Raw genomic sequence first — 144,179 nt, 5'->3', positions numbered from 1 at the left:
CTTACTTATCGCACCAATTTCAAAAACTTTCTTGGTCTAGCTCCGTATTTCGTCTTCTGAGATTAGGCCAGGTTAAACGTTTTCGTTTTTAGAGTGTACTTATGCTGAGAGATTTAAACTAACAAGCCTCCCTAATCACGATAGCATTCCGCGCTTACGTCAGAAGATGAAATATGGTGCGTCACCAAGACGGTGTTCGAAATTGGTGCGATGAACCATACCCTTTCGGCAAATTGGCCCCGCGGCTATAGTGCCTTGAACCTCGGGTTTTAGGATCTGGTAGGTAAGGGAAGGAAAGGAAAGGAAGAGGAGGGGCAGTGAGGATTGAATGGTCGTGGTCACTGGCAGATGTGCCGGAAACATGTTTTCTTCAGCTGAACCATAGTCTCGAGAAAGTTCTTCCAACTTGCTTTGAGATCACCAGTCACTTTATGCTGTGAAGTCGCTTGTTTTAGGTTTGAAGGTCACAGGTGTAACTTGGCGAGGACAAGGGGTTTGGGAGATCAATTGCCCCCAAAAATTTTCCGGCTTTTAAAAATTAAAAATTTACAAGTTAAGAATATTTTTGATAATCTCGTGCGACGTAAGGAACAACGAAAAAAACAGTTGTTCTTATAATTTATCAAACGTAACAGTTATTTAGTTAAATAGTTCTGGATGTTTTTTCCAATGCGTTGGACAATCTTTTGACTCTCTTTCCCCTCCAACTTAAGTCCCAAGTTCGATTATGCCCTCTCCTCCCCTCCCCTACCAAAATATAGGCCCCATATAGTCTCGTGTAATACACTCACTTCGTGATATCAGTTCACGTTTATTCGCATTTTTGTATCTAACGTGCCAGTAGTTTGAGATATCGATAAGTGTCCAGAATGAATGGATGCACGTAAACAGTGTGGTATATAGAACATTTCTAGGGGAGGGCGATAAGCAACTACCCGTAAAGCATTGACATTTAATAATCGTGCAGGAGTAAAAATTTAGGCAACAAAAGGGGGAGGTGCAGAAACCAGAATTCCCCACTTCGCCTTACAAACATAATCTTGAGCGAAACCATTCAGCTTTTAAACATCTTGTAATGAAAGGCTCCCGGGGTTCAATTGCCACAGAGGATATTGTGGAGTGGTTCAAATTCCGCTCTAAATAGTCTTTGTAAAAAATGGACTCATGAAAAATATTGAAAAAATAATTTTCAGTTATCCAAAAACGTAATTAAAAAGAGTAGAGCAGGGACTTTTATATAAAAAAAGAAGTAAAGTGTTCCCCTGTGCTTAGAACCACGCCATGAAGGCGTATAGGGGGTGTGGTGGTAAAGCGCATTAGAAAATTGACTGATATTACTACGCTTTAGTAACATGATACATTCTAATTTCTTTTCTTTGTCATTCTGTGACCTTTCCGCGTGTGAAGACATCCAAATGTCAACCTGTCTTCCACGTAGTACAATTGCATGTAATTGACTAACAGGACTCTGTCGTCTTGACTCATAGCCAGTGTAACCCTCTGTGTGAATTGTGTGCTGTCCGTATGTGTTTGTGATTGTCATCTCATATTTTCATCATTGATCACCATCTTTGTAATTATCCAAACGTGACAGACACACGAAATAAATAAATTCATTCATTCGTAACTGAAGCTTACATTATGTCGGGACTTTCCGTAGTGAGAATGTGAGTTAGTCTGCTACTCAGCTCGCACTGAGGTGATTTACGATCATCATTAACAGTAAATAGGCTTAACATATTGCGATATTTAAAAAATCATAACGGAGAAATAATTAAACCAAATACCCTCCCCCGATTTTGGGAGGGTCTGTACAGCAAACACAGAAGAGAACAATGAAGAAAATAAAATGGAAAGATACATAGAAGTTACACTAAAAACACGAAAGAATGACAAATTACAAATAAAATGTAGAAGGCAAGAATACGTGAAGTATTTTAAAGTATGCAGAGGTTCTGTTAAACTGATAAACGACACTCGTGTTGAGAATCAGTGTGGTAGAAATACGGATAGAACCAATAAATTATCATGCGGAAAATCTCTAAAATTGATAAAACAACTATTCAGATAATGGACTTATTTCGGATAATTGGATAATTTGGATATTCGGAAACCAAATTTTATCCGGATTTAACCATTCTTAATTATAACATGATTATTATAAGCAGCGTATATATATGTTTATGTTGTGGTATATAAGAAATGGTTATGGAAAGCCTAATTTGTTGTGCTTTCGTGCTAGTTGTGAGCCGTGCTGGTCTTGTGCTGGTCTTGTCGGTAGGGCGCCTGTCACACGGGAGACCCAGGTTCGATTAACGGGGTGGGTGATCTAAGGTCGGAAATTTTCCGTACTTGTCCCCGCATAAAACTGCTCCGGGGCTCACCCAGACCCAAATAAAATGTTAACTATAGGGCAAAAGCAGCCGGAGGCTGGTGCTCATCACATCACCTCCAAAATGACTGAGATCGAGAAAGTGTGGGGCATACCCTCACCATCCCTAAATGTGGCACGGTGTTATTTGCACGAAAACTTTACCTTTTTGCCTTTACGCCCGTGTGATGTCATGTATCGCCATAACGGAACAGTGAACACACTCAGCTGTCAGGCGGTGTCCTTCCTTCCCTCCTCCCCCCAAAAGTTTGGGTCTTGCAATCGTATCAATCCATAAGATTATATTTTATTTTAAGCCTCTCTGATGCTTCATGTTGACCAGGGCATTCACTTGTTTATCTCAGCTGTCTCAACCTCTGTGGTATGTAAATAATGCACAGTGTTGTGCTTTGCAAATTTCCTGATGTATTCAGGATATAGGAAGTTCCATCAGCCTATGGAGTCAGCTGTTTGCAATAGAGGTAATAAACATCACGATTCGACATGGAGGAAGGTCTCCATGGCCTGGGTGGTATAGAGGTGAGACAGACTGAGAAGGAACTGACTCTTGATTTGAATTGAGGTGAGAGAGGAGCTTAGAGAAAGGAGTTGATTGAAAGTGAGGCGAGTCCTGGTTAACCTGCAACGAAGCCTAGAGAGGACTTAGTTTTATTTTATTCTTCGAATTTATCTTCATTCTTCAGATAGTCAGGTAATTATCCTAACCCAGCCAAGATTCAGGTTCAAAGGTTCATAAAACCCAATAAGTAACCATTGTCTTTTCTAATTGTTAAGCTGTTTACTTTTAGTTGTGCCTTTCGTACTGCCAAGCGTTTAAATTTTCATGTTAATGACAAGTGCTCTCATCATCGAGGATGAAGGATGAATAAGTTACAACACCCATTGATTAATTGTGGAAGTGACTGGTTCTTATCCCCATCATTCTGTAGAATGATACGTGGATGGAGATGCTTAGGGCTTTCATTCATTTTTACGGAATTGAGATGGAAAACTATTACCCACTTTTAAATTAACCCCACCCAAATTTTTTTGCTAACTTGTTTAGTTTTTTTAATATGTCCTTGCCACCTTAGATTTTGAAAATACATAGGGTTTAAAGGTTTTTTTCTTCTTCCTTTTAACATTAATGGGGGAGAAAAACTTTTATATATTGCATGATAGTTTTCACCTTGCTGATGAATTCGATGATACATTGGATCAGTTGTTAGACATAGCGCGAGTGGCTGCGAGTATTAATTTAGATGTTAGCGGTCCAACTGCAAGTTCAACCCCCAAGTTTCAACGTAGCCCAATTTTAGCTAGACGCCTTCAGCGACAATTTTTAGAGAAACATGAACATGAAAAACAATTAGAGGAAAGACAATTAGAGCAACAATTTCAGGATTTTAGAGATTTAGGCCCAACACAGATTACAACTATGGCTCAGTCTCAGTTTGTTCCCCCAACGATTTTAGAGGGTATCCCATATCAAGGGATCGCCGGGGAAGATGTGTCAAAATTTTTAAATAAGGTAGACAACCTTGCCATTTTAATTGGGTGGAAGAATATCAAAAAGCAGGAAATGTTCCCAGCCATTTTAGCAGGTCCAGCGTTGCGATGGTTTCAGGCTTGGAGATATGTACAAGAGAATCAAGATAGTTCTTATGAGAACTTAAAGCAAAAAATTAAGGATGAATTTACAGGGTCTTTAGATCAACTCCAGATCGAGAAACAAATACGGTATAGCTAACATGAAGAAACTGAGCCGGATACAAACTATGTGAGCGACAAGCAATTCCTATTACTTAAAGCAGATCCTAAAATGGGAGTCCAACAACAGATTAAACAAATCATTTTGGTATTACGAGTGGATTATATGAAAGATACTCATCATAAGGAATATGAGTCAGTGCATGGGTTGCTCAAGGACTTAAAATCATTTGAAAAGCTTCAGTCTTTGATGAGGCAGTGCAAGTTAAAAGAGCTAAGTTGCGAAGATCAAAGGGACAGTTTATTCCTTCCTTTGAACAGCGTACCAACCCTCTCGCAACAGAAGCTGATTTTATTACATAACAGCAATCTGGCTACTGCTGAGTCTACACAGCTGCGACCAACTTCAGATATTGATGCAAGATACAATGCCTTGCAGAAGGAGGTCGAACAATTGAAATTGGTTAACAACTCTCAAAGTAACCAGGTTCAGACCCGGGCTCAGGAAACCGGTCTGGAAGCTATATTAGCTAGTCTTACTTTTAGACTAGATAGCATTGATAATCAAAAGCAGCACCTTAGCACCGACTCATCCGGACAGAGGCAATTTAGAGAACCGTATTATAGAGGCAATTACCAGTCAAGAAATAAGTATAGAGGTTCCTACCGGGGGAATATTAGACGACCGCAGTACAATAGGGAGTATAGAAATGCACGCCCTAATAATAATTCAGATCGCAATAGGCTATATGGCAATGCCCAACAATGGCGAGGACGTGGAAACTTCCGCGGGCAGAACTCGCGGGGTTCCTCATCCTCAGCATGGCGAGGCCAGGAAAGTAGGGAAGAGCAACGGGAAAGACCACGCTGCTCTATTTGTAATTATCCCAATCACTCAGCAGCCATTTGTTTTCAGAACAAGAAGGCTTTAAACGAGCGGTAACTGCCCATAGAAGAGACGTATGAGCAGATTTTGTAGGGAAACAAATTTCAGTCTCTACATTCCCCTATGAGGAACTTGTATATATTAATACAGCTATTAGGGGAAAAACGTCAGAGGTTTCTTGTGGATTCCGGGAGCCAAGTATCAGTTACTAGTGATCGAGGTATTCCTTCAATTGCCGAAAGCTTTAATATTCATACGGCAATAAGGAGAGTAGCAAAGGAACAAATTGAAATTAAAGATATTGTCCTGTTAATATTTGCAATAAACGGCTGCAATTTTACCCATCCTTTTTGGATGATTCCAAATTTTGAACATGGGACAATCTTGGGTAATCATTTTTTTAAGAGCTCATCAAGCAAATTTGGATTTTAAACAGAATCTACTCACGTTGAGGAGATTTGGAACTCCTCCGCGGAACCAGTTAAGGACGGAACACAGGAAAACCTTTGACGTATCCATAAAAGTTGCTAGTCTGATCAGGGATTTATTTGTTCCAGAATTTGTAACTTCCAGACAAATTAGAATTAAACCTAGGTCTCATTTTTTGTATTCCTGTCAAATTAACAGAATTTAACTTATTTAGAACCAGATTTACAGTTTCAAATGGACACGGGCTTAATGGTACCCCGAGCTATTATAAATCCTGAGTCATTGTTAATTTGGATTACCAACCCAAATAATTACAAAATTAAAGTTAGGAAAGGGGCACGCTTAGGTACTGCAGAGGCATGGCAAAATCCATGCCCAGCCTCGCGTCATACTAGAGATGGCAAAGGACCTAACGTTATGGTGACCAAGGAAACTGGCACCATGACAAAAACAGTGCACGACTTTACAAAATTTGATATTAACCCGGCACTAGAACCAGATCAGAAGTTGTAACTTACACGATTATTAGAGAGGTATGTAGATGTGTTTTCATGGTCTGAGCAGGACATTGATTATGCCACAAATTATACGCATCGCATTAAGTTAAAAGACGATTCTGAATTTCACATTCCAGCCTACCCTATCCCGGTACACCTGCGTTCGGAAATTAATCAGCAAATTGACAACTTGCTAGAAGCAGGGATCATCAGTCCTCCAACCTCTCCCTACAATTCCCCGGTATTTCTTGATAAGAAGAAATCAGGAGTATACCGCATGGTGCAGGATTTTCGGTTACTCAATGCCAGGTCTGTTTTCGATGCAGTTTCGATAGGAAACATTTCAGAAATCTTACACAATATGGCCGGTAAGAAGTACTACTGAAGTGCAGATCTTAAACAAGCCTTTTTCCATATCGCCTTAGCAGAAGAATCAAAAAATACACTCTACTAGCTAAGGGACAATTTGCTATGGATTTTACACCCATGAGACATGTAACATCTCCTGCGACGATGACCCTGTGTGTCCAGCTCGCTACAGCGGGTATGAATGCTAATAATTTTGCCTTCTATATTGACGACATCTTTGTATTTCCTAATAGATTTAAGGATATGCTAGTGAATTTAAAAAAAATGTTCCAATGTCTACGGTCTGCCGGATTAAAATTGGCTGTGCCTAAATGTCCTATTGCTTTAGGACACAATATGGGTAGGTATGGTTATCGCATCAGCGACAGGATATTATCATACATTAAGAATTATAAAATTCCTACCACCACAAAAAAGGTTAGAATGTTATTAGGTCATTGCAGCTATGTGAGGAAGTACGTCAAAAAATTTCTGAAATAGCATCGCCATTACAAGGTTTAATCCGTAAAGGTAAGAAATTATGGAGTCCTGAACAACAGTCAGCATTTGAGAAATTAAAAGAAGCATTAATTACTGCACCTGTTGTGTTACCTTACGATCCAGCGAAGAACACCAAGCTTTTTACCGATGCTCCATCTCACGCTGTCAGTGGCGATTTGATGCAGCCCAATGCAGAAGGATAGTATTTGCTGTGTGTATATTGTAGTAGAACATTGACGGACACTGAAAAGAGATTGAGTGTAATCGAACAAGAATTAACAGCAATTTTATATGCTTTAAAATCATTTAGGTTCTTTCTTGTGGGACATCATTTCGATTTGCACACGGACAACAAAGCAATTACGTACATCAGGACATCCCGTACTTTAAGCTCAAAGCTTCTTCGTAGGAGTAACCTTTTAGAGGATTTTTCATTCACTCCTATACATGTCAAAACAACAGAGAACATCGCCAATCCCCTTAGCAGAGAATGTGGAGAAAATATAGAAGATGGCAACATTGTTGACGACATTCTCGAACACAGGAAACTTACACTTTTTGATGCAACCACAGATGTCGCGGAACATCAGAGACAGGATTCCTTTTTTGGCAAAATTATTAAAATTTTGGAGGACCCAGATGAGGACGATGGAACGCAACCGTTATCAATTCAGAGGCAGGCTTATCACCATGTATTGGAGGATAGTTTAGTATATAGGCAGGAGAAATTAGTAGCTACTACCAGGAAATTGTTATGCATACCAATGACGTTACGTGATTCTGTGATCGAGACACTCCACGCATCACCCATAGGAGACTCTCATCTTGGATTTACCAAATGTTCCAACATCGCATTACCAAGAACTTATTTTCCAAATATGTAATTATTTATACAAAGGAAAATTAGGGAATGCATTACGTGTCACCAGAATAAACGCCCTCCTGGTCCACCAGTAAGAGAACTTTTTACTTTTCCCGCGAGACACCATTCCAGCGGATATGCCTAGACTTTTCAGGTCCATATCCTTCTTCGTGGAACCTTCATCACAGATATATAATTGCCGCAACAGATTTTTGGACGCGGTATTTAATAGCCAAACCAGTTTCGGATTGTACTGCCAGTATAGCAGCTGAATTTGTGTACGAAGAGATAGTGTTATGCTATGGAACGCCACAAGATATTTATATCGATCGGGGTTCAGCCTTCAAATCTAAGCTTTTTCCGGAACTTGGGAACAAATTGGGAATAACCATCAAGTATTCGCCAGTATGTTTACATAATTCCATAGGTCTCCAGGAGAGAAATCACTGGGTGCTACAGAGCATAATGAAATGCTATGTTAATTCCAAACACACTGTTGGGTGCAGTATTTACAACCAAGTGTGTTCAGCTATAATACTACAAAGAATCAGAATTTGCGGTATAGCCCATTTTATTTGGTACATGGATTTCAACCTACTTTGCCCTAGGAACTCGCATTACACACACCAAGCTGTGAAAATGTGGAGAATGATGTACGGTTCCGATTACTGGAAAAAGCAAGAGCCAATGCTACGGATAATTTGGCAAAGAGACATGTTGAAAAGAAGAAATATTATGATCGGAAGAGGAAACAGATCAAATTTGAACCAAGTGATCAAGTATTAATTTTCGACAGTACCCAGAAAATTGGTACGGTGCGGTGCTTTTCGCGTATTTTCAAGGGCCCGGTCACCGTCATTCGAGCAGAGAATCCCAACACATACCTGGTGGAATTCCAAAACAAGAGGCAGGACAATAGTGGACTCTATTGCCGTCCAAAGACTCAAAAAATACCATGCGCCAGATGATGGTGAAGGTGAGTAGAACTTGACAGGTCAAGATGAAGACGAAGATCATCAGGAGGACAACGCGGATTCAAGTACGGATAATGGTCACTAAAAATGAAAATCGATATAAGTAACAGGTTTAATATTTTAAATTTCACTTGCGTAACATAATATTTATTTATAATAATAATGGCACTAAAGAGCAGACTTATTATTTATCAATGTGCCTTATACACAATTTTCTTTCAGTATTAAAAATACTAGCTCAGCAAGTACATCACTAAAAAATTATAGTTACACTTCAAAAGAAGGTAAACACTTATATTAGCAAAGTTTTATTTTTAAGCGCCATATATTGAGAATATTTATTTTATATGAATATGTAGACGTCGACGTCAAGATTTTATTGCGCCCCAATAACAAGTATTTTCCTTCGGATATTGGATAGCTACCAAAATCCTGTAAATCCATTCTGCCATCGCAGAATGATTATGGTTAGACCACAACGGTTTTAGTTTTAAACTTTGCCTGAATAATATGCTAAGCATATTTAAAATGGGTTGAGAGAATTATAGATTCTTCAAGTTTTAGTGATGTTATTATTTAAATGCATTTTAATATCGCATAAATAGTAATTATTATTTTATTTCTGGTAGTCAGGAATAAATCAGTTTTATTTTTCCCATTCATTGTACCTTGGTACGGTTTGATTGGATTTTAAGTATTTAAAAATAAGGACAACGCCTGAGAATAAATAAGATAAGTTTGCAGTAATTTTAAAATAAGATAAGTCAATTAAACAGTGCCTAAAAATTTTAAAAATAAATAAATTACATTACGTAAATAAATTGAGCAGATAAACTGAGCGTAGATTCAGAAATAAATGAGTTGAGTTTAAAATACAACCTTGGTGACAATGAAGTTCGACCAGAAAGGAATACGTGATTAAATGTACAGAGGCATATGTGGTGTAATGGGTGACCCGCAGAAGTGACGCATGTGTGTAAGAGGAGGCGTGTGAGCAGGCAACAATCGTGATCCCAGCACGTTGCACCCAAGGTCACGTTAAGAACGAAAACGGGGAAATATACGAGTGACATTGAACTTCGACCAGGCACCAGACCCATACCGAAAATTCCAGATAGTGGCGCATTCGACGGAAGCATGACGTCACGGACACGATAATGGAGTCCGCCGTATATAAGCGCGTGCTGTACACCGAGAAACCGCAGTGCATCATCACCATGGCCAGGGGCAAACCTATTGACAACACCGTGAGGAGAAGAGTGGTGGAGTTGCAACGGGATGGACTCAGTGAACGGGAAATAGGGCGCCAACTGAACTTACCCAAGTCAACCGTCCACTGCATCATCAAACACCACCAAAATACGGGTACTACAGAGCCAGGTAAGGCCCCCGGTCGAAAACGCCTGCTGAGCGTGTGTGATCTACGGATATTTAGGCGCTATATCCAGACCAACCATCATGTTTCTGTGGCCGAATTACGACTGTGGACTCGAGAACGCTTTCACATTGAAGTATCAACCAGAACCACAGCGATGCGGTTACCGAGTGTACAAGGCGAAACGTAAACCCTTCCTTTCCATGTTTAACAAAGGCAATCGACTACGGTGGGCACGAATGTACCGGGATGGACATTTCGGCAGTGGAACAGGGTTTTGTGGACGGACGAATCCATTTTCAATGTTGTGTACGGGAAAATACGGAAAACAGTCATTTGTCGGAAGGAGGAACAGAATGAAGCAAAATGTTATGCACGTCGGGTACAGAAACCTGCGTCAGTGATGGTACGGGGATGCATGACGGCATCTGAGGTTGGCCCACTACACGTCTGTGAGGGCATTGTGAATGTACACGCCTATGCACGCATACTGGAGCGGCGTCTTCCCACAGTGCGAAGGCACCTGTTCCACAGGCGGCGTCTCATCTTTCAACACGACAACGTCAGGTCTCATACAGCGCGGCTGACAAGAGAATGGTTGACTCGCCATCACGTGCAAACTCTGCCATGGCCACCATCGAGTCCCGACCTCTCGCCCATTGAGAATGTGTGGCGTGTTCTTAAGCGACGTGTGCAACAGAGGGGACCCACGACAGTGGCTGCTCTTATCGCCTGCCTGCAGGAGGAATGCCACCGCATCGATGTGGAATATCTTGAACGACTCGTCCGCAGCATGCCCCGACGCATTGACACAGTTATTGGCCGACGGGGCGGCGTCACACCATGGTAAACAGGATCCCCTCTAACAGTGGTCGAACTTCAATGTCACGTGTAGATGGACGAAAATGTTTTATTTTGTGTGGACACCATACATTGCTGCGTTGCAGCGGAAATTTTAGTTTTCCTTTGTTCCAGGTAGCCTGCCTGCTGAATAAAATATGTTCAGCATATGCATGTGTTCTCCTTCTTTCGCAACGCACTCCTATATTTGTGACTTGTCGAACTTCATTGTCACTAAGGTTGTACCTAATAATATAAAGTAGGCAGGCTTAAAATACCTTTAGTTTTGAAGAACTGTTTGTTTTGTTGCTTAGGAACATGAAAATCATTGCGATTTTAGTTATAATAAACGGATTTATTCTATAGGTAGAAGCCTCAAATGTTATCCATCTGGTGCAGAAGTCTTTTGAATATCCTCATATTATTATTACGAGTTTATTATAAGCAAACGTTTATTATCAGTATTTTTGCAATTTTCGTAATTTGTTACTGTAAATGTCAACGCAAGAAATTTGTTACTTACGACCAAGGGCGTACCAACGAATTAGCCTTAAGTGAGCTTAAAAATGATCCACCTCCTGTAGAGTTTTATGATGATTCAGCCGCCAATACCTCCACCCCTTCCTCAGTCCCGTATTGTTCAGCAAAGTGAAAAAGAAGAAGTTCAAGATCCGTCCCAAAATAGTTTAGTTATCAAGGACGATGTTTTAGATTTGCCTAAAAATATTGTATCTGTCAAATATAAATTCAGAAGTTTGCCGTAAGCAATGGTATAAGTTTTAATCTAAATAGCCGCAAAGTTGAAAGTGAATTTATTAGTTTCCCTGTGTACAGCCAATGGCAAAAGTTAAAGATTTATTTGAAAGTCAGCTAACAGTAAAAGTTGAAAATGCTTCAAGTTTTACTCAAAAAATCGAAAGTAAGCCAAATTCTCAGGTTCCCGAACCTGTTATATCTTTTACACGTTTGCCTAAAATTTTATTATATGCATTACGTATTATTTTTTGTAAGTTATAATCCATTATTGAAGGCCGATTGTATTTTATGTAAAGTTCATTAGTCCTTTATTTTTGCTTGCACCTTTCCAAGTCGTCGTTATTATGCGATCACGGAAGTGTTTGAGTTTTGCAGTCGTGCTCTGACAGCTCGACAATTATCCTTTTCCCCGCCCCTTGGTACGACCGTATTCCAAAGTCGTTGGCATTTTTATATCTACTCTCGCAGGTCTTACTAAACTTTGTTCGTAGTAATTTAAAGTTTTATCAACATTAACGCGTCACGCAGCGACTCAGCGATTCCTAGCGCTTCATTTTCTTTTCCCCTTCATCCTCCAGTTGTATTTTCTCGCTGCTGGCTTCGACGCGATGTGTAAAATTCTCCGCTTGTTGCTCGAACAAACGATTCCCCTCCCCCTGGTATTTCGAAGGAACCCCGAAGTCGCCCGATTCTTGCCGCCAGCTAGCAAGTTTCCTCGCTGTCGCTGTAGGTAATTTAGCTCAGTTGATTCAAGCGACCACGAAAATGCAATTTTGTCACCACATTCCTTTCTCCGCGCTGAAGCCTTCTTGAGTACTTTTCAGCACGGTTAGAACTTAGCATAGAGACTACAACGAAAACTTTAGACTATGCATAATTTTTCGATCCAGTGGCGTTCGCTCATTAAATTTTCAAGGAGCCCGTTTAGTTAAGGATATAGCCATCAGAAATTGTATTTCACTATAGAATTTTATATCAACAAGGTTAGGGCTACTTCTGTTTCACATAAATCAAATTTTGCCATAACCGTCGCATTTATACACTTAAGATTAATTACGACCAATAATTTTAACAAAGCAACAACAACAGGACAAAGAGTTTTCTTTGAGTTGTTTCGCAAATTTTCCAGTTTACAATAAATATATTTATATTCAGTAATTTTTTTTGGGAAACCGACTCGCATTTGAATAGAATTAGGATAAAGCCAAACGAAATTTAGGTAGAAATCAGGGAAATTTTTATAAAAGGGCAATTTTAGCATTTTATGCACGTAGATTAATCAGAATTTACAGCAACATGCCCCAGGCTAGCCTCGGCGATTAGCACAGGCATGTGCGGCAAAAATCGCCACGGCACCGTTAGCCTTTCCAAATTTTAACAGTGTGGTTTACCACAAATGTTATAATTTGAGAATTTCTTATTTATTTTTGTTATTAGGAAATTTTGTTCACTTACCTTACTGGAACTCTTCGTCAAAAAAAAAAAAACTATCTTTGCAGCTGAGGAATGACTCCCCCAGCCACACGAAATCTCTAGCTCCTGGCTCAACTGGGCTTATCTCCTACGGATGGGAGAGCAGTATGATGTCAGATTTTTTTTTCCTTTTTACCTACTCCTTCCCAATACTCTTTCACCAACGCCGCCAATTCCCCCAGGGTGCCTATATCTCTCCACACCTTTTGTTTTATCACGAGATTTACTAGAAACTTGATTCGCCCTTGCCACGCAGGACTTTTTCGGGCCATGTGGGTGTAGCGCGTGATGTTATTGTCTAGCTCGGGTACCTCCTCCAAAATTGGTAATCCAAATGTCATAGTGGTCTATTATTATCCCTCCCATGACTGATCGCTAACTTTATTGGCTTCAGAGTTACAGTATCTTTCCCATCTTTTGAATTATTTTGTCGGTGTCATTTCCCACCCCTCCCTAACACCGATGAAGTTACTTATCTGATCCCATACTCAGTTTATTTTAGCTTTACTAAGGAATATATTCTAACTTCAAGCTGTACTGATGCACGCTTTTTTTTTGTATTTACAGAAGCATGGCTACTAGCAGAATAAACTTCCTTTCTTGGGCTTCAATCCAATCCTATCCTTGATTAGCTTTTATGGATCCCTACCTTACAATGAACAGTAGCAAGATATATTTTTTAAATCAATAGGTTTATATTACGAAAGACAAGGGTTAACCAAAACCAAGCAGCAAAAATATTTTTACAACAGTGAATATTTTTATCGATGCGCATATTCAGGTTGAAAATGATTCCGCGTGCGCGCAATGGAAGGTCATTCATAACGATACTAGCACCAAGATTAATGATTATCTTCTTGAAATTTCTCAGTATATTCCATGTAGATTTACAGTAGGAGATATAAGACCTAATTGTTGAAATTTATATCAGAATGTTACTAATACTCACAATAGAGAGAAGAGGCATATTTTTCTCAATTTAATAAATTTGTTCAGTGCAGGACTTTCTGTTTCCAATACCATGTCAGTTAATCACTTATCGCAATCCGTTAAAACTTTAGCAGCCAATCAACATCATATAGTTAAGGAAGTACAAAATATGAAACATAGTCAATTACAAATGGTCAAGATTGTCAATAGAATTTTGGTAGTTTTAAAGCAATCAGTTTTGCATTTAAAGGAAGAATTACTTGCTTAATTTTGTTATAATGATAATGAAGAGAGACATATAGTAGCATTATTGCACGCCTCTCAGATGATAGAGCGTTTAAATTTTATAATTATGGAAATAGTTTCAGGAAAATTATCTTATCATATTTTAACTCCTAATTGGGTCCGTACATTTATTCAGCATCACCCCGACTTTAAAGATTCGCTTTACAAGACAGAGATATGACTATTTTACTTTTTGATCAAAGTATATTTGAAAAATTATGAACCCAGTAGTAGATCATTTCATTTACTTCTTGAAACACCTTTAGTACAGATGAATGACATTGCTCCTATTTTTAGAGCAGTAAATTTAGGTATTTTACGTAATAATTCTTGGTCCCGCATTAGAATTCCAGAGCTAACTTACAGTATGCGTAATAAGGGAAGTCTACGATTAGTGTAAATTGTTGAGAGCGCATGCGAGCTTAAAAACTTTTTTTACCTCTTCTCGCATAGTGAAGTTACCATCGATAAAGATGTACAGTGTTTAGAAGACTTACTTTTACATAATAGATCAGCATCTTGTATTTTCGAAGCGAAGTCTATTACTGACAACACATTTTTTCAATGTATTCGAACACGTAATGGTATTTTAATATCAGGCACGGGTCAATTTATTGTCATTCAGAATTTAAACAATAATTTGAACACCCATAGATCAATTCAGATTAACGAGGGGCAATATATATTTTTTAATTATCAGGATTTTACTCAGATTATTGTGAATCAACAAATTTTACATACTAGAATTTTAGCTTTTGAAAAAGTAAAGATGAAGGAAGTTGAATTATCACTTGTTATTCCTAAGAATTTATCTGATTTCACTATTCCTCAGTGGTCTCCGCTTGAACTCGCATTGAAGCAATTAATTCAATCCATTACTAAGGGCATTTCATTTCATGAATTAGTTTTAACTCCATTGCCCATGTCAATTTGTTTTTATTATTTGGAATTTATTGTTAACTACAACACTTGTATATTATTTTTATAAGCACCGTCAACTTGCAAGACAGTTAGATTCAGAGCAACATACCAAGAATTTATAATTTTTATATTATTTATTCAAGTCTACACGTTAATCATGGACATGATTTTTCTTATTTAATTACGGTTGTGTATTTTATTCAAATTTTCCTTATTTATTTTCAAAGGATTGTGGCGGATATGTAATCAATTTATTTTAATCATATTTTATATATAATAGTATTTTATTTTTGATGAGGCAATTTTATTTTATTTAATTTTAAGAAAAGGCAATGGAATGAATTTGGTTTTGTGTGCATAATTTGAATCAATTAAACCCATTCCAATAGTCTCCTTTCATTATTTTAATCTATCCTTGCGAATTACCCAACCTGTCTATACAAAACAACTTGGACGAGCAGTGCCTACACCAATCATGGTCATTTTTTTACGAAGGACTTCTGCAAGCAGCAGTAAACTACCGTGCGGACAGATTCGTCTAACCAACAACTTGAAGGAGACATGCAAGCATCATATTTGCTTTACTACAAGAGGACTATATTTTTCCCAGCAAGGACAGAATTCGACCATGAATTCCCCAGTTCAGTGGACTACAGACTATAAATTTATTCACAATATCTTTTTGTGAAGGGACCTCGTAGAATTTCCCTCCACATCGTTTGCAGTTGGGATAAAATTTTTCCCATCTCCCAAGTTCAACGGGTATTTATACACATTTTACATTGCCCCAAACAAAATTCAGAAGATAAGAAGCAAGAAGAGCAGAGAGACCAGATATTCCGAAGCAGCAGTTGTGCTTTTAACAATAAATCACAGATTTGTTGTCACAATTGTGCTTCTTTGTTTCCCCACACATGCACATGTAAGCTTATACCATGTGTATTTATGCGGATGTGTCCCATGCACCTGGAAAAGAACGTGTCTCCATAGCCCTTCTTCATGTGTTCAGCTCCGTACGATGCATGCTAACCAGTTTCTTAACATTCACCATAATACAAGGAAGCAGTTGTGCCAATTATCAAGTGGTAGCAACAAATAGAGTTTACTTTTTTTAAGAAGAATTTCCGATAACGGACTACAAAATGAAAATGCATATATAGGCAAAGCATGCCTACAGACGTTTAGTTGTACAGTATTTTCGAACATATTCCAGGAAATGTGCATTGTTATTTCAATGTTTTATGCATATGCTCATTTAGAAGCTGTTACCATGTGAGCATCCAAGCATTTATTTTATTTTCACAAAGAAGAAACACATTAAGTGACAATATTTTATGCACATTTAATTTTAGCTATGTTAGCATGAAAATAACGTTTTTTTACACATGACATCTTTTTATGGGTGAAATCTTATTTCTGATGTTTGCAATCAGAACAGACAGTGTTTTATAAAGTTATAATACACTGTATATAGCAATGCAGTGAAGAAAATTAAGTGTTATTTTGATTTTCTGATTTTCATGCCAGTCTCAGTATTTCAGTGCAAAACAATTTTGTGCATCGAATATTAGAAATTTGGTGTACATAGTATGCATATGCCTTCCAGTGAAAGTACATAATATGCGTACACACTATCCAGTGAAAAGTTTACTTTAGTTCATACTCAATATTTCCATAAGCTTATTTGGCATTTCAACGAAGGGAGGATTTAATTTAAATAGTGCATGACAACATCTTTCCTTTCGTCTTGTAATAAGTGAAGTGGATATACAAATAAGCACGACGAAATATACGTCGGTGTAACCAGCCTTTTTTACATCTACAAATAGTGATACGTGTATTTGTGTTTATTTTTACAGCGAATACTGGTTACGATTACACTCAGTGCAACTTACTATGTATATTTTTCAAATACGATACATATTCTTATTTATATATTACTTACATATTTGGGAATCCACGCTATCGTGAACTTAATTATAAACATTTTTTGTTCACGATATCTACTTCAAAGGTCCAATTCGGGCTCAATACTATAGAAACATTGATGAATTGTTGGTTTCCTTGCCAACACACGTCGACCATTTGCATGAAGTAATTTTGTTTACTTACGGGTTGAACTCATGCCTTGGAATCACTGTGGCGATATTCCACGGACAGACGATGAACGGCTACCGCTACCGGTTCAGCAGAAATGAGCAGTAGTACATGAAATGCATACGTATTGAATTTATTACGTCGAAAGTTATATTCAGCATTTTCATGACATTCCGATATGAACTTTTGTAAATAAGAGTCATGTAATAATGTACAAAATATTTCCTTATTATTTACGCATGGATTGTGTTAATACGGTTTCAGTTAATATAATGTTTTTTGGGGGGGTCAGGGAAACAAAGAGGAAGCTATATGTTGTTATTCAATTTAATTTTATTCTGTTGTTTTTATATTTTTTGTTTGTCCTTTTTAAGAAAATATATCAAACTGGAGAACCTGGGTCATGTCAAGCTTTGAGATTTGAGTTTTAAATTTTCAAAATTGATTTTTTTTTCTGCGCAGGTAGAATGTATCAATCCATAAGATTCTATTTTATTTTAAGCCTCTCTGATGCTTCATGTTGACCAGGACATTCACTTGTTTATCTCAGTTTTCTCAACCTCTGTGGTATGTAAATAATGCACAGTGTTGTGCTTTGCAAACTTTCTGATGTATTCAGGATATAGGAAGTTTCATCAGCCTATGGAGTCAGCTGTTTGCAATAGAGGTAGTAAAAATTAAGATTCGGCATGCAGGAAGGTCTCCATGGCCTGGGTGATATAGAGGTGAGACAGACTGAGAAGGAACTGACTTTTGATTTGGAATGAGGAGAGAGAAGAGCTTAAAGAAAGAAGTTGAGGGAAAGTAAGGCGAGTCCCGGTTAACCTGGAGAGGACTTAGTTTATTTTATTCTTCCAATTTATGTTCATTCTTCAGATAGACAGGTAATGATCCTAACCCAGCCATGATTCAGGTTCTAAGGTTCATAACACCCAATGAGTGACCATTTTCTTTTCTAATTGTTACAGCTTAATTGTTAAGCTGTTTAGTTTTAGTTGTGCCTTTCACACTGCCAAGCGTTTAACTTGTTATGTTAATGACAAGTGCTCTCATCATCGAGGATGAAGGATGATTAATTGTGGAAGTGACTGGTTCTGATCCCCATCATTCTGTAGAATGATACGCAATGTGCAAAAATGTGCTGACTGGAAGGGAAGTGCTCTGAAGTTCGCCAGCTATTTCTTTATTGGGCATGGGAATACTTTTCAACGTTTCCAACGGTTGCTTACTTCATTACGAAAATGAACAACAGGATTTCATCAGCTTTCCGATTGTGAAGTGAAGTTCGAACGTCGGTTAACAGGACCGGAATGGGACTGCCAAGAGGTCGGTGGCATTATTCCTCAACAGCTCCCCAAAGAAAAACTTGTTTGCAATGGTTTTGTATTACCTGCTAAATTGGGATACGCATTTTTTTTTAAAAAATAAAAGTTGATACATGTATAAGGAATTCAAGAGAGTATTATTACCAACATTGTAGCAACGAAAAAGTGTCAAGTTATTTCACTAAAGTTGAAACTACAGCCAATTAAACCCCAAACAATAAAATTTAAATATATTTTCAAATTCTTAAAACTATCAGGAGAAATAAAGTAAAATTTTATAATTTTTTTTTCCTTTTACGTGCATAATTACATAAATAAATATGTTCTGGTATCATTTTGTATTATCCCTTAATTCACTATCGTTGCGTACGTAGAACAAAGGCTCTAAAATTAACTTATCTGAACTGGAACTCGATAAGAATGATATATCTAGTAACGTAATTTACATATCCACTGCGAGGGAAATAATTATCCCTTGTTGGGATGTATCATTCACAACCAGAAGTTGGGATGGTTTAAAACAGGGATAAATCATCCTCATCCTGATCCTCCGTTTCCAATTCCACTGGGCATTAAAATGGATACATGTAGAACAGGCGCACGTATCTAGAAATAGGTTTCGGACGAAGTGACTCAGGAATAGTAATAATAATAATAATAATAATAATTATAATAATAATGTTTAATTTAAAATAATGATTAAATGATATTAATACTAATTATAATACATAAATTAATATTATATTATTAATACAAGATTAGGTAAAAATACTGTAAAAGAATATAACAGCGTATATTCATTACGTAGATTACCTGTAGTTAAGATCGGAATAATTTACATAAAAACAAGTGCCCTGGCAATGAAATTAATGTCAAATAGACAATTAATTGAATATTTATCGAATAACGAAAAAGATATTACAGAGCCACTTAAGTAATGCAGTTCCCTGATTTCATATAGGTCTCTGCCTGAACAACACAAACCCAGATGACAAAAAAAGATAAGCTTACAAACTGGCGGATGAAACCTCTCCCCCACCCTGCGCTGCGAGGGGCACGTCCCGCAGACGCGAGAACCGCACGAGGAGGGTTGCGTGTTGAAAAACGACAGCAGCGCTACAAGCGGAAAATCCTCGAATTTTAGAAGTCGTGGGAACTAAATAATTGTATAAAATTATGTAATTTCTGTTGAAAATATTGTGCAAACGCTTGGAATTATTTATATAAATTCACGACACTAAGATCCACAATACTGAACCTAAACGGTATAAAAGTTTAAAACTCTTCAAACGCCTCATTTAAAGCTACTTTTCAGATTCCATTAATGCTGCTTTACTTTTTTTTGTACGCCTAACTAGAATCCCAAATTGATTTTTTTTACAATCACTTGGTGTATCCTTCTAGAAAAGCCTTTCAGAGTATCACCGAAATTGGAAGCATATGTTAGGAGATTTTTTCAATAGAAGGAGAAGCAGTTTACAGCTGTTGAGAGAAATATCCAGCCGAAGCTTAAGAAGATCTCTTTTACGCTTGGTGATACAAATTACGCACGCTTCATTTTAGAAAAGTACATATGTAATTTATAAGACTTAGTAATTTAAATGTAATAGGTTTTTAAGACACAGTAAATATATTTTTGAACCCTACTTCGCGACCCACCAAAACGCTTCCTCGGGACCCAGCAGTGAGTCGTCCCATAGGTTGGGAAACGATGGTCTAACAGATTAAAAATTATGCACCTAGTAGCAAAAATTGTTCCTCACCGCGCGGTGTAATGCGCCAGCTTTGGGTTCCAACAACCAGACGCACGGAAGTTCGAGTCTCCTGGGGGAAGCGTAACAACATTTCTTATGACATTTCGAACTGTGTATGGAACCGGTGGTCACCCACCATCCTGAGGAATTTGGGAAGCTACTAGTGAGTAGCGTAACCCGGTCACGGTCCGTCCTTCTGACCAAACGTCACCCTCTAACTGGTTGGATAATCAATCTTCCATCTGTGCTGTGGCATGTGGGAGTGAAACAGGCAGTCGGCAGATAGGCCCTGGCCTTCAAGGGCTTTTGTGTCAGTAATTATTATTAGCAACAGCAAAAATGACTTGGAACCAGCTAAATAAATGAATTACTAAGGAAATTCCCTCCTCTCCTGCCTTATGACACAGAATTGCATCGTGGTGCAAAGGTATAAACTTTTTCTCTTACATCTATTGGAGAAAACTATATACATGGATTTTATACTATTATAAGAAAAAATCCCCCTAAAAATATTGATGGCGCGGTCTGCACCATTATCCTACCCCCCCTTTTGTGCACACCCTGGCCGCCGTTTTTAATGCCTCCATAGAACATTCTGAAGTATCAAGCGTTCTTTACTCTCTCCACAAATATGTCTAAATTTTACCTGACTCTATAAGCAATTTCTTTGTTACAATCATGTATACAATGCCCACAACAATACAAATTAAGATTCTATAAGGACTTCTAGAGAGAACTAATTGTTTTAAGAATTTACAATTTTTAATTGTTGCTCTTCCAAATAATATTCTGTAAATAAGTAATGCCCAGGTTGCCTTTATAGTTAGGCAACCAGGAATACACAATAAATAGGCGGTACTGTATAATATTCTAGGATGAGGACACCAAATGCAGAATATGGAAGATGTGCAGAAATAAATGTATTGCAGGAAGAGACTGAATTTGATGAACAAATGGAAATAGCCATTGGAAAAATCACTTAAACTCTTTCCCAAGAATCTGTGGATCAAGCGAACGAAAACAAGTTCCTTAACCCCCCATCACCTTTTTTTTGACTGGACTCTCTTCGAAACAAATGTATTTACGTCACGTGTTTCTTGTCAGAGATCACGCCGCAGAGTACGACAACAGCTCCGATGTCCTATGACCCTTGTACGGACAGCTGTAGCCGCCTGCAAAGATGCTGACGACCCCTGCCTTCACTGTCATCTGAGACGCCGCTGTTCCAGCTTGAAACGTCACACAACAATACGTATTCTTCGGTCTTTGAACTTTCAGTTTTGAGTTGAAGAACGAAAGAAACAAAACTTTCTTATGACGTGCAATAATAAACTTTACATGAAAGATCTACGTTGTTAAGTTAGGTTCATTAGGTTTGGTTCTCTTAGCATAAATACACTGTAAATGTATTATTTATGCTAAGAGAACTAAACTCAAAAAGCCTAACATAACAATTTAGTCTTTCATCTGCACGTAAATTAGGCTCATTATGTTTAATTTAAAATGGTGGATTCTGAAACTTAATACTATATTTTGTTCCCCATTTACAATTGTTTCCTCACCATAAATCATACATTTCTGGAATCCTTGATCCATTCTCTTTCCAACGATGTATTACACATATTTCTATTAGGAAGGGTCGAATCGACGTTCTTACCTTAAATACATTTATACTCTGTCCAAGGAATCTGTAGAACAACGTCGCGCATAAAGGTAGAGAAGGAGAGGAAGGAGCAGTTTTGCGGAACAGTTATGATAGACGGTTTATAGAGAGTTGCGATAGGTTTTGTGATAGTTGAGATGAACAGATTTGTGATTGCGATAGACAGCTTAGTGGATGAACAAGGCAGACATTGAAGTTTAGTAAACACGTGTGCGTGTGTGTGTTTGTATGTGTGTGTGTGTGTGTGTGTGAGAGAGAGAGAGAGAGAGAGTGCCTACAGCTCTAGGCAGGACACCACCGCAGGCCATTACACCAGCCAGGTAAGTGTTTCCAGGGATTACATAATGTAGTCCAATAAATTAGTTAAAAGGGTTTCGCCGTAGTTTTCTTTGGCGGTGCTAATTAAGGTGAGGAACTCTTAACATGTGCAAACCGATGCCCAAATTACAAGCAAGAAAGTGTGCGCGGGTAGAGGAAATTTTTTCCCCAAGGTAAAGCACCTCGATCACTTGCCTCCAAAATATCCCCCTCCCCCATTTACAGGATAAAGCCATACATTTTTGTTTAATTGAATTTTCATCTCTGTCATATAATCTCCAGCCAGATGTGAGCCTAACTACTAATTTATTTATTCGATAGCGATTCAAGGAATATTTCTTGAAATATGCATGTGAGATGTAACTAATATTTCGGAATATATTACCATGTATTTTGTCCCCCCCACAATTTTCGCCCCATCTATAACTCGCCAGATACGTCTTCTCTCTCTTTAATATACTAATGATCATATATGATCTAACTTCACAGATTGCAGTTTCTCGGATATTCCAACTTATTATTTTACATAGATATATATTTAAATTTGACACTGACACACAATACTACTATTTCCCCTGGACCAGACTATCGGATGTCTTCTATCTCTCTAGAATATGATTCAAGATAAAATTTATACATGTGAACATTTCTGCAACCGCCTCACTAATGTATTTGTATTTTTGGTTCTATAGAGTCACTTTTCTTCCACTTCTGGCTATCGCGACGATCAGAATGGATAATAATTAGATGAAATTGACGAAGGGAACTTCACAAAGAACATCCATGTGAATCGAACCCGGGAACTTCGGTGGCAAGATAAGATTCGAAAATCGACTACGTAATACCTTCGGTTATCAAAGGGAAGTCAATTCTTCTCAGTGATTATCAGCGAATCTAAACACCCCTCCTCCTGTTGATTGTGTCGAACGTGATCATTCAAGGTCTTGTTTGAATCGTGTTCAAGCTATAAGCAGGTGGCCAGTGTGAGTGGAAATGAGTCTTGGGACATGTTTTTTACTGGCCGGAACTGCATTGCGTAGCACGGCATTATTATGAGATGCAGGGCTTCTATCTGAGGTGACTGTACACCCTGCTCGAAGACTGGTAGCTGCAGTCATTCCCCCTCCCCTTCACGCAAAACTATTCCCACTCACGCGTTCATTGGTGGAGCCATCTCCCGTCACTACTTTCGTTCGCTTCCTCCAGAGATAAGGGGGACAGCGTATGGTAGTTTCTGATTATCTAGTATGTATGTATCGATTGATTTCGATTGTTCACTGCAACAATGTAATGAAATCAATCGATATAATTTATGTTCTGTTAAACTACAGCTTATGGGCCTCCCCAATGGCGTAATAGTAACGTCGTCGCCTTGTAATCAAGGAGTCCCGGGTTCGATATCTGGTCGAGATACATGGCACAGTGTTTCGGATCGCACTTTAAACTGTAGTACCAGTCCCGATTAAAGTTTCCTGCATAAAGTGGACGTAAAACAACAATTCAATAAATAAATACATTAAATTACAACTCTTGTCTGGTCTTACGGCAAGCGGCCTACATGCTGGCAATGGAAGTGGTTGACCAGACAACAGCGACGCCGTGAGGAGTTATGACGTCGCGGGAGGAGGTGCTGTGCGCACTTCGTTATACAAGCTACTGTCTTTCTCATCGAACTGGATTGGTCGCTTCCTCACTCCCAACTTCCCTTGAAAGCATGTAGGCCGCTCGGCGTAAGACCAAAGAAGAGCTAGTATATTTTACCCCATTTGATATCATCATTTTGATAAAGGCAAAAGGACATTATATCCGTACATGATATGAAATAACTGGGAAAGAAATCTTATATCGATAATTACCATCTGGAACTAAAGAACAGTATATATCCATACTTCTCGTTAGATACACCAGTGACCACTGAAATGCCTGTGAAGTTAACTTATTTTTGTGAAGTAAATTTATGGCTCGAAGGATATGAAAATTATAGTTTTCTGGTACTGTACATTCTCTTACATAAAACATTTTCGAGTAATCGTAAAATGGTATACAAGAACATTCCAACCATCATATATTGAAGCACAGTTTGATTTTTAATTTGGGAAACTGCCTACCTGCTGGGGGCAGATTGTAGTTGGGATCGCTCATTCATATTTCAATTGTAATGTCTGTAAATCTTCATAAAATAGCATAATTTGTCATTTTTGTTTTAAAAAATTCACTACTCAGACCCTCTTTATCAAAGTAAGGGTTTAGTTAAGTTGTAAATCTCTTCCTTACGTCATATTATTCTAAAAAGTGCGCGTCATTTTCATTTATGTCAAATGAAATGCTGTTTTCATAGCATCTTTATCAATGGAAGGGGTTAATTTTCAAGACTAGGATATTTTTTTTTACAAAAGAGCACATCTTCTAGTAGTATTTTTGTACCAAATATGAAACTTGAAAAAATATTCTTACTCTCTTTCGAGATCAGTTAACTTTAGACTTTTTCACTTTTTACCATTTTGAGTCACAATATGCCTGATGTACAAAAGGTTAAAAATCTGATTTTTGGCTACAGTGAAGTACTCTATGGTACTAGCGCTCAGGTAAAAATTTAGCCATTGAAGTATAACTGAGAGTGTAGCTACAACCGATGCATAAAGCAGAGAAATATCTTTAAGATATTGGTTATTTCATACATTAAAAACTAGGCCTAAACTGTAGTTAAATCATATTTTATATCGTATTTGGTATCTTCTACTAAGTTTACAAGCTTCTGTGGGATGTCAAATTCCCTCATGGCTTCAATTAGCTCTCTCCTTTTTATTTTATCAAATGCAGCATTTTAGTTTATGTAGAGATGATATGTGTTTCTTCCCAATTCATTTGTCTTTGCAAATATTTGTATAATTGTATGTATGAGATCTGAGTTGGATTTTACCTCTCTGAAACCACATTGGTAGTTACCTATTATTTTGTTTACACATTGGGAAAGTCATCGGAACGCTTTGCAGACGATCTCCTTTCTTATATATTGTGATGGAATTTCTTTATCCTTCCATATTCTGTCTAGTAGCTCTTGCATGCTTCGCAAGTAATCCCTTCCATAAATTTTCATCATCTCAGCTGTTATTTTGTCCGATCCTGGCGCTCTGTTGTTGTTCAGCTTTTCAATGGCACTCCTAACTTCTTCAAGGCGAGGCCCATCTTCTTCCTGTTCATTCATTTGGAGGTTCAAGGTATTCTCGTTTTCTTTCATATCCTGGTTCTGTTCTTGACCCCTTTTTCATTCGCGAGTTCAATATATACACTGCTGGACAAAATAAACCGGGCACTTGCATTTTTTTGTGATAACGCATAAATTCTGATTCAAAGGTTAAATAAATGTTGCACAAATTATTGGAAATAAGAATATATTCAACAGAAAAACAATTGTTAAGTTAAATTAGAACAAAAACAAAAGTTACAGAAAACTACAAAGAAAAGGAAACCTTAGATGTATATATATATATTTTTATATTGTTAACTGGTACTGGTGAGGTATATAAGCTGTCTAGTAGCGGGTGTTACCTTCCCGGGCATCAATTACATCTTGTAGCCGCCGTGGCATACTTCGAATAAGGTTGGCAATCACTTCTTGATCCAATTGCTCCTATCCTTCTTGAATAGTACGTCTTAGCTCTTCAATTGTTTCTGGAACTATTGCGCGGTTTCTGATATGTCGTTTCAGTTGATCCCAGACGTGGTCTCTTGGATTTAAGTCCGGACTTTGTGGTGACCATTCTAATCGCGTAATCCCAACTTCGTCCAGCCGGACCCTGTCGGCTTGGTTGTTTGTGAATGTCCATTCATAAATTTCAACACTCATCCTCATCTTCGCAAATTAGCCAAGAGGCACAAAACGCGAAGTAAAATAAATTAATCAATCAATCAATCAAATCCACTTCATCCAGATACACCGTGACAATATTCGCAATGTGAGGACACGCATTGTCATGCATAAAAACAAAGTCCGGCCTATGAATGGTGCATATGGTACTACATGATCTGCCAAACATTCTGTAATATACCTGTTAGCTCTCATTGCCCCATTCTCTACAAGAACCAACTCTGTACGTCCTTGCAAAAAGATACCTTCCCAGACCATGACACCACCGCCTCCAAAGGGTGTTATTTCAACGAAACAACATTGTGAATAACGCTCATTAGGTCTTCTATACACATGTTCACGCCCGTCTGATGAACGTAGGTTGAATTTTGACTCATCGGAGAATAAAACCTTTTTTCAGCTCCACATTCTAATATAAGTGTTGTGTAGATAATTCCAGTCTTCGCTTCCGGTGGCATGCTAACAACCTGGGAACTGTAGCCGGCCTTCGATATTATAATCCAATTTAATTCAGTCTTCTATGAATTGTTCGTGAAGAAACCACAGCTCTATGAACATTTCTCAAACGCCGTGCCACAATATTTGAAATCGTACGACAGCCTCTAAACACTATGATATGCATTAAACGATCTTCCCGTGCTGTTGTGCATCGTTTTCGACCAGAAGCCGGTCTTCTACCATAGGAACTAGTTGCATCATACCGTCTTGACAGCTTCATGGATAGTAGTACTTCGTGCTATATCCTAGCAATATAGCGCACAATACGACCATCATAACGAAGAACTACTGCTTTTACTACCTTTTCACGTCTCATTTTCAAGCTAGCAAACTTACAATACACTTGCAGGAGAAACGCCAGCAATATCAATGTCAATAATATCTGTTACTATGGTTACTATGAACCAAAATGCATGGCTCTCTAGACATTAAACGAAATAACATCAACAGAAATTGAAAATCAATAAATTAAAACAAAATTGCATGAAATTGATTTGGAGCTGACTAGGTGTTACATTTACGTAAATACGAGTAAATAAATAAATGTCAAAAGTGTCCTTTTTTTGTCCAGCAATATATAAAGCCCCAATCTCACTGACTCACTCAGATAAATGTTCTCCATGAAGGAAGCCCCGGAGGCAAAAAATGCCCGATTACGACCCCCTACAAAATTATTACAGTGTACAAAAGTCTTACAAAAATGAAACATAATAACACCAGTTTGTATTTAAACCTACGATTCCTTTAATTTTCAATCTACCATAATCTTTTCATCACGAAAACGGGAGTATACACACAATTTTGAAACTGCGCTGTCGAGAGAACTCTCTCAAGTATGCACGCGACAATTAATCCAGTGGTGGACTAAGCCACATAAAATAAGGTACCCCTAAGAGGCAAGAGATACTTGCAAATAAAATACTTCAATTGGCCCGTTTTTCCAGTTACTTCGTTCCTACTAATGATCATTAGCATAACTCTCTTTCGGTGATCTTACATAATTCAACATTAATTAATTTCGTTTAAGATAAGTTAGAACCAGCGAACACTTTTGATGCAAGAGGTTACGGATTGAACTGTGTGTGTACAATATCGTGCCTTCAAACTGACATTTCATTGCATCATGTCGATGAATTTCAATTTGTAATTACGAATTGCAAAGTTTCTTAGAATCGCTGGATGAAAGCGAACTCCAGTTTTATCAACAGGCTCAGTCCCTCTCTCTCTCTGTCTCTCTCTCTTGACAATTTGCCATTTAAAATACATTCACACATGTATTTTCAATGTGTATGTGTAACACTACGATTGAATGTTTCTGAACGGTAGAAAGTTAGTGCTGGTGCCTGTGGCGTAGTTGCTAGTTTTAACACGTTACCACTATTGAGGCAAGTGCTTTAGGTTCGAATATGGCTAACGTATGTATAATTAGTCCTTTCTAGTTTGCTGCAATTTTTCATTCTCTCTCCACTCGCACGTCTAGTTGGTTCCACGGTGCAACACCAACTCCTCTACTTCGTTTATTTGGTGTCAAGTAGTGTATTTGGTCACTGTTTTGCACTACGTTCTGGAGCGGTGTAGCGTGTGATGTATGGTGACGTGGTACGTGCTAACTAATCAAATGAACGTTTAAAGCAGAAGACAGGCATTTGTAGAATCTTCTGAACTTGGAACGCCGCTATTCGGCTACTTCGTTGAACGTCAATTCCTTGCACCAGCCTGACACCGGGATTCACCTGCACTACACCTAGTGTCAAAGAGTGCAGCGAACTAGACGGGGCTATTGTGTTAGGCCCGCAAAGCGTTTCTTATTCTTTCTCGTTGAAAGGAAGTTGCAAAGCGACTTAAGATTACCAAAGTTGAAACAAAATATATGAACTGTACGTGTATCCTTTTAATACTCTGCTGATGTGAGCCAGTTTATATTTTCAGATTTGCATCTTATAATTTTGCGACGTTATGGTGTAACTTTTTGGTTAATCGCGACGAAAGAGAGGAATGATAAAATCATTAAATTCAGCATGGGACACTCACAAATGAGCGGCTCTGGAGTAAAACTCCGTTCAAAATTGACATAACATTGGATGCAGTTGCTGCACAGTCAAAGTTGCTGTACAATAGTGAATGAAGTTTATTCAGTAGGCACTAATAGCCAGAGACACATGAGAACATCTGGGTAACCCTTAAGTCACAACGTAATTGATGAACTTTCACCTGCATTTTTCTCGGTTTCATACTTTTGTGGTTATCAAGTTGTACTTCCGACCAGCTAAAATTATACGCAAAGGTTTGAACCCTGAATCTTCGATGGTGTGAAAATGGTTCTGCCACTCAAAACTCTTAACCAGATGGGCAGCGTATTGATTGGAAACGGGTAAGATATCTTGGTCTATTAAAATATTAGATAAGCCACCCACAGCTTGTTACAATTTATGCTTTTCTGAGAGTTAAATAAATTAATACTCTGTCCCAGGAATCTGTAGAACAACGTCAGGCATAAGGATAGGGGGGGAGAAAAGACCGTGCGGGCCGGAGTAGTGCGCGCTACTGCAAACGGCTGGTAACTGCAATCTCGTTTCCCCTTCCATGTCTCACTTTCCCCTCTCACGCGTTCATTGGTTGAGCTCTCCCGAGTCACTACTTTCTGTCGTTCACTTGATCCACAGATTACTGGTAAAGAGTATAAGTGATTTTTCGAAAGACTATTTCCATTTGTTCTTCAAATTCAGTCTCTTCCAGCAATAATTTATTTCTGCTCATCCTTCATGTTCTGTATTTGGTGTTCTCATCCTTGAATGTTATACAGTACCGCTTATTAATTTTGTATTTCTGGTTGCCTAACTGTAAAGACAACCTGGGCTTTACTTATTTACAGAATAATATTTCGAAGAGTAACAATCAAGTGTTGTAAATTCTTAACAATTAGTTCTTTTTAGTAGTCCTTATAGAAAGAATCTTCATTTGTATTGTTGTGGGCGTTGTATACATGATTGTAACAGAGAAATTGCCTATAGAGCTAGTTAAAATTCAGACATTTCTGGAGAAAGCAAAGCACACTTGATACTTCAGGATGTTCTTTGGAGGAAATAAAAACGGCGGCAAGGGTGTGCATAGATAATGGTGCAGACCAGGCCATCAAAATTTTTCCTCATAATAATAGAAATTCCATGTTGCTATATACTTTTCTGAAATAGATGTAAAATAGTTTACACGTTGGCACCATGCTGCAATATGTGTCATAAGGTAGGGGAAGGGAGGAATTAGAATATATTTCCTTTAGTAATTCAGTTACTTAGCTGGTTGCAAATCACTTTTGCTATAACTAATAATAATAGCCAGTAACGCAAAAGCCCTTGAAGGCCAAGGCCTATCTGCCGACTGCCGGCCTAAATCCCACAAGCCACAGCAAAGGTGGGAGACAATCCAACCAGTTACAGGGTGACGTGTGGTCAGCAGGACGAACCATGACCGGGTTACGCTACTCACTCGTAGTTACCCAAATTTCTCAGAATGGTGTGTGGTCACAGTCTCATATACAGGCCGATCTCTCTCTTACGCTTCCCCCAGGTGACTAGACCTTGCGTACGTCTCGTTTCTTTGATTTGTTTGTTTGATTTGGTGTTTTAAGTCCACCATATGCACAGTAAGGCTAATCGGGACTGGACCTACGGTTTAAAGTGGGATCCGAACCACTTGAGCCTCCACCGGGTATCGAACCCTGGACCCCTTGATTACATGGCGAGGACGCTACCACTGCGCCATCGGGGCGGCCGCGTACGTCTCGTGCAGGAGCCCAAAGGCTGGCGCCTTACACCGCGCGGTGCGGGACCATTTTTACTACCAGGTGCACAATTTTTAATCCGTTAGAGTATCGTTCCTCAAACTATGAGGCGCGACCCACTGTTGGGTCCCGAGGTAGCGTTTGGTGGATCGCAAAGTACGGCTCGATAATATATTTACTGTGTTTTAAAAACCAATTACATTTAATTTACAAAGTCTTTAAATTACATATTTACTTTTCTAGATTGAAACGTGTGTAATTTGTAGCAGCAAGCGTAAAACACAGCTTCTAAAATTACTCGATGTTATAAAGAATATGATTATAAACTGTGTGCACACTAGGGTGGATCGAAAAACCGTTTTTTTTCGAAATCGGTCTGCGGCTTGTGCTTTAAGTTTGTGGTTGGTGGTCCTCATAACCCATAAGAAATTCCGACTTGATCGGATAATATCTTCAGGCTGCACTTTTTAGTCAAAATTTTAAATTTTTATGAAAAAATGTAAAAAAATTGCAATGTTTCCTGATGGTTTCTCGATGATTTTGGACTGATTTCATGGCAAAAAATTAAATATATTGCTTGTATGTTGCTTAATATTAACGATTTAGTGTGTTTGAATCAGGGAAAATGGTTTCTTAGTTCGCCAAAATTCGTCAAAAAACGGATGTTGGTTAGGAATTAACCCGCTATAATTAATTGACCCCACCGACTTAAATTTACCAAAAACGATAAGGTAATAGGAATGGAAGTAAACTGCAGCTCTTAGTTTATCGGCTAATAGACTATCCAACACTTACCTTGAAAAGGTAGATCCAAATACATTAATGACACCAGAATGTGCGTTGCTTATATCCTGCACCTGTAAGACTCTTCTTCCGTCACCCTAGTGCTCCCATCGCCCGTGTGATTTTTTTTCATTTTCAGAAGTGCGGCAAGTGGACGAAGCTGAAAATGTCGAAGACAAGAAAGACTTACCTGGCGATGATGAAGATGGAGAATTAATTCCGCGAAAGAAGTTTAACTCAGGAACAAGTAGTCAGACCAGGGTCAATCTGAGTTCGTTTTCGCGTGCTTGTGAGAGGCATGGTGTGTCAGACAGAGTAGCTGCACATTTGGCGTTAAGTCTTCTGAGTGATATAGATAAAACACTACCTCAAAAGGAGAAATTTAACATTGTTATAGACAGAAATAATGTCAGCCGACAGCGCTCACAAACGGGACAAACACTACAAGAACAACAATGTCCCCAGAACAAGAAAATTTTGTCGTTGTACTTCGATGGATTCTACTTTGGTGAAAGAGACATGTGAAGAGACTGGAAAAAGTACCAACGGACTTGTCAAGAAGAGCACATTTCTCTCATCGAGGAACCTGGTTCATTCTACCTTACCCATGTTACGCCCAAAACAGCCGACGTAGAAGGAGCAACTGCCGCTATTTGGAACTTTCTTTGCGAAGAAGGCTTAGATTTGACGAAATTGTCGTGCATAGTATCCGACGGAGAGAGGAAGAACACGGGGAAGCACACCGGCATCATCTCGCATTTAGAAGAATATATTCAGCGTCCTCTCCAATGGATTGTGTGTCAATTGCATTCTTGAACTGCCCCTAAGACACATTTTTGAGAAAATTGACGGCAAGACATCCGGCCCGAAGGGATTTCATGGCAACGTAGGAAAGAGCTTGTCTACCTGCCAAGACCGGCCCAACGTCCAGTTCGAAAAAATTGAAGCAGTTCTTCCTGATATTGACGTTGATGTTCTCAGCACAGACCAGGCTTACCTCTACAAAATGTGCCAGGCTGCAAACAGTAGAGTGTGTCCAAATGATCTTGCGATGTGTCTTCCTGGGCCCATTCAGCATGCTTGATGGCTGACTCTTGCAGGGCGCATCCTTCGACTGTATGTGCCAACGTCAAATCCATCACCTGCTCTTAAGACATTGACATAATTTGTCGTGAAAGTTTACGCTCCCATGTGGTTTTACATCAAATGCTATGGAACTATCAAGGACGCGTCAAAATACCTGTGGCTAACATTGCAGAAAATGGAGTACTTACCAAACGATTTAAAGACTTTTCTCTATGAACGTCTTCAAAATCATGCTTTTTGGGGGCATCCAGAAAACATACTTGTTGGTATGTTGGCAGACAGTCGTCCAAATGTGCGTCAAAACGCGGCGAAGAAGATCGGAAGCAAGAAAAAGCCAACCAAACAACACCATTAGAAAATTTTCTCCCCCAGTGATTAACTTTAATGCCAAAGATTACACAGATTTAGTGCACTGGGGAAAATAAGAAATAACATCGCCTCCAGTAGCACACTTACTTACGAATGAAGACTAAGAAGAGATCGCAGCAGGAAGCGACGATTCCCTAGGAAAACTGCAGACCTTTTTCTGACCTGCCGTATCATAGCCAGGCAGTGGAACGGTGAGTCAGAGATGTAACTGCTGCATCAATTGCCGTATGTAGCAACGTCAAATCCATCACCTGCTCTTAAGACATAAGCTGTATGTATGCTGTATGGTTATGACTCCCGAGATGGCTATATTAGAGCTCGATTGGAGGACAGGAAAATATTACCAAAGTTTGATACCAAAGCGGACTTTAAAACCTAAAGAGGCCAGTCTACCTGGGTGGGTTTGCGGGCGGCACTCGATTGCAGCCATCTCCTCGTAGTGAGTGCTGGATAGTCGATTAATCGATGAACTAAGAGCTGCAGTTTACTTCCTTTCCTATTACCTTATCGTTTTTGGTAAATTTAAGACGGTGAGGTCGAGTAATTATAGCAGGTTATTGCCTAACCAACACCCGTAACATTTCTGTATATTTGGCGTTTTTTGACGAATTTTGGTGAACAAAGAAACCATTTTCCCTGATTCAAACACACTAAATCGTTAATATTAAGCAACATACAAGCAATATATGTAATTTTTTGCCATGAAATCAGTCCAGAATCATCGAGAAACCATCATGAAAAATTGCAAATTTTTTACATTTTTTCATAAAAATTTAAAATTTTGACTAAAAAGCACAGCCTGAAGATATTATCTGATTAAGTTGGAATTTTTTATGGGTTATAAGGACCACCAAACACAAACTTTAAGCACTAGCCGCAGACCGATTTCGAAACCTGCCTGTATCCATCCTCCGCCGCATACATTCGGGAGTGTGTGCTATTGTCCTGGTGCCTAAAGTTGAGACCACATCGTCCGGTCCAGAACTCCGCAAAATAGTTTTGATCAAGAGCTTCGTTGCATAACATGGTCAAGTATTTTGACAATTTCTGTCTTGCACACTGTAGCTACTCAGAGGGAATATTGTCAGGTCCCGATGACATATTTATCTTCATCCTATCCAGTTCAGTCTCGATTTCCTACTTTGCAAAACAGATTATCGGAGATCTGACGTAACCCCTGTTTAGCTGGAAGCAACCCTAGAGGGTGAAGGCGGTGGAACGTGGTGCTGATCACATTGCTTCCAAAATGACCGACATTGATAATGTGTGGGGCCCTACTCCTATATACGTTACCTTACATCTGACCGTAATAGTCGTCCATGGTGGTTTACAACACCCATAACTATTTTGCGCATCTTACCATCAAAACTTTAAAACCAGTGTGTTAGATCTTAAATCATTTATATCTTTACTTGCCAAAGAGCTTCGAATGTCATTCCGAAAGGCTAGCAAATAAAATAAAAGCAAACTACACATTATGGAAAAGTTCCATGCTGCGTAAAGTTGGCTTTGTGTTTTATGCTTATTTTAAATTATTTAACGGCAAATTAATATTTCAATTGTTACAGCATTTTTTCACTTACTTGGTAATGTCAATCTTCTGTTCAGAATTAGAACAACAAAAACATTTTACGCAGATGCCCTTCTTTCTTAAAAAAAACAACTCAACATTAATTTTGCTTTCGCGTCATGCGTTGCTCCTTGATTTTTAAGACTGCGTAACAGCGTTGGCAATTTTCAGGACTCCGGCCTCCCTTGGAATAAAGATGGCCGTAAATTATAACCACTGAAGACCTCAGGAATCTTCAAACAGATATTAACTCATTTATCAGTTAATGGGTTAAATTTAAATACCTCAATCCAAATATTTAACATTCGTTATAAAATTCACAAGATTTTTTGAAAATATATTATAAATAATTCCGAAATTGAAAAGATTGAATAAATAAAATATTTAGATGCAATATCTGATTCTCGTTTGAATGTCAGTTTGCATGTTCTAGATTTTGATCTTGCATAAATAAACTGATTGTTTATAGACAGAGGCACGCCCCAGAAATTTGTAGAAATTTGGTAATTTTAGTTTTATGACCATTTTTGCAAGGCTACCAAACAATCGATTTAGCCGGGACAGTTCATTGTTTTGAATCCCTGCCCCGACTTTTTTTCGAAGTGCTGTCGTGATGCGAAAATGTTCCGTTTCTTTTGGGCTAACTCACATTTAAACATGTTCATCATTATTAGAATCGTTGCTAATAAGTATTAGTTAATTTATAAATATACTATTTTCTAAATGAAAATTACTGGAAATTTGATAACATTGTTAATTTGTTAAATGTAGTACTATTCGAATAGTTCTGAGAATTGAATGTAAACAATAAGCACCAAGCAATAAGCCGTGCGACAGCTATTGTCAAGTCGGAGTGGGTTATCAAAGAGTCTAATTCTTCCATTACTTTGGGCCAACTCTACACTTGTACCTCTAGCTACTACAGCTTTGGTGATCACATCTAATACTTCAACAGCTTATCGGATATTTCCTCCCCTCCCCTCAAATTTTCGGATCCTACATAAAAGAAATCCTGGTTAATTTCAATTGAAATGGTTTAATGTGTATAGTTGGCGCCAAACTGTAGATTTCCTTCTGCTAGCCGACTTTTCCGGGCATCACGTGGGTGTTTTCAGCTAATGGCAGAAACCTTGGAGTCAACACGTGCTTTTTCCTACACCTACCAGGAGTCGTCGTTTCCTTCGCGTGGGAAATATGAGTCCTCCATTACCACATTGTCATTGACATGAATGTTCCGCTGGTGGAGACATCTGTGCTTGCACTCCAAAATGACTGCTCGCATCGCTGTCTGTTACCACGTTTGCTGACCTGCGCCGAAAGCAGTGGCAACAACGCCTGCAGACGACAGAAAAGGTTTTGGCTGGAGCCGTGCAAGGTTAAACCTTCTGTCCTATAGATATAGGTCTCTCACCAGCCATTGTATTACAAATTTTTTGTGTTCCTTTAAATCATATAAATAAGATATAAGATGAAAAGTATTGGACATGAATGGTTGACAATAACTAGATAGTGTTGATAGGCTTCCTTCTGTACTGTTGAGAAGATTTACTTTATTTAAACATATTACAAGACCTTTGCTTAGCTTCTCTTACCAAAATCTACGGGGATGCCATAACTGCCACACAAACCAAGTACACTACAGAATTACGGAAGCACTTATATTAATAATGATTTTAATCTCCTGATTTGTATGTTAAGTATAAGAAAATAGGTCTGAGAAGCAAGAAGTAAAAAATCTCCACTATGCTCATCAAACTAGCTCCGACGAAGAACCCAGCTACACCACCGATGGACACTGAAATTGGAAGAAAATAATCGTAATAAAATCCTTATTAGGAATACAGCAATACAAATATTAACCCAGGAAATGTATTCTTAGATATATATATATATATATATATATATATATATATATATATATATATATATATATATGTGGGTGAGTCTTTTAAAAGAGGACCCGTGGAAAATGTGCTCCTTGCTTGTAGGCAACCCTGGTATACCGAAGAGAAGAGCGGGGCAGAGAACAGCCCAGGATATGTCATGTCATGTTGTCGAATATGCTTGGCACCAATATCCTGGACTGTTCTCTAACCCGCTGTTCTCTTCGGTGTACGAAGGTTGCCTACATGCCTACATCCATAGGGCCTCCTTTAAAAGACTCACCCAGTAGTAAATGTATGTAGAAGAACGTGTGGCAAGGCAGAGTAATTAATATTTAACAGTGTTGTGAAAGTTACTTTTTAAAAGTAACTGACTGAGTTACAGTTACTGGTACTTGGAAAGTAACTATATAGTGTAGAGATATGGAGATTACGAATACGAGAAAACCTTGTCAAGAGAATATTTACGCTTGTTTATTTCCTGGAATTGTCCGACCAGCGAGCGATCCCAAGAATGCGCAAACTTTGTAACTTCCGTGAAGCAATGACTGAAAGGCAAATACGTGGATCTAAACAAGATCCAGCGTGTTCGAAAGGTTTAACAACAACCTTTCGAAGCCTAAGATTATAAAAGGAAGCTCGCTCCCCGAGCTCGGTCTCATTTGGATCATTAGTCTCATTTGGATTAGTCTCTGATTACATTTGGATTACTCTACGACACATTACAACTGACAGAACTACGACGACGGTACACGATGTTACGGCTGCATAAGCATGCAGCGAGTCGCGCGGGATCGCTCGGATCAGTGAGCCAAGGGTCACGGAATCGAACCTTGGCATCAGTCACAATTCGGTCAGCAAGAAGCATCTGGACAAGAACATCACTCTCTCTACCTAAAATGTATTATTGAAGCATCCCTGTGACCTCAGATTCCAGGTAAGACGGGATTACAACAATAGTTATTTTCTGATTGCAATTTTCATGCAAACAAATTACACGAATGAGTGATCATAATTTGTAATAAAATGAATATACATATGAAGACTTGCATGTGTTTTATTTATGTCTCTGATACATAATGTAAGTCTACATATATTAACAACAACAACAACAACAAATGGAAAAAGTCATCAGTGTATTGTTCCATTTTATATTATAATGTGGAATTGTAATAAGGAATGAACTTTAAAAAATTAATATACAACGAAGCCTAACTTTCTTAATTTAGGCGATTAAAAGAAAATCCTTTCACCTAAGCATGCAGAGAAGACATATTTACAAACATGGTTGACAAATTTAGCTCTTCTCTCCAGTTGCAAATTTAGTTCTTTAAAGTATCTGTGAAGCGACCTATTGATAATGTTATCTCCATTGTACAAAAAGTAATTCTGTTAAAGCTACTTGCTTTTAAAAGTAGCTAGTTAAAGTTAGAAATCCTCAAAAAGTAAATGTTAAGTGTACTTGTAAGTGCATTACTAGTTACTTCCAATTACTGATGTTTAATCACAAAGAATGAGACTAAATAAGAACAAACATATGTATTTTCAATCCTTTAATTCAACCCTTCTTTACACATAAAGTTTATTGAAACTAACAAACATATATGAATAATTGTTTTAGAAGCCACTTTTTTTAAAAAAATGTGTTTCCTCCTCTTGCTCCATACGTGGAAGAATATATTTACTTGCCATAAAAATTCAAGTTTTAATATTGAAATGTTAAAATAGAGAAATGAAATGTTCAATACGAATTACGACAATGATAAATCGCCCATACGTATTTACGTTTAACATAAAACTCAAGCATGAACACCGTTTTCATCCTCAGTGTTTATAACTGTATGAGCACAACCTTGCCCAACGTTTCCCTAATGTAATATTGCACACAAACCGATACCTTTTTTTCAATTCTACAATTTTTATATAGAATTTATCATTCAGGGATATTTCATAGCAATGACTTGGTATCACGTAGAAGAGGGAATTGAGATGTATTGATTATATGAATTAATATACTTGTATGTGTAGTAGGTAAACTTTGTGGTGTTGTATTTTGCAAATAGCTATATCTGTTTAAGACAATGTGCTAATTAAACTTGTTTACTTTGAAGAGCTGGCAGTAATTTGAGGGGAGGGTAAGGATATGAAAAAGCACTTCATACAAGGTCCGCCTATGAAAAAACTGAACTCTTTTGTTTTAGGAAACAAAGCAAGTAATTACCTTCAAATGGCTTTATCACCTTCAAAATAATCACCAGAGGAGTCAATACACCTTGACCAGCGTTTGTACAGGTCTTGAAAATGCTGTTGATAGTCATTGACAGTAAGTGTACGCAAAATACGCGTAACACTTAATTTATTGTCCGCGACGTCGTGAAATCTTCGCCCTTTCATAGCCATCTTAAGCTTGGGAAAAAGGAAAAAAATCAGTAGGCCATAAGCCCGGAGAATATGGAGGGTGACTGTTCACTCTCCCTGATTGCTTAGCAATGTATTGTTGTACACACAATGCGGTATGAGGCCGAGCACTATAATGTAACAGAAACCATTGGCCAGAATTACAGAGGTCCTTCCTAACCCACTTCATCCAGTTTCTAAGTCGACCAAGGACTTCCTTCTAATACCACTGATTGACTGTTTGGTTTTCACGGACAAATTCATGGTAGATCAGTCCTCGGGAATCAAAACAAGTGCACGAACTTTCTCCACATTGTCGTCATCCCTTGATGTAGAAGGGCGTCCTGATCTTGCTTCATATACGACACTTTCACGTCCACCTTTGAAACAATTTTACCTCTCATACACCTGGGTTCTTGATAATGCTGCATCACCATACACTGACCGTATCATCTGTAACGTTTCTGTAAACGATTTGCCCCATTTGTAACAAAACTTTATGTTGTAACGTTGTTCCATCTTGGTGCGCGTATTTTGTACGTCGCCAGCACACGACCTGCCTCTGACGCACGCTTGCCCCGTTTACCGACTGCCTGTAAGAGGTTGAAACATGCACTGACGGGACGTTTCGATATAGCTCTTTGCAGTGTTGCCAGATAACGGTACCTTTTTATTTGCTTTGGCTCCTTTTTTGACAGTTTGGTTTCTTTATGGGCGGTCCTAGCACTGATTTTTAACAAACCTGAATGAAAATGAAACATTAAGATAAAAATTAACTTCTAACTACAAAAAAATTATTTTCTCTACATTTAGTCTCTTTTCTGAGCGTTCAATGTTTGACTGTAGAGAATTTTTATATATTCATATTGCATCTTGCAAAAAGTATTATTCTAGATGTCTTATTCTACAACAATTGAACTAATATTTACATGTTTTGAATTCATGCTCGCTCCTTATACGCGAACTTGCGGAAACTTTACGATGCAAGTTTCTATTTACTAGGAATGGTGAAAGGCAAAATTACCTATTGGATTTAATAACGTCTTTGCATGTTTCTCATTCTTTTTCTAGCAAAGATAAGAAACCCCTAAATGTTTGGAATTTCTTGATCAATTATATAATTTTCCCAATAGTTTGTGAGCTTCGCCGACTCGTAATCAAGGAATTCTGGATTCGTTCGTCATTGGACGCACATAGTAGTTTGAATGCTTATCGTTCCCAAGGTATTGGGTAGAAGTGACAAGTCTTCTGTCATTCTTAGAATAACAGGAAACAGAGAAAGGAATGCTGAATAAGTAATTAGGCAAACGTTAGGTTATTGACTTGAGAGACAGGTATGGAGTGAAAATTGGAATCGAGAGGGAACGAGGACAGAGGACAGTTGGGGAGTGGTCGAGATAGAGTGAGGTACTGGGTTTGAGAGAGAGTAAGGAAGTGAGGGATGATTTTGAATAGTTTGAGATTGAACGGGATTGTGACAGGTTGTCAGATATGTGACGGTGACATGTGACAATTGGGAGGATGATGAATAACCTACATCAACGAGAGGCAGGTAAAGTCCTTTTCCTAAGTACATCCATAGCGGTTCAGTCATGGAGAGAACAAAATACAAATATTGTACATGTAACCTCTAGCATACATCACATTTAGGTCAAGCGATTGATTGATTGATTTATTGATTTTATTTGACTTCGCGTTTTGTGCCTCTTGGCTAATTTGCGAAGATGGGGATGAGTGACAAAATTATGAAATTGATGAATGGACATTCACAAACAACCATGCCCGAGCGGGATTCGAACCCGGGACCCTTGGTGTCGAAGCGCGAAGTGCTAACCAATCAGCCACAGAGTCCGGCTTAGGCCAAGCGAATGACAACCATCTGAAAGATGAATGATGAATAATTACACCACCCAATAAAATCTAAAGGTCTCTAGTTCGATCCCAACCCAGTATTAACATTCCGTTAGGAATGACACTTTGGACTGTATGCCCAGCCCCGATTAGCCTATCTGTGCACAAAGTAGACTTAAGAAAGCAGACAATAATTAGTGGTTTTAATAATGGAGTTTGAAAGTATGAAAATATTTGTGTTACAAACGTTGACTTATGATATGGTTAAAAGTCACCCTTGCCAGGAGCTCACATTTACCATTTGTTTTACCTTACGCCTATGTCCGATTATAAAGTTAAATCTCGTTTCATATATAGAATGACAGCATTATATATTTTCTAAGTTAATGTCAGTAAGTAATTGACATTGAAGAAACATACCTGCAATGTCCACTATGTTGCGGACCACAATCATACGCCTTCTTATTCTGCTAAGGTGTACTTGAAAACCTAATCTGCCGATTCCACCTCTTTCGACTTCATCGCTTCTGCAACGAGAAGAAGAGTTCTGCTGTAAACCAATTATGGCAAATTTCAATGTTTGCATACCTCGGTATTGTGTGTTACCGAAAAGATTAGAAATGGAGCTTTTACACCTTAAAACATTACCTCCTTCGTAATATTCCAAACCAGATACTTATTCTCGCCTAAGTCTAACGCAGTATACACGTTAAAATTCATTACTATACCTTAACTCTTCATTGGTATACATGTGAATGTCGAGCTCACACATGAGTTACAGTGCTTTTGTATTTTTTCACTATTTTTACTTTCATCACGACCAAAATAGTTCATGATAATTTATTGTAATATAAATTTATCACAGTTATTATATAGTAGTAATTAATGTTTTTGTATTGCATTTCACCTCATCGTTCTAAGTGTTGGGCGATATATCGCGATATTGAAAAAATATCGTACAGGCGGTATCAACTAGACGATATAACGTTACGATATATTGACGATATATATAGTGTCGGCGTTATGTCGTCACGATATTTGGCGATACATGTAGTGGTAACGATATATAGGCCATATGACGATACGGAATAATATCGTATCATATCGTCTGTGATTATATTGTCTTGACGATATATAGCGATATCAATTTCCGATATCGTCCATCCCTAATCATTGCCCTTTTCCTCATCTTTCCCATCCAAAATATTAATGATGTTTCCAAAAAAGGAATCCTCTCGTTGGTGCACTGCAACATCAATTGTTTGTGTTAAGGTCCTAATGAATGTAATCGCTTTATTGTCAGTGAATATATCGAAATGTCAGATAGAATCTGAATGACTTAATGCATATATGATTGCCAACAATTCTTGCTCGATGGTTGAAAGTCGAGTTTCATGGTCTTTCACACGCTACTACAACATGAAATAGGCTGAAATTCACCGTTCGCATTTGGTTGTAAAATCACCGCACCAACAGCCTTGCTACTTGCATCGGTGAATACCCTTATTTCTTTGTATAGGTCATATGACATCAATACAGCAGCTGTAAGCAAAGCTTTTTTCAACCTCCCAAACACACTTTGCTGTTTTTCTACCAAGACATTTCTTTTATTTTTCCCAATTAATTTTTGCAAAGAGAGTGCTTTTCCCGTGCAAGATTTTAAAAATTTACTAACATTGGATCTTAATCCGAGAAATGTGCGAACTTGTTTCACAGTTGTTGGTATTTTATATTTCTTGATGGAATCGATTATTTTTTCATTAATCCGGTAACCAAATGTCCAATTTTATGTCCTACCGCTATAATTTCAGAGTAGACAAAGTGACATTTCTCTATTGCAAGTTTTAATCCTGCGGCCTGTAAACATTGCAACATTATTTCCAGAGTTCTGAGCATTTCTTCGAAGGTAATTTCGCAGCAAAAGAGATCATCCACATAATGAGCAAAGTGGTTGGGGTCCATATCAGCGCACTCTATTTGTAAACAAAGGGTCATAGAACTGCCTCTGGGACGACGTTCATTTGGTATTGCGACATTCCTGGTATTTATTGTAAAGGCCGCATATTTCTTAGTTTTCAGTGAGAGGGATGTTAAAGAAACCACTTTTAAAATCTGCAGTAGAGTAAAATGTTTTGCCCCGGCATATTTTATAATATTTCATTGATATTTTCACTCCCAGAGCGTCAAATACAGAAGATGCATTCAATATACGATAATTTTGGCATAATCTATAACCCCTCTTAGATTTTTTAAAAGGATGGGCGGAGAGCTGAAAGGTATTTGGGTGCGAGAAATTACCCCTTGCCTTAATAAAGTCTCAATCTGATCTTTAATTTCTTGACGGAGGTGAATTGGAATCGGGTAAGATTTTAACTGGAATTCTGTATCATCTTCTAGCTGAATTCTATGTTTATATATTAGGCTCTACTTATATACACTTTTAACCACACAAAGCATGCAGATATTTCATTAAAACAGTTAAGGTTGCTCCTCTTCCTGGGGTTCCAAATTCGGATTCACATCAAACCGATTAGGGTCCGGCCGTGTGTCACTGACGTTACCTGGCTCTTCCGTCGCGAGAACATGTGCATGTTCACCAATTTCATCCTTATTCTCATCATTATTGTTACTTGTGATTGACCTATCCCATGTCTCAGCTTTCCCGATAATAGTGCCTTTCTTAATTGTAACATTATAATTTAAAGGATTTGTGATCCAAATAAGATTCGAATCAGGGTTAATTATTGCTCTGTGGATCATTAGCCTTGTTTTCTCTTGAAACTGTAGGTCCGGTTCGAAGAGCGTCCTATCTATTACACAAGTATTAACTAATTTCAGTCGGATGTATAAATGTGTCCAAGATTTCACTTCTATATTTTAGCTGCTACAAATTCAGGCTGTAAAACATGCTGTAATATATTGGTAATTTTAATAGTAAAGGATTTCTTATTCTCAGTTTTCATTACGTTTGTAGGAGGTGTGCCAATGTAAGCCTATTTTTCTCAAAATCTAACTTTGTATTCGGTCCCTTCAATAAATATTTTCCTAGTATGGTACCTGAATTAAAATTCTGAATGATTCTAAATGGATGAACAAATGTATGGCCATTTATTGAAAATGGTAGTAACAAATTCTCGTTAATCGTCAGTTGACTATCAGTGGCCCCTTATTGTAGCGTTAATATTAAATCTCTTCGCATTGATGAGTATCCCGAACTCTGACTTTCACTATCCAGGAGGAACTACTGATTTTCCCCATCCACTTTCAAATTAAGGTAAATCGGATCTTCAGAAGGAAAAGTGGAGACCGTTAACGTTTTCCGGAGAGCCCTGTACATAGGTACCCGTCATATGCAGCTCGTACGTGTTTAAATTGCTTGTATTCTTATGAAAAGTAGAGTGATTTGCATTAACAACATGATTATTGTGATTATTTAGATTTTCGCGCCCCATCCAAAGATGTTCGCGGCGTTGAAGTGCAAACGCTGAAATCGAGGGTTACCGCCATTTCCCCCTATGCGAGCGTGTGTTAAAGTTATTATTGTGGTTTTTATGCCAAGTATTTATATTCTGGCACTGTGCGTAAGCTCAATTATTACTATTATTTTAATAGGTTCTCCTATTGTTTCTATCTCTAGGATCATGTTCTGTAAGTGTATTTGAGAATGATGACTCAGTGAATGAATATATTTTCTGATGTTCTACAAGTTCATTTATTTTAGTAGCAAGGTTCTGAAATTGTGATTCTAAATCTGACTCATGAGACTGGAGTCCCGTGTTCGACTTTTCATTTGTTGAGCCTTTAAATGATCAAGTTCCTGTTGCATTGCATGCAATCTTTCCTCGATCTCCCGATTAGCCTGAGAATGCTTTATATCAACATTACCATTGACCTTGCGCTGAAATGTGATAGCTTGCTTAATCGGCGTGTATGCACAGCTCGGTTTGGAACATGACAAATGTTTCCATGTCTCATATTCAAGTTTTTGAATTGTGCGTTTTTCCCGAAATTGTTCAACTTTTAATAGATCTCGTAACATTTTATGCACTGAATCATATTCCCTGTTATAAACTTCTTTAATAAATTCAGGTTGTAAATCCGCCTTATTTTCTTAATTTGTTCACTGATTTCCATGGCAGGGTCTAGTTTCAATAACAATAACTGTTTCTCTCTCACGTATTTTGAAACAGGTTCATTTTCATAATGGATACGTAATCGGATTTGTGCTTCTAATTTGAAAAGTGTCTCACGGTTCTCTAAATTCCTCTACAATTTTAGTTTTTGAAAAAGCAAAATCTATACTCTGAGCTTCCTGGCTTCGACTCGAAGTATTCTGCCATCCCAATGCTGGACCACGCAAAAATCCAGGTAGCATCTGCCTTTTCTTTGAGTCATTCCACTCATTAAGAATGGCTAAACTGTCAAATTTATCAATGAATTTTAATACATCCTCGTGAATGTTACCTTGAAAGTTAATAGTTTCGAGAATGTCGGGGTGGATAAAGTTAGACTGTGTCATGATTCAATCCGGTGTTCGAATCAGGTGTTCTGAATGATTAGTCTATGTGCAGATGTAATGTTTGAAAGGCTTAAAAGGAGCACTAAGTTTCTTATGTACATTTCTCATTCTCTGCGGCTTCGACAGGTCATTATTAGCAAATGTTTACTCTCCCGGAAATTTGATAACCTAGGTTCCACAATCGCGTAACAGATTGACTAAATACTGAAAGTCATATTTGAAATAGTTAACCAACCTCTATGTCACATCGTAATGTTAATTCCCATTATTCCACCAATCAATCACCAAATAACCCAGTTGAGACCTTGACTTGCGGCTTACCGCGTAGCATAGTACTAGGTTTACCTTATATTTGCTTTATATTTTGAAAACAAAAAATAATTAGCACAAAGTGAACGGCTAACAATTAAAAAATTCACGCGTCATCCGACGTACGTAATTTGTAAAAGCTAGAAGGCTCTATTTTTGTCATTATATTTCGGGATGAAATATACTAATGTCCAAAATTAAAGAAACAAACGGAAATTCTTTCCCGTGTGTCCATTTGACCACATAATACGATCAGGTGATAGTAGATATATTGCTTCGTTTGTAAACATTTATTTTTGTATTTTCATTTTACCCCGATTTCAGCTAATTTTCCAAGGGGAAAATATCAAAAAACACCCAATTTTACTCGTTTTATAGCACGAAAAATAATTATTCTTTATCAAAGCTCAACTCATAGGTGAAAATATATAAAAAATCTAAATTTTACCCTTTTTTATAATATAAGATATAATTATGAGTTTTTTTATCAAATTTAACTACTCATTTTTATAGGGTAAAATGTACTTTTTTTGAGGCTAAATCAGTATATTTACAATTATCCAGATTTTAAGAGAAATAGAATTGTAGATACTGGTTTTAAGTTATTAGCAGTGCAGTGCTGTGTAGTGCATATAATTATTTCTCAAATGTGTATATTCTATTAATTTTACGTCTGAAATGTGTAGATATTGGTTTTAAGTTATCAGTACTGTCTAGTGCATATAATTAATTCTCAAAATGAGTGTGTATTTCTGACTGAAATTTACGTCTGAAATGTGTAGATATTGGTGTTAAGTTATCAGTATTGCAGTACTGTGTAATGCATATAATTATTTCTCAAAAGTATATATTCTGATTAAATTTTACGTCTGAAAATGTACATTTGGGTATTTTTAGAACAAAAAGGCTATATATAATAATATATATGTATATTGGTGTGTAGAATACTAATAACATATAAATTTATAATTATTTTTTATTAAGTAGAAATTGTTCTAAAAAATCAATATATAAAACCTAACATTCTTTTATAAAATAAAAATTAAATATATAAAACCTAAGAAATTTTATTTTTAAAATATTTAATATATAAAACCTAACATTTTTTAAAAAAATTATATAATAACAAAAATGAATAACAAAAGAATTAAATTCAACCAAAAACAAAAAAATGTATACAAACAAAACTACCACATCAGATATAAATGATGAAGGCTCAGATATTCTAAATTTTTAGCTAAACTGAAAGAAAAAAATATATATGCAATTCAAAATAAACATGAAGTGAGTTCTGTCAAAATATATTTTAATTTATCATCTATGTATATAAATTTTTATATAGAAAAACAACGATATATTCATTGTACAAGTGTGCTACATTTACACCATAATGATATTAATCTTTTGCATAATATTTATTATAAAGCATGTAAAGAACTTATCTTATAACATGAACAGTTCCAAGGAAGAGGTTCGGGTTGGTCACTTTGTGATACAAACCATAAACTTGAATTAAAAATTGCAAGATATTACCCTCTTGGGGGATCTTGTTATATTAATTTACCCAAGCATATCGAAAACAAGAATGCTGTAATAAATATTAAAAATTATGAAAAAAAAATATTTTTTATGGTGTCTCATAGCCTATTTTCATCCAGCATCTCACAATAAATATCGTATCTCTAAATACAATTATCCTGAATATATATCAGAGTTCAAAAACCTATGTCAGGCATAAAATATCCAGTAGATATGTCAGATAATAGTCAATTTGAAAAACAATATGAAGAACACTACAATCAACCAATATCTGTGCAAGTTTACGTTATTGATGAAAAAGGTGAACTTTGTATACTGCGTCACTATCCAGAAGCAGATGGTACACGTGTTATACATTTATTATGTGTTACAGAGAGAAACAAGAAACATTATTGTCTCATACAGGATCTAGGACGATTAGTACATAGTCAAATAACATCACATCATGGTAAAATAACAATATGTGATCGATGCTTGTCAAATTTGATTGAAGAGGTGGGAAAACATGTGAAGAGAAATTAAAAGAGCATATTAAATATTGTTCTCTCTACCCTCCTGGGACTTATAATTTTTCATCTAAAAATATAAAATTTATTAATTATAAATCATTAGTAAAACATCCATTTGTAATTTACGCAGATTTTGAAACAATACAAGAACCAATGGCAACATGCATCCCAGATTCGAATGCATCAAGTACAACAAATATAGCTAAACATAAAGATTGTGGTTTTGCACTAAAACTAGTAAAAACATATGAACAATATACTCCAGAACAACTATATTTTTATCGAGGTGAAGATGCAGCCAAAAAATTTATTCGAAAACTTCGAGAGTGGGGTGAAAAATATGGTCCAATCTTACATAATGAAATACCCATGAAGCATCTTAGACCAGAACAACAACAGGAAAATGATTATACCATACGATGTAAATACTGTAAACATAATTTTAATTATAATAGTGAAAAAAGGATGCACCCCAACCATTTTAATGGAGAATATATCCATACAATGTTTAATTCATGTAACTAGCAAACACAAAAACCTAGCTTCATTCCAGTATTCATTCACAATTCACAAAATGTTGATTCACATTTATTTATCAATGAATTAGGGTATGATGCAGAGATTATTAATATTATACTACGCAGTAAAGATAAATATATTGCAATAGAGAAAACTATCAAATTAGAAAATGGAAATAAAGTTGTTCTTAGATTCTTGGATTCATATCAGTTTCTTCCCAGCAGTTTGGATACTCTGCTGAGTCAATTAATCAACGAGGAATTTGTTGGAAGAAAATAATATTTTGGTGAGGATAAGATAGAATTGCTGAAATGAAAAGGGGTCTTCCCATATGATCACATGGATGATTTTGAAAAATTTAAAGAGACACAGTTACCATCGAGAGATAAATTTTATAACAAACTTGAGGATAAAGAATGTAGCGAGGAAGATTATCAATATGCACAGAGAGCCTGGACAATACTAGGTTGCAAAACAATGGGGGATTATCATGACAGGTACTTGATTTTTTGATACTATCCAGTTGGCTGATGTGTTCGAAACTTTTCGAGATCATTGTTTTAAATTATATGAACTAGATCCTGTATTCATGTACACAACACCCGGTTTATCCTGGAAGGCTATGCTTTTAAATACAAAAGTTGAAATTGGTCTCATCAACGATATCGACCAGTTCATGTTTGTAGAATCTGCTAAACGTGGTGGTATAATACAGTGTTCTCTAAGACATGCTATAGCTAACAATAAATATTTACCTAACTATGATCGTAGCAAACCATCTAAATACATATTTTATGTTGATATGAATAATCTATATGGTTGTGCGATGACTCAATCATTGCCAATCGATGATTACGAATTGATGAGTGAAGAAGAACTTAAAAACATGGATTTCCTAAATTGTTCTGAAGATCATCCAAAAGGTTGTCTACTGGAAGTTGATTTAGAATATCCATCTGATCTTCATGACTATCACCACGGATTAGCTATGGCACCAGTTTCTCAGAAGGTCCCAGGTGCAGAGGAAACAAAATTGATATTATCACTCGAAAATAAAGAAAATATCATGTTCACTATAGATTGTTGCAATATTACTTGGAGCAAGGTACGAAACTTACGAAAGTCCATCAAGGGTTAAAATTTGACCAAGAAAAATGGTTAGCTTAATATATTATGAAAAATACAAACAATCGATTACAAACAACTTCTAAAGTTGAAAAAAATATTTTTAAATTAATGATTAACTCTATATTTGGAAAATGTATAGAGAACAAAAGAAATTGGGTAAGGTGTAATTTGGTGTCCGATCCAAAAAAAACTCAAGAAACTTATTGCCGATCACACATACAAAGCTTTTACAAGAATTACAGATGATCTGACTCTTATTGAAAGATCCAATAACAAAGTAATGTGTAATGCACCAATAGCTGTGGGTGTTACCGTCCTAGAATTAGCTACATTAGAAATGTATAAATTTCATTGATATTATGAAACCCAGGTACAAAGATAAAATTGAAATAGCATACATGGATACTGATAGTTTTGTGTATGTGATAGAAACACCTGATTTCTAGAGTGATTTGCTTTCTATGAAAGAATATTTTGACTTTAGCAATGATCCAAAAAATAATCAATTATACAGTCTTGAAAACCAGATGATACCTGGGAAAATGAAAGATGAGGCAGTAGGGTCTATAATAACAGAATTTGCTGGTCTAAGACCAAAAATGTATTACCTAAGTATTGATGGCAAAGAAGAAATTAAAAGAGCCGAAGGTGTAAGTCGAAAATGTTAAAGACAACTTACAATGCAAGATTTTAAAGAATGTTTATTTAAAAACAAAACAATAAATATGTCTTCATATTATCTGACTAGCAAATTGGATGGTGTGCATACTACATTTAAAAATAAAAAAGCTCTTGATGGCAATGATAATAAATTGCAAATATTAGATTGCAATGTCCATTCTAAAGAATATGGATAATATAATACAAGTAAACATTGTTATAAATGAAAGTAGAGCTTGAAAAAGAGAACTTACAATGAAAGATTTTAAAGAATGTTTATTTAACTATCAAATTACCTAATGTATATACTACAAAAAATAAAGTAGCTCTCGATGACAATGATAATAAATTGGAAATATTAGATTGCAATGTCCATACTAAAGAATATGGACATTATAATACAAGTAATATTGTGATAAAAGTAAAAATAATATATTAGTATTAAATATTTAATATTAAAATTAGCATTAAAAATTATTCTATTATCTATTAAAATATATATATATATATATATAAGTATTAAATACTATAAAAAATAAATTCTTGAATTTTGTTATATTATATTAAATAGTAGTAAACAGTAAATAGTATTAAAAATTATTCTATTCTATTCTATTCTATTAAAATTGTTCCATTACTCTTTCATTCTTTACATCATACATATATGATTTCTCTACAATTAAATTTGCATTGCATATGGTATTTTCAGGTAAAGTTTCATGAAACTCTCATATAATATTTGTTCGATCATTAATAACTACCAATTTTATTTTTGATGCATTTATTAAAAACATTGGTCTGTGAATTATAAACTCATCTGGATTATAATACATTCTATATTTCCTTCAGTTACACTGTTAAATGCACTATAGGCTTCATATAAATTCAAATAATCTTGAACTGCAATATTTAAAATGTAATTTTCACGTGGGAATACCTCATTTCGACCATTCTTCAGATATATATATTTAATTTTACAATTATCAAACTGGCTGCTATCTTTTGCCTGACAGTCATCTCTCCCTGTCTGAAACAATACAACTACAAACTCTGGCATATCGTATTGTAGAGATTAAAACTGATTAGTAATATCGAATTCAAAGAATATACCCTCCACTGGCTTCTGTAGGCATTGATATGTATAAAATTGTATCGGAATTTGAGGATTTTTCAAAATGTTGGCTTTGTATTTGAGAGCATAATTCGATTCATATTCAACTATAGGCATGTGTAACTCCAAAGACTGAATCACACATTTTGCAGCTTCGAGTAAACTAGCATCATTGGCTGTTCCATCTGGATTCAAAGTTTTGTATCTCATTATGGAATTATGATCATTGGGTGTTCTGCGAAATATGATACTTAAACCACCTTTCCACATAATTTCTTTATAATCAGAGAAAAAAACAAATAGCAATCTCATGGGGAACAGTACTGTGTGAATTTCTGCTTGAATTTTTGTTCCAGCTTCGAACCGACCAACTTTATAATATACACTCTTTGATTTAGATAATTTTAACGTCCCCACTGTAGTGGATGTAATTACAGGATAATCAATTCTATCAATGACTGTACCATGCTTTCTGATTTCAATTTGAGAGAATAAGAATGGAACAAAATTATCTATAAGTTTTACATTAGCCCCGAAGAGGGGACATTCTTCACCATTACTTTTATTGACGATGTCAAATTTTATATACAAATCTGATCTATGTGGATGAATAAAACCATCCCCTATTGTTATGTCAAATTGAATATCCTTATTCGGTTCATTGAGATTAGTAAATGTCCTCCTGTTTGGAGGGAAAGAATGCAACTCATAACTCTCGATATTTTCCATTGGTATTTATTTATATAATTTAAATATTAATTTTTATTATCGCAGTGGTATTAGCACCAGCAAAATCTATTTTTCTCATTTGTAATTGTTATCTCTATGTAATAAACTTTATCAAGAGAAACAGGGAAATAGACTGATTGGATGGGGGAATAGATGATAGGTTCCATAAATTCTGAATTTGGCTTAAATGTAGCAATGATACCTGTCTCCTTGTGGCTACCAACTGAATTTTCTTCAGCTTTGATAATCATTCCTTTAGCAATGTTGCAGTGAATATTCAATGTTTCTATAGTTAAGAATTTTGGTATAAATGTACCTATGTTCCTAATACCTGCTTCTAATTTACTATTGTTGTGGAGACCTAGAAGTTCGCACATTCTACATAGGTCTACTGTTTCCTTGGTAGATACAATCTCCACACTGTGTGTTAAAGAATTTTGAGATATCAATACAGTGTTAGAAAGTTCAGATTGTAAATTATATAAGTTATATTGTCCAGGTGGAATAATATTTTTTCATTACCCACAAATATAGAATTGTTGTATGAAGTTACATTTGGAATCAGATACATGCTGTAGAAGGCTCTCAGTTGTATGGATTTTGGATAGATAATATCATCGTGGAGATGTAGTTTCAAGACCGAAGTCTCGCTGGAGAGATGAAAGATTCCCATATTTAATATTCCACACTGCTTTCTGAAAATCTTGTAATTTGATGTTATGTATTTTATTTAATATTCTAAGCATCGTAATGCAAACATGACCACATATAATTTGAATGAAATCTTGAATACGTTCGTCGTTCTAATAAATCTTAACATGTTTTAAATAATGAATTAATTCTGTAGGCGGCAGCCCTCCAAAAGAATAAAAAATAAAGCATTATTATTTTGTTTATAATAGCATATCCAGTGGGTACCAATCTTTTCGGACTTATCCAAATTCACTACGCCACATTCTCGTGAGAAACTATCTGTGGAGAGAGAATCAGACATGAAAACCCCCCTGAAATTTAGAATTTTAAATATTTTGACTAAATATTCAACGTCTTGGTTCGTGAGCGCTTCTTTTTTTAAATTTTCTGAGTGCTCTAGAATTCACACCACTGCCTAATTTTCTCTCTATGGCAATATTATGACGCTTCTGCTCTTCTAGTTCTGCCTAATTCTTTTTTAATCAATTACAGTTTTGGCAATAGCTGCACTGCCGCCAGCTAAGCTCCCCACTGCCTCTAAAGTAGCTAGTATTGCTGGAATGCTGAATATGAATCCACCACTATGTAATTTTTTTCTTGAATTTTGCAAACGTTTTAATTGTGGTGTACTAAGTAATAATTTCATTCCATTTCCTTTGGTTATACACTGCCTCTTCTTTTCCTGTTGTTTTTTTTAGTTAAAATTGGATTAATGTTTAAGATCATGATATGGAATTTGGTATACAACTCCTTTAGGTTTCATGTTGTTTTTTATTATTATTATTTTTTCAGGGTATTTATATTTATATTTATATATAATATATATATATATATATTACAGACCCCATCCTAATTTTTGTTTTGTATTCATAGAAATGGTTGTACGCGATGCTGTTATTCGTTCATTCAAAGAAGCATCTCTGCTGGATAATCTTCCAAATGCAGTCTCTTCCAATTTTTGATAAGCCACATGACGAGCATCAAGATCTTTGTGTGTGTTGTATGCAATGTCATGTTCTTTACAAGCTGCATCGAAAGGATTGATCCTCCTGTCCCTTCTTTTTAATCGTTTCTCAAGTTTTGTCCCAGGACCACAGTATTGGTAACCTGGTACATGTAACTCGAATGGAAGCTTAATATCATTTACCAAACGTCGACCCTCTGCTATATTCCAGAATTTAGGGGGAAAAGTATTAATAATTTTAATTAAGTATCCTATACGTACCTTTGGGATCATTTACAATAAAATGAGCTAGTTTATTGCTAATCATGTAAACAATACCCATTCTGAGTGGCATCGTTATTTTGATATAAAGCATCAGATAATATCAAAATATCTGAGTAACTCTGATAATCTTCTTCTCTACAATTCTTTGGTTGTTTCTTGGTGATAAGCTCCCATAATCCAGGAGTGGCAGAATATATTGGACCAGCTATTTTTCCCACCTAAATTGATTTTTATATTGTCCCCTTCGAAAGTTACTCTAGATTTCCCAATTTTCCAAATCACACCCTCGTTTGTTTCCATGGTTGGATACAAGCCAAACACTTCATCTTTCTCAAATTTGGCTGTATTCAGGCAATCTCTTGCCAGGCGACCCAACTGATTCACTTATAGCTTTAGCAGGTGGTTGTTGGAGGGTCAGAGGAGTATGGAACTAGATAAAGGGGTAGGAGAAAAATCAGCATAACTTTTAGCAGTAGGAGGTACCAATTCCTTTAAGAGATTTTTATTTTGTTCTGTGACACCCTTAATCTCTTTACCGAGACCACTGATTGCATCGATAATTGGTTGGTCTTGACGTTTGTGTTGTTCATAAAATCCACGATTCTCAGATTTCCAACCTTTGAAACGTTTAGACAGGTAATAACATAATTTCAAATTATCTTCACTTTTATATTTTGACATATTTATATTTTTCATTAGAGGTTATTTTATATCGTTTCAACGTTCAAAAAGTCGTTGATATTATTTCTAAATTTTCTATTATTAGGTTTTCTAGTCATATCGATTGTAACAAATCCAAAATCGTCACTGTTCCAACAACATGAACAAAATTTTGAAAATAGGTTGTAATTTAAGTCACCCCCACGTAATCATCGTATACATGTTTCAAATTAGTATGATCTTGACGAAACAAACAAATTAGGTTTGTATTATCTCGTAGTAACTGTTTGGGAATTTTGGAAAAGTTTGAGCTAAATAAATGCAGTCTATTTATTTGTGATGACCCTGTGCAAAGCAATTTCCAATTTCCTTTTGATTTTCTTTTCAAACAATCATTTAGAGGTTAACTTTTGGTGCAAATGTAGCTATGTTAAGTCCCTCGTACAGCTTCATGAGTTGCTTGTACTTTGGTTGTTCTAAATTTTTAGAGAATACAGGCAGGTGTCTATTTTCAAAATCTAGCAGAAAATTTTCTACCAGCAAACTGGTTTTTCCACAATCAGAGGGACCTACAATGAAGCACCTTATATTATCAGGTAACAACTCACCATTTTTTTACTAGTTTCTACTAAATCTGGTAAACGCTGTACCACATTCCACGTTGGTGTCAAAGAATCACCTGGTTTGATTCTATCCAACTTCTTTCTGGTAATCCTAGCCATTTAACATACAATTTATTTATTTTTCTTCCGTAATATTTTCTCAATTAAATATCTATAGGGATATTTTGTTTAACTAAGTTCCTCTTCATAGAATCTCCCCTTCAATATTTTATTGCAATTATCTTTTATGATATAGGTATTTCTATTCCCTGGTAAAACTTGAACTACAGTGAATAACCCTGTACTCCAATTTTTGGTGAATGCTTTCTCAAATAAATGTTGAAATTTACTGACTCTCACCTGTTCTTCTATTTTGTATTTTGGTTTCTTGGTAGTGTATTTATATTTTTAACAATAAACAGTATAAATCAACATAGACTCATCAGACTTGGTTACCTCAGCAGGTTCCATGTGAATAGAGTTGTGTACTGAATTATGATAATTATAAACTGCTTCGGGTAAAATTTGTACCCATTTATAATTACCCTGTAGAGTAAATTGCCTCCACATGCGATTTTTTAATGTTCTGTTGAATCGTTCCACTATACTGACTTTAAGATCACGGTATGTAAAATGATGTTTAATATTATGTTGTTGCATTAACTTGGTAAATGTGGAATTGTAAAATTATTTTCCTCTGTCTGTTTGAAAATAATTCGGTATCCTACCCTCACTAAATATCGACTTTAAAGCCTCGGTAACGCAAGTACCTTTCTTGTATTTTAATGGAATAGCGCACGCATATTCACTGAATGTATTAATAACTGTGAGCATATTTTTGTAACCATGATTTATCTTATGTAAATTTTTTAAAGTTTCTGTGCTCATTTTTATCAGATCAGCTTGAAGCAAATCGTTTACTCCTTTTGTTACCACACTCAGTCGTTTGTAGTTGCGACGAGCTAGTCTATGTAATTCATTAACTATATCTTGTCTTGACATCGGGTTCTATAAGAAAATATGACATAAAAATGATTATTTTCAGGGTATAATTGTTTCACTTCAAATAATAATTTGCCACCAGCTTCCACATGAAAACCAGATAATTGTTCATCCTCGTGTATTTTATATTTATTTGCAGATTCATCCCAAAATGCAAAAGCTATCTAAAGTGCTCTATACGCACCATCTTTTCTCCGTATGGTGAAATTTGGTACTTCTACATGTTTCCCCTTCTTTACATAGCCAACTTTTAAAAAACTTAATATTACCATCAAGAAACAATTCATGAGACTGGCTGTCAGGATACAATTTGTAAACATTACCTGCATTAACATTAGTCCAGTGCCCTCGTACATTTGCCACGCTCTCAAGTCTAACTATCTCAACATGGAAAAATTCACGTGATTCAAGATCGTCTAATCTGCTTAATGCTGATTCTTGATATTCGTTTGTGGTGCGTACCACTTCATCGTAGCTGGGTTTGATTTTCACATCGACATACAATTGTTTAAATTGTTCTTTAAGATCATGAAGTTGCGAGGTAAAACTTGTGAAGCAGATTCTTGATTTGTTTCGAGGGTACTGATTTGTAGGTTAATGTTAGATATAATCTCCTGTAAATTTTCTACAAGTTTTAATTTTGTACTTTGGCTCACAAGATCATGTACCTGACTTCTGATTTCTTCAAACAATGCGTGAAGATCGTTGACTATCTCGTTGGTAGGCAAAGTAGCGATGATGTCTTGAATTACAGCAATTTCCTCTTGAATGTTCTTGATGTCCTCTGACTTGAGTATTCTATTTACTCCTCCTCTTACAGATCTTAACTCCTGGGAAGTGGGTAAATTAGCTACGGTATTTTGAAGTGTGGTCAAAGCTTGTTTGACAGCATCTAACTCCGTTGCATCTGCAACATTGCTCAAAGCATCTTTAAGTTGTTGTATGTCATCTTGTGTAGGCGTAGATTGGTGTAATATTTATAATTTATTCTGTATGTCATCTATGAGATGACGAAAATGGGATAGTTCAGATTCGGTATTAAGGTTTTCCAGCTAGGTACTTTGTTCTTGAATTATGTTTAAAGATTCGGTTATGCTTGGCAACTTAAGTTCCAGAGTTTCCTGTACATTTGTCAATTCATTTCTCATGGTTTTCAAAGTGTCTTCAATATGAGCTATGGTACCGTGTATCTTCCCAAGATCTTCATAAGTCTCCAAATGCAATTTGATACTAGCAATACTGCGTGCGATGGCATTTAATTCGGAAGATGAAGTTAAATTATTGAAAAAATCTTTCAACGTTTGCAGTTTGGCTTGAACGTCTGTTATGGCCCTGTGTAACTCTCTGTTTGCAATTCAATTTTAATATTTTCTATTGTAGGAATTTCGAAAGATAGAAATTGCTCTCGTAATACGAGAATACTAGCATTAAACTGTTTATACTGCTCCTTGGTTTTGATATTTTGAATAATAGAAAGCAGGTCGGTACGAATAGTATTTGCTTGATTGTTTCATACTTGTTTTAATTGCTCCGAAGTGGTTGTTTGGAGTTGTCGGAATTTATAAAGTTCATTTTTTAACTTGGCTATGCTTTCTTCTAAATTTTGGACCTTGTCTATTGAGGCTAAGTTGGTATATTTTTGGAGTAGGGATTTAAGTTCGCCAAGAATTTTTACTATGGGATTAATTAATTCAGTTTGGAGATTTGTAATCTCAGCTTGTATATTTAAATTTCGATAATTTTGTAAAATTAATAAATCTGATTTAAGTTTCTTAAGACACTCGTCTAATCTGGCGATGTCGCTTGAATTATCTGGTATATCTTGTCGTCTTCTGTTTCGAAATATATCCATTTTTTATTTATTTATTTTTATTTTTAATTTGTTTCTATTTTTGTTTTTGTATTTTTATATATTCATGAGAGGATAGATTATTCTTATTTCGATGAAGAGAGGAATTAATTTATCATACTCCCCAATTATTTCAGCATACAGGAAATCACTTGCTTCTACCTCGTATATTCTGTTTGGAAACATATTATTGTGTTTAATCCAGTACAAATTTCGACCTATGTGTACAACTGCTGCATTAGGTGGAGAGGTTGAAATTTGAATTTTCTCTGTGACGGGAATTTTATAAGATGTTTGGTTATTGTTGAATACATGTAATTGCTTACCCGTATCCTCATCCACTTGATACCAGATATTATTTAGATGGGTGATAACCAGACCTCCAAGTTTACGATGAATATCCCTAAAGATATCCATGTTTACTGGTGTTCTTATTTCTACAGGTTGAATACGTTTTTTAAAAACAAACACATTCTTGGGCATTATTTATTTTTGGTTATTTTATTATCGAGTTTGGTCTCACATTAAAGAGATTATCAAAACAAAACAAATGCAATAAACCGCACCTTTCTACGTTGCTTGGTTCTCGAGCTTAAAGCACTTTAATAATTTATAAGATCAAAAAAGAAGATAACAACATCTAACGCATAATAGTTCTTTCATAGTATACAAAAAACAGATAATAATATCGAGTTTGGTATCAAATTAATGAGAACATCAAAACACAACGAATGCAAAAAACCTCACCTTTCTACGTTAATTGGTTCTCGAGCTAAAATCATTTTAATAATTTATAATATCAAAAAAGAAGATAAGAGGCTCCAAGGCATAATGCTTCCCTTCATAGCATGTAAAAAGGAGATAATACTCTTTGCATGTTTACATATCCCGAGTTCAACTTGTATGCATGTCACACACTAGTATATTCCGAGTTTCCATCAATCTCTTTGTATGCCACTATTTCGTATGACAACTATTGATTAGAATGCAGTATTTCCTGCAGGTTATTTCCCAAGCTTATTGGCGCGCGTCACAGAGTTCAATTTCCTCGTTAAAGAATGTTCACCCTGTTCACTATTAATTGCTCAAACTTGTGTCAGAAGCTTGCTCAACATTGTGCAACAAAAACTTATAAGTTTTCTAGCCAATAGGTAAGTTTTTTTAAACGGGGAAAATCCCGTTTTTTTATTTCGTTCGTAAAGCATAAAGGTGATTATATGTGACTACTGGGTTATTTAGTTTAGTGCGCACTAACGAGCAGATACGCTTGTTATAACTAGGAAATGCTTAATAAAAATATATATATGATAGACAAAGTTCAGGGTTTCACCGAATTGCTCCTTCAGGGCAATTTGAGTCTCCTTTAGAGGCATATAAATTTGCATTTAGAGCTTTTCTCAGCATGAAGCTGAAAATTAAAGTTTTTTTGACTTGCAAAATTTTCTCTTTTTATACTAGTTTGTTTGTTTGAAAATATTATATTACTATCTTTAACTTGTAATAATTTCAATATTCGACAACATTTTTCTTAATCTTTCAATGTTTAAAAACCTCTTCAAGGTAGATTTGATATAAAACTGACACTTACATTTGATATTTTTAAAGAAAACAAAAACAATTTTGGTGCACTGCTTTTTGGCGTATAAATTTCACTTTTTTGGTATTGATTTTTTTGTTTGTTTGAAATTACCAGCTTTAACTTATAATAATTTCAAGATTCTTCAAGGTTTCTTAATTTTTCAATGTTTAAAAAACCTCTTCAAGGTAGCTTTGATATATTACTAGCACCTAATTTGATATTTTAAAAAGAAACAATTTTGATGCACTAACACTAATTGCTTTGCAATTTGCTTATTATTCAATACATACAGGGTGATTCTAAAGGTATAGTACAAACGAAAACCACAGATACCTCCCATGAAATACAGACGAAAGTTCCCCTTTCACCACTTTGCCGAGAGATGCCTCCGTGAGGAGCTAGACAACGCCGAAAACGTGTGAAAATGAACTTCACACCTCTGTACAGCCAGTACCAGTGAAGATAGAAAGGCGGAACAAACGAAGTCAAAAGGAACACCAAAGTCGCCGATCCGAAAAACACTAGGTGGCAGCTGCGCAACGCATGTGCATGGGTTTCCTCAAAGGAAATAGGAGTGTCCCGTAAGACAAGTGAAGGGAAAGGGTAGCGATCGACAATGGTAGGGACAAAAGAAGCAATGAAGCATGAAGTAACAATTGTACAGCGGGAAACAAACACATGCAGCGCGTGGGGAGTCCCCAAACACAGTGGGGAGACACCGCAGCAAGAACAAAGCACGGTTCAACAAAAGAGAAAGAGGACCGGACGGGGAATGGTACCTGTCAAGGAGACAACAAATGCGGGACGATGGATTCCCCGTAGCAGCACCGAGGGGATGTCACACAGAGGTCGTGCGCCAGCAGGACAAACACAGCAACTACGGGCACAGAAGGTTTATTGCCACGCAAAGGTGCACTTACAGATAGGAATAGTACGAAGTACGTAGTCGTACCCCGGACTGACGTTGTTACAAAAGTTGCTCAAATTGACGAGCACCACATTCAATGCAGGCACTGCAGCGTCGCAGGAAATTCTGGCGAACCCTATCAAAAATCCCTGGCATGGTAAACACCTCGGCCGATGCTGCAAGTAGCCGCGCTACCAATGTTTCCTTGTCAGGCACCGGGGTCTCGTAGACGAGTGTATTCACATGGCCCCACAAGAAGAAATCCATTGGTGTGAGGTCAGACGAACGGGCGGGCCAGGGAACGGGGCCCTCTCTGCCGATCCAGCGCTGTGGGTAGGTACGGTGCAAAAGGGTTCGCACTGTGCCATCAAAATGTGCAGGCGCTCCATCCAATTGAAACCACATACGATGTCGCACGTTGAGGGGTATATCTTCTAACAGCTCTGGAAGGACTGATGCAAGAAAGGTGCGATAGAGGCGGCCATTTAAACTTGGTGGCAGCAGGTATGGACCGATATTCTGTTCATCGATGATACCTGCCCAGATATTCACTGCAAACTGGGTCTGATGATGCACCTCGACTGCTGCATGTGGATTTTCATAATCCCACACATGGCTGTTTCGGCAATTGAAGATGCCCTCACGGGTGAATGTTTCCTCGTCCGTGAAAAGCACATGGCGCAAAAAACGGGGATCGTCGGTACAAAACTGCAACAGTCGTTGACAGAATTCCACACGTCGTGGGTAATCCCCAGCCTGCAACGCGTGGACTCGCTGTGGATGATAGGGATACAGCAGATCATCATGAAGGACACGCCACACCGTCGACTGTGATACTCCCACTGCACGTGCAATGCTACGGGTGCTCGTGGACGGTGTATCGTCCACGCGAGCAAGTACGTCCTCCTCGGCCGCCGCGGTGCGCACATGTCTTGGGTGACCGACATGATGGCCTGCACGTAACACACCCGATTCACCAAGGGTACGGTGCACGTTCGAAAACAACCTGCTGTCAGGTTGTCGCCTCTCCGGATACCGTCCGCGATAAAGGCGTGCAGCTGCTCGGCCATTGCCATCTGCAAGGCCGTAGACAAAATGCATATCCCTTAGTTCTACAAATGGGTAGCGTTCCATGGTACGGTGAGGATAGTGCCAATTATGGAATACTGTACTGCAGTGCACAGGTGGCACACACACACACACTGGTCACAACGGCTTCGAAACAACGAACTCAATTGTCGTACGTGAAGCACACCACCACCGCACCGGCTCTTTCACTGACACGCTCCCTGACGCTGCACTTCCAATCAGCCCACACGTCCGCACGGCGCTGTGGTACAATCAGCTGACGTTCCTGAGCCACCCGTGCCTGTGCTCTTCACTACCTGACCACTGCCGTCAGGTGGGGCCATGTACTCTGGGGCCTTGTCATCGTGGAACTCATGTAGCGTCCTTCATTCTTGCCCCATTCACCCACAGCACGTACTTCGTCCGTCTTGATCGAGCCGACGGGGAGCACTAAGTACGATCGTGTGGTGTTTGTGTACACCAATGTGGGGTAACCCAGCAGTTGAACAGACGTGCATACCCCCACGTAGCTTCATTACACGATTGTCCCACGCAGTTTATCTGTCCAGCCTTGATCAGCCCGGTCTCATACCCACGCGGCAGTGTGCGGCTGCGGTGGTGTGAGGCCACGCTTGGTTTCGGAGCGGAAGGCTGCGGCCGAGGAGGGACTCGAGTTGTTCGGCTGGGGTTGCGCTCGGAAGCAAGCAGCCGCGTCAGGTCTGGGAACGGTGGACCTGGTGATCAGGAAGGAAACATTCCGACCTCGTCCATTAGTGTCGTCCACCGTACGGAGTGGTGGGGTCCGTACGACACTCAGCAGCCTTTCGCCCGCTCCCACCCAGCGATGTGCCTTCGGCTTCATTTCTAAGAGGCTGATTGGGCCCCATCACGACGTTTGTTACAACGTCAGTACGGGGTACGTGGTCCTATCTGTAGGTGCACCTTTCATTAGCAATAACCTCCTGTGCCCGTAGTTTCTGTATTTATCCTGCTGGCGCACGACCTCTGTGTGACATCCCCTCGGTTCTGCTACGGCGAATCCCTCGTCCCGCATTTGTTGTCTCCTTGGCAGGTACCATTCCCCGTCCGGTCCTCTTTCTCTTTTGTTGCACCGTGCTTTGTTCTTGCTGCGGTGTCTCCCCACTGTGTTTTGGGGACTCCCCTTGCGCTGCACCGCCAGCGCCGCCATTTCTGCCCCGAACCATGTACGCGTCTGTTGCCTGTCGAGTGTCACGGAGCACTTTGCTTGCATTCTCGGTGTGTTTTTACATCCTACGTCGTCCTCCCGTGGTTCTGCAACCCCGCACTACTTTTCTCGACTGCACTGCTTCAGTCATGGTGTTTGTTTCCCGCTGTGCAATTGTTACTTCATGCTTCATAGCTTCTTTTCTCCCTACCGTTGTCGATCGCTACCCTCTCCCTTCACTTGTATTGCGGGACACTCCTATTTCCTTTGTGGAAACCCATGCGCATGCGTTGCGCAGCTGCCGCCTAGTGTTTTTCGGATCGGCGACTTTGGTGTTCCTTTTGACTTCGTTTGTTCCGCCTTTCTATCTTCACTGGTACTGGCTGTACAGAGGTGTGAAGTTCATTTTCACACGTTTTCGGCGTTGTCTAGCTCCTCACGGAGGCATCTCTCGGCAAAGTGGTGAAAGGGGAACTTTCGTCTGTATTTCATGGGAGGTATCTGTGGTTTTCGTTTGTACTATACCTTTAGAATCACCCTGTACATATACAGGGTATTTCGTAAGTTCGTTTACAACGCTTGGGAGGTGATTATACGAGTGGAAATAAGGTGGAAAGTTCATGTAACGAAATTCCGGAAATGGCTTTGTTGCCGAGATATTGACGTTTGAAAACGTGGGGAAATGATTTTCCGAAGTGAATAATGGCAAAACGGGTGGAGAGAAGTCGTCCGTGTTGGGCGGTCCACTAAGAAATTGGGTACGCTCTTGTCAAAATATCACGCGCCAATGTTGTGCAATGTCGGCGCAAGGGATTCCCCAAAGGACGCGAACGAATATGTTGACGGGAGTGGGGTGGGTGTACATTCTGCGTGAGCTGGTATCGACGAAAATTGGCATGTGTTGAATGGCACCAAAAAACAAAGAACATTTCCTGAGCGAAGAGCACCATGACGTAAAAACGAAAAAAAATGAACTGTCATAAGTTGCATACCCTGAAGGGCACACAGTACGCTTAATTGAGACGTGAATGGAACCTCATTACATACGGTTTTTAAAGTGTCTACCATGTACTTTCAAACAGAGGCGACAACGGCGAATCAAGGATTTTCTAGTGCGACCCAACAACCCCGGCGTTTCTGCTATCGATGCTGAAGCTACATTGATACGGGCAACGAGGTTCTCGGCTGACACGACAGGTGTTTCGTAAACGAGGCGTTTCATCTCTCCCCAGAGGAAGATATCCAGGGGCGTAATATCAGGGGATCGAGGTGTCCCTGGCACAGGCCCTCCCCTGCCAATGCACTGGTTGTGGAATACGGTATTGAGGAAATGTCGCACATTCCGATCGATATGTGGGGGTGCACCGTCATGTTGAAACCACAGTCTTTGTCTCAGTGCCAAGGGCACGTCCTCTAGTAGTTCAGGCAAAACCTCACTGAGAAATGCTTGATAAGTTGGTCCACATAGGCGAACAGGGAGAATGTACGGTCCAATCAAATGGTCATGCAGTATCCCGCACTACACATTCACTGCAAATCTGTGCTGATGATGTGCCACTAGCAGTGCATGTGGATTTTCATGTTCCCACACATGACTGTTTTTACTATTGAACACACCAGTTTTCGTGAAGATAGCCTCATCAGTCCATAGTACAATATTTTGAAAATTGGGGATAGTTTCAATTTGATGGACAAACCATTGGCAAAAGTCCTCACGTGGGCCAAAGTCCCGAGCTAAAAGGTCTTGCACTTTCTTCAATTTGTACGGGTGCATCCCCTCTTCTGTCAGGACTCGCCACACATTCACATGGGAGGTGTTTCGTTCGTAGGCTAGTGCGTGCGTACTGGTCCCTGAATGATCCATCATTGCAGTTAGCACATCTTCCACAAACCGTCGTGTTCGCACACTTCGCGGTCGTCCAACTTCTCAACGAGGTGGCAACACTGATCCTGTTTTCTGAAGTCAAGTGTCTACAGTTTGAAATAAGGTGTGCGATGGTAACACCCTATTTGGAAAACGTGCCCCATACAGACGCCTTGCAGCACGGCTATTACCTCCAGCTTCCCCATAAATCAGATACATGTCCGCCAGCTCTTGGAACGTGTATGCAGCCATCCCTTACACCGGACTACAAGTGTTTATGGCCGTTAACACTAGTACACTTCACAGAACACGATTGGCTGTGGCTAAGAATTTACACGCAACACTGCTAGGTCAAATGTTTGCCCAACTATACGGTCCAAGAACCTCACAACTTTCCATTCAACCGTGAATGTTTAACAACCTGCTGCTGGCACAGCATCTGAAGCACGAATAACACAGAAACGTGCGCTCCTTCACGAGGAAACCTACACTGTTGGCTCCCCTAGCGAGAAACGTGGTACTTAACGTCAGATCACACGGACACCCATCTGCCCATCAGGGTATGCAACCTATGACAGTTCATTTTTTCGTTTTTACGACATGGTGCCCTTCGCTCAGGAAATTTTCTTTGTTTTTTGGTGCCATTCAACACATGCCAATTTTCGTCGATACCAGCTCACGCAGAACGCACACCCACCCCACTCCCGTCAACATCTTCGTTCACGTCCTTTGGGGAATCCCTTGCGCCGACATTGCACAACATTGGCTCGTGATATTTTGACAAGAGCGTACCCAATTTCTTAATGGACCGCCCAACACCGACGACTACTCTCCACCCGTTTTGCCATTATTCACTTCGGAAAATCATTTTCCCACGTTTTCAAACGTCAATAACTCGGCAACAAAGCCGTTTCCGGAATTTCGTTACATGAACTTTCCACCTTATTTCCACTCGTACAATCACCTCCCAAGCGTTGTAAACGAACTTACGAAACACCCTGTATATATATATAAATATTTATAAAAAATTAACTTCATTACTACACACAATTTTGAATGCTTTAAACACTAAGATACATATATATTTTTATATATATCCTTTTTGTTCTAAAAATACACACATGTACATTTTCGGACGTAAAAATTAATCAGAATATATATATTTGAGAAATAATTATATGCACTACACAGCACTGCAGTACTGATAACTTTAAACCAGTATCTACACATTTCAGACTTAAAATTAATCAGATTATACACATTTGAGAAATAATTATATGCACTATACAGCGCTGCACTGCTAATAACTTAAAACCAGTATCTACACTTCTATTTATCTTAAAATCTGGATAATTGTAAATATACTGATTTAGCCTCAAAAAAGTATATTTTACCCTATAAAAATGAGTAGTAAAATTTGATGAAGAAACACATAATTATTTTTTATACTATAAAAATGGTAAAATTTAGATTTTTTGGATATTTTCACCTATGAGGTGAGCTTTGATAAAAAAAAATATTTTTCGTGCTATAAAAAGAGTAAAATTGCTTGTTTTTTATATTTTCCCCTTGGAAAATTAGCTGAAATCGGTGTAAAATGAAAAATACAAAAATAAATGTTTACAAACGAAGCAATATATCTACTGGTGATAATAATATTTATGATGTCATAGACAACTGGCTTAAGATAGAAATTGAACTAACCCTAATGTGCCAGGATTTATCAACAAAAAAATCACGATAGCAACAGGTTAAACTTAGCAAATTTATCAAAAAACAAATCACACGAGGAAAGGATTTCTGTTTGTTGCTTTAATTTTGGACACTATACGGCGCACGCTTCTAGAAGGAACATGAGTTCGGCCAATACCCAGCCAGTGCTACTGCGCTGTTGCCAAGCTAACTGCCAGGGTAAAGGAAAGACAGAAAATTCGCGATGTGTCCATTATTTTGATAATGCATGCACAGTATATATGAGTACAGTGAAATAATATAGTGAATATTTCTGTACAGGATTATTATATATCACTGTAGCATATACGAGAAACCCATACCTGAAAGAAGCTTGAAGGTATTTATTCATCACCGCTCTCGTATTCTTCCTCGGTCTCCGTGTCACTGATTTCACTCATTTCCGAGTCACTCTCCTGGAGGTTAATGATTAGATTTTGCACCCTTGGTGCCTGTACTACTGGTGCTAGGTTTTGAGTGTGACATTATTTAAAATAGAAAGAACACACGGAACACACACTATTGCACGAAAGGGCTGTATTTAATCTTTTCACAAACTGTTCTTTCTGGCGCACGAGTGAACGGTAAACGAATAATTTTACACCGGCCTTGCTACGAAAACGCTGAACTCAAACTGACCCAGACTTTCAATGTTCGAGAACACCCAGAACAATGAGGGGTCATTGTTTATATCGAGGCGAATTTAACACCCACAGTTTTCCCTAGACACAACAACTCAGCTACGTCAACACGGTGAAAACGAAAAAAACAGGCGGAAGGAAATGAAAGGTGTTGTTTCCCTTGTTTCTTCAAGGTACGATGACTCCCGCTGTATGCAACGGAAATTCATAGGATTTGGACAGTCAGGTTCAAAATGTATTTCCCCATCTTATTATGAACCTGAAAGTGGCGAGTATTATGAAAACTTTCTTGCGCGCAAGAAAAATACAGAACACGGCTTGTAACTTCCGCGCCGCAGTCTCTTAACTGTACAACGTTGCACTCCTGCCATTGGTCGATCGCCACACACACCCTCTGCGTGGCCCCGCCCGATATCGCTTCTAAAAGCGTGCGTCGTATAGAGAAGATGAAAATCTTAGCACTCTACCATGCAACGCAATTATAATACTGCATTGGGATCGAACCAGAGACACAGAATCGTCTATTGGGTGGAGTAGCTATTCATCATTATCTCCCAGATGGTTATCACTCGCTTGGCCTAAATGTGAGATATGCAAGAGGTTACGTTGAAAGGAATGGTAAACTAATTTACATGTACAAGAAATTGATTTTGTACTCTCCACCACTGAGCCGATATGGACATTGTTAAGAAAAGGATATTACTTGCCTCCCGTTTGGACGATGATTAATTCCACAGATCGTTCTTCAATAAGGGTAATTCTCACACATCTGACCTCCCTGTCAGAATTCACTCTGTTCATGCACCACTCTTCAATAATCGCCCCCCCTGAACTTCCTTGCTCTCTCAATCCACGATCCTCACTCCATCTCACTTACTCGCCAACTGTTCCCGCTCTCTCTCGATTCACCTCATATTCCACAACCGCCTCTCAAGTCAATCACCTAACATTTTCCTAATTACTTAGTCAGCATTCCTTTCTCTGACTCCTGCTATGTTAATGATAATAGCAGACTTCTCACTTCTACCCAACGCCTTGGGTACGATAAGATTTCATCACTCTATACTGAGGAGAATGCACAACTTTTTTAGGTTAATTTTCATCTGCAGAATAGTCCGTGTTTCTATAAGTATCTCTATCCTATAAGCCTTTAGAATCAAACATTTTGTCCACATCTTCCGTTTCCTTTGGCCCGCTTTTAACCCAAATCAACTTGAAAAAATTGCAGAGTAAATGGTATTTAGTAATTATTACATACTTACGACGAGTAAGCATGGTACAATGTGACATCATATTGAAGGCATGATATTGGACACTCGCAGTTCAATCCATAGTCTTTTGCTTCAAATGTGTTCACTGGTTCTAACTTATCTGAAACGAAATTAAATATTGCAATATCACCTAAAGACAGTTACGCTAGTTCGTCATTATTGGGAACGAATTACTATTGACGAAAACAGGCCAATTGGCGTACTTTATTTGCATTTATATCACGCATCTTTTGCTGCTTTGTAAATATAAATTAGTTGGCGGAGTCTAGTACAGACTCACAGGCATGTGCAGGAGTTTCTGATTAGTATAGTGTTAAACTTTTGTCCCTGTTATAACTTTTGTGATGAGAACATTATAGTAGATTATTTTAGATTGAAATTAAATACCTTGCCCCTAAATACAAAGTGATGTTATTTTGTATCACTTTAATAAAACTGACTTAAACCTACACTCTGTCCAAGGAATCTGTTTCAGCTATAGAACGAAAACAAGTCCCCTGAACAAGTATACCCTCTCCGAGCTAACTGTGGAGCAAGGCCGCGCATAGCGTCAGAGAAGTGTGGAAAATCTATTAGCCACAGCGAAGCAGTAGACGCTGATGTGCCGTTCCTCTCACGTGTTCATTGGTGGAGCCGTCTCGCGTCCCAACTTGCGCAGATTCTTGCTTTCGTTTGCCTGTTCCATATTTAGCTGGGACAGAGTATAGTGATCGGAGAGAGTTCGACCAATGAACCTGAGATGGAAAAGGAGTATGAAGGGGACAACGAGGCTGTGGCTACCAGCAGTTTGCAGCAGTGCGCACTATTTTGTTCCGCCCACTCGCATTCTCCCCTTCTCCACCGATTTACGTGGCGCTGCCCACAAAACTACTGGGACGAAGTAATAGACTCGAAAATTTCATGAAAGAATTTTCGCGACGAACAGTCCTCCAAGTAAATTGCTCAATAGACAGTATGGGGTCGCAGCATTGCTGTTGGCAAGCAGGAAATCTCCTAGAATCTAGATTGATTAGTGGTGTTCGATTTCTATCAAGATATTCTGGCTTGTAGGTACAGTCACAAGCAATAAAAAAGGAACTCCTAGATTCTGAAATACTCTGCGTTATGTGTGTTGCCTAACTCTACGGCGATAGCTGGGTCATAATTTTCAATGACGACTTCTATCACCGCTGCAAATTTAGGCAACACACATAACGGCTTGTAGATAAGCGAGTGGATCTAGGTTTCAATGTTTTATTGCCGGTGAGTGTACTTCATATTTCCATAATGGGGCGATCCTTTGTGAAGACAGACAAATGCCAACCGTTCTTCCACATAGTACACCCTAGATTGCATTTTGGAGACTCTAGCAGCTTGACTCATTGTCAGTATTGCAGCGCATAATAATGAGGTATTTGTACTAGGGTAGAGCGAAATAAAGCCACTATTGTCTAATTTGAAAAACGGGCAGTGCTCAAAATATGTATTTTCACTCCCTTACAACACATATAAAGTTTCTCTTCGATTTCTTCACTCCTACAGTCTTCACTTTGCAACAGGATAACGCTCCTTGGCAATACATAGACTCAATCAATGGGCGTCTACTGTTCCACACATATCACCCAGAGCAGGATCGTTTTCTTTTAAATGCCACTGTATCAACTTCCCTCCGTCTCAACTCCTGATTTTCACAATCCTTGTATTTACTCTTAAACAAAATTTGAATTCAACTTTCTTATATTGCTCAAAACAGAGCATTTTAAAAAATAAAATAAAATAATTTCTTCTGTACCTTCGATATTGTCTATACAATCCATTCCTTTTTGATCACAGAGATGTTGATATCCTGCAAATAAACTAAAGTCACGAACTTGATTTATGTCATAGGAAAATTCATTGTTAAGAGACATCCAATATACATACTCGAAAATATATATATTTACCAGAGACGTAACTAAGGATTTCGTGAAAGGGAGAAAATAATTCAAAGGAAGTTATTTCTTATATTCTATTAGTCCTCTTGCCTGAGCAAAAAGGTGGTTATAACATACACCAACTAAATTCTAGTTATACCACTGACTTATCCGGTCATAATAATAAGTAAAAAAAACTCTCTAGCTTTCTTAAACCCAAAGGTTTTGGCTACGCTACACAAGCCATCAATCTGTCCCTATCCTGGGCAAGATCAATCCAACCACTTCCTTCCTTACAGATTTCCTAAAGCTCCATGTCAACGTTATTCCTCCATCTTCAATTTCAATTTTCCTCTATTAAAGGGCGAGATTCAGGCGCCGGTTGTTCTACCACCTAACCCCGTGTTCTACACCTAACCCCAAATCACATCTTGGACTTCCTACTGACCTCTTGCCATCAAGTTTCCCATAATAACAATATTTACAATAACAATGCATTACAAATATTCCTTTTGGATTAAATAAATATATATAATCCCTATGTGTTTTGCGGCAATGTACCTTAACCTCGTGTGATACTATGACAATATTATAAGTGTAAAGCTTTGAATCAACAACAGTTTGAAGATAAATTCTAAACTTTACATAGGAGTGTACGAAACTTCGCAAGAAGCTAATTATCCCTATATTAGTGTACGTATGATGTTTACGAGATGGTCTAGAATAAGCAAAGTTCCTTACCTAGATAAGACTGCCATCCTAAGATCTATCGAATAAGTATGTGTTGACTTTGCTATTTAGTAGATGAGTTTGGACAGTTCTGCGGATGACCTTGTACAAGGTTAGTTGACACTAGGGCCTATTTTGGCAAAAGTTAAGCTATATTTTCATATCTTCCGGTGGATTTAGTTAATCTATAAGTGTAACAAGTAGTGGGATTGACTATAATATAAACTCGAGAAATGATGAGGTGTTCTGACTGAATAGAAATACTTAAACCTAAGGCAAAATGTCTATAAAATTTTATTGTTACCGTGTAAAACCTACGATTTTTGTAAAAAAAGCTTTCGAGAAAAGATGACCCCCCTCAAATTGATGTGGCTAAACCTGAATTTGCTAAAATTGCTGTTTATAAATTTGTTAAAATTATGGCTTTTCTCGATATTGTTTTTTGGCCTAAGCCACCCACCAACACCTACACCCACCTACACCCACATCTACACCTACCCACACCTACACTAGGGGGGATCGAAAAAAGCAAATTTTTTATGATGCTTTTGGGGTAGAGCGGAAAAGTTGCTTCTATACATAAGTAACTTCTGTTCAAAATTTCACCACCCTAGGATAATGTCTTCTGTTCTGGCAAGGGACGTGAAATTTCAAAAAATTAGTAAAATCGGCAATTTTTTTTTTATTTTTGAATTTTTTTTTCAAATTTCACAGCACGTTGCGGTAGTGTGCAAAAGTTGCACCTATGTATGGTTAATTACAGTGCAAAATTTGGCGCCCCACGGACAATATGTTCTGTTCTGGCAAGGAGCCTGAAATTACCCAAAAATCGACAAATACACTGTTTTTTCATTATTTAACTAACATTTATTAAACATAAACCAGAATTGTCATACACTCGCATACTATTAGATATAAGAATTAAGAAATAAGTATTCAAAATTAAAAGTACGAAAATGTGTGTTTTGTAGGTAATAATAATGTAAAATATGTGTCTTTAGGTTTTGTACTGTCTCTTGCACCTAAATTCAGGCATGGCCTTTCTCGATTTCAGAGTGAGAGTTCGGACATTGACAATGATCATTTAACAGGTCTTTACTTCGATGGCCGACGTGACAAAACATTGTCGACAGAAAAGGAGGATGATAAATACTACCAAAGAACAATTGTAGAGGAACACTTTTCCTTGGTGAAACAACCAGGATCTAGCTACGTTGGTCATGTTACACCAGCTTCAGGATCAAGTCTGGCCATTGCTGAAAGTATTTACGACTATATCACAGCAGAAGTGCCCGGAGGTTTAAACCATATTCTTGTTCTAGGGTGTGATGGAACGGTCGTAAATACTGGAGTTCACAATGGGGTACTGCGTCGTCTTGAACTGAAGATCGGGATAGCTGTGCAATGGGCTGTTTGTCAACTCCATTTCAACGAATTGCCTCTCCGCCACTTGTTCGAGTCCCTCGATGGTCCCACCTCCGGACACAATTCCCACACTGGTTGCATTGGAAAATGTTTGAAGGCGTGTGAGCTGCTTCCAGTGGTAACATTTGAGCCAGTTAACTGCACCTTGCCATCAGATGATATATCCACTTTGAGTAAGGACCAGAAGTATCTGAGGGATATTGCTCTCGCCGTTAGCTCAGGCATGTGTCCTCCAGGTCTTGCTAAGCGCGATCCAGGTCCCCTAAACATGTCCCGTGGTTGACAACAGCCAACAGGATATTAAGACTGTATGTTTCCACCACGGAACCATCAGACAACTTACGTACCATAGTAAAGTTCGTTATCAGGGTGTATGTGCCATCTTGGTTCCGCATCAAAATCCATCATTCAATTAAGGATGGAGCTCGGCTTCTTTACCATTTCATTCAGTCTTCCAGATACTTGGATCAAGTTAACCGCAACGTCATCGACCCAGTGATTTCTCGGAATGCTTACTTCGCATCTCCAGAAAACATTCTGTTCGCGATGCTGACTGATAAGAGAACACATATCAGAGCCCTTGGCATTCGAAGAGTCATAAAAGCACGAGAATCACGTGAGACGGTTGGACACGTTGGGATTAGAAAGTTCGATATTCCAAAAATAAACTTCGAAGCAAACGACTATATCGAACTAATTGACTGGTCGTCCAGCGAAGTAACTCCACCACCAATACTCGATGATGTGACTACAGAAGATTTGAAAAGTATGCTGAAAGAACCAATACCAATTGACTGGACTTTTACAAAGTTCCCATGCCACACACAAGCTGTGGAAAGAACAGTAAAATTGGTTACGGAGGCCTCAAAGAAAGTGTGTGGTCATAAAAAACGGGATGGATTTATTGACTGCACTCTGAAATCGAGAAAGGCCATGCCTGAATTTAGGTGCAAGAGACAGTACAAAACCTAAAGACACATATTTTACATTATTATTACCTACAAAACACACATTTTCGTACTTTTAATTTTGAATACTTATTTCTTAATTCTTATATCTAATAGTATGCGAGTGTATGACAATTCTGGTTTATGTTTAATAAATGTTAGTTAAATAATAAAAAAACAGTGTATTTGTCGATTTTTGGGTAATTTCAGGCCCCTTGCCAGAACAGAACATATTGTCCGTGGGGCGCCAAATTTTGCACTGTAATTAATCATACATAGGTGCAACTTTTGCACACTACCGCAAAGTGCTGTAAAATTTGAAAAAAAATTCAAAAATAAAAAAAAAATTGCCGATTTTACTAAATTTTTGAAATTTCACGTCCCTTGCCAGAACAGAAGACATTATCCTAGGGTGGTGAAATTTTGAACAGAAGTTACTTATGTATATAGGGAACTTTTCCGCTCTACCGCAAAAGCATCATAAAAAATTTGCTTTTTTCGATACCCCCTAACCTACACCCACCCACACCCACACCTACACTTACACCCGCACTCACTCACACCTATATATATTTACTTCCGGTCCACTTCTGCTTTATTTTCGGTTTAAATTTAGTATATTAATATATTAACTCAAATATTTTAATTTAGGACCAGGCTTAACTTGTTTATCTAATACTAAACACAATATAATATGCAAAAGTCTTCTAGAATTGCTCTTTTACTCTCTCATTTCTTACATCATAAACATATGATTTTTCACCTATAAGAATAACACTACATATGGTGTCATCAGGAAGTGTATCATGGAATTCACAGATAATATTAATGTTTGTCCTGTCATTAACCACAACTTGTTTTCTTTTTGAGGTGTTGATGACAAACATGGGTCTCTGTGCTTTGAATTCATCTGGTGAGTAATACATGTCAGTATTCCCAATTGTGACTCTTTTGTATGATGTAAATGCTTCATATAATTTGAGGAAATTATCCTTGGACATGTTTAAATTATAATTTTCTCTAGGAAACACCTCATTTCTACCATTTTTAAGATATATGTTCTTAATGTTGCAGTTATCAAATTTACTTGAATTTTTTTCTTGATTATTGTGTCTTCCAGTCTGAAACAGTACCACCACAAAATCTGGCATGTCATATTGTATACTGGAGAATGAGTTTGTAGCATCAAATTCATAATAGCTACCAGTGGCACGCTTTTGCACACATTGATATGTGTAAAATTGTAAAAATACGTGTGGATTTTTTAGTATATTTGCTTTGTATTTAAGAGCATAACTGGCTTCATATTCAACAACTGGAATTCTTAGCTCCATAGTTTGAATAAGGCATTTGCCTTCATCAGGTAGGGTATTAGGCAAAGCTGCCCCAGTAGAGTTTAATGTACTATACCTCATCAAAGTTATTATCATTGGCGGCTCTTCTAAATGTAATTCTTAAACCACCCTTCCACATAATATCTTTGTAATCTGAGAAGAATCCTGGCAACAGGCGCGTAGGAAACAATACTGTGTGGCTCAGCCTCAAATCCACCTATCTTGTAGTATGAGGCCTCGGTCTTGGATAATTTTAGTGTGGCCAAAGCAGTAGATGTAATACCAAGATAGTCTACTCTGTTTATAACAACACCATGTTTTCTGATCTCGATTTCAGAGAACAGATGTGGCACAAAATTGTCTACCAGTCTTATATTTGAGTTAGCCGGATAATCTGTACCATTGAGTTTTGCAACATCAAATTTGATATATAGGTCTGCTCTGTGAGGGTGTACAAAACCATCCCCTACATCAAGTTCAACCTCAATCTCTGTGTTAGCTTGATTTAAATTTGCAAAAGTCCTACGGTTTGGGGGGAATGATTGTAACTCATAACTCTCAATATTTTCCATTTTATTTATTTTATTTATTTATTTATTTTTGTATGTATTTTTATTTAAATATTAATTTCTATGATAGCAGTTGTTGTGGCTCCAGGAAAATCAACTAATTCTTCTTTTTCATTAGTGACCATCAACTCAATATAGTCTATTTTATTATGGCACACAGGAAAATATAATGTTGGTGATGGAGTGTAGATGATTGGTTCCATAAATTCAGAGTTAGGTTTAAATGTTGCAATAATGCCAGTTTGTTTGTGAGTGCCTATGCCATCTGATTTGGTGATCATACCCTCGGCCACATTACAGTGAATATTTAAAGTTTCTATGGCTAAGAATTTAGGTATATTAATAGCAGTGTGTTTAATGGCTGGTTCAAGTTTTGTGTTGTTCTCGAATCCTAATAGCTCTCCTATAGTACCCAGATCCACTATCTCTGTAGCAGACACAATTTCTACTCTGTTAGTAACAGAATTTTGAGTTAATACTATACCTCTTGGTAACTGAGCATTTAGAGTAGACAGATTATACTGCCCTGGAGTGATGACAATGTTTTGGTCACCAACTGCAATTTTGTTGTTATGGTGTGTAATATTGGGGATCAAGTACATGCCATAGCATGCTCTGAGAGCTATTGTTTTGGGATAAACTATATCATCATGTAGTCTGAGTTTCAATATTGAATTTTGGCTGGTAAGATGGAATACCCCCCATGATGTTTTAAATACCACAAGGCTTTTTGAAAATTTTCAATTGATGGTTTATTTATTTGAGATAGATATCTAAAAACAGATAAACACAAATGTCCACAATTAACATCTTTGAAGTTTTGAACACGGGCATTATTGTAATAAAGATTAGTTGATTTTAGATATTTTACTAAATTTTAGGTGGAACACCTCCAAATGAATCAAACACAAATGCCTCATTGTTTAAATATTTAAGATATCAGATCCAGTGAGTGCCTTGATTTTTCTACTTATCCAAATTGACCATGCCACACTCTTTTCTGAGTGGTTTTTCTGGTAAAGAATCAGACATGTACACACCTCTAAAATTTTTGATGCCCAGTGGTTTGATTAAAGCTTCAATGTCTTGGTTTGTAAGCGGCTCTTGTTTTTTAAAACTTATTTATGGCTTTCTTAAGACCTTTGCCTTGTTTTTCTATGGCCAGATTATGGCGCTTTTGTTCATCTAATTCTGCCTTATTCTTCTTGGCATCTATCACTGTTTTTGGTATGGCAGCCGATCCCCCAGCCAAGCTTCCCACAGCCCCCAAAGCAGCTAAAATAGCTGGGATACTAAATATAAAACCCAGTATATGTGATTTTTTTCTGGAATGGTGTATTTTTTTTAATTGGGGGGTACTAAGTAATAATTTCATACCATGGCCCTTGGCAAGACAAGAACTTTTCTTCTTGCGCTGCTTTTTGGTTAGAAGACTATCAATAGTTCTAAGATTTTTAAGACCTGCATAAGGTATTTGATATATAACACCCTTGGCTTTCATTGTTGGTTTATTATATACATATTCTGGGATTCACTAGTTCAATTAAATTGTATCTAATTTATTTAATTTTTTACAACCCCCACCCCAGTTTTTGTTTGGTGTTCATAGCTATGGTGGTCCCCAATGCTGCAATTCTCTCACCCAAAGAAGCATCTTTGCTTATAAATCTACCAAATGCAGCCTCTTCTAATTTTTTGTCTGCCTCATGTCGCTGGTCAAGATCGGTATGTGTGTTGTATGATATGTCATGGTCTCTACAAGCAGCATCTAGGGGATTAACACCAGGGTCACCTCTGTTTAATCTATGGCCCAATTTTGTACCGGGACCACAAAACTGATAGCCTGGTATGTGTAGCTCAAATGGCAACTTGTTTATAATGTCATTAACCAGCCCTCGACCCTCAGAGATATTCCAAAATTTGGGGGGTAGAGTATTAATAATTTTTATAAGATATCCAATCCCCTTAGTGTCATTCACTATAAAATTAGACAATTTGGTGCTTATCATGTCCATAATTCCAACCTTTTCATTGTAAAAAATGTGGTTACCAGCATTTTCTTCCCCAGCTATTACCAGCAACCTATCTACGAGTTTCCTGACATCGTCAAACCAAACCAATTCTTTAGGCAGGGTGTTGTACTGTTTGATCCCACTACCTGTCTTGATCTGTGACCATATGGGCTTAATTAAGTTGTATTTTGCTCCACTGCTAGACTTGACACTTTTTTGTGTGGGATCATTGTTCTGGTATAGAGCATCTGATTTTATTAATATTTCCTTGTAGTGCTCATAGTCTTGTTCTGTATAGTTGCCAGGTCTTTTACGAGTCATCAGTTCCCACAATCCAGGTGTGCCAGGATACTTAACAAAAGCACCTCTTTCTCCAAAATGAGATTCTGAATATACTATTAGATCATCTCCCATAAATGTTACCCTAAAATTGCCAATTCTATGTATGATGCTACCATCATGCTCTGTGTCAGCATATAAACCAAATACCTCATCTTTGTTGTCTTTTGGTGTGCTTAAATATTTTTGAGCAAGAAGACCCAATTCAATAGGATCCTGACTAGCCTCAATTCTTCGAGGAGGAACAGGACTAGGTGTATGAATACTAGAAAGTGGGGTGATTGGATAATCTAATATGTTCCTAGCAGCTACCGGCACAAGCTCTGTTATCAAATTTTGATTCTGCTCTGTAACAGTTTTGATATTTTTACCTAGTTCACTAATAGCATCAATAATCGGCTGTTCTGTGCGCTTGTGTTGTTCATAAATACCTCGGTTTTCTGATTTCCATCCCTTAAATCTTTTTACAAGATAATCTCTTAATTTAAGATCATCAATAATTGGTCTTTTCATGGTTATTTATATATGTTTTAATATCTAGAAAATTGTTAATTTTATTTCTATATTTACCACTATTAGGTTTCCTTGTCATATCAATTGTGACAAACCCATTGCTGTCCTGGTTCCAGCACCTACTGCAAAACTTAGAAAAATCATTGTAGCTCAAGTCCCCACCTACATATTCATCATGTATGTGTTTGAGGTTGGTATGGTCTTGATGAAACACACATATAAAATTGCTGTTGTCTCTTATCAATTGTTTTGTTATTTTAGAAAAAGTCTGTGCCAGGTAGAAGCAATCTATGTTTTTATGTCGCCCCTGTGTAAAAAAATTTCTAACCTTGTTTTGGTTTTCCAGTATAATATCATCAAATACAACTACAGAGTTATCGAGACAGTCATCGAGTGGCTTAGCATCTGATTCAAAAGTGGCTATATCCAGTCCATCATATAGATTCATCAGTTGCTGATATTTTAATTGTTCTAAACTTTTAGAGAAGATATACAAGTGCCTGTTTTTCCAGTCTAACCAGTTGGGTGCCAATATAAAATTATCAATCATTAGTGTAGTTTTACCACAAGCCGATGGCCCAACAAAAGACATCTAATATTATCAGGTAGCAAATTACAATTTTTCTTAGTTTGCTGTTCAGGATCTGGTAATCTCTTTATAACATCCCAGGTGTTTATATTATCACTTTGTCTGCCTCGATCCAACTGTGTTCTGGGAGGCCTAGCCATTTGACCAGTATTTTATTGCCTTTTTTGCGAATAACTTTTTCTATAAGATATGTGTCCGGCTGTTAATTTTGTTAAGTTCTTCTTCATAAAAACTGCCTTTGAGAATTTCACCTCGGTGATCTTTTATTGTATATGTGTTACGGGTCCCAGGTTTAACTTGAACCACTGTAAATAATTCGGTACTCCAGTTTTTTGTAAAACCTCTTTTGAATAAGTGCTTATATTTGCTAATTCTTACTTGATCACCAACCTTGTATTTAGATTTTCTAGTTGTTGGTTGGTATCTAGGATAGTAAACAGTACTGATCAATTGTTGCTCATCAGATGAAGTTACCTCAGAGGGTTTCATGTTGATTGTAGTGTGAACTGAATTATTATATCTATCTAAATGTTCTGGTAGGATAGTAAGCCATTTATATTTACCTTGAAGAGTAAATTGTTTATACATATGATTTTTTAGGGTTCTGTTAAATCTTTCCACAATAGAGGCTTTGAGATCACTGTAACTTGAGTAATGTTTTATTGACTGGCTTTTAATAAATTGTTGGAACACCAAATTATAGAATTCTTTGCCATTATCTGTTTGTAGATAGCGCGGTGATCTTCCACTCTGATTAATAATTGTCCTAAAAGCTTCTGTAACACATTTTCCAGTCTTAGATTTGAGTGGCACAGCCCAGGCAAATTTTGAAAATGTATCTATAACAGTAAGTATATATTTGTAACCTTTGTTGATTTTGTCTAAGTTTTTCAGCTGTCCCCCATGAGGGGCCATGTCAACCAAGTCACACTGCTATAAATCATCTATGCCTTTTGTAACTACTGGTAGTCGCTTATAGTTACGTCTAGCTGGTCTGTGTAATTCATCAACAATAATTTGTCTAGACATAGTATGTAAATAAGAATATTGCAACTATAGGGTGTTCAGCAGCAGATACCACAGGATTTTCTAAATATAATTTGTCTCCTATTTGTATATGAAATTCAAGAGAACCATCATCTTCAACATAAGCTGTCTCTAAAGTATTGGGGTCTGTAAAATCCTCTAACTCTACACTGGTGACTTTTGGTTTGTCGTCAGCATTTGTTATTGACAAAGTAGGATAGTGGTGTGCCTGTGGTTGTAGCCAGTATTTGATCTTGATTGGTCTGAGTGTGCCTCTAACAAAAAACTGGTAATAAAATTGTGCAGGGGAGAGCATATATATTTTGCCACCTGGTGTAAATGGTGAATCATATTCTTTGTTGGGGATACTGTACATTTCAAGAATTACTGTATGCTTAGGATTTTCGATTAGACCAGTTATTTATTTTTCTGCTGTAAGCAATCTACTCGTTACAGATTCAAGGTGCTCATTGATAGTCCTAACAATCTCATCGTGACCTGATTTAATTCTTTAATCCTGGTCTACAGCAAGTTTTTTGTATTGTTGCACAATTTCTTGAAGCTGGGTGGTAAAAACAGACAGAGCATTTGCTTGGTTGGATTCCATGGTCCCTAGTTGTTGCTTGATGTTGACTACAATTTGCTGTAAATTTTCAACAACAGCCAATTTTGAATTTTGAGTTGTAAGATCATGAACTTGTCTTCTAATATCCTCAAACAAAGCCTGGAGTGCATTAATATGTTGATTGGTTGGTAGAGTAGCCACTGTCTGAGTAAGCTGTTTGATCTCAGTTTGGATATTCTTGATATCTTCTGATTATAGTATGCGATTCACTGCTCTTTTAATATTTTTAAGTTCCTGTGATGTAGGCAGATTGGCGACAGTATTCTGCAAAGATTCAAGTGCTAATTTCACATCATTTAATTCACTAGCGTCATCCACACTACGCATAGCATCTTGAAGCAAGTTTATGTCTGCCTGAGTAGGTGTCGATTGTTGTAAAATTTCAAGTTTTGTTTGAATATCATCGATCAAGTGATGAAAATGAGATAGCTCAGATTCAGTGTTGAGGTTTTCAAGTTTGGTGATCTGTTGCTGGACACTGACAAGGGTGTCTACAATACCAGGCAATCGAGATTCTAGAGTTTCTTGTACATTTGTCAGATCACTTTGTACTGCTGCTATGGTACCCTCAAGATGGGTTATGGTACTTTGAATTTTTCCAAAATCTTCATATGTCTAAAGTTGCAGCTTGATGTTGGCAACACTACGAGTTATAGAACTCAGAGCATCAGAAGATGGTAAGTTGTTCATAAAATTTTCAAGTGTCTCAATTTTTTCCTTAACCTCGGCTATGGCATTGTTCAGAGGGTCCAGATTAGGTATTTGTAGTGATTGAATTTGTTCTTTTAGAGTGGAAGTTACTAGATCAAAATCTTCTTGTGACTTTATGCTTTTGACAATTGTTTGGAGCTGTGTCTGGACACTACCAATTTGCTCTTCTAGTTGCTGTTTTAATTGCTCAGAGTTGGTATTCTGAGTCTTTAATTTAATTTGAAGAGTCGCTACAGCCTCCTCTAAACTTTGAAAATTATCTAATGTTGCCAAGTCAGTATATTTTTGAAGCAATAATTTAAGTTTTGAGTCAATTTTAAGAAGAGGGTCCATGCATTGTGATTGTAAATTTGTAATTTCTAGTTGAAGACTGGCATTGAGTGTGGTTTGTAAAGCTTGTAAATCACTTCTTAATTTTTTAACTCTGACATCAAGCATCAGAATCTCATCACTGTGATCTTCGCGCCTTGTATGGCCAAATATATCATTAGGCATTTTTTGTTTTTTGTTTTAGTGGTTATTTATTATAAAATATCTAATTCTTAATTCTATAAAAAAAGGTATAAGTTTGTCATAGTATCCCGGGACCTCAATATATAAACAGTCACCGGCAGAGACAGTATATACAGTGCCAGAAATCATGTTTGAGTGCTTAATTCTATAAATATTTCTCCCTACTGAAACCTTGACATCACCGTCGGGAGTTGTAATAAATTGTAATTGACCACCTATAGGTAATTGGTAGTAGATTAAATTATTATTAAATATATATAATGTTTTACCTGTTTTATCATCAACATCTGTAAGTATGCTATTCAGATGAATAATTAAGAAACCACTTAATTTAGATTTTATATCAGGAGAGGGGGCTGGTGTCGGGAAGTCCATATTATCTTGTTTTTTAAATCCAAATAAGTTCATCGGCATGTTTATTTATTTTAAATTATGCTCTGCAATTGGGCATTGTTTATCACTTCTCAAGTCACAATGACCCCATGGTAGAGTATGTAATCCACATGATAAAATACATCTCTTATCGTCATGTGGGTCCAGAGCCACTTTTCTTACAACATTTGTGGTCAACAAATGATCCATACTCTGGATTCTACATTCTGATGTTCTGATTAACCTATCTGATTTAAGACAATCTTCATAATCTTTAAATTCAAGCTCTTTGTCTACAGCTACTCTACCAATACCCTTGGCTTTTTTAGTAACACCACCACTACATGTTTTAAAACTATACATCTTGGCCCTTAACCCGGCAAATCCTACAATAACATCGCCAAGTGTCTCATCTTTTAACTTACCAGGCACCTTTTTGTTGTGGGGTTTAATTTTTGTATGTTCACTAGTATCAAAATATTTAAATAATTCAGGTTGAGATATATCTTTATAAACATCTTCTGTTTGAATATCAAGAATAAAACTATCTGTGTCCATGTACATTAATTTTATACTATTACCATAAAAAGGTTTCAACACATCATAATAAAGTTTTAACATATGTAATTTGGCTAATTCTAATTTGCCACCAATTTTTTGCTCCGGCTGGGGTCGGTAACTAATTTAACATCAGTATGTTTTCTAACATTTTCTATAGTTTTGCCATATACTGAATTTACCATTAATTTAAACAATGTTTTATCAAATTGGCTCACTGCAAGTGTTCGAAGCTCGGTGTTCGTATCAATATATGACTTTAACCATCTCGAGTGCCTGAACCTCAAAACTTTGCCAACTTTGGTAACTTGAACACCATGATCTATTAGGAACTGGAGGTTTTTGTAATATATAACATAATCCTGTTTTGGCTCTAGAGTCATCATCAATTTCTTTTGTTTAGAACCCGGTGAACACTTAACCTCAGGAATTGGGGGCAGATCAGAAAACTTGGTGTGTAAATCATCAGGAATTGTCAGATCAACCTCTAAGAATAAACCATAATCATTATCTTCAAAATCCTGAAGATCCTCAATATTAAAATCTTCAACCCACTCAAGCCCTGCATATGGCAATTTATACATCTTAGCATAACCATACAAGCTATTGGCATCCACATAAAGTATAAAATTTGATGGCAGTGCTGGATCATAATCAGGAATATATTTGTTGTTGGCTCTAGTATATCTTTCAGAACATTGCACCATGCCTCCTCGTATACATTGTTCCATAAATAGATACATATCCTGATTCTGGATCAGATCCAATTGCATTTTAGTATTTAAAAACATGGCAGACCATGCTAGGCCTGGAGCACTGTAGAAATACATTGGATCCAGTTTATAATTTTTCATGGAAGATTTTCTAAATGCCTGAAGTATATCGGCTAAGAGAGTCACATCAAGTTTTAAATATGCCTTATGATAATCACCAAGTGTCTGGCATTTTAAGTTGTCCCACATCAACTTAGCATGGTGATAATCATCATCAGTGATTCCGGAGGCCCTGAGTTTACTATAAAATGCTTTTTGTGGTGGCAAAGCACACTCATCAAATTTAGAAAAATCTGTAACATAATCATATGGATATACACCTTTTCGCCTAATTAATTTCAAGTCCTGATTTGGAAACATATCACAAGTAATTTTAAATTGGTCATCAGATAATTGACTGGCCAGAGTAGCCAAGCTAGCCGACAAAATTCTGTATGAATCAAGAAATCTTAAGTGAATAAGAACACCATTAACTTTAATTATTTTGCTAATAGATATATATTTCTCATCATTTTCTGCTAAAATATTTAAATTCTGCTTGTCAAACCCCTCATACCTGATCAGATGATGAAAATCATAATTAGATGCACCATGGCAAAATATTGGGACAAATTTTGGTCTCTGGATCTTAATATTACAACTATTACACAGAGCCATTAAAAATTTACCATCTGTATGAGAATGGTGTTTCACCTTGATATTTGTATTTCAAGATTTAAAATCACATATCGGGCATTTTTCTGCATTGTTAAAATCTTCAATCTGATCTTTTGTTAAAGTAATCATAGGTTTTGATTTTAATAAGATATTAGATAATATGTAATAACACTCATTTTCTATTCTATGTGCAAATTCTTTGATGGCATTTGGTCCCATGTATAAGTGTGGTTTACTAGCAACACCATTTTGTATAACTATATAACAAAAACTAGAAGGTTCATGTAATTGATATGATGTAATTGAAGATTCCTCAGGATCTGGGCTACAGAATGCAAGAGGTTTCAGGTTTGACTCAAAATCACAAATTATATATGCTGGGTGTTCCAACAAAGCTTCAAATTTTTTAAATTTGGCATTTTCATTTAGATTAGGCATAACCATATGAACAGGTTTATGGTTGCCACAGTATTTTAAATGTTCAATTAATTTGTTTTTAGCAATTTCTACATTATTTTTACGAACCCCATTTACCATTTTTTGACCATCAAATACAGTTAAACATCTTCGGCACAACTTAAATATTGCTTTAGATTTGTCTAGTTGTTTTCTGACTAAAGCTTCAAGATTATGTATTAAAGTATAATGGTATGTGCCATCCCCCTCAATTAAGAGTAAATCAATCGGAATAGCCAAATTATCATCAAGTGTACTAATTCTGAGAGGTTCTATCAAGCAATTGCTACGACCAGTGGAACAAATAAATACATTAATAGATAATGGTTTACCATTGATATCTCAGACCTCAGACTATATTTTCTATGGCATTTTGGGCATATTATTGTGGGAGTTCTATATTTTTCCGGATTGCAATTCTTTTGGTGCCTAGCCCAATTAGGGTTAGATATATTCTTATTGCATTGATTACAATATTTTTGATTTGACATTTTTTTATTAGTTATAAGATTTCTTGGGGTTTAAATTATACCTCTATACTTAATATACAATATTAATTAGATTTAGCAGTGTGCTTTTATATTTATTATATATATTTAATATGTTAATATTTTTAATTTTTGAAGTTGGTTTTATATATCAGATTTCTCGGGATTCAAATCAAAATTTTATACTTAATAAAACTATCACAAATTATAATGTCAACAGCTTACATGCACGAAGGTAGAATAAGTATTGATCCACAGAAGCCCTGACCTACAAAAAACACTAATCTACCTCAATTGCATGTGCAGACAGGCATAGAAATAGCAATGACCTAATAGCGTGTGTTATGTATTGATCTTGGATAACACACGGAAACAGATTGCAACAGGTGCAAGCCAAAACTTTAAATATAAACTAATTACAACTGGATATAACAAATATCAGACTCTTTTATATAAAATATAAGATTCTTGTTCAATATACTGGAAATATGTTTAATAAAAATAATAAGAAATTCGGTATATCAAACCAAACAGAGCTATAATATGAGGAGCACTGGAACAACACGTCTGTACTCTTTAACTATTCTCACAATATTAACTATTATAGTTAGGTCCAGCTTTTTATATATGTATCCAAACCTGGTCTGAGAAGAAATAAAAAACGGGAAATTCCCGAGAATTTTGTTTTTACGGGAAATTCCCGAGGAATCATACTTTTTACGGGAAATCCCCGAGGAATCATACTTTTTTACGGGAAATCCCCGAGGGCTTTTTACAAAAGTCTTGGATTAGACAAAATAGCACACTGTAATCAAAAAGCTCTTAAGAGCATCTTGGCTTAGTTTTAAGTGTAGCAAAAACAATATCGAGAAAAACATATTTTTAACAAATTTATAAACAGCAATTTTAGCAAATTCAGGTTTAGCCACATCAATTTGAGGGGGGTCATCTTTTCTCGAAAGCTTTTTTTACAAAAATCGTAGGTTTTACACAGTAACAATAAAATTTTATAGACATTTTGCCTTAGGTTTAAGTATTTCTATTCAGTCAAAACACCTCATCATTTCTCGAGTTTATATTATAGTCAATCCCACTACTGTAACAAATTGCATAACCATACTACGATCTCTAAACCCTCGTACTAGGGTGATTAACAAGAGCTCAATTTTTTTAATATCTGGCTTGGGAATGTTCTATTCTTAGGGTCATGTTACCCCCCTTGTTGATTGGTTGAGAGTGTACTTAGCTTATGCTCCGAACAGTATCACAGCCAGGTGGCTAGGTCCTGTTTGAGAATGGTTCCTGAGTTTTGGGTTGGTGCCAAGGTAGTTCCTTAGTAGTAGAAGAAGCCCGCTTCTGCGCCCGCAAATGATGCGAAAACCAGAAAATGATGAGCTAGTGTTGCCAACTCACCCCATAAAAAATTCCCATTTGATCTCTCACGAGTTAAACTAACCTACAACTAGTGAGTTGGCAACACTGATTTCATCATGGACAATCTGTTATGAACTGAAGTAACCTCACTCACTCAATCGATGTTGCCAACTCACCCCCATGAAAAAATTCCCCCATACAATTTTTCAGAGGGTTAAACTAACCTACAACTAGTGAGTTGGCAATACTTATGTGATCATGTGCGATCTATTTTGAACTGACCAAGTCAGTGTTAGCAACTCACGTCATAAGAAATTCCCCCCCCCCATAAAATATTTCACTAGTTAAACTAACCTGCAACTATTGAGTTGGCGACACTTATACGATCATGCGCGATATATTATAAACTTTGTAAATTTCCGAGCACAAATTTGGCTATGTCCAACAGTTTTCGAGATAAACCTACTTCCAGTCGCCATTTTGAATTTCCGAGTGTAGGTTGTATTCATATTTTTACTTATGTTCGAGTGTACATTACAAACCTGCAAACAGATTTTGGCTAACTCCTACCGTTTAAGAGATAAACCTACTTCAGGTCGCCATTCTGGATTTCCGAACATTGTTTGTATTCATATTTTTACTTATCTTCGAGTGTACATTACAAATCTGCAAACAGATTTTGGCTAACTCATACCGTTTAAGAGATAAACCTACTTCCGGTCGCCATTTTGGATTTCCGAGCATAGTTTGTATTCATATTTTTACTTATCTTCGAGTGTACATTACAAATCTGTAAACAGATTTTGGCAAACTTCTACCATTTAAGAGATATACCTACTTCCGGGCGCCATTTTGAATTTCCGAGCATAGGTTGTATTCATACTTTTACTTATCTTCGAGTGTACATTACAAATCTGCAAACAGAATTTGCCTATCTCTCTGTTTTAGAGATATTCCAAATATATATATATATATATATATATATGATAAGCGACAACAACAGAGTCATCTATGTGTAAATGTCTGAACTCGGTGAACACTTGGGAACAAATCAACTTTTTTCAATACTACATCATTTTAAAATCTCTTTGCCAGCAATAGGGAATGGCAGTAAGTGTTAGACAAATTGTGTGAATTGTCGGTTTCTTCGATTCAGATAAATGGATCGAATTGAAACTGGGATATTTAGAAAATGATTGAAAAGTACGCAGCGATTTTTGTTAACTGAGACCGAACTGTACCCTGAGTGCGAGAATATATATATATATATATATATATATATATATATATATATATATATATATATTACCATCCCAGTCAACAAGGTAACGTTGTCAAAACGTTGTGGTAACGTCAGCCCCTAACATACCTAACGTTGCTACAACGTACAGTTTACGTTGACACAACGTTGTGCAACATCTATATATAAAATAAATGTTTCTTTGTATGTCTCTTATGTGTTCCTATACCATTCATCGGATCTATATATTCAAAAATAACATATTTCTTTGCATGGTCAGAAGTACACAGTGTAGAGCAGTCAGTCCTGTGAGAGCAATAAAAAAATACAGACGTCCTGTCACAGTGGTTCTCTTGAATTATTTAAGAGCCCGTATCAGCGTCACTCGAAAAAAGCACCGGACAGATGTCAAATTTTCTTCCTAGTCTTACCAATATTGATTCCATTTCCCCCTTCGAACGCAAATCCATTGCATGGTAGACCGTTTGAGACTTTACTAGTGGGAGGGTTGCTCTGTCGAAGACAGAGGACAAATAAACAGAAGAGAACAGAAGACAAGGTTCCCTGTCCGCTACTCACCCCCCACCCCGCCTGGAAGGTCAGGCTCTGACCATAACAGACCTTTCTTTTGAGCCCGCACGTTTATAACTCCGAGCCGAGAGGGTTACTGTGACAGGACAACACTTTTTCCGAGTGTCTGAAAGAAGAAAAACACACATTGACGAACATCGCAATACAACTTACATGTAATAGAGCCAAGGACTATTTACGGGAGGCGGGGTGTCCAGGGAGTCCGAATCTTCCACGAAAGACTTACGAAGTACTAAAATTAAATTATGTAAATATGTTTGTTTTGTTTAGCATCTGTCGTATAATCGAGAGAGGTGTATTTCCGTCAAACTTATTGTAAGGGAAGGATTACATTGGGGTCGTACAACTTTGGATGACTGTATCAAAGAAGATTTATACACACCACTACCTAAGTAATATGCTTAAATATTAAATTAAGAGCTTTACTTTTCGTCAAATGGATCTAACATTCTTTTCCGTTATTCAATAAATATTCAATTCCTTGTCTGTTTCACAATCACCTTGCCAGGTCAGTTGTTTTTATACAAATTGAAGCGATCTTAACTATTCATGAGCTAGATAATGAATACGTGCTGTTATATTCCTATTCTTATGCCATCTTTTCCCATTCATGTGATAACAATATTAATTAATATTTTAATATTATTAATTTAATATTACTGTTAATTTAACTTGTTTTTATTATTAGAAGAAGGTACCAATATCATAGGCGTGCGCAGACCCTCTGATAAGGGAAGGGCAAAAACCTTGAAAATTAAGTGAGATCGGCAAAGAAAACCTCATTTTATCTCACTGTTTTAGTTTTTTGCATTGACGTGATATATATATATATATATATGTGTGTGTTCGCGCGCGCAAGTATATATATATATATATATATATATATATATATATATATATATATCAGTAGCGAAGCGTAGTCTTACGACGGAGGCAAGCAATGTTTCAGTACAACAAAACATGTAGTACAATGGCACGCCAAGAGGGGGATTAAAGGTTTATAGCCTCACTGGCCCGGTCGCGGGATTTGTCAAAATATCATAATAAAATGACGGTTCTAAAAATAAACCATATGATCCTCAAACGTCACATTTACTTTCGAAATTCCAGGTAACGTTATTCGTATGGTAGTAAACGTCTTACATATGCGAACTTTCCGCATACGACTAAAGGGGTACGTAATTTCTTATTTATTTATTAGTACTTTTATTTGTTCATTATTTTTTAATGTGGGCAAACGGTGACCAAACGGATTTAGGTAAAATAACTCATTTATTTAATTTACACTGCGTGATTGTAATTTAGGATTTGTGGGCACCCTAAAAATCGCATTCGGAGTCAAACATTAAAATAAAAAGTTTAAAGAAATTTCATTTCAAACCAAAGAAACACATGCATAGACGATGTACTCACCACAATAAATTCCAAACTCCTTTACATATATAGGAAATTTCCCGCTATCGAACAATTCAACAAATCTTAGGTCCTCAAGGTTCTCAAAACGTGAAGACACTCCCATGCTCTTTCCACAACTGGAAAGCATCCACGCAAGATCACTTTGGAAATCTCTGAAACGACCGAAAGTGATACCAACCTATTTCCTTAATTTTATTCATCATGGGAAGGAAAGATATATCAGTTTGGAGATAGAAATTAAGCGATGGAATCAGAATCATTACAGCAGAAAGAGTATATACATAATATTTAAGTAATAAAGTGAAATACAGAGGCGTGTCCGGGGCCGGGGGAGGGTTGGCCCCCCCTTTGGCCCAGTATTCCTATGGAAAGGAAAGTCAAAGGCAGGAAAAGATGACAAAATGAGGAGACTACTACAAAAAATCCTGGGAGCACCACTTGTGTCATAATAATAAAACTTAAAACATGTTCTTGTGTTCATAATATGTACAATGTATACGATTTAATTGTGCTGTGTAAATATCAGTAGAGAGTTCTTTTTAGATAGCTTTATTTTCACCCCAAGTTTTATTCAAAAGCAGTCAATTTATTGAATGTGGTGGTAAAATTTGTGAAACAGCTCACTTGAATTACTGTGTAAATAATTTGGCAGTTGCAAACACTGGTGCGGTCAACACTTTTGACCAGTGGCGAAGCGTAGAGTTCCTAGCAGGGTAGGCACGGAAGTGCGATAATTTCCATTAGTTGCTTAAATCTATAAAAAGAAAAAGGGGCTATGTCATGGAGAGTGGTTCAATGTCTCTCCAGACCGCTTCTTTACTTGCCAGTGGCGTGACGTTTTCAAAAGTGTTGTTACCGGCCATCAGCACGATAATTATGTCTTAGACGTTCTCCCCCACCCACCAGATGTCATCGATCTAGATTTTTGTTCATTTCTGTTTTTTTATTTGTTTGTATTTTTTCAACCCCTGATTTATGCATGCACCTCTAGAAAGAACTACCAATCATGAGACATCGCGAAAATCCAACGAATAGTGCTCGAGCCCTGTTGTCAATTCTTCATCACTTTTTTCTAAATTTATTTATTTATTTTGCAATTGAGGTGAAAAGGGCTAGAAGAACCCCATAATTTTCGGGTCAGTCTGACCTTTTTGTGCCGTGAGCAGACGACAGAATTCCGCACTTTCAGCGACTGTCAGTTTGGTATGTTCTATTGCTGCCAACTTAGTTTTTGTAGCAAGACTTCCTCGCACCGAGGAAAACACCATTGTTATCTGTTGTCTAACTAAAGGAATGGTTGTAGTTAATTCCAGTCTTGGCTTTCTAGATAAATGAATTTCTGACACCTGTATGTGCAAGTAAACATAATTTAAATTTTGAATATTTTCGTCTCATTTGTTCTGATCTATGCTAATCGTGACGATGAGAATGTATGGAGAATGAATTATAAAGATGACCAGGAAACATTGACATGACCACAATTAGGTCACCTGGCTTCGTAACGTGTTAGGATGACGACTACGGGGCTTTCAAGAAAAAACATAAGTAAAGGTGACCTCTCTCATTCGGTGTGTATACTTCGCATCCTAGTTTGTTCTACCCCTTGTGTTAGTAGACACCTTTACGTGATAACAGAACATAGGATCCTTGTTTGGGACCCGGCAACACGACAGGTTACTATGTAACATATAAACAGGTTATAATAAATGTAGTTGCTTGAGAGAATAGAATCCCAATTTTAGGCGCAATTTAGCTCTTTTCTGCCAATCCAATGTGACAACACTGGCCTGTTCCGCCAGACCTGAAACAGACATGCCCCCCCCCAAAAACCCCATAACCCTCTTTGTCCTAAACCCAAAAAAAGTCTTCCCTTGCATTGTAATTTATTTGGCCGCCCTCTTCTCTTGTTATCCCTTCAGGGTAAACGAAACTGCCTACCTCTTCGCTTGTGTCGGCTGCATAAAAAAATATCTGCTTGTAATATTTATTCAACGACAGTGTTAACGCATTAAATAACGTTTCAACAACTTTGAATGTTTTAAAATATTTTGCTGTCACTTGCCACTGCTACTTGCAAAGGAAAATATACTTGAAAACATTTTAGAAATGATTGTTATAAGAAGGAAACATGAAAGACCAAAAGTGGGTCCTACCTTACTGATGATTACATCTTCACTCAATTAAGAACTCGATTGTTCTTGTTGTTCTTGCATTTCAGTCCAGCACTTCTTGCATAAATCTGATCGCTGCACACGACACCAATCAAAAACAAAGCTCTACCGCCACGAACCTCGCGCTCCGAGCCAAGCGCCGAGCTCCCTTCTAGCGTCGTGAGCAGGAGGCAAGTTTTCCCAGAGGGTGAACGAACGGGGGAATCCCTGTTCACGATAAAAATAAATTATTCTATTCCCAGTGAAAGTAAAACTACTTTGTAAATATAAGGCGTAACTATCATTTTAATTTACGTAATTTGGTATGAAGACTTACTTTACAAATATAAGTTCTTTGGACTTTCTGTTTACGCTACGGTGTTGGGTGAATCGACAAGACCATCAGCACTCTGACCAGAAAACGAAGTCAGAACTACAGTACTCCGTAATTTTCAATTGTCGATGAAAGGAAGGAAAACCTAAGTTTCGTACAAAATATGGAGAATGTACAATGAAATAGAAGTCTCTCTGCACGAACACAGGCTAATGTTTATAAAAAATGCCGGTACACCACAAATTTCCAACCCTGGCGGAAATGCAGTGTTGCTGATATGCTGTTCGTCCTAGTGGGTAACACCGCGAGGCCGGCCTCAGGAGCACGTTATAAGCATACGTACAGTACTCGTAAGATTAGGCTTCCCGCATGTACGACCGTAGGACGGAATGTGAAGAGAAGAGGCCCCAGCAAATGTGCCTCACTCCGTGGAAAGTTCGTATACTGGACAGGGTTAGAATTTTTTTGTAATTATCATAAATGAAAATTCCAAACTTTTCCATTGCATTACATATGTTTTGACGAAATAAGTAAATACACCTTTAAAAGAGTAATGGCGAGGGTAGGCCCGGCCTCCTGGCCTCATAGGACGCTTCGCCACTGCTTTTGACGTAATTTGAGCTGGACCGAGCTGGACACAGGGTACAGACCAAGGTCCGTCGAATCTTCCCTCCCTCCCTGGGGAAACTCTTCACGGGGGTGCAGACATTTCACTTACTGGAAACACAAACCCCCGCTCTTTACCATCTCGCCCGAACTCCCAATATCCATTTTTTTTACGCGTTTTACAATTCGCGAAATCTAAAATAAATTGTAATATAAAATGATATATATATATATATATATGGAATTTAGAACAATGATAATAACTTATTTTAGTTATTTTATGACTAAGAATTATTTTTATATTCGCGATCTTGTTTACGTGTTCATGAAGACAAATATTCTTTACTCGTAGTTTTTGGTGGCAATATATCCTTCTGCTTTCGGTTGAGCTCGGCTATTTTCGGGAATAACGCAAGCTCAGCAAGCAGAGCTTTTGGTGTAAGCGTTGTGGACGGGTTCCACTCGAATTTCATGCTTCGCCATGTGACTCCTTCAGGTGCGTTATTTTCCCGCAGAGCAGCCGCAAGCATTGAGGCTGGTGCTTGCTACAGAGCTGATGAGGGAGTTTGCGGCCGTAATTTTTCGCGAAATCGAGTGCGATGGAAACTAAATAAGGCTAAAACATTAAGTACATTAAATGATATTCGAATAATGCAAGCAGTGCTTGCATTGCTTGTACTATATCTTCGCCTCTGATATATATATATACCTAGGTATTAACATATTGTTTAAATACATTACGTAATCTATTCATCCGCCCCTTAACAAACCAACAGCAAAAATTATATAGATTGTCTCTGAAATGTGAGCGCTCGTTTTCCTCCAAACCAAACTGTTAGGCTATAGCAGCAACTGTCTGAATTACTTATTCGTTCTTACTTTCTATCTGGTAATTTACAATGTATTGGAGAAAAGAAAATGCGAGCGAAGGGAGCAAGAAAATTTTTCGATCCAAATTTTTGAAAGTTGAAAACAGTATTGATTTAATAGGGCGCAAAAAAATTCATTGGACTGCATGGCATTCTCTTTTACAATTTTTCTCAATCAGATTGTTCGGCGCCCAGGGCCAACTCCCGCTACTTCCTAGCTACGGCTCGGAAGTTGACAAGACTGCAAGAAAAGCAGGTACCCCGAGCGAAGCGAGAAAGAAAATTTTACGAAATGTATTTTTATTTGTATAAAATTTAAAGTCGAGGGGACAATTGTCCCTCTGTAACCCCCTGCAAGTGATCCTGACCGTCTGGAAGAAATAATGCAAGATGGACGTGAAAACTAATTCCGTCTTGAGTATCCTTTTGTCCTGCTACTAGTAGATTCTGCTAGTCTTGCTTTCTTTTACTTCAATGATTTCCGTCCAAGGTTGGAAAAAGGCATAAGCAATGCCCCCCGTCCCATTGTGGTTGCGCCATTTCCTTTTAGAGTATAATATTGTTTAATAACAGCGACAATATTGCTCTCCACTAAATTTCTAGGTGAAAGTATAATAATATGGAGGCATGGAACGTCTGGAAGGGGGGGGGGGAAGGATGACCACACCTTGAAAACGAAGGTCAACCTAAAAGTATATATTTCACAAGTATAATTACATTTCAGTCATAGTAATTTATATTAATTATTATGTAATGGGGACGCAGGAATGCGATAATTTCAAATTCAAGTGGTGTTTTTTGAGGGGACAGCACTAGTATCGGTGTAATATGCCCCATGAAAGAAATACCTTTCTTGTCCCTTTGTACAAAAATCTGCGAACGTCCGTGATTAGGGGGCAATCCCCCCCCCCCCGCCCGTGCACACGCCTCTCACCAACATATATGGAATAGTTTATAACATCGAGTAGCAGGATATCTCTCATGTATGGTGCTGTAAACTAGGGAAATAATGACGATGTTTTGTAGTAGTGCATAGCTATTCACCCTGTTGCGACACATGTGCAGAACAGGCGGAAGACATTCTTTTGTGTTTTCTGCAGTTTGTGGATTATCCTAAGTGAGATGATTTTGATGTTCTTTCTTTTCTTAACGTAATAAAAACGTGTCTTACAACCTAAGGCGTCATGCTTTGTGCTCCGCCTGAGGATGAATTGTATGATGAAACTGATGAACGAGATTCGAACTCCCGGATGTGCTAACCACTTCATCACGGAGGCCAGTGCTAATGCACATGAACATCAATCCAAGTTAGCCATTTGGAATCATTGGGAAAGTCGTGTAGTTAGTAAAATGTGTACTTTTAGCATTTTTTATACAATTAAAACTATTTACAGCCAATGCATATTACTCATATTGAACCGGAACGACGAATTTGTGAATTTACTACAGGACTTTTCAAACATCCGCAGATAAGGCTAATACAGTTTCTTGTTCATATCTATCATAGTTATCCTGAAATACACGTATGTCAGTTTTCACGCAGCTTACTAGTTTCCAGATATGCTTGATTCTGTTAACTGTACACTCCTCTTATTCATAGTTGCGAACTATCTCTCCGGATCCGAGCATGCATGTGAAAAAGAACTAAATCACTCCGCCACGGGGGGCAGCAGCTTTTCTGATTGTACAGAGTGTCCGAAAAGTCACGCAACCCGGTGTTAAGACCGTATAACGGAATAGCGAAACGGAATGAGAAGAAACGCTTTCCGCCAAGAGAATGCCCTGTATATTGGGAAAATTTAGAGAGACAAACGTATGTAAGAACATGCATGTTTTAATAACAAATAAGCAAAGTGTTGCACAAAGGCGGAAAAAAAATATTTGCAAATCGTGTATATTGATGCTCAGAACTCACTGAGGTAAATTATTGCAACATTTCACAATACCGACGAACAATTTGGATGGACATCTAATGAATTTGACAGAAAAAGAACTTTGACGAAGTTTCAAAAACATTGCAGAAGGGAATAAATGGGCTGTTCCAAAAATCGATGTTTTCACAATATTACGAGGGACACTGGCAACACTGTTGGTGTCACGTGTCACTAACGGACGTGTTTCACCCCAGGCTATCACACTAGGGCACTTTTAACGTCAAAGGAGAAAGTTGGTTATTCTCGAACATATGCAATAAATTACATACACCTTGCAACCCTGAAATGTGGTTTCAATTGGATAGGTATGTCAACAGCCAAAATTCCAGGCATTGGTCGACAGAAAACCCACATCAGTTGCATGAACTACCCTTGCACTCTCCGAAAATCGGTGTATGGTGTGGAATATCGCGACGTCTTATTGTGGGACCGTTATTCTTTGAGACAACAGTCTATACTGCTGTGTACGGGGATCTCATAATGCAATTCGTTGCTCTCCTGGAAGAAGACGAACGTGATGTTTGGCTACAACAAGATGGAGCAACTTGCCATACATCTAATGAATCTCTTCGTATGCTGAGAGAATTTTTTGGTGATCGTCTAATATCCAAGGATTTATGGCCCAGTCGCTCGCCCGATTTAACATCTGGAGATTTTTTTCTGTGGGGGTTACTTAAAGGGGAAAGTATACCAAACGGGACCCAGAACATTCGAGGAGCTGAAATGAAACATTACACAGGAAATTAATAATATCGGTGCTGCAACCTTCAGGAAGGTATCTGAGAACATGATCAAGCGAACCAACTTATGTATCCAAGAAAATGGTGGACACTTCGAACATTTGCTTTAATTTGTAGGGATACCCACATTTCAGGGTTGCAAGGTGTATGTAATTTATTGCATATGTTCGAGAATAACCAACTTTCTCCTTTGACGTTAAAAGTGCCCTAGTGTGATAGCCTGGGGTGAAACACGTCCGTTAGTGACACGTGACACCAACAGTGTTGCCAGTGTCCCTCGTAATATTGTGAAAACATCGATTTTTGGAACAGCCCATTTATTCCCTTCTGCAATGTTTTTGAAACTTCGTCAAAGTTCTTTTTCTGTCAAATTCATTAGATGTCCATCCAAATTGTTCGTCGGTATTGTGAAATGTTGCAATGATTTACCTCAGTGAGTTCTGTGCATCAATATACACGATTTGCAAATATTTTTTTTCCGCCTTTGGCAACACTTTGCTTATTTGTTATTAAAACATGCATGTTCTTACATACGTTTGTCTCTCTAAATTTTCCCAATATACAGGGCATTCTCTTGGCGGAAAGCGTTTCTTCTAATTTCGTTTCGCTATTCCGTTATACGGTCGTAAACATCGGGTTGCGTGACTTTTCGGACACTCTGTAGTTTCTCATTCGAGTATTTGCAATGAACATAATTGTCAGCGATGTTTTCTCAATCCTCTCATCGTTACATCGTTATTGAAAATATCCGAGAGGCAAAAATACGACATTAAGGAATTAAAAGACTAAAGAAACTAACTAACTCTTAAATGTTAATAATTAGAAAGATTATCAGTGAACCTTCCCGCCTCGGACAGTGGTAATAATGATGCTTTGTAATCGACGGGTCACGAGTTCGATCCACGGTTAGGGACATTTAATTAAGTGGCTCGGATTCCACTATAGGCTGTAGGTTTTGTCCCGATTAGCCTTTGTGCAACTAAACATTGCAATTTAGTGCAAAAATCAGCAAGCTTGGGCAGTTTTTTTCCTTGTAAGCCTAGGTCTTCATGTTAATAAATTATTATTTATGACGTTGGAAAATAATTTATGCCGAGTGGCCAATTTCTATTCCATGGAGAGGAATTTGATGTGAAACATATATAAAACTATTGGTAAGGTTCAAATCACAAACCCTGAGACCTTCTGTAAACAAAACCACCTGCATACAGAAAGCGTTGCAAACTCATAGAAGTAAAATAATCCACACGAAAATCCAGCGTTGTTACAGGATTCATTACGTAAGGTATAACAATGGCCAATTTGTAGTATGGGATACGCTGCCGCAAATGACGTCTCACTTTAAACCCAATGCTCTTTCTTTTTTTTACTTATTGCTTCACCTTTATGGTTAACTCTTTGCACCAGTAATCATTTCCCATAAATTTGGCTTCTTTCTTGCATGTAAATTGAATATATTTTACTTGCATTTTTTTAAACAAAATGATATAACATGGTAATGTATATTTCTAAGGTTTGATATAGATAGGAGTGTATTTGAAATTTGTTTGTAGATTTTATGTAAATTGTATCTTATGTAAATAAAATATATAATGGGCATAAACAGCCATATGCATTGCTGTAAGTCCAATAAATATATTGATGATGATGATCAAAACAAGACAAAAAGTTCGTAAATTTATTGCGGCTGGAAACTTTGACAAGCATCCTAATAACGATTTTTGTTCCGCCAAATATAGTGTACTTCGTAAAATAACTTGGAAACATAGCAAGGAAAGATAAGTGTGAACATTTTGTAGTAATATGCATTGTAACTTTCAATGAGCTTAGAGATTCGTGTACATAATGATATTTTATAACATTGGTTATTTTCTAAAAATAATCATGTGAACAGCAAGGAAGTAGTGCAACTTAGTAATATTGCCTGACTTATCCTTAGAAAAATAACATTGAGAGTTCTATGCGTGCGGGAAGGTGTCCGTGTTCTCCGAGCTTGTTTTCAAAACACCAGCAAGGACAGCCTTTGAAAAGGGGTGAGAAACAGATTCTACTCAATATTTATGTAACGTTCTGTCAGTTGTATTCTGAGAAACCAGTAAATGAAGTGGTTAAGTTGGTATCCCCGTGCAGTGGTGTGTCAGTGTCTGCAGTTTTAAGGGTTATGAAAGAGAGAATGACCGGGAGAGTAACATTCAAGGTAACTTAATATATAAGGTAGCGCCATCCGAAAATTGCCGATCAAGCACGAGCGCGTGACGTCATGTGGGAGGATCGGTTATGCTCGGTGCCCCTTCGGTTATGTTCGTTCGGTCCTTGGCCGAAGCAAACGGCCGCTATCATTTCTATGCGAGTTTCAGAGAGGGAAAGTGTTTCATTACTTTGAGGGGTTAATATTAATTATCATACTTCGGGATGGTATTGAGGTATTCCTTTAATGATTAGTAACATAATTAAAATATGCTACTTTTAAAAGAGGGAAAATTGCACATGCAAACGTATTGTAAAAATTCATGTTTCTAAAACCTGATCGATATATTACAAAGAAGGTTGTCCGTGTTCTCAATAGAATTTCAGATTTCATCATTTCATAAATCGTATTATGATTTTAATAAGAAACGCTGCATGCTAAAGAAGAATTGCATAGTGAAAGAGTTACAAAGAAAGAATTGATTGACAGATTTAGTTTATTTTTGCTTTTCTGTCTTTTTTTAAATATGAAAGGAAAACCCATAAGAAGTAGTCCCCCCCCCTTTCGATTTCTTTCTTTGTTTCCACAAGCCGGCCTCGTTGTCGTAGTGGTTAGCACATCGCACTTCAATGCCAGAGGTTTGGGTTCGAATCCTGGCTTGGGCATGGATGTTTGTGAGTGTTCATTCATCATTCCATCACTCATCCCTATCTTCGCAAATTAGCCAAAAGTGGCATAAGAAGCGAAGTAAAATGAAGCAAATCAATCAATCAATATTTTTTTTCACATATACTATCACATTTACTAAATTCTCAATTTTCTCATTAAGGACAAATCAATGTCTTACCCGATTGGATTCGAATCCGGGACTCCTGACGTCGAACTGCGATGTGCTAACCACTACGTCGACAGAGGCCTCCGAGGTACTACGGGCCTCACAGAACGTCACAGGAGTAATATCGGATTATAAATTATGGATATGAGAGTTTGGATAATAAATAAATAAATTATATAATATATAATCTATAAATAAAAAAACACTCGTTCTTTATTTATAGAATCTCAAAGAGAGCGATAGTTTGCCAAACTAAAAAATAATCCTATTTTGTTCTCACGACGATAAAAATAGAAGGCATAATCAAAAATAAATTGGTAACTATAGATTGACACAGAATTGAATACGCTGAATTTTGATGTAACTCGTGTTTATGTGGTTCTACTGATTAACTTTTAATTGGAGTCCAAACTTGAATATCCGAAATGTTTAATCCGATAGTAGTCCGGTATAATCTATTTACAACATTTAACACAACGCAGTACAAAAGCCTAAGATTTAGTTTTCTGACTGAATAGTTCCTTCTTATTCATTCAGAACGTTGCAATCATTTCCAGGAACATTTGAAATTTTATATAACATCAGAAAGTATTAAAATTATACTGATATACTTAAAATCCAATCTTACCATTCTCCATAATGTAACTTTATTTTTCAAATTATCAAGTGAAAGAAGCAATATACAATCTAGATAAAATTTTACTCTGCATTTGAAACTTACTCTAAATTCGAAAGAATTCCCAACCTTCTTCATATATTTATTTACTGTACAATAATTTACGTACGGATCAAAGTTCCACGTGCAATTTTTTTTTGGAAAGTTTTATGTGGAGGAAGAATGATGAAATAGTTTGTAAGATAGTAGTTTCGGACTTTGAAAACGCAATTCCAGTTTGTAATTTGCAGATATTTTTAATATCTCTGGTTCAAATTTGGCTGCAAGTTATCGTTGTCATTGATCTACCTAACTAACTCTCTAGCCTTCTTAAACCCGAAGGTTCATGGCTGCAGCAACACAGGCCTTCCATCTGTCCCTATCTTGAGCAAGATCTATATACTCTTTTCCATAGTTCTAAAAAGTATTTTTTCGTATTAAGAACTTTACATACAAACGTGTGCAGAAGACGAGCCAAAGTGTACAAGTACTAATTTAACTAAGTTAACCTACTCGAATTACTTGATGAGTACTAGGAACATCAAACTTAAATGTCTTAACCTACTAATTCAAGCCTATAGAAATAGATTTATGATCACACGGTAAATGAAACGCTTTGAGAATATCGATGAAAATATCTTAGTTTAATTAAACAGTAAAGGAGAAAAGTTACATGAACTCACAATGATTGACCGTGCAACTGTACGAATCATTATTCGTTAAAGGACTTTGTCCGCAGATTTTCCATTTATATTTCCATGTGTGTCTGAGTTGTATAACCGGAAAATATACTCCAAGGCTGATATGCGACACACATTTGTACATTAACGAAGTAACTTGCATTACACTAACCTTAGATCTTACTCTTTTTGACAGAAATGTTTATATTGAGTACAAGAGTATAAAATTATTCACAATATATTTGTGAAATACCAAAATTGAACAAAGTTGCAAAAATTTCAATGATGGGTGTAATATTCACTCATGCAATATTTACCATCGTGCAAACAACGCTATGTAACTCGAATCGAAGATGTACTAAGTGAATTTCATTTCGAATAGCGTGAAAGTTAGTACGCGATCTTCGAAATGCCCATTTCCGACAACGTTTTTGTGAACATACAAATCACAATAATGTGAACATACAAATCAAAATCAACATCGGTCTGTGTTAAATAAAATTGTTAATAATTATAAATCCGACTTACATAAAATGTACATAACAAATCAGTTAGGCTCACTACGTACTTCGCACTAGTTGAACACGCATTCAAGATATTGATGAGTTTTCTTGTGGTACTGTCGGTTAGGTTACGTTGTAGATTTTGAACTGCTTTATTCAGTTAAAGCAGGTTGATAGAGGTTGTTTGTAATCATTAATTTATTTGCTTCATTATGTAGACGTGCGTTTCTCCTTTGTAAACGATTGAATATGTTTTCCAACAACGAACCATTGCTTGCAGTTTGTGCATATACCTTCGTCCATATATTTTTCTCTTTTCTGGCAGCATAGTCTTTAGCTTGTTTAGGGCACGTCTCCTTATTGCATATCTTTCGTAGCGTACATAACTGCAAACCTTATCAACACGTCCTACAAGCGTATCATATTGTGAAGATAAGTGTTTAGGAGAACTACACCATTTCCTCGATTATTTGGAACTAAAGTAATTGGGTGTAATTTTAGTGATGGCACTGCAGTTGGCTTCAACACGTTCTTTGGTGGAAAATACAGAAATTCTGCTTTTAGATCTCGCACTTAGTCTTCTTCACAATAATTGGCACTGCACACTTGCATTTTTTACATTTCGTTTACAACCATGAATACACTGTTTACTTACGCAATTATCGACTGGAAATCTATGATATTTTATGTCAGTTCCTTTAGTTTTCTGGTTATAGTTTTCATAGCTTGCTACAGCACAATTAGACATGATTGCAGTGTACAAGTACAAAAATACAATAAAAATAAATCGAACGCTACAAAATCAACAACCTGCTTGTTCCGATTTTTGCGACGTGTTAGTAGCTAAATGTATCCCGCACCAAACTTACTGCACATAGCAACGAGCACCGTCAAACCCGATCCTCCCAGATGACGTAATGCATACGTACTTCACATAGCAACGAGCACCCCCTGAGTAACATTGTATGCGGCTGCATATTCGTCTGATGTTTTGAGAGCGGGTTCTCACATTCAGGGGCTCTTATATAAAATGAATAAGTGCGGCGAACTATGAGTGTAACAGCAGATGATTGCGGTCATGAATCAGCTGACGCGGAGTGATACATCGAATCGGTGAGACCGTTTGTTTACAGAAGGTCTCAGGGTTTCTGATTTACACTTCAGTTATTTTCACTACTAATCACATCTGCCCAGTGCGAGAGCTGCAACTGTATCCATTGATTTATGTCAATGATATTGATAGTCAATGCTTTTGTCTCCTAGTGTAGGTGAATTTGCACTGAAAATATGTTTGTTCTCTCAGTGTTACCTTCACAATACAATTGGTAACATCCTCCAACTTATAAAAAATAATTTTTAACACTCGTTCCAAAAATTGTGACATGATTTACATAGGATAATAATTGTTATCATTTAACTTCGTAGGCATCGTATTATCATCGTTTGACCCTCCAACAACCAAAGAAGCAATCCCACAGCCACTGAACACATCCACCTACCAGATAGGCAGCAGAGTGTCTGTATTTTTTTTTGGCAAGTTTGGAGACTTGTGATTTAACAATTACTTAGTACGTATTAAATAATCAATGTCCGTTGTTGATCCATGCAGATCTGCAGCTGCCACCTCCAACCACGATTTTACGTACAACACGTTGTAATAATCTTGCGATCTTATAAAAGCAGGAAATGTACTTGAACATTGCAATGGCCTTGCCCTAAGGAAGTTTTATAATGGAAAATATTACGTAAGATAGCTTCTACTTCTTTAATTTTCGATGGAAAGGCGTCTACCGTACTATAAAAATCTGGGGGCTACAGGGAGCTTAGATATGTTGTTGGGGTTTCATCCCCCCTAACCTCCTTGTAGCGCCGTCCCTGGCTGTATGTATTTCGTCCAATGAGTACAAGCTAGCAAAACTGTGAATTTCAACAAGTTTGTAGATAATTCTGCAGCTGTTCATAAAAACAGACGTATTTTATTAGTTTCTTGCTGTGGTTCATTTTCCCATTTCAGCAAAAAAAAGTATTCACACTCTTTGCATACGGTGAGTAAATGGGGGGGGGGGAAGGGAGAAGTTGCCCCTTAATAGCATCACTTAGAAATTTAGTGCAGAGGAATCTAATAACAGTTCTTAAACAACATTATGCTTTTATAGAAATAAAAGTAAATACTATTTTCAAACCTACGAAAGTTCCAAGTAACTACGTAAGGAAAGGGTAGTGTATTACTTCCTATGTAGTTGGACTCTCCCACTAGCAAATTTCATATTAACACCTCCACATATTTTTTTCTTTAGTTGTATTATCTGTATGTGTCTGCAGAATAAATTGCCCATATATTGCACATGAATAAATTATGTGTAGTTCTTTTGAATTTGCGGTACCAAACCACGTTTATACGTACAATAGTCTTTGAACGGCAGAGATGGAAAATAAAGTGCCAGCAGGTGCGTCGGGACACACACTAAGACCACTTTGTTATATAAACGGGTCTTTCAAGATGTTGTGTACACTAACGAACTCTAGGGTTCTCTAGAAGTAGAGATGACGTCAGGCGTGATCTGATTGGTGCTGCACAAGACGAGCTCGAGTGTTCAAGAGCTACCAGGAAGGCTGAAGCACTCGAGTTCTGGGTAGCACGCCGATCTGATACACTGCACGTACACTAGCGTTATTCATGTAAGGTAGAGTTCGTTAAGTCTAATTGGTATTTGGTATGTGTCTTTAATTTAACTTAGATGAATTAATTGAACGATAGAATGGTTCCAAATGATTTTGTTAACATTATTATACTTTTCAATTTGGTTTCAATACGTGCAATAAAACTCATGTTAATATATAACTTCATCTGGTTTCTTTGAAACATGCTGGTTCTAATTGTAACATCTGTATTTTTCAATGAACATTCTCGAGACACATAGGACTATCTATAGCATGCTCCACTGCGCGGTCACATCAGCCTCGTTTCCTCACGGGAGTTTGGTTTCCTCGAAGGAACCGAGGGTGGTGATAAGAGAGAGCATGGTTTCGATCCACGGACCTCTGGGTTATGGGCCCAGATAGAATAACCGCTATACATAAACTTCCACTTCCTAAAAATATGAGAGGTTTGAATAGACTTTGTGGGTTTCTCTCTTACTTCAGCCGATTTATTCCAAATTTTCATGAAATAATGGCACCTTTGTATGATTTAAAGGTTAAAGGAGTTCAATTTCAGTGGGGACAGGCTCAACAGTCTGCCTTCGACAAACTAAAGCAATGTTTTGAAGATTTTGTAGTTCTAAAACTACCTGACCTAAATAAACCCTTCACAGTACAAGTGGATGGAAGCTTAAAGGGGTTCGGATGCACGTTGTTGCAGGAAAATGAACAGGGTCAACTAAAACCTGTTTATTTTCATTCCAAACGGTTGAAAGAGAAACATAAATCAAAAACTATATATGAAATAGAATTAATGGGTTTAATGTTAGCTATCGAGAAATTTGGTTTCTATTTAAAATTAAGACCATTTACGGTTCAGATGGATTCTCTCAATGTTACATGGATGATAAGAAGAGCTAAGAAATATCCATTGTATGCTAGATATTTAGAAAAGCTTTCCGAATACAGTTTGAAATCTCTCACATTTCCACCACAGCTAATGTTATTGCCGATTTTCTCTCACGCATTTACAACAGTCAAGAATTTGATACCGAAAATTTGGAACTTGAAGAATTGCAACATGTTAATTTGGGAATGTATTTTCATCCATTATTCTCTTTATCATTTGATTTGGAACAGAAAAATGATAAAGTATTGTCCCGAATCATAGATAAAATAAATAATAAGAATTGGTTCCAGATTATAAGTTAGTTAATAATATTTTGTACAAGAAAACTCGTGCAATAAATCAAACGTTTAAAATATGTGTGCCAGAACATTTACAAAATTCGATAATCGATTATTTTCACTCGAATGTAATTGGTGGATCCCATTGTTATTGAGTAAAAACACTCAAGAAAATACAGTCTAGATTTACGTGGGAAGGTATGAAAAATCACATTCAACGATTTGTAAGTAGTTGTGATGTTTGCCAAAAAACAAAGAAAAGAAATGTACCTGCGTCTAATGCTTTGATGTGAGAAATCATAAAATTACCCTTGGAACGTATCGTTATGGACGTAATAGGTCCGTTACCAATGTCTGGTGGAAATAAGTTTATATTAATAATGGTAGACGCCGCTACTAGGTTTTGTGTATGTCACGCAATGGCTAAGATTAGTTCTAAAATGTGTCAAATTACTACATAAAACATTTATGTTACTAGGAGTACCTTATGAATGTGTAACTGATAATGCAGCTTATTTTAAAAGTCAATATTTCACCTCATATTTATACTCCATGGGAATTCGTCATATTACAATTTCGCCATACCATGCGGCGGAAAACTTGAGTGAAAGATACATATCTACTATTAAAAGTTCCATGCGAACTTATATACACAACAGACAAGACAAATGGTCAAGTGTATTACAAGAAATTGTCTTTAGTATCAATTCAGTATATCATGAAACCTTAAAGATGTCTCCGGCAGAATTATTTTTGGGTAGAAAGTTGTACTCTCCTCTAGAAGTTAAGTGGCAATTAATGTTGTCGGATGAACATCTTGAAAAACAAGATTTAATAAATAAATGGAAACTTGCCATCTAAAATATGGTTAAAATGTGGCATAAGCGAGACAAAATGTGTAAAAAAAATTTGCAGACATAAGATTTTCCGTAGGTGACTTAGTTTTAGTAGAGACGCATAAAATCTCTAGTCTAGCACAAAATATAACGAAATCATTGAGTATGAAATATGCTGGACCTTATCAGATAATAAAATTTCTAGGGGGTAATAGTGTTTTATTAGAAAATGTAAATGACTCCAGGAAAGTTCGTCGAGCTCATGTTAGTCAATTGAAAAGGTATCTGTCTCGACTTCACGATTAGAACTTCCCAGATTTTTTTTCTTTATCGACGTGCTACCCAAAACACGTGTCAGAACTCCTTGTGTTGCGTCTTATCTGTGTAACCATCTGTATAGGCATGTCTTTATTTCAAGTTGTACCTGCCTAACTGACTCAAGGTCAGACGTTTGAAATCCTTTCCGGAAATGTGTGACTGAACGAAGGTTAAAGATTACGTAATCTAAAAATCTAAAAACAATGTTGCAAATCCATTAATGATGTGTCGACACATACATTTTTAAATAATTTGTATACTAATTATTTTTATATGTGAAAGTAATCAAAATAATATACCTATGTTTGATTTATAAATGTTATACAGGGTGTTCATGCAAGTTACGAAGATACTGTTCTCGATTTTGTATATTTCAGATGGGGTCTGTACGCCTAGCTTTATGTCGCGACAAACAACACCAGATTTATTGGAATAACGGCGCTGGCTACCCAGAACATACTTAAATTAGAATGGTATCATAACTAAGGTGTAATATTTGTAAATTACCCCCGAGTGGGGGAGGATACGACCACTTTGTTATATAAACGGGTCTTTCAAGATTTTGTGTACACTAACGAACTCTAAGGTTAAATATAAGAAGTAGAGATGACGTCAGGCGTGATCTGATTGGTGCTGCACAAGACGAGCTCGAGTGTTCAAGATCTACCAGGAAGGCTGAAGCACTCGAGTTCTGGGTAGCACGCCGATCTGATACACTGCACGTACACTAGCGTTATTCATGTAAGGTAGGATGAATTAATGGAACGATAGAATGGTTCCAAAAGATTTTGTTAACATTATTATACTTTTCAATTTGGTTTCAATACGTGCAATAAAACTCATGTTAATATATAACTTCATCTGGTTTCTTTGAAACATGCTGGTTCTAATTGTAACATCTGTATTTTTCAATGAACATTCTCGAGACGCATAGGACTATCTATAGCATGCTCACTGCGCGGTCACATCAGCCTCGTTTCCTCACGGGAGTTTGGTTTCCTCGAAGGAACCGAGGGTGGTGATAACACGACCCTGTTTTGTTCCCATCAATGTAATAAAAACAGTGAGATGGAAGGAAGGCTTTATTAAGTCAGCTGAACTCTTATCAAGCCCCTTGCTCCCCATAATCGGAGGATCTGAGGACGCCTAAAATTCCTTATACAGAAATAGTGTTATTTGTCGTATATCCAGAAAGTTGATTGATTTGCTTTATTTTACTTCGCTTTTTGTGTCACTTTTGGCCAATTTGCGAAGAAGGGAATAAGTGATGATATGATGAAATTGATGAATGGACACTCACAAACATCCGCGGCCAAGCCGGAATTCGAACCCGGGACCCCTCGCGTCGTAACGCGATGTGCTAACCACTCCCCCACGGTGGCCGGCGCCAGAAAGTTGAAAGGGAATGAAATTTTTATGGTGTGTTTTGTATGGTCATTATCAATAGTAAGTCTGTCATATTATTCAACTAAATAATGTCTTTGGAAAAGAAAAAAACAACATATAATTAATGTATTTTATTTTACATAAGAACTATGCCTAAAAGTATTTTTGTATATGATGACACAGAACTATCTTATGTTGTGAGTTCTTTGGGTCTGACTGTAATATATATATATATATATATATATATATATATATATATATATATATATATATATATGTGTGTGTGTGTGTGTGTATGTATATATATATATATATATATGTGTAATTAGTGATAAAATAACGCAGTAAAGTATTGGGTAAATATATTTTATCCCCCTACTTACAAATCATGAAAGGAGACAAATTCGAAATTAAGTTGAACGGCAAAATGTTTAACAATAGCACTATTTCCATAACAGGTCATCAAGTATTTTTTACCATTGACCCTCAGCAATATCTCAAACTGACAATGAACGTTCATTGAACTTACTTATGATCGACAGCTAAAAATTCATTCATTTGCGTGGCTGGTTGATAATCCACCACCAGATAGAGTTTACACAATATTTACCTAAAAACTTTGAGTAAAGTCACCTTCCCCATAAAAAAAATCCCTTGGTAATGGACTTTCGTGTTCGCACAAAAAAGTTATAATTTGGCACCATTTTTCTTTTGCAGACAAACCTTTTGAAAAGGTGTACTTGAGTCTGTGCAACCAGCCCTTCCCATTTGTGAACAATATACTGGGTAAATCCCCCGTTCCTCACTGTTGTCATTGCACTACAACCCCATCGTGATTTAGTATTAGGATATAGCGTAGTGAAGAACTGTTTACAAGCATCGCCCAAACCATTGATTCTCCCCCAAAAACCTTTCCCTGCCTTCTTTTTTCTTTTCCTAGCTCTCAGCATGCGGTTTTCTTGGAAGACTGGCCGATTGTGAAAGAAAAAAGGGACGGCGGAGGACTGTGGAGGGGGGTCGGGTTTGAGCGCGAGCGGTACAGTGGGGGAAACGGATAGCGCGACCAGCCTAGAAAAGTCGAAGTTAAAATTTACATACATTGCTCTGTACGTCGACAAACTACAGACATTCTAAAGAAAATTATGTAAGATCAGTTTCATTTCTTTGCTGTAGAAGAACAGTTGAAGCTTTCTTGCGCTTTAAAATGTTGATTAAGTTATTACATACAATTGGCGAGCAAGTGAATTTTACGAAATTGAGATCAGGAAAACTACGTAATAAATAATATATTTAAAAAAAGGCTGCGCGACATAACTAACTTCATATTTGATCTTTAACTCACTAAAATTTAAATGCCACACACTTGACTGTTCGACCACAGAAGGTCGACGCAACCAGCGGTGATACGGGCTCTTAAGAAGTAAAAATTAAAGTTTGCATTTTTTCCTTATACTCCGCTGCACTGCATACTGTGTATAAATAAACATACCTCCCCCACAAAAAAAGAATCTCAGCATGATGCGTTCGGTGAAGACGTGCTCTTTGTGCGAAAAAAGTGTTTCGAGCCCTAATTATGCACAACGCTGTCGTGTTTGCGTACCAGGCAAGCGTTTGTCCTCAACAAAACCGTGCCCCGGGTGCGGTAAACATTTGACAATCGCGTACATCAAGCAGCCCCAGCTTACTTGTAAGGGTGCCGGTGCACCTGTGCTACAACTGTCCGCTTCTATCAGGAGGAAGGCGGAATCAGATCCCCTCAACGCACCATCTGCCAAACGCGTCAAGCCTGTTGCGAAAGCAGACCAAACCGCTTTGGAGCATACGCTGGAGAATTTTTTGTTCTCACTTCGGATGGCTCATGCGACGTGCGAAGCTTCTTGGAGTTTAAACGGGACAAGATTATTTCCATTCTCCGCGATGCGTTGGCCACAAACTCCAGCAAATTCTACGCATCGCTATGTTGTAAGTACAAGAAGCCAACCAATGAAACGTACAACTTCTACCACAACACTAAGGCCAAGTCGCTGTATATAGCGGACAGTAACAACCTCGCAACCATCTACGACAAGTTTGTCGAGGAACTGCTGGCCAAACAGGAGGAGCACGAGGCTAAAGGCTCGGGTGGCTCGCTGTGTGGCACCCCGCACAAACTCTGCGTCAAACTAACCAAGTTTGTGCCACTGTTGGGGTCCAACTATGCCCTTCTGCCACCTAAGATCACAGCCAAGAAAGCTGTTTTGAATATTCAGAACAGTGACGCCAAGTGCTTTCTCTGGTCGGTGCTTGCAGCGTTGCACTTTGTGAACAGTAGAGACCATCCACACCAAATTAACCACTACGTAACCTACGAGCTAGAGCTCGAAGATGCGATGGTTGGGATTGCCTACCCCGTGCAGATCTCGGACAGTCACAAATTCGAATCCCGAGAACGCGATTTGATGGACCTGCGGCTGGCCATCAATGTTTATGGCCTCAGTGAGGGTGAAAACGTTGTGTATCCCATCTACGTAAGCGACGTAGCTGCTGATGGTGAGCAGGAAATCCATCTTCTTATCAAGGATGAAATTCATTACCACTACACCCTCATTCGCTCCTTCTCCCGGCTTGTTTCAAGCCATAAAAAGCAGAGACAAACACCAAATAGAAGTCTGCCGCAGGTGCCTGTCCATTTTGGACGGACGGGACCAATGTAATTCCCAACATCTCCGAAGTTCCAACATTGCTGCCGAGAAGCTTGCCCGCCACAAGCTCTACTGTGATACCAACGAGCCGGGATGACAGTCTTGCCCAAACCTGGTACTGTGGAGCGTTTCCGCTTGCATAGTGCCATGGTAGAACACCCTGCTGCGATCTTTGCAGACTTTGAAGCCTTCCTTACACCCCAATCTACCTGCTACCCTAACCCCGAATCTTCCTCCACCTCCCCTTACAAACTCCACGAGGCTTCGAGTTACGCCTATGTTGTGCTATGGCGAGATCGGCGATTTGCCCCCGAGCAGTATGTGTACCACGGTCCAGACGCAGCCAAACACTTTCTCAAGAAGATGGTTGAGGATACCATCGAGATGGGGATAATGCTGTTGGTCCGCATGCCTATGTCTCGTGACGACTGGCGTAGGCACAAGGAGACTACAGTCTGTCCTGTTTTGCGCCAAGACATTTACTGGCAACAACAGTAAAGTTCGCCATCATGATCATTTTGATGGTCACTACATTGGTCCTTGGTGCAGCCGCTGCAATATGATGGCTCGGGACCCGCGCTTCATCCCTGTGTTTTTCCATAATGGCTCGGGGTACGACTTCCACCACCTGGTTACTCATCTCGGGTACGACAAAGGGGGAATCAATGTCTTGGCTCAGAATGAGGAGCGCTATATCAGTATAAGCAAGTGGGTACCAATCCCGGAATCGCGCTCCAGCATCGAGCTTCGCTTCCTTCACTCCTTGAGGTTCCTCCCGGCCAGCCTCGATTCCCTTGCAGGAAAGCTCAGCGACGAGCAAGTACTCATCACTTCCGCCATCTTTCCGAACTTGGACGTCAGCCTCTTCAGGCGTAAGGGGGTCTACCCCTACGAATACGTCACCGACTATGCCAAGATCGCGGAGAAGTTGCTGCCTTCGCAGCCTGAGTTCCACAGTCAGCTGCGAGACTCGGGCATCACTGAGGAGGAGTACCGGCACGCTCAGTCCATGTGGCGCGAGCTGGATTGCCAAAACCTCGGGGACTACCACGACGCCTGCCTGAAGCTTGATGTGACGCTCCTCGCTGATGTGTTTCAGGGGTTCCGCACAACCGCGAAGACCATCTACAATCTGGACCCTGTCTGACTTATACAGTCCTTCTGGACTGGCATGGTCGGCCATGTTCCTTGTTACAAGAGTCAACCTTGAACTTCTTTCGGATGTGGACATGATGCTGTTCGTAGAACGTGCCGTTCGTGGTGGAATGGTCCAGGTGTCGCAGCGACACTCGCACGCAAACAACCGTCATATGACCACCGCTTACAACCCCTCCCATCCGTCCAGCTACATCATGCACACGGACATCAACAACCTGTACGGACAATCCATGATGCAGCGACTTCCCTCTGGAGAGTTCGAGTGGGTTGATCCCTCCAATTTTGACGTTGAAGGCTTCGACGATTCGGAATGGGGTTCTTTGCAGAGGTGGACTTTGAGTTTTCCGTAAAGCTGCAGGATTTGTTTTGCGACCTCCGCCAGCTCCGGAATATAAGTACTCGCCCGGCTCGGATCAACAAAAGCTCGTCATGGACTTCGAGCCCAAAAAGTGTTACGTTGTGCAGTACCGGAAGTTCCGGTGATTGATGCCGCAAGGAGTCACCGTCCACACGGTTCACCGCCTCCTCAAGTTCAACCATTCTCCATGGTTGAGGCCATACATCGAGCTCAACACCAAACATCGCACAGCTGCCACCTCCGACTTCGATCGCGACTTCTTTAAATTGATGACCAACGCAGTGTTTGGGAAAACCATGGAGAACGTGCGAAATGGTGTGGACGTGAGGCTGGTGGCGAAGAAAGTGCGATGTCGACAGCTCGTCGCGAGTCCGCTGTTCAAGTCTCGGACTATCTATAACGCGCCGCTTGCTCTGATCCATATGAAGCGGGGTGAGGTAAATCTCACCAAGCCCATCTATATTGGCGCCACGGTCTTGGATCTGAGCAAGCTGCACATGTTCGAGACGTACTACGGCACACTACGATCACACTATGGCCACAACATATCGCTACTATACACAGACACGGATAGTCTTGTGTACCACGTTCGTTCGGCCGATGCGTATGGGAATATGCCATAGTCCCAACCCTCGTGGACCTCTTCGATACCTCTGGTTATCCCCAGCCGAACCGATACGGAATCCTGGCTCGCAACAAGAAGGTGCCCGACAAACTCAAAGACGAGAAGGACAGAGATGTGATTGTCGAGTTAGCTGGTCTTCGCGCCAAAACCTATGCCAACATAGCCGAGGGTTCTGTCACCAAAAAGGCCAAGGGTGTGGGCAGGCAGGTGGTCCGAGAGCACCTCACATTTAAAGATTTCGTCGATTGCCTGAAGAAGATCAGATCGCCGATTCTAAGAGTGGAGCAGCGCATGCAGAGCGTCGACCATGTGTTGACCACCAACAAGGTAACAAAGATCGCCTTGGATGTGCGCGACGACAAGAGGTGAATCCTTGAGTGAGGGATTCACACACTCCCGTGGGACCACTATCGTCTCAATACTAGCAAAGCCTGTTCCATCTGTTCATAGTCCTGTAATTTTTTTTAATTGGTTTTCGACACGCAAATTCTTATTCTTCTTCCTCTTCTAAAACAGAAATAACTCCCGCCGTGTCCTACAGGACAAGAAAAGAGCATACGCGGGGCTAAAAGGGCAGGTTTTTCTTTTTGAGAGTTCTAGTGTGATTATTTTTTTTTGTTACAGTGTATTTAAAACTGCTCGATCACCCGCTCGTTCTTGACGTCATACACAAAAGTTTTCTCTGCAATAAGGATGACACTGCACAGGGTGTCGGCAGGCAGAGCGTCGTGGAACTCGCACACAATTTTGATGTTGGTGCGATCGTTGACCACCACCTGCTTCCTCTTCGATGTGTTGATGACGAACATGGGCCTGCGACCTATGAACTCGTTGGGGGTGTAGTACACGTCCACGTTGCCGGAGGTCACTCTCTTGTAAGCTGTGTACGCCTCGTACAGTTTCAGGTAGTCGACGTTTGCAATGTTCAGGTTGTAGTTCTCACGCGGGAATATCTCGTTCCTACCATTTTTGAGGTAGATGTTCTTGATCTTGCAGTTGTCGAATTGGCTAGAATCTTTCTCTTGGTTGTTGTCCTTCCCTGTCTGGAAGAGTACGACCGCAAACTCTGGCATGTCGTACCGGATGCTGTTGAACTGTGTGGCCACGTCGAATTCGAAATGATTGCCGGAAGGAGGTTTCTGCACGCACTGGTAACCGTAAAACTGGATGGGCACTTGGGGATTCTTCAGGATGTTGGCCTTGTACTTGAGGGCGTGGTTGGATTCATATTCCACCACGGGCACGCACAGCTCCATGAATCTTACAAGGCACTTGGCAGCGTCGGGTAGTGTGTTGGGAAGCGGAGTCGTTCGGTCCGGACCCAAGGTTCTGTAGCGCATCAGCGCATCGTTGTCGTTGACAGCTCTGCGAAAGGTGACGCGCAAACCAACCTTCCACATAATGTCTGCGTAGCCGGAGAAGAAACAGGCCAGCAGGCGCACCGTGTGGCTTTGGGGGCTTTGGGTTTTGATCTTCGTGCCCGCTTCGAATCCCCCTGCTTGGTAGTAAGCTGCAATGGCCTTGGACAGTTTCAGCGTTCCCACAGCAGTCGAGGTGATACCGGGCTAGTCGACTCGATCGATGACGGTACCATGCTTCCTAACTTCCACCTGCGAGAAGAGGTAAGGCAAAAAGTTGTCGACGAGCCTCAGGGTTGCGTTGGTCAGGAAAGCTTCGTCGTTGTTTTTCTTTACCACGTCGAACTTGACATATAGGTCAGTTCTGTGAGGGTGGATGAAACCAACCCCGACGTCCACATCGAACTCGATCTCTCGGTTCGGTTCATTGAGGTTGGCGAACGTGCGACGGTTGGGAGGGATGGACTGCAACTCGTAACTTTCGGTTTGCTCCATCATGGTTATTTATTACACATTGATCTCCACAACAGCTGTGGTTGTGTGTCCGGCATAATCTACCACCTCGACCTTCTCGTTGGTCACCGCCAATTCTATGTTGTCTATGCGATTGCGACACACGGGAAAGTATATCGGTGACGAAGGTGTGTAGATAATATGCTCCATGAACTCCGAATCAGTCTCGATGCCTAGAAATTTAGGAATATTGGTGCCGATGTGCTTGATGCCAGGTTCGAGCTTAGTACTGTTCTCTAATCCCAGGAGCTCTCCGACGGTACTCAGGTCCAATGTTTCTGTGGCAAACACCAGTTCCACCCTATGGGTTACGGAGCTCTGTGAAAGCAGCACGTCTCTTGGCAGTAGGCCTGCAAGGTAGAGAGGTTGCACTGACCTGTCTGACGCTGATTTTTTCACTACCAACCTTGATGGTGTTGTTCTGCACCGTCACATTGGGTATCAGGTGCATGCTGTAGAATGCGCGAAGGGCAATGGATTTGGGATAGATGATGTCGTCGTGCAATACAAGTTTGAGGACCGAAGTCTCACTGGTGAGATGGAACACTCCCATTGTGCTTCAGGTGTCACAACGCTTTCTGAAAATCTTCGATGGTAGAGTTATTTATTTGTGAAAGGAAGATGAGCATGGATACACAGAGATGACCACAGTTCACATCGTCGAAGCCCTGCATGCGTTCGTCGTTGTAGTAGAGGTTAGAAGCATCGAGGTACTTCACCAACTTAGCAGGTGGCACACCTACGAATGAATCAAAAACAAAAGCATTACTGTTTGTTTGCTTGTGATAGCATATCCAGTGGGTGGCCGGATTTTTGTTACTGTCTAGGTTGACCACACCGCACTCTTTTTTCTTCGCAACAGAGGGTAGGGAATCGGACATGGAAACACCCCGGAAGTACTTAATTCCCAGTGACTTGATCAGAGATTCAATGTCGAAGTTAGACAATCGCTCTTCTCTTTTTTTAACTTCTTCAGGGCTTCGAGCTTCCTGCCCACACCTTTCCCTTTCTTCTCCATAGCCAGGTTGTGTCGTTTCTGCTCTTCCAGCTCTGCCTTGTTCTTCTTTGCGTCGATAACAGTCTTGGCGATGGCGGCACTGCCTCCTGCCAAACTACCCACAGCGCCAAGAGCGGCCAGGGTGGCCGGTATGCTGAATATGAAACCTCCAGTCCTCTGCTGCTTTCGCGAACGCTGCAACCTCCTTAGCTGAGGAATGCTGAGCAGCAATTTCATTCCGTGACCCTTGACTAGGCAGGAACATTTCTTCTCCCTCTGTTTCTTGGTGAGCAATCCATCAAGTTGAGGTTTGCGTAGGGTACGTGGTAGACGACGCCCTTGGGTTGCATTGTTGCCATTTTCACAGGATGTTATATATTTACAGTTCCCACCCAATTTTGTTTTGTGTTCATGGCGATGGTTGTACCCAACGCAGCAACCCGTTCACCTAGCGAGGCGTCTCTGTAAACGAGTCTTCTGAAAGCCGCGTGTTCCAATTTCCTGTCGGCATTGTGACGTAAGTCAAAATCGGTGTGAGCATTGTAAACGATGTCTTGATCCTTGCATGCAGCATCCGGGGGATTCACACCCTTGTCTCCTCTCTCCAGTCGCTGTTCGAGTTTGGTACCGGGGCCGCAGTACTGGTAACCTGACAGCTGCATCTCGAAAGGCAGCTTGTTGATAATATCGTTCACGACACCTCGACCCTCGGATATATTCCAAAATTTCGGAGACAGGGTGTTGATGATCTCGATGAGGTACCCTATGCCTTTGCTGTCGTTCACAATGAAGTTAGCAAACTTGGAGCTGATCATGTCCACGATGCCCACCTTCTCGTTGTGGAAATTGCAATTTCCTGCATTCTCTTCGCCTGCGATGACCAGCAAAAAGTCCACGAGCTTCCTCACGTCGTCCACCCACACATCCTTGGACAGAGTGTTGTAGAGTTTGACACCGCTGCCAGTCTTGACCTGGGTCCATATAGGCTTGATGAGGTTCTTGTACTTTTCGCCGCTGTTGAATTTGACGCGATTCTGAGTTGCATCGTTGTTTTGGTACAGGATGTCCGTCATGATCAAAATTTCCTTGTAACTTTGGTAATGCTCATCCATGTAATCTTCGGGTTGCTTTTTGGTGATGAGCTCCCACAGTCCCACTGTGCCGGGATACCTGGTCCAGCTGTTCGTCTCGCCCAAATTGATTTTCACGTCCTCACCCTGGAACGTGACTTTCGATTTTCCAATTTTTAAAACCACTCCCTCGTTGAGTTCCATGGTTGGGTACAATCCGAACACCTCGAACTTTTCGAATTTCCCGGTGCTTAAGTAATCCCTCGCCAACGGACGCAACTAGACTAGCTTGTCCAAAGAGGTGCTGGCTAGGGCCTGACATTTTGGTGGAGGTTCGAGTTCAAAGGAGTAGTGTGAATGCTGAATATCGGTGTGGGTATGGTATAATTTCGAGCAGTGAGTGGCACGAGCTCGTTGATCAAGTCTTTGTTTTGCTCGGTGACATCTTTGATGTCCTTACAGATTCCGCTCATGGCATCGATGATAGGCTGGTCCTGACGCTTTTTCTCTTCGTAAATTCCACGATTCTCGGATTTCCTGCCCTTGAACCGTTTCTCCAGGTAGTCGCGCAGCTTCAGGTTGTCGTATGCGAGTGTGTGTTTCGCCATGGTTTAGGCGTTGTTTCATTTTATGCAATGTTTTAACGTTTGTAAAGTCGTTGCTTTTGTTCGTTCGGTCTCCTCATAATGTTTATCGTTACAAATCCAAAATCGTCCCGGTTCCAGCACGACGCGCAGAATTTTGTAGAATTGTTGTAGCTCAAATCTTCACCCACATAGTTGTCGTGCACATGCTTGAGGTTGGTGGCATTCTGGCGAAACAGGCATACGAAGTTTGCGTTGTCTCGGAGCAGCTGCTCGGGAATCTTGGAGAAGGTCTGAACAAAGTAGAAGCAGTCTGGGCCTCTGTGGCGAACTTGGGTGAAGAAATTGCGAATCTCGTTCTGATTTTCCAGGATCACGTCGTTGAAAACCACCACCCAATTTTCGAGGCAGCGGTCCGGAGGTATTACTTCAAAAGAGAACCTAGCTATGCCTAGTCCCTCGTACAGTTTCGACAGCTGGCGATACTTCGGTTGCTCCAAACTTATGGAGAAAACATACAGGTGCCTTTTCTTCCAATTTAGCCAGTCGGGCGCGAGCAGGAAGTTGTCTACCACCAATGTGGTCTTCCCGCATCCCGAAGGTTCGACGACGAGGCAGCAGATGTTGTCGGGGAGCAGCTCGCCATTTTTCCTAGAGCGTTCCGAGGAGGAATCGGACAGTCGCCTCACCACGTCCCACATGCCAATCATAAGATCACCTCGTCTGCGTCGATCCAGCTTTTTTCCTCGAGTCCCAGGCATTTGACCAGCAGCTTCTTTTCTTTCCTGCTCAGGATTTTCTTGAAGAGGTATGTGTCCCGAAGTTTCGTCTTCGAGACCTCCTCTTCGTAGAATCGCCCTTTCATAATTTCGTTCCGAGCATCCTTTATTATCGCCGTGGTCGTCGCGTTTTGTGTGGCCAAAAATATCGTTAGGCATTGCTACTGTGCTTATTTATTATAGGGTAGATGATTCGAAACTGCACAAACAAAGGAATAAGTTTGTCGTAATTACCCAAAAGATCGACATACAGGCAATTGTCGGCCGACACATCATACGTGGTGGCACCGTCCATCTTATCGTGCTTGATGTGATAAATATTCTTGCCATTAGAAATCTTGACTTCACCCGCATTCTCGGGATTCACGATTATCTGAAGTTTGCCACTGATCGGAATTTTGTAGAAATTCAGGTTGTTGTTGAACACGTAAAAAGTTTTACCGACGTCGTCATCGTATTTCGTCCAAATGCTGTTCAGGCGAATGATTAACAGGCCACTCAGTTTGGTCAACATGGATGACAACAGGTCGAAGCTTGGTGGTGCAGCATGACTCGGTGCTTCCATGACAGTCTGCTTTCTGAACGCGAACAAGTTTTTATATATGTTTTGCGTCGAGCATGGGTGTATAAGTGTTGCCTTAACTCATAGAAGTGTTGCCAACAATTTACATAAAATAAGTTTGCATATGCTGCAAAGTCTTGTTTTGAGTGAGGGTAGATTAGTTCACAATAGAGAGTAAGGCATACTGTATATGGGTGGGTGGGTGTGGTTAGTTTAGTTCATAATAGATCGCACATGATCGTATAAGTGTTGCCAACTCAATAGTTGCAGGTTAGTTTAACAAGTGCAAGATTTTATGGGGAAAATTTTTTATGAGGTGAGTTTGTAACACTGACTGAGTCAGTTCATAATATATCGCACATGATCGTATAAGTGTTGCCAACTCACTAGTTGTACGTTAGTTTAACTCGTGAAAAATACATGGGGTGAGTTGGCAACCCCGATTGAGTGAGTGAGGTTACTTCAGTTCATAATAGATTGTGCATGATGAAATCAGTGTTGCCGACTCACTAGTTGCAGGTTAGTTTAACTCGTGAGAGATAGAATGAGGATTTTTTTATGGGGTGAGTTGGCAACACTACCTCATCATTTTCTGATTTTCTCAACATTCTCGAGCGCAGAAGCGAGCTTCTCCTTCAACTTTTCTTAGATATGAAACTACTGACTACTTGATTACTAGTTATTTTTGTGACATCCTGCTTTGCTTATAAAAACTTTATATGTACTATGAATACTTGGGTATTAGTATTAAGAAAGTGGATATTATTTTTGAAACAAACTGTAGTATTGTTAGAACTAAGTTATTGATTGTCTAGACGTGCACACGGTATTGATCCAGAGTAGAACACTCCTGCTGCCTATTTCTGATATTGACGTTTACATTTGCAGAAGAAAACACAGCTTGTAATAATACTTTCCAACGGGACTTTGCTTTCTTCTGCCTTGTTTTCTGTCTCCTCTAACTAAAAGACTTTGGGACTGAATATTTTCACCCAGTATTTTTTTTATTTATAGTTGCTTAGACCTAGTAAACACTACAAATATTGCTTAGTAAAATTCTCCTAAAAACAACTGTTAATATATTTTGGACTTACTTGTAATACCTAGATCTTTGAATACTTAGCATCAAGCTTAGTAAGAAATGTTAATATTATTTAGATCCAAATATTATAAAATTGAACTTTTAAATAAGAGTCTACAATAAGTAACGTATTATATATTAGTAGTTTTTACTTAACTAACATGTTAACAGATATGCCTAATGAGGTATTATGTGAAATATTTAAGTATTTATTTGACGAAAATAAGATAGAAAGGTTTTCTAAATCTGGGCAAAGTTTTGTGAAAAAGATATGTGACAAAGTTATTGATCATTTGAGAAAAAATTACTAGAGTTAAAAGTTCCGATTAGACAGCAGCGTTGTGGCCTAATAAATTAAGAGAGTTTTGGCATCTAAAATTGTTGACTCGCTCATTCTTTACATCATATACAAAAAAATCTCTTCAATAAGAATAACACTACATAATGTATTGTGGGGCAGAGGCTCATGGAATTCACAAACAATTTTGATATTTGTTCTATCATTAACCACTACTTGTTCTCTTTTCGATGTGTTAATAACAGACATTTCACGGGGGAAAATCTCATTGCGTCCATTTTTAAGAGAAATATTTTTAATCTTGCAATTATCAAATTTGCTGGAATCTTTATCTTGATTATTTTCTATACCGGGCTGGAACAGCACAATTACAAAATCTGGCATATCAAACTGTATACTACTTTATTGATTAGTGCTATCAACGAAAGGCTGGTTTCTGGACACACTGGTAGGTGTAGAATTGGATGGCTACTTGTGGATTTTTTAGAATATTTGCTTTGTATTTAAGGGCATAATTAGTCTAGTATTCCACTACTTGTATCCTCAGCTCCATGGTCTTGATGATACACTTGGCTGCTTGATGTGGGCTGTTGGGGAGTGCTGTGTCATTTTCGTTCAACATGCTGTAACGCGTGAGAGCATCATTATTATTGGTTGCCCTGCGAAAGGTGACCCTCAAACCATCCTTCCATATGATGTCCTTGTAATCGGAGAAGAAACCTGGCAGCAGACGCATGGGGAACAGCACTGCGTTTCTTTTTGTCAGGATTTTGGTTCCTGATTCAAATCCCCCTGAATGTTTATAGGTTGCATCTATTTCAATGTTAGTGCTCCTATGGCAATAGAAGTTATGCCCGAATAGTCTACTCGATCTATCACAGTACCGTGTTTTCTGATTTCCACTTCAGAGAAGAAGTGTAGCACAAAAGTATCTACTGGTTTTATGTTTGCACCAGGGGGAAATGCCTCTCTACTCTCATTTTTGCCACTTCAAATTTGATATACAAATTGGCCCTGTGAGAGTGCAGTAAGCTATCTCCGACGTATACGTCAAATTCAATCTCCTTGGTTCGGTTCATAGAGATTAGTAAAGTGCGATGATTGGGAGGGACCGACTGCAATTCGTAACTCTCAATATGCTCTATGTTAATAGTTATTCTATGTATTAATTTCTAGGACTGCTGTTGTGGAGGCACCAGCAGAATATACCACTTCTCCCTTTTCATTGGTTACCACTAACTCTATGTGGTCTATGCAATTTTGGCATATTAGAAGATAGATTGGTGAGGAGGGTGTATAGATGATTGGCTCCATAAACTCTGAATTTGGTTTGAATTTTGCTATGATTCCAGTTTGTTTGTGACTGGGTATGTCGCCATCGGAATTGGTGTATTCCTTCTGTTACAGTACAATGGGTATTGAGAGTTTATATGGGCAAGAATTTAGAAATATTTCCACCTATGTGTTTGATGGCAGGCTCAAGTTTTTTTGTTGTTCTCGAAACCCAGCAGTTTACCAAGTGCACCCAGATCAACTGTTTCAGTTGCAGAAACCAATTCCAATCTGTGTTTAACAAAATTTTGTGATAGTAACACTCTTCCAGGCAGATGAGCTTGAAATGTTCATAGATTATACTGACCAGAAGTGATATAAATGTTTTCATTGCCTACTGCAACCCTACTATTGTGTTCTGTGATATTGAGAATAAGATACATACTAAGAAAGCACAAAGAGCTATGGATTTATGATAGATAATATCATTGTGTAAACTGCGTTTCAATACCGAAGTCTCGCTGGTGAGGTGGAACACTCCTATGGTGTTTCAGATGCCACAGTGCTTTCCGATAAACTTCGGTTGATGGGTAATTTATACGAGATAAGAAGGCCAGCATTGAAACACATAGGTAGCCACAAACTACATCCTTGATGCGTTCTACACAAACTACATCCCTGGATGCGTTCGTCACTCTAATAGAGATTAAGAGTATTGAGATAACTAACTAAACCTGTAGGCGGTATTCCACCAAAGAATAAAAGACAAAAGCAATTTTAGCTTGTTTGTAATAACAGATCCAGTGAGTGCTTTGACTTTTGAAACTATCCAAATTTGACTACACCACACTCTTTTTTTATATGGTCTCTTGATGGGTAGGGAATCTGACATGAAAACACCTCTGAAGTGTTTAATTCTCAGTAACTTCATTAAGTTTTCTATTTCGAAGTTGGAGATTATTTATATATATATATATATATATATATATATATATATATATATATATGTGTGTGTGTGTGTGTGTGTATATATATATATATTTATATATATTCTCAGAACATTAATACACATGCCCTTTCTTTCCATTGCCAATTGTGGCGCTTTTGCTCTTCTAGTTCAGCTTTGTTCTTTTTTGCATCAATAACTTTTTTCGCTCGGGCAGCAACACAGTCCCTGCTAAACTCCCAACGGCGCCCAGAGCTGCAAGGATGGCAGTAATACTGAATATGAAACCACCAGTGGGTTTCTTTTTTCTGAAACGCTGCAATATTTTTAACTGACGGATAGTGAGACTTAATTTCATTCCATGATCCCTACTCAAACAAGATTTTTCTTCTCCTGTTGTTTTTTGGTGAGAGGTCTGTCTAGGGATCCCAGAGATTTCAGATTCGAATAAGGTACTTGGTAAACGATAACTTTAGGTTTCATGATTATGGGTATTTATACAGGATATTTAGAAGATATTATAGTCCCAACCCCAATTTTTTTTTTTATATTCATGGCAATGGTTGTACCCAGTGCTGCTATTTTTCACCTAATGAGGCATCTCTGCTGATCAGTCTTCCAAAAGCTGCTTGCTCCAATTTTTGATCAGTTTCATGACAAGGATCAAGATCAGTGTGAGTATTGTAGGCAATGACATGGTCTTTAAAAGCTGTATCCATAGAATTGATTTCTCTGCCTACTCTTTCCAGTCGCTGTTCTAGTTTGGTCCCTGGACCACAGTATTGATAACCAGGAAAGTGCATCTCGAAAGGCAGTTTGTTAATGATGTCATTAACTGAGCCCTAACCCTTCCAGAGTTTAGGGGGTAGAGTATTGATAATTTTAAGTAAGTATCTATGCCTATACTGTAATTTACAATAAACTTGGCTAGTTTAACATATCCACAATACCTATTTTTTTAATTATGGAAATTCTTGTTGCCAGCATTTTCTTCTTGTGCTATGAACAACAATCTATCAATGAGTTTTCTCACATCATCTACACACACAATCTCTTTGGGTAGAGTATTGTAGTGTTTGATGCCACTACCAGTTTGAGTTGATTCCATATAGGTTTAATCAATTTTTTATTTGTCCCCACTGCTAGATTTAACTCTGTTCTGACTGGCATCATGGCTTTGATACAGAGCATCAGACAATATCAAAATTCCTGAGTAACTCTGGTAATCTTTATCTGCATAATCACTTGGGTGTTTCTTGGTGATGAGTTTCCACAGTCCCACATTGCCGGGATATCTGGACCAGCTATTTTTCCACCCAAATTAATTTTCACATCATCCCCTTTAAATGTGACTCTATATTTTATAATTTTCGAAACCACTCTGTCGCTAGTCTCCATTGTCATATTGTCAGGGAGCAATTCACCATTTTTTCTAGTATCTAGTAAGTCAGGCAACGCCTCACCTCGTTCCATATTGATGTCATAGAATTTTCTGGTCTGCAACCTTCCTTTCAATATTTCATTGTTATTGTATTTTATTATATATGTATGCCTATTCCCTCGTAGGCTCAAACCACAGTGAACAATCTGTATTCCAATTTTTAGTGAAGCATTTTTCAAAATTGTGTTTGAATTTGTTGACTCTTACTTCATCTCCTATTTTGTACTTGGGTTTTCTGGTTGTGGGTTGATATTAAGGACAGTAAACAGTATAACTTAATTGCATCTCTTCGGATTTGGTCACCTCAGCAGGCTTCATATGTATGGTGCTATGCATGGAGTTATTGTAATTATGAACAAGATCAGATAAAATTGTTACCCACCTATAGTTACTTAGCAAACTGCAATGCTTCCTCATATGATTTTTAGTGTCCTGTTGAATCGCTCAATTATGCTGGCTTTCAAACACTGTATGTGGAATAATGTCGAATATTATGCTGGTTCATTAATTTGGTGAATATGGAATTGTAAAATTATTTTCCTCTGCCTGTCTGTAAGTGATGGGGTATTCTGCCTTGCTCAGAAATAAACTTAAAGGCCTTGGAGACACAAGCCCCAGTTTTAGATTTCAGAGGAACAGTCCAAGCATATTTGATAAAAGTGTATATTACAGTGAGCAAATTCTTAAAACCATGACTTTCCTATTCACATTTTTCAAATTTCCTGTGCTCATATCAACCTGATCTGTTTGCCAGAGATTATCAATTCCTTTTGATACCACAGGCAGTCGCTTGTAGTTACAACGAGATGATCTGTGTAGTTCATTAAATATATATCTTGTCTAGACATTGAGTCTGGTGAGAGAAGATTACATAAAAGGGATTATCCCCTGGGTACAATTGTTTGACTTCAAATAATATTTGGTCATCAGTTTCGACAACAAAAACTGACAATTGTTCATCCTCGTGTATCTTATATGTGTTGGTGGTATTGTCCCAAGATGCTATTGGTATTTGAAGTGCTCTGAACACACCATCTTTTCTCTGTATGGTGAAGAGTAGCACTTCAGATTATTTTCCCTTTTTCAAATATCCAAACTTCTGAAACCGAAAAGTACTACTAAGAAAAATTGATGAGTCTGTGTGTAGGGATATAATTTGTAACTATTACCAGCGTTAATGTATGTCCAGTGTCATCGAGTATTTGAAACATTGTGAAGCCTGACAATCTCGACGAAGATGAATTTACTAGATTCTGCTTCATAGAATCTCCTTAGCACTAGTTCCAGGTATTCGCCTATTGTACGAACAACCTCGTCGTAGCTAGGTGTGATTTCCACATCAAGCAATTGATTAAATTGCTCTTTCAAATCATGTGGCTGATTCTTGATGTGTTTCTATGGTCTTCATTTAAAGCTTGATGTTCGAGATAATCTACTGTAAGTTCTCCACAAGCCTAAATTTCGAGCCCGGCCTGGAGTGATCATGTACTTGGCTTCTGTTTTCCATAAACAGTAAGTGGAGTTCACTGACAATCTGGTTGGTGTGCAATGTGGCAATAGTTTCTCAAATTTGTACAATTTCCACCTGGATGTTTTTGATATACTCGGATTTGAGTATTCGATTCACTGCTCTTTTCAAAGCTCTCAGTTCCTGAGAAGTAGGTAAGCTAGTATTCTGGAGGGTTGTCAGAGATTCTTTCACGCCATCTAATTCGGTGGCATTGGCTACAGTACTCAGGACATCTTGGAGTTTATTGTGTCATTTTGTGTAGGTATCGATAGCTGCACTGTTTCCAATATGTTCTGTATATCATCTATCAAATGATGAAATGAAATTTTTCGGATTCATTGTTCAGATTTTCCAGCTTAGTAATCTGCTGTTGGATTATGCTCAGAGTTTCGTTGATCTCAGGTAATTTTGACTCCAGTGTTTTCTGGACACTCGTCAGGGCCTACCCGATGGCGCAGTGGTAGCGTCGTTGCATTGTAATCAAGGGGTCCCGGGTTCGATTCCCGATGGAGGCACATAGTGGTTCGGATCCCACTTTAAACTGTAGGTCCAGTCCCGATTAGCCTTACTGTGCACAAAATGGACTTAAAACAACAAATCAATCAAATCAAACTGGACACTCGTCAGTTCATTTTTCATGGTTTCCAGAGTATCCTCGATGTGGGCTAGGGTACTTTAGTATTTCTGAAATCCTCGTAAGTCTCAAGCTGGAGTTTGATGTTGGTAACATTGCAAGCTATGGCATTGTGTTCGCTGGAGGAGAGCAGATTCTATACATTAAATTTTCCAATATTTGAAGTTTGGCTTGCACAGTTATGGCAGTGTGCAGCTCATCTGTTTGTAGTTCGATTTTTATATTTTCCAGTGATCGAAACTGCTCTCGAAAATCAGCAATTACACTTTCATAATCCTCTTTAGTTTTCATACTCTGGATGATGGCTTGTAGTTATGTACGAATACTGTCTGTTTGATCATTCAATTGTTGTAACAGTTGCTCAGCATTAGAATATGAGCTTCGTCGGAATCTCTCAAGGACATTTTTTAATTTGCTTATACTTTCCTCTCAATTTTGAAGATTGTCAATTGAAGCCAAATTAGTGTATTTTTGCAGTAGGGATTTAAGTTTATCATCAATTTTGAGAATAGCATCCAGACACTGAGGCTGGAAGCAGGCAATCTCGTATCGAAGACTGGAGTTGAGAGTTTCCTGTAATGCTCACAGATCAGTAAGTAACTCTATATACAATCATTTGCAATTATATAATATGTAGTGAAAGTATCCATCTCATCATATTTGATGCGATATATATTACCCCCAGTAAAATGTTTATCTCAGCCATGTACTCAGGATTTATTGTAAATTGTAGTATCCCACCAGTATGGAATTTGCAATAATTTAGATTGTTTTTGAAGATATAAAATATCTTACCAGTATCGTGATTCTATTCTGTTAGGATACTGTTCAAGTGGATAATTAGCAGTCCATTTAGTTAGACAAGAGATCAGTGAGTTTTGGTGCGCCATCCGAGCAGGCATTTCCATAGCTTGTTTTCTAAACCCAAACACACTCATGGATACTTTATTGGCAAATATCACATTGGTTGTCATGTGACTAACTAACTCTCTAGCCTTCTTAAACCCGAAGGTTCATGGCTGCAACAACACAGGCCTTCCATCTGTCCCTATCTTGAGCAAGATCTATATACTCTATCAAATCCCTGCCGATTTCCTTTAGGTCCATCTCAAAGTTGTCCTCCATCTTCGTCTTGGTCTTCCTACAGTTCTCTTACCATCATGTTCCCAACAAGAATCCCGTGAACTCCTCTTTCCTCTCCCATTCGTGCCACATGGTCTGCCCACCTAAGTCTTCTAGATTTAGTTATTCTAATAATATCTGAACATGAATACAAATTATGTAGTTCTAAATTATGTAACCTTCTCCACTCACCTGTCTCCTAATCCCTTTTAGGTCCAAAGATTTTTCTAAGTATCTTACTTTCAAATTCTCTCAAGTTATGTTCCTTTTTCAATGTAAGGGACCAAGTTTCACATCCATATAATACTACAGGCAAAATTACTGTTTTGTATATTTTAATTTTTAGTTTCTTAAATACGTAATAAACGAGAAGACAAAAGTTTATGAAGAGAGAAGGAACATGCATTTCCTGAATTAGGCCTACTTTTTATTTCCTTCTTAATATAATAATCATTTCATTGTATTACTCCTAAGTATTTGAATTTGGAAACAGGTTCAAACGAGTTGTTATCAATAATTAGATTTTGAGTATTACCTAACACTTGGTTACGGCCTGTAACCATATAATTAGTTTTCTCTTTGTTAACTTCCAAACCTATCTCTTTAGCAGTTTTGAAAATATTTTAGTATTATTCTTAATTGTATTTACATGAGTCATACCATTTAATTTTACCAACCGCGGGTTTAAATGTTTCTTCTCTGCCAATCTGTGCATTACAGTCACCTAACAGAATTTTCATATCAACGACTTGTTCTAACTCTGTATAAAAATCATCTTTAGTATTATCATCTTTATCTTCCGTTGGTACATGTATGTTTATTAAAATAATTTTACATCACCTACCCTGTAAAACTGCATATGATATCCTATCATTAATAAATTCTACTGTTTTAAAAGCCGAGATAATTCTATTATTTATGAAAAAGCCTGTTCCAAAATTATGATTTTCAGTACCACCATAGAAAAAAGTATAATTTTTAGTTTTACAATCCTCTTCTCTTGGCCACCTAACTTCCTGGACAGCTACTACATCTAATTTATACTCAACTATCTCATTAACTGTACACTGAAATGCCCCAGGCCGGTAAAGACTTAGAACATTCCAGGTGCCTAATTTAATATCCTTATTCCTAATGTAGATCTTATCCTTAGTCCAGTGACCTCCCAAAGTTGTCCTCACTCGGAGATCCGAATGGGGGACTATTTGACCTCCGGAATATTTTACCTTGGGAACATGCATGGCCTCTTATTGCTGTTTCTTGACATGTCTTTTTACAGTGCAGAGTTGTCAGCTCTACGCCTAACCCCCAATATGAATGGAGGACAGCACTTGTCGTTGGAAAGCGGATCCCTCGGCACCAACAATCTACACAGTAAAAATTTGTCATTCTTTGTATTTGTTTTAGCTTAATTTTGCTGAGTTGGCACCACTTTTAGTCTTAAGGCCAGACCAGTAAGTAAAAGAGTGGTGAGGAGGATGACGTAATAGGAAGTGCTCCGCAGCGATCTGCGCATATCAGGACTTAACTTGTCAGGCTATAGGTTCACTTCCATTTTGATTTTGTAAGTATCCAGTCCTTCGCGTTTGATTTACTTTATTTATAATACATTTGAATATAAAATAGTTAATGTTTATTGTAAGTTTTCATTAATATTTTATGTTTATGAAAAAGTAGGCAATGTCCAATCTGTGTTCTTTTGGATTGTCCTTTTGGGTGCTATATTCACCTTTTAGCTGCACTGCTTCAGGTTAAGGTAACAGAGGTACTTTACTTCACTATAGCACATCTCCGCTGGCTAAAGTAACAGAAAACATACATACACAACATAATATTCATAAACCATGCAAAAATTTTCACTTTTTAGCACAGGTACAGAGGTGCAAGAGTACCACTTAATCTTTTTATGTTCGCAATATTAGGCAAGAACTTGCATGGTTGCCATCTCCCAGGCGATAGTGATCCCATGGTAATGTGTATCTCACATGATAGAATCTGTCTCTTATCGTCCTCTGAATCCAGGGCAATTTTCTTCACTTTATTTGTGGTCAATATATGATTGACACTTTGGATTCTCCTCTCCTCCCTCAGATTGGAAGACCTAGTTGTGAGGCAGTCGTAATAATCATCAAAGGGGAGTTTGTTCTCAACAATGGTTCTAATTACTCCCTTAGCTTTTTTGATTGTGTCTCCCTCCGATCTAATTGCATATATCTTTGCTCGCAATACAAGAAACTAATAATATCATTACTTTTCTCATCTTTTAGTTTGCCTGGCACCTTATTGTTGTGGGAAGAAATACCAAAACTGTAGGGGTATGAAGATGTGTCAAAATAGTCAAGCAACTCAGGATGCTTTATGTCCTTAAAAAGATTAAATGTTTTGATATATATAAAACTATCTGTATCCATATACAGAAGAGAGGGGCTATTTTTATAAAAAGGCTTCATTGCATCATAGTGGAGCTGCATCATGTGTAGCTTAGACATATCCAGAATTGTGGCTCCCACATAGATTGGTGTGTCGAATTTGATCCATGGCATCTCCATTTAGAAGAGTTACACATCTTCATGATATATTGTACGCAATTTAAATTTTGGATCTGCAACCAATTTTAACATTTTTTTGGATCAGAGACCAGCCTCACATCTACGGATTTCCTAATATTCTCCATGGTCTTACCATAGACTGCATTATTCATTCATTTATAGAAATCCCTATATAAATTTGAAGTTGCAACTGTTCTGTGTCTTGTGTTGGTTTCAATATAAGGCCTCAACCACTCCAAATGATTGAATCTAAGAATTCTCCGAATTTCCCCATCAAAAAATTGAGATTCATTAGACTCAAGAGTCATTAGAAGCTTCTTCTGTTTTGAATAGGGTGGACACTTTAACTCGGGAGCTGGTGGAAAATCAATCAAAAACAGATTGTGCAAATTATAAGGGAAATCAAGATCCACCTCAGCAAAGAAATTTGATTTAGTATCATCCAAATTTTGTACATCTATTGATGTGGTATGTATCCACTCTAAATCACCATAGGGGAATTTCTGCATCATCGAACAACCATACAAATTATTCACATCAACATAGAATATGTACCTGAAGGGTTCATCTGGATTATATTCTGTCATGTGTGTATTATTGGCTATTGCAAATCTCTGTGTGCATTGCACCATGTCCCCGCATACAGCTCTTTCTATGAAAAGAAGCATGTCCACGTCCGAAATCAGCTCCAGTTCGATTTTTGTTTTGAGCAACATAGCCGACCAAGCCAACCCAGGGAGACTGTAAAAATGTGCTGGGTCCAATTTATAGATATCCATGGACAACGTCATCAGGATCTGAATAGTTGAATGGTTTGAGAAATGCCTCAAAATCTGCTATTAATATAGCTGGATGCTCCAACAGGGCCTTATGTTGTTTGAATTTCTCGACCTCTTTCGGTTTGGGCATAACCACCATACGCACAGCCTTGTCTTCACCACAGTATCGTTTAGGCTCATCAAGTTTCTGGTTAGCAATTTCTTGGTTATTAAATTTGACATAATTTTGTTGAATACGATTATCATATGTGGTTAAGCATCTATGACAAGTCTTAAAATTCCCATCATGTTTGGTTATTTGACTTCTAACCAGACGAGAGAAACTGCGAATATGAGAGTAATGGAAATTTTTGTTATCTAAAATAAGTAACAAATCAATAACAGTAGCATTATCATTATTGACGGTGCTTATTCTGAGGGGATATCCAAAATTATACTCTGTATAGGCATATACATTGATTGCAAAGGGTTATTTTACTTGTTTTTCAAAATTTGTATATCAGATATAGCAACAGGATACTCAATACCCGACATAGCATGCTCAAACTTTGTCTCATACTGCATATAATGATGAACTAGCTCTGGATTGTTTTTTTCTTTGAACTGGGTTAAGTTTCGCCAAGACACGCCACAGAAAACACTTATCGTCATTTTTTATATTGACCACTGTCTTGTTGTTCTGAATATCCACTGGAAGAGGAACATAGGTAGAAGCAGAGAGAGATGAGAATTGACTTATTTTCAGTTCCAGTTTTCTGAGCAATGTGTTCATAAGCTGGCCATAGATTTGTTCCAAATTATATATATCACTCAAATATAACGTCTGGGTGTTATAAGAATGGCAAAATATATGATATGTTTCATCAGGTTTTGCATATTCAGAGGATAGAGTAGTATTGAACTTGATAGATTCATTTTTAAGTTTATTTCTCAAGAGTTCTATTATTGAATATTTTATGTTCTTGAAGTAATTTTTGATATCACAGCATGGCTCCGATTCAAAGGAGTAATCATTGAGTCGACTATCGAAAGCTATAACACTAGTTGTGATCTATGATCTACTTTGATTTGGTTCAGGACCATCAGTTGGAGCTATATCTGCTTCTGTTTTTCTAGAATTGTTCTGGCTAGTTGATGGTTGAGATTTGCAACTCTTCTTCTTATGTTTGTTCAGATGGGTTATGCTAATATGATTTCCACAATCTGAACAGGGTTGGGTTGGTAATATAGGATTTTTTTGGTTGACCAGTGCATATTGCTTGGTGTTTTGATAAATTTGTTTTAGATATGAATTTACCACAATTGTGGCTTTCAGTTTTATGAGAGGGATTTGCCATTGTTTTTATTTGGTATTTGTATATAAATTTCTCTCGATACACTACAACCCTAGAGGGTGTCAATATTTCAATCTCACTTGGATATAATATATTTAGAACAAACACTTTTAAAAATTGAATAGAAAGTAATCTGTGCTTACGTATATCAAGAATAGTAAACTATTTTAGGTATTGGTTAGCAAAATACTTTTGGGTACTAGTTTTTATACGTATATATATAGAGAGAGACCATACAGACCAACCTTGGCAATATTGAGCATTAGAGCATTAGAGCTTCTACAGTGACTGTGCACCAGCTCTTCAAGCAATCTTATTCAGTTTTGGTTAAATCTAAGTAAGCTCAAGCAATACAAATTGTCCAGCCAAGATGAAATTTTAGACATGTCTGTGTACGTGAATATTTTCTCCACCATACATAATTGCATTCTTAAATAAGAAGCACAGTAGTTAAATTAAAGGACAAACTCTATGTAGCAACAGGGTCCTTTACTACTCAGTCAACTTGTCTCCTACCCAGACTGTATAGTAATAATATCAATAAGAACAGTATCTAGCAGCTTTGTGTGCTTGAGCTTATTTAGATTCCACCAATAGTGATTCAGCTCTCTTGCTATGTTCGTGAATATTTGTTTCCAGCAGTAGTATGTGAAAACTATAGACCCAGACCCAAACAAGTCAAATTTAACCCTCTACATGAAAGATGTAGGACTATACCCTAACAAGTCACATTTAACAAGCAATTATTCCTCTACAAAGAAATTTACCATCTCTCTTAATTTACTAGGCCACAACATTGCTTAAAAATTGTTAACCTAGGTCAGGATTTTCAAATATAAATTAGTTACCCTAGGTCAGTAATAACCTACCTTCACTTGAGAGTTGTTTATCTAGGTCAGGATTTTCAGATATAAATAGTTACCCTAGGTCAGTGATAACCTACCTCAAATTGAGAATTGTTAACCTAGATTCTCATATATAAATTGGTTACCCTAGGTTACTGATAACCTACCTAAAGTTGAAAATTGTTAACCTAGATCAGTATTTTTGTATATAAATTGTTGACTAGACTCCTGTGACTTGAATGTTCACTTGACTTGACTACTTGACTTACTCTTCACTTGACTCTCTACTTGACTACTTGACCTGACTCTTTACTTGACTTGACTACTTGACTTACTCTTCACTTGATTCTTTACTTGTTTATTTACTTGACTACTTCACTTCAATACTTGACTTACACTTCACTTGACTACTTGACTACTTCACTTACTCTTCACTTGTCCGTTTATTTGATTATTCACTTGACTACTCGACTTGACTATTTATCTCTTCACTTGAATTGACTACTTGACTTGACTCTTCACTTGACTGCTTGACTTGACTCTTCTATTAAATATTTACTTGACTCCCGTGACTTGACCCTCTAAGTGATTCTTTACTTGAGTTGATTACTTAATTTGAGTATTTGACTTCACTACTTGACTTGCCTCTTCACTTGACTCTATACTTCACTTTTCAGTTCACTCTTTACTTGGCTTGACTGACTTGACCGTTTACTTAACCCATTACTTGATTCTTTACTTGACTCCTGTGACTTGACTTCACTTGATTTGACTACTTGACTTAACTCTTGACTTAACTCTTTACTTGACTCTTGTCACTTAACTCTTCAATTGACTCTTTACTTGACTCTACTTGACTCTCTATTTGACTTTTCACTTGACTCTTTACTTTACTTTTTACTTGACTCTTCACTTGACTTCTGTGACTTGACTCACTTGAAACCTATAATTAAATACTAATAAATAAGATACATTTGTGTAAGTTGGTGTTATAACGTATTTCATATTTCTGTATTTGTATGGTTTATTTGTAAATATAAAAAAATCTACTGGGTGAAAATATTCAAAGTCCCAGTGTCTGTCAGTTAGAGGAGACAAAAAAATAACAAAACTCATAGAGTTTCTACTGGGTGAAAATATTCAAAGTCCCAAGTCTCTTAGAGGAGACAGAAAACAAGCCAGAAAAAGCAAAGTCCCGTTGGAAAGTATTGTTACAAGTTGTGCTTCTTTCTGTAAATGTAAATTTCAATATTAATCAATAATAACCTTGAACTCGTCCAGGAATAGACAGTAGGGATATTCTACTCAGGATCAATACCGTGTGCACATCTAGACAATCAATAACTCAGTTCTAACAATACTGCAGGGTGTTCCAAAAATTGCAGCGTCGTATAACATCGGTACCTGGAGGAAACCCTGGGGGTTAAAGGCGGTCAGGGGCGTGGTGCTGATCACATTACCCCCACTCACGACCGGATGAAGAAAGTGTGGGGCGTTACCCCCACACCCCCTATACGCCCTCATGGTGTGGTGCTAAGCACAGGGGAACACTTTACCTTTTTTTACCTTTTGTTTCAAAAATTATATCCATTTTCTTAATACTAATACCCAAGTATTCAGAGTACATATAAAGTTTCTATAAGCAAAGCAGGGTGTCACAAAAATAACTAGTACAAGTAGTCAGTAATTTCATATCTAAGGATCTACCTTGTCACCAAACCAAAATTCATTTACCATTTTCAAACAGGACCTAGCCACCTGGCTGTGACACTGCTCGGAGCATAAGCTAAGTACACTCTCTACCAATCAACAGGAGGTCACATGATCCTGAGAATAGAACATTCCCAAGCCAGATATTCAGAAATTTGAGCTCTTGATACTCACCCTAGTATGAGAGTTTAGATTTCGTAGTCTGGTTAGGCAGTTTGTTACACTTATAGGTTAGCTAAATCCACCACAAGATATGAAAATATAGCTTCATTTTAGTCAAAATAGGCCCTAGTCTCAATTGACCTTGTACAATGTCGCAGAACTGTTCAATTTCTTCTACTTTCCATTTATTTATATTTTCAGATGTATATCCATCCCTCGACTGCAAAACAGTAATTCTCAAATTTTGTATGTTTATGGGTTGTCGAGTTTTATGGAAATTACGTATATCATTATCGTACTTGTTAAAACGGCGTTCCACTCTCTCTCTCTCTCTCTCTCTCTCTTTCTCTCTCTCCCTCTCTCTCTGTCTCTCTCGCTCTCGCTCTCTCTCTGAATATATTGATGTGGGTGTACGTGTGAAAAAGGGAGGGACACAAAGAGGAAGAGAGTGACAGAGAAGAGAGACTTGTAGAATCAGAGTGAGAAAAGAAATAAAAGAAAAGATGAGAAAAGATATTGATAAAATAATATGGTGAGAAAAGGGATAGAGAGAAGAAAAAGTAAAGAGAGACAGAAAATAGAAAAGAGCTATAATGGAGACAGAGAAAGGAAAAGAGTGGGAAAAGAAACAGAGAAAAGAAAATAGCGGGAAGGTATAAAGAAGAGAAAATTGTGAGAAAAGACATAGAGAAGACAATAAGTGAGAAAAGGTGTAGAGAAAGAAAAGTGTGATAAAGAGATAGAGAAAAGAAGAGAGTGACACAAGAGACAGAGAAGAGAGATGTGTGATAGAGGAGACAGAGGAAGGAAAATAGTGAGAAAAGAGACAGAAAAAAAAGAAGAGAAGAAGACATAAAGAAAAAATAGTGAAAAAAGAAAAGGGAAAGAGATAGAGAAGACAAGAGAGTGAGAACATGTATAGAGAAGGTAAATTGTGATTAAAGAGATAGAGAAAAGAGGAGAGTGAGAAAAGACAGAGAACAGCAAAGAAAGATGAGAGAGAGATAGAAAAGAAGAGTGTGAAAAGATATATAGAAAAGAGCTGGAGAAAAGATAAGAATGAGAAAAGAGACAAGGAAAAGAGTGTGAAAAAAGACAGAGAAAAGAAAGAGTGAGAAAAGAGACGGAGAAAAGAAAAGAGTGAGAAAAGAGACGGATAAAAGTAAAGAGTGAGAAAACAGACGGAGAAAAGTAAGGAGTGAGGAAGGGACAGAGAAAAGAAAAATGAGGAAGAGAGAAAAAAATAAAATAGTAAGGAAGAGCTAGAGAAAACAAATAACTGCGAAAAGAGACAGAAAAGAAAAGACTGAGGAAGAGATTGTGAAAATAACAGAATGGAATGACGGAGTAAGTTGAAACAACATTGATCGACAGAGAAACAGAGAGAGAGAGAGGGAGAGAGAGAGAGAGAGAGAGAGCAAGGAAAAGCGTGACAGTGGTGAAGATGAATAGGGGGCTAGACAGTAAAAAATTAGCAGCATTAAGCATCTATTTATTTCAACAATAAAAACTGACATTACCTTTTCCACCTCTTCCATATCCAATTATCACATCCGTGCAGTTGCATAATTTCATTTTGGGTTCAGCTCTGCACTGAGCAATGCAGGCTGAATAACTGTAGTACTTGTAAGCCCACATCCCTTCGTTCTCTTCTGGAAATCTGCAATTTCTGAACTCTGCTGGTATCGTTCGAACCTCTTCGTCAGCTATTTCGTCGGTAAGTACGAAAACTGCAAATCCATATTTCGAAACCGTATTGGAATGTGCAACAAATGATGACCCAAAACCACGTTGCAAGGGAACTTCGTATGGTGCCAATAAGTATGACTAAAAAATATTAATATTAAAATATAGTTTAAAATTATTGCCAAAGAGAGTTTCTTTTCTCACGAAATGAAGTTAAGAATTACCAATATGATGGGAAAGATATGTGCTTACTTATTTATGACAAGCTTAAAATGTAGAAGGTAACTGTTTCGAATGTGTCATGATTTCACAAGTTAAAGACTACAATATGTAAGTTTCGTAGAATACTGGTAATTAGTGTAAAGTTATAGCCAGTCATTAGCTTAGCGAGTGAACAACATTGGACAAATCTTATAACAAAAGTTGGTTCTCGTTAAGCTATATAAATATAATTATCTACATGCTAAAGATACGTGCGTAAATAAGCAAGATATTACGGGACGAAAATGGAGGCATCTGCGCCATGTAAGGCGCTATCTCGGCCCAGAGTCAAAATGAACGCACTGTATTTTCCCATAGTAAACACTATTTGAGAAAATATGGTGCAAGAAATAGCTTAGGCCTGCATCCGCAATTCACGGCGATCACACACTCCTCGTTTGTGGACCACATCAGTGGTGATCTCACCAGCAGACAACTGAGCAAGATTGACTCCAAACAAACTCTTCGCGTGGTTTCTTCCTATGCGATAGCATTGGAAAAATCCATCGCAAGGGGAAACTTTTAAAATTGTGGCAGCAGTTGTGAAACAAAATTGTATCGAACATAAATTTAATGATGAGATTTCGGAGAATACGTGTATTAAGGAAATCGTATATTTTGAAAGAGAATCGAGCCATTCGCTTTACTAGATTTCTCACTGCAGCGTACGACTGGGGGGAGGGGGGTGACTTCCTTTGCACTCAGCAAAACAGGAAGTGCAAATTTTGGACCAGGCTACCTTCACCGGTATGTTACTAGTGTTAACATAGTATGCCAGAATGTCAAGTAAGGTTTTTGAGTTACAAGCCGAAATATCTCTAAACCCTAGTAAAAATATTAACTGTTGCATAATTAGAAGTCCTAAAAAACATAGTAAATCCAAAATGTTTCACTGTTAACATTTTATATCTTATAGAGAACATTACAACAAAAATCATGACACTACTATCATACACGGTGTCTCACTCGAAGGTAGTTCCGAAAAGTGCCAGTTCTAGTTAAAAAGCCAGGCGGAAATAAAACGAGAAAACGATATTTCCTACCTGTGAGTGTGAGAAATAGGAGTCGAGGTGCGTCCAAACATGATTGAACACAGCGCTCTGTATTCTTGATAGTGGCAACCTGAAAATATAAAACCTAGATCTCGCGCCGAATGTTCTTCCGTAAATTTTCCAGTGTACTTCATTTGTTCAGGTACACACACCCTTTTGGTGATTTCAAATCGGGCGACCTTGGAGGCCATATAAATTTTGAAATGACTCTACCGGGAAAGAAAGATTCAATCTCAGCTATTCATGCGGCAAAGTTGTGGCTTTTCGCACCATCCTGCTTATAACAACCCAGGCTGAGTTCCACGTCGTCTATTTGGTTCACAAAAGCCTGGAACATTTCAATATGTAGATACACCGTCTCGAAAATGTGTGGAACAAGGCCGCGCACAACGAAAGAAAAGGGGAGAAAGCGAGTGCGGAGCAAAGTAGTGCACGCAAATGGCTTGTGTAGCTCTTGTCTCTTCTTACGGTGGGCGGCCTACATGCTGGTAAGGGAAGTGGGAAGCGGAAACGACCAATCCAGCGCAATGAGAAACACAGCCGCCTGTAGAAAGAGTGGCGCGCAGCACCTCCTCCCGCGACGTCGTAACTCTCTGCGCTACCGCTGTTATCTGGTTGGTCTGCGGCTCATTCCCCTCTCCCCACTTCCCTTGCCAGCATATAGGCCGCCCGCCGTAAGAATAGACAAGAGCTACAGCTAGACTCATTTCCTATTTCACGAGTTTATTGGTCGAGCCACCTGGGGTACAACTTGCGCAGACACTTGTCTTCGTTCGCTTACTCCAGAGATTGCCGAGACAGAGTATAATCGTCACGATGAGCGTAGTGATAAAATGTCAATGGAATCCTCCAGATTTTACCAAAATTAGACGGAGATAATCGCGGCTACCTTTGAGTGGGACACACCACCTAGCTTCGTTGGGGGTAGGGTACACGGAAACTAGCTCATGCATGGTCCATTCTATTTACTTACAAACAGAGGTCCGCTGGAAATGAACGAGTAGTCTATTCGGATGCTCTTGTCGAGTGATACCTGGTTGTCTTCTAACAAACTCACGCTGAAATTATTTTAAAATGTATTAATGTTATATACCCATTAAAAAAATATGTGTATGAACTATCTCGAACATGGCTTCGTTAACATAAAATGAAAACTGCCAAATAAGATTTATTCCCATGAAATATGTTTTCCTCTACTCTAACTACCCACCAAGATGTCAGAATATTTTAGTGGATATATTATGAAAATTTTCTGGTACATACTCGTAAGGCTACATAGAAACGTTTCGAATACTTAAAGGATATCTTCATTTATTGCAAATCTTTCATGTAAATACTGAAACTCCTTGCCAGAGTGAATGTTATTAGATTTCTACCATATATACAAAAGAGAGAGTCAGTCATTTAGATTAATTCATCTTTTGGCAAGCAAGTGCGTTGCAGACAAGAACATTCTGTGAGGGAGATATATGTGTGTCTGTAAAAATAGTGTAAAGATTACTTCAGATGTATAGTCATTCGGTAGAAATAAATTACAATCAAAATGTCTCATTTTGTTCTCAAAATCTGGTCACCTAATATTTATGCATATACTTTGTATTTTTCTTTGTATTCTTTGGTAATCTGTAAAATGATAATGTTGAAGGATTTTTTTATGTTACTCGAACATATAGCGATGTACCTTTTGGGAAACCTACCCCTGTGCCCCCGCTAAATGGTCAGGACAATAATAACAATGACTGTTCAGTGTTTTAACGTACCTTTGTAGTTACTGCTAGTTAAATTATACTCACTTTGTTTGTAGAGAGTTAAACGTGAAGCATGTTTGCACTTCAAATCCTCCTTTCGCAATGAAAGGGCAACAATCAAACGGTTTTCCATTAACTGAGCAGTTGGAGAAAACCTCTGAGCAAGACCTGTGAAGAGATTGACAAGTTTCACACCATGTGGCAGTAGGAGTTAGGGGAACGAACTTGGAAAATCTGTTGCAAATCTGTTGCAAATCTGTTGTTATTAATATTCTCTTAAGAATGTGCAACGAATATAAGGGCGTCAGTATAATCAAAGTGTCCATCAGCTATTCATTGATTTCAAAAAAGCATATGATTCGGTCAAAATGGATAAATTATATAATATGTTAGTCGAGTTTTGAATATATAAGAAGCTTGTTAATATGATAAAAGTGTGCACCAGTGAAACAGAAAGTAAAATTCGTGTGGGTATTAATATGTCTGACAAATTTACAATTCATGATGGGTTAAAACAAGGCGATGCATTATCTGCATTGCTCTTAATTTTGCCTTAAAATATGCTGTTAGGAAGGTAAAAGAAACTACCGAAAGACTAAAATTAGACGGTGTGACTCAGTTGTTAGCATACGCAGATGATGCAGACTTATTAGGGACTGATATAAATACAATTAGAATAATGCTAAAATATTTTTCAAAGCAGCTAAAGAGATAGGTTTGGAAGTTAACAAAGAGAAAACTAAATATATGCTTACGGGCCAAAATCAAGTGTTAGGTAATAATCAAAATCTAATTATTGATAACAACTCGTTTGAACCAGTTTCCAAATTCAAGTACTTAGGAGTAATATTAACAAATGATAATGATATTAAAGAGGAAATAAAAAGTAGGTTTAATTCAGGAAATGCATGTTACTTCTCTTTTCATAAATTTTTGTCTTCTCATTTAATATCTAAGAAACTAAAATTAAAATATACAAAACAGTAATTTTTCCTGTATTAATATATGGATGCGAAACTTGGTCTTTTACATTGAAAGAGGAACATAAATTGAGAGTATTTGAAAATAAAATCCTTAGGAAAATATTTGGACCTAAAAGGGATGAGGAGACAGGTGAGTGGAGAAGGTTACATAATTTAGAACTACATAATTTGTATTCATATCCAGATATTATTAGAATAATTAAATGAAGAAGACTTAGGTGGGCAGGTCACGTGGCACGAATGTGAGAGGAAAGAGGAGTTTACAGGATTCTTGTTGGGAAACCCGATGGTAAGAGACCTGTAGGAAGGCCAAGACGAAGATGGAGGGACAACGTTGAAATGGACCTAAAGGAAATCGGTAGGGATGGAAAAGAGTATATAGAACTTGCTCAGGATAGGGACATATTGAAAGCCTGTGTTGCTGGAGTCATGAACCTTCGGGTTTAAGAAGGCTAGAGAGTTAGTTAATTAGCACTTCGTCAGGTACGCGACGCACCAGCTCGGTCCCCTCGAACGACCAAGACCTGCCTAAAATATCTGGTAGTTATTTGCCTCGACGATCTACTCAGTACCGGACACGAGAAACCGCATCCCAGAGTTCGGGTATGGCGATGCATCTAAACTTATCTTAAATACCTATGGATTCTTAAATCTATATTCATGCATAATTACCCTCGCTTCGGTACTTGGCTTAACCATCGTGATCGCACCCACGTTCCACTGACTAGTGAGAGCGTACATGCGGGTCACGATGGAAGCAGTACCAAAATAACTGACGAACTTGTGGCCCAACATCACCTCCACCTCGCTGACCAGCGGCGGCGAAACACCCTGTCAAACCGGAAGTTCGTCAATCAACAAAATATTATCGATACACAATAATCATTAGTTATGTTTACTGTACTTACAACTTTTCAAAGAAACAAAATTTATCAGTTACTGAATTTATTTACAACTCACTAACCCAACACCTAAATGTAATACAAAATAATTATTCCTGATTTGTACATCAAATGGAATTTTTAATTTTTCGAATCATGGTTGGAGTTCCTAAAAATATACAAACTTCTGATCATAACATATAAAAGATTTACAGTTTACAAACATAAAAAATTGTTAACAACTTCAGCTAGTGTTGCCCACGGGACGAGACGGGACAGGCTTTTAAAAATTCTAGACGAGACGAGATTGATCATGTGTCCCGAGACAAACGAATATTTTCGAGACGAGACAGCATTTCACAGCATTTCACAGCATTTCCACGACACGAGACAGACCAAAGTCTCGTATCATGGGCAACACTAACTTCAGCTGATTGGAATTAAATTTGATACAAAAATAACCATAAAATCAAGAGCGCCCCTTTTATTACATGTCTGAATTAATGAAAGACCTAAAAGTACAGTTACTCGGTTCCGACAACTGGGCATATTACGAGTGCAACAAATTTTCCAATACGGTCGAAGATCTTACTCTGTATTCAAAAGCTTTACAAAAGACTGAACCATATTCTTCGTAAATTATATACATATGCCTTCATAATCCTTTCGCAGTTGAAGTATACTACCCACTTAAGAGCCAACCTCGGAACCTTGCCTAGTGCATTGCACCAAAGTTAACACTTACATTGTGTTACTGCGGAATTCGGGAAGTATACTACCCAATTAAGAGCCTACCTCAAAACATTCATAACCAATAACAGGGGAGCCAATCTCTACCCTTTTCAAGCCACTTTCGGCCACTTATATTACAAATGCAAACATGGAATTCTCTCCACATAATAGGAGAACCAATCATTACCCTTTTTCAACAGGGGAAAACAATATCTAACCTTTACAAACGCCCCCGGCTACTCATGTCATAAAAGCAGATCTACAGAATACACTTAGATAATTCCCTTCTGTAAAAAAAATTTACGAACATGTATCTTATTTTCGTAAAGTTATTAACGTGCACCTTCTGACCAGGAAAGATCCGAATGATTTTATTTATATATATATATATATATATATATATATATATATATGTATGTATGTATGTATGTATGTATGTATGTATATATATATATATGTATGTATGTATGTATATATATATATATATATATATATATATATACATAAAAGATGGCGAACATTATAAGAAGATTGTAGATCTTTGAAAATTCCAATTTGATTATCATAAATTTAAATCAAGTCACACTGACCAGTACTAACTCCAACGAAAATGTATGAATGATGAATGGTTTTAAATACTTAAGTTTTATATATACATATATATATATGATATATGTATATATATATATATATATATATATATATATATATATACAGATACGCGTTGTTCCCCCCCAAAGATTGATCAACACTGGTCCACAAGGGTGGCTTCCAGAAAACACTGGACATTGTGGAAGGACAGGACTGGCCAGCCACTTCCCACACAATGCCCGTATTCTCATATCTTAGACCCCGACGTGCGAAGTGATTACCTTAAAGTCCTAGAACATAATGAATTTTGCGTCGAACCTCAAAGTATTTATACTTGCGCGATTGCGTAATATTCTCCCCCGAACCAAAGATTAGTCTTAACTGAAAGTTATTTTTAGCCACATCAATTACCCCTTCCAAAAGACACACAGAAAAACATAATAGAACTTAAGTATATTGACAATACCAAACGCAGCGCCGAGTGTAAGAAACGCATTGTTGAGACAAAAGGAAAAATGCAAGCTTTCATTGCTTTGCGTTATTTTCTCTCCCGTCAGAAACTGCTTTACTTTAGAACTAAAAATGAAAAACCTTAAAAATACATATACGACGGATGTTGAAAATTAATCAAAGTAGTATTACAATTTACCAAAATTTCCCATTCATTACAAATGTAACACTCATAGAAACAGAATTATGGGTACTTTCGAGACGAGAGAACATCTACTAGACAACAGTTGATTTTCAGATCGAGAAGGAGTTCCTAGTTCGTAAAGAAGTAGAACACAGAACACGGAACAGATATACAGGTGCAAAATAGGGCTTATTCAGACATAAGCTGACCTATCTTTAAAATACTCTCTTTTTTAATTTTATGTTACAACTTTAGAAAACGATACATTCTTGACAAAGTCCAATACTTGAGGTATTAAGGACCTTTGTCTGTAACCGATTGTTCTGTGAGCCCTCCGTAAAGAAAGAAGCTAAAGGGAAGAGAAACACCCCGCGGACCAGAAAGACGTTGTCCCGCAGAAAGGATCCCCTCTTTCCAGAATCCACCGGCTGACGGGCTGATGCACGCTTCGGCGTTCCTTATTTCACAAAAGCTTGGTCCACCAAAGTTTTCACCAGGTTAAACCATGACGTCATCAGTTTACACCGGCCTCCAGAAATGTTGCGGCTGCTGAATCAAAATGGCGTCGTCTGCTTTGGAACTTGTTCTGATTCATAATATCCGTTCTGTAAATAATGGTACGGAATGCCAGGCTGATTTTGTTGCACCGAGTGCGAATAAATTGGATGTAAGCAAAAATTGCCGACATTTAAAAAAGAACTGCTCCTTCGCTTGCATGATAAATGAAATAAAGTATATTGATGCATCAAAACATGCGTCCGTGTTCTGCAGCAACTTGCACGTCTCCATTCGCAGTATTCGATACTTGTACAAACAATAGCGTTTAAATTCGTAGTGCATATGCAAAGTGAGATGTCATTAAGTGAAAATAGACAATATTCATGAAATATTTTCTGTGATTTAGCCACCATGAGTGACATTTCCCTAATAAACGTTAATATACGTGCTCATTCCAAATATACAAGGTGTCCGTATTGAAAGTCCCCAATTTCAAATACTTATATTAAACACAATATACAGGCAAGAACAGTGTGATGGGTGGTATATGGTAGCTTAGCTGTGGAAAATTTTAAAATTGGTAATGAATAGTATGGATTCATTTATTTCGTATTTTTCCAGGGGGTGAAAAGTGAAAATTATAACCAATGCTGAAAAAGCGCAAACTGTGTGGTCGTACGCAGAATTGGGATGCAAGCTTAAGACGCTTGTGAAGCACACAGTGGACTGTGGATTTCGGGAGATCAATATCACGTGACGCCGAACGAAAGGATTTCTTGGGACTTGGGATTTCGTGCAAATGCGTCTGTAATGCGCTGAACGTTTTCCTCCGATGTTCGTGATCGGCAACCACCATGCCTCTTAGCGACAGATCCTGTTTCCAGAAACGTTGCTTTCCACGTCTTGATTTTCTTGGCATCTGGACTGTCTCTGTGATACTCTGCATGGAACCGTCGTTGAACTGCATAATAGATCCCAATTCTGCGTACAACCACACAGTTTGCGCTTTTTCAGCATTGGTTGTCATTTTCACTTCTCACCCTCTGGAATGATACAATATAAACGAATCCTTACTATTCATTACCTATTTAAAATTTTCACAGATAAGCTACCACGTACCACCTACCACTACCTGCATTATGTTTAATCTAAGTATTTGAAATTATGGCGTTTCAATTCGGACACTCGGTATTCTTCATTTGTTTCAGTATGAAGCTTTCCGGATTTCACCGAATTTGACGTCATTTTTGGTTCATCAGTCTGATGTACGATGATGAATTCAGGAAAGCGCGAAATAAGGAAGATATTTTGACACTGGAAACACACTGACCGTTGCCACTGATAGTCTTCAGCAGGAAGACCGATTTAGTCAGCTCGTCGTTTGCAGAAAAGTTAGCAGTTGGCATTAAAGTTCTCCGGAAGAGAGAGAACTTTGAATCTGCAGCGGTTTATTAGATTTGAGTCATACGTTTTCGGTAAAACTATTTCTACGCTGAGAGCTTCAGTCGACAAAATGTACAAGTTCGCGAGTGGCCAGTGGAAGTGAACAAACTTCCGTGGGCTTTAGAAATAGGAGTTTTCAAATTCTTAAGTGTTTGAAATGAGTTGCAGTTAGGAGTTTAATACTTGAATAGAATGCTAACTGTCCGCGCGTTGCTGTTAGTTTGTGCATACTACTTTAGAGAGCTTATGTTTCTTGATTCGTTGAGATTGTCGTCGTAGCAACTAAGGAAAAGGCACAGCCAGTTCCAGCCAGAATTAGCAACCTTGTTGTATTCACAGATACTGAATTCGCCAGTGACAACAAAGGATCCAAGTTTTGATCGTGAGGACGAAGTTGTAACTAAGAATTTACTCCAGTGATAGGATAGTAGCTAAGTGTATACTACATAGGCCCAACTTGCTTATCGAGCGCCACCATCGACGAAACGAGGAACCTCCTCATGCAAGATATTAAAGGCAACCTGTTCATACTTGTTGTAATATAACAATACAATTTGGACTTATATTTACATATAATTTTTTTGAAAAA

At 37.9% G+C, this 144,179-nt stretch overlaps 1 protein-coding gene across 1 annotated transcript; it reads right to left on the bottom strand.

Annotated features, from left to right (window-relative positions):
* Nucleotides 1–67,689: 67,689 nt before the first annotated feature.
* LOC145991772 (bile acid-sensitive ion channel-like) lies at nucleotides 67,690–134,787 on the bottom strand. The gene is made up of 3 exons (XM_083127823.1): nucleotides 134,602–134,787; nucleotides 69,474–69,527; nucleotides 67,690–67,802 (listed from the first exon to the last, which is right to left on the bottom strand). The coding sequence occupies exons 1-3, from the start codon at nucleotides 134,717–134,719 to the stop codon at nucleotides 67,690–67,692; spliced, it is 285 nt and encodes a 94-aa protein (XP_082983949.1). The 5' UTR covers nucleotides 134,720–134,787.
* Nucleotides 134,788–144,179: the final 9,392 nt, after the last annotated feature.

This window comes from Lepisma saccharinum, chromosome 8 (genome assembly GCF_977018435.1).
Source record: "Lepisma saccharinum chromosome 8, izLepSacc3.1, whole genome shotgun sequence".
Lineage (NCBI taxonomy): Eukaryota > Metazoa > Arthropoda > Insecta > Zygentoma > Lepismatidae > Lepisma > Lepisma saccharinum.
Note: the sequence above shows the minus strand (reverse complement) of the source record. Positions and strands in the feature narration are given on the sequence as shown.

What these genes read in the sequence shown, in the direction of transcription:
- LOC145991772 (XM_083127823.1), bottom strand. Translation starts at nt 134,719, where the DNA reads ATGTGGGCTTACAAGTACTACAGTTATTCAGCCTGCATTGCTCAGTGC. An exon ending in ATATGGAAGAGGTGGAAAAG is followed by an intron (nt 69,528 to 134,601) that starts GTAATGTCAGTT and finishes GTTTATTTGCAG; the next exon opens with GATATCAACATCTCTGTGAT. An exon ending in TTGTATAGACAATATCGAAG is followed by an intron (nt 67,803 to 69,473) that starts GTACAGAAGAAA and finishes ATTTCGTTTCAG; the next exon opens with ATAAGTTAGAACCAGTGAAC.